The sequence below is a fragment of the Panthera pardus genome, unplaced genomic scaffold (assembly GCF_024362965.1).
Source record: "Panthera pardus isolate Hobbes unplaced genomic scaffold, ASM2436296v1 HiC_scaffold_18, whole genome shotgun sequence".
Classification (NCBI taxonomy): Eukaryota; Metazoa; Chordata; class Mammalia; order Carnivora; family Felidae; genus Panthera; species Panthera pardus.
This window is the reverse complement of record NW_026526743.1, coordinates 2,389,549-2,530,523: the sequence shown is the minus strand read 5'-3', so window position 1 is coordinate 2,530,523 and position 140,975 is coordinate 2,389,549. Positions and strand designations below refer to the sequence as shown.

At 51.0% G+C, this 140,975-nt stretch overlaps 4 protein-coding genes, 1 long non-coding RNA gene and 1 pseudogene across 15 annotated transcripts; 2 read left to right on the top strand and 4 right to left on the bottom strand.

The window, feature by feature from the left end:
- Positions 1-17,280: 17,280 nt before the first annotated feature.
- On the bottom strand, positions 17,281-18,412 carry INAFM1 (InaF motif containing 1). The gene has a single exon (XM_019425885.2). It carries the CDS (start codon positions 18,286-18,288, stop codon positions 17,653-17,655), a length of 636 nt encoding a protein of 211 aa, XP_019281430.2. The 5' UTR covers positions 18,289-18,412; the 3' UTR covers positions 17,281-17,652.
- A 70-nt stretch (positions 18,413-18,482) lies between these two features.
- Positions 18,483-32,145, bottom strand: CCDC9 (coiled-coil domain containing 9). Of its 9 annotated transcripts, none has more exons than XR_008423273.1 (15): positions 32,047-32,145; positions 30,256-30,329; positions 30,004-30,108; positions 28,069-28,170; positions 27,618-27,866; positions 25,875-25,958; positions 25,605-25,778; positions 24,575-24,756; positions 22,545-22,591; positions 22,320-22,452; positions 21,784-21,874; positions 21,489-21,696; positions 20,855-20,947; positions 19,572-19,777; positions 18,483-19,162 (listed from the first exon to the last, which is right to left on the bottom strand). XR_008423273.1 is itself a non-coding variant. In XM_053905537.1 (15 exons), exons 2-15 carry the CDS (start codon positions 30,256-30,258, stop codon positions 19,145-19,147), a joined length of 1,539 nt encoding a protein of 512 aa, XP_053761512.1. In that variant the 5' UTR covers positions 30,259-30,329; positions 32,047-32,145; the 3' UTR covers positions 18,484-19,144. The 9 variants fall into 9 exon arrangements, 8 of the variants coding, with proteins under 8 accessions (XP_019281429.2, XP_053761512.1, XP_019281426.2 ...); XM_053905537.1 differs by having other exon boundaries at positions 18,484-19,162; positions 19,728-19,777; XM_019425884.2 differs by lacking the exon at positions 20,855-20,947 and having other exon boundaries at positions 19,728-19,777.
- Positions 32,146-49,659: 17,514 nt separating this feature from the next.
- Positions 49,660-58,973, top strand: BBC3 (BCL2 binding component 3). The gene is given in 7 exon segments (XM_053905533.1): positions 49,660-49,762; positions 53,543-53,650; positions 53,653-53,696; positions 53,698-53,767; positions 53,770-53,829; positions 55,327-55,517; positions 57,872-58,973. Coding segments are annotated over 7 exon segments (642 nt in total). The 5' UTR covers positions 49,660-49,710; the 3' UTR covers positions 57,989-58,973.
- A 6,953-nt stretch (positions 58,974-65,926) lies between these two features.
- Positions 65,927-139,126, bottom strand: SAE1 (SUMO1 activating enzyme subunit 1). Of its 3 annotated transcripts, XM_019425887.2 has the most exons (9): positions 138,939-139,126; positions 126,902-127,013; positions 120,545-120,718; positions 118,301-118,443; positions 115,969-116,068; positions 104,371-104,476; positions 81,303-81,447; positions 71,015-71,084; positions 65,927-66,971 (listed from the first exon to the last, which is right to left on the bottom strand). In XM_019425887.2, exons 1-9 carry the CDS (start codon positions 139,034-139,036, stop codon positions 66,879-66,881), a joined length of 1,041 nt encoding a protein of 346 aa, XP_019281432.1. In that variant the 5' UTR covers positions 139,037-139,126; the 3' UTR covers positions 65,927-66,878. The 3 variants fall into 3 exon arrangements, with proteins under 3 accessions (XP_019281432.1, XP_019281433.1, XP_019281434.1); XM_019425888.2 differs by lacking the exon at positions 71,015-71,084; XM_019425889.2 differs by lacking the exon at positions 120,545-120,718.
- Positions 76,461-77,400, bottom strand: LOC128777996 (uncharacterized). The gene is made up of 2 exons (XR_008423272.1): positions 77,252-77,400; positions 76,461-76,979 (listed from the first exon to the last, which is right to left on the bottom strand). It is a non-coding gene; the product is annotated as an uncharacterized LOC128777996 (long non-coding RNA).
- Positions 105,995-106,466, top strand: LOC128777995 (glycine cleavage system H protein, mitochondrial-like; annotated as a pseudogene).
- Positions 139,127-140,975: the final 1,849 nt, after the last annotated feature.

Below are 140,975 nucleotides of genomic sequence, written 5' to 3'. Positions count from 1 at the left end.
GAGTGCGTTCCCCCAGGCTGTTACAAGTGTGGTATTTGTGTTTGGGGACCCACACGAGGGTGCACGATGTCGGGTGTTAGTGCCCCTACACGAAGCCACGGGTGTGGTCCAGGGGCGCTCAGCAAGGACTTGGACAGTCGCTTTCTGAGGATTTGGCGCAGGTAGGGAGGAGGTGCTGTCATACTGACCCTGACCTCAAGGGGGCGCTTGAGCTGGGAGAGACTCCGACAGCCAGGCCACGCCCCCTTTTTTTTTTTTTTTTTTTTTAGAATTTTGGACCAAAACTGCGTATTGCCTTAAAGCACGAGTTCTTAACGTTTTCTCGTCTTTTTCTTTTCTTTTTTTTTTTTTTATGTTTGTTTTTTTTTTGAGAGCGAGAGGGAGCGGGGGAGGGGCAGAGAGCAAGACAGTCCCAAGCAGGCTCTGCACAGTCAGCACGGAGCCTGAGGCGGGGCTGGACCCCAGGAACCAACCAGGGAGATCAGGTCAGAGCGGAAGTCGGTTGCTCAACGGATGGACCACCCAGGCGCACCCGTGGGTTCTGTGCCCTAGACCCTTGGTGAAGTTATGAACTTCTCAGAATTTTTTTTTTTTTTTTTTTTTTTTTTTTTTTTTGCAACTGCTGATTTTGATGTAATTTCCTACTTAAGTGGAAGTGGCAAGGAGAATACAAGTAACTCCCGTGTGGCTTTCGCCCAGATTCACGCACCGTTGCGTTTGCCCCCTGTGCTGTGCTTTCTTTAATATGCGCCCACTATATGCCTGGGGCGGGGGGGGGGGGGGGGGGGGGGGGGGGCGCCGCAGGTAATCAATCAGGGTTCTCTAGAAAAATAGGACCAATAGGACAAAGAGGGGGCGCCTGGCTGGCTCAGTCACTAGAGCATATGACTCTTGACCTCGGGGTTGTAAGCTTGAGTCCATGTTGGGTGTACAGATGGCTTAAAAAAAAAAAAGAATAAAATCTTCCAAAAGAATAGGATAGGAGCGCCTGGGGGGGCTCCGTGGGTGAAGCGTCTGACTCTTGATTTTGACTCAGGTGGTGATCCCACAGGTTCACGAGTTCGAGCCCCGCATCCGGCTCCGCGCCGGCAGTGAGGAGCCTGCTCGGGATTCTCTCTCTCTCTCTCTCTCTCTCTCTCTCTGTCTCTCTGTCTCTGCCCCTCCCCCACTCTCTCTCTCGGAATAAATTTTTAAAAACAGGATAAAGAAACAGGGGGGAGGGGAGGGAGAGAGAGAGTGAGGCAAGGAAGGAGGAGGAAAAGGATATTTGTCTTAAGAAATTGGTTCCTGGAGGAGCGCCTGGTGGCCCAGTGGGTTGAGCATCTGACTTCCGTTCAGGTCACGAGCTCGCGGTTTGTGGGTTCAAGCCCCACGTCAGGGCCCGGGCTGACAGCTCAGAGCCTGGGGCCTGCTTCGGATTCTGTATCTCGTTCTCTCTCTGCCCCTCCCCCACTTGTGTTCTGTCTCTCTGTCTCTCTGTGTCTCTCAAAAAGAAATAAAAATGTAAAAAAATAAAATAAAATAAAAAAGAAATTGGTTCCTGGAATTGTGGGAGCTGGCAAGCCATGGGAACCTGATACAAAGGTTCTGTGTGTGTGTGTGTGTGTGTGTAGATACAGATATATACAGATATATATCTTAGCACTTTTCTCTGAGTCACTAGAGAGTGAGCTAGAAACCCCATGCCTCTTTACCACAGAGCGAGTAGGAAATATAGTACTGATGTAATCTGCACTTCATGTTCAAATGTCACCAACTGTTCCAATAAAGTGCTTTTGTCGCAAGTTTTTCTTTTATTTATTTTGAGAGAGAGAAAGTGAGCAGGAGAGGGGCAGAGAGAGAGGGAGAGAGAAAATCCCAAGCAGGCCGAGCGGAGCGCGCGGGGCTTGATCCCATGACTGTGAGATCATGACCTGAGGCGCCCCATCACTTTTGCTTTCTGAATAATGTTTCTGTGACGACATTTTAAAGCACCTATTTCCCCCCCTTTCAACAGCTTAATAAATCCATTCTTGGCTTGAAATCTGTTTACTTAATCATTTGCCTATTGGGATTAGGTGGTTTCTGACGCTTTTGTTCAGACCACAGTGAGCACCCTCAGACATAATAATAAAAAAAAAAACACAAAAAACACAACCCAATAGAAAAATGGGCCAGGGTGCCTGGGTGGCTTAGTCAGTTAAGGATCCGACTTCAGCTCAGGTCACGATCTCACAGTTTGTGGGTTTGAGTCCCGCGTCGGGCTCTGTGCGTCTGGGCTCAGAGCCCGGAGCCTGCTTGGGATTCTGTGTCTCCCTCTCTCTCTGCCCCTCCCCTGCCTGCTCTCTGTCTCTCAAAAATAAAGAAATGTTTAAAAAAAATTGTTTTTGTTAATAAAAAAATAAAATCTTTAAAACAATTTTTAAATCCCATGTTACTTTGAATCCGCATTTCCTGCTACCCATCTGAAGCTGGCCGGGCCGAGCATGGGGCTGCAGCCACCACACCACGGACAACAGCCACTGGTGGCCAGCCACCACCCTGCTAGCTGTCACAGGAAGCCCAGAGCCAGACAGATGCTGGCCTTGTGTACTGGGGGTCCTCAGCGGTGGCCACAGGATCTTCTGAGGCAGGATGTGGGGGGCCCAGCCCCAGCAGTGGCTGGGCCCACACAACCTTCTAACCCTGGTCAGACGGACTTCGGGAACTTCCAGCCCCGGCTGAACCTGGAAACCAGATGGTGACAGGAAGTACCAAGGGGAAGCTGGGAGAAAGCAGCTGGAGGGCACATCAGGCAGAAGGCCTCTTCTCGGTGGAAAACACCAGCAAGAACAACAACAGGGGCGCCTGGGGGGGGGCTCAGGTCATGATCTCGCGGTTCGCGAGTTCGAGCCCGGCGTGGTGCCCTGTGCTAACGGCTCAGAGCCTGGAACCTGCTTCGGATTCTGCGTCTCCTTCTCTCTCTGCCCCTCCCCCACTCACTCTCGCTCTCTCTCTCAAAAATCAATAAACATTAGAAAATATTTTTTTAATAAATAAAAATGCACGGATACAAAGCAAATGGGTATCTCTGATCCTAAAATTCCGGTTTTAAGATTTTTTAAATTGTTCATTAATTTATTTTGAACCCAATAGGACAAAACCCATTTTTGGGGGCGTGCCATCCTGCGAGTGTTGACAAAAAACACCCGGTGGGGTAACCACCACCGCAAATGAGACCCGGAACAGTCTCGTCCCCCGCCCCCCCACCCCAGAAAATTCCCTCAGGGGCCTCTTTGCAGCCAGCCCCTCCCCCACCTGTAACCCCTGGCAACCGCCGCGCTAGTCTCATGGCCAGATTGGCCTTTTCCAGAATGTCCTATAAACGGAATCATACTATAGGCAGCTTTCTGAATCTGACTTCTCACCCTCAGCCTCATACGTTTACAATTCATCCCTGTCGCTGTGTGGGTCGCAGAAGTCCCCTTTAATTGCTGAGTGGCACTCCATCCTCCCACGACTCTTGATCTCAGGGTGGTGAGTTCCAGCCCCGCGTGGGGCGGAGAGACTCCGGACAAATAAAATCTTTAAAAGGTTTCACTGCTGCAGGGTGTCCGGGGAGCTAGGAGCCGGACTGCTGCGTGATGTGGTTAATGTGTGTTTTGATTTTATTTTATTTTATTTTATTTTTAATTTTTTAACGTTTATTTATTATTGAGAGACAGAGAGACACAGAGCATGAGCAGGGGAGGGGTAGACACAGGGGGAGACACGGAATCCAAAGCAGGCTCCAGGCTCTGAGTTGTCGGCACAGAGCCCGATGTGGGGCTCGAACCCACAAACCGTGAGATCATGACCTGAGCCGAAGTGGGTTGCCCAACCAACTGAGCCACCCAGGCGCCCCTGTGTGTTTCAATTTTATAAGAAACCCGCTGCATTCATTTTCTGTTGCCACGAACGACCGCCAACTGGGTGGCTTAAAGCGACAACAGTTTATTGTCTCCCTGGCATGGAAGTCAGAAGCCTGAAATCGAGGTGAGGGCAGGGCAGGGCCTCGCCTCCCGTAGGGGCAGGAGAGGATTCACCCCTGCCTCCTGTAGCTTCTGGAGGCTCCAGATACTCCTGGCTCTTGTGGCCGCGTCCAGCCTCGGCCTCTGTCTTCACCTGGCCTCTCTTCTCTTCTTTTGTCTCCCTGTCTTTTGTTAATGTTTATTTATTTATTTTGAGAGAGAGCGAGAGAGGGTGTGCGCAGGGGAGGGGCAGAGAGAGAGAATCGCGGGCAGGCTCCCGGCCCAGAGCCCAGAGCCCAACGCGGGGCTCGAACGCACGACCGAGATCATGACCTGAGCCGAAGTCGGTCCGGCCGGGCCGTCGCCCTGTGGAGGTGTTTTAAGCCTTGCCCTTTGTCGGGTCTGTGTTCGGTCACGGGTGCACGCGCTTTGTCTTAAGTTTGTTTATTTTTAAGTAACCTCTCCACTCGACATGAGACTCGATCTCACAACCCTGAGATCAAGAATCGCCCACTCCTCCAACCCAGCCAGCCAGGTGCCCCTTGTGGGAAGGTGGGGGCTGGGGGGGACACACATTTGCAATCAGCTGAAAATCTGATATGAAGGCAGAGCTGTTTTCCTGGCAATAAACAACTGATATTATTCTCTAATTGTAAACTGTTTCCCGTGCACCTGCCCCCCCACACACCCCCCCCACAAAAAAAGACTAAGTCTGAAGAAGGGGGAAAAAATAGAGGCGCCTGGGTGGCTCGGTCGGTTAAGCATCCGACTTCGGCTCAGGTCATGATCACCCGGTTCATGGGTTCGAGCCCCACATCGGGCTCCGTGCTGACACCTCGGAGCCTGAAGCCGGCTTCGGATTCTCTGTCTCCCTCCCTCTCTGTCCCTCTCCCATTTGTTCTTTATCTCTCTCTCTCTCAAGAAAAAAAAAAAAAAAAAACATTTAAAAATTAAAAAAAATTTAAATATATATATGAATAAAATGAAAATAGGACAAGATCTGGAGACGATCGCAATTTTGCCTGAGTTTCCCCCAAAGCGGTGATTTGACAGGTAGTTTACGCGGGGGGTTGATCACGGGCAGCAGGAGTGAGGAAGTACAGAACAGAGACCAGAGAAGGGAGAAAGGCCATTAAAGGGTGTGTTAACGCCCACCGGTTGGGGGCAATCGGGGCTTGATCCTGCTGGGGACCCTGTGAGGAACCAGGCAGAACAGACTTCGGGATCTTCCCACCGAAGGGGGGGGGGGGGTGGGCATTGATGTCATCACTCGCTGCCCCCTTTGAGGCGGGGTCGCCCCAACCCCTCCCACCTCGGGGGCTGCACCTGGGGTCCAAATGAGTCCAGCGATGCCAGAAAAAAGCCACAAGGAGACACCTCCGTGCCAAGCTGAGAGGCTGACCAGGTGCCGGAAACTGTCAGTCCCTGCGGGTGAACCCAGGCGGGGAGAGGCACCTGCGCTGTCTCCTCCCCCCCGGATGCCCCTTGACAATTTCTTTTTTAACCAGGAAATTGTCTCTGCTCTGGCCAGACGCTGTAATTCACTTTCTGTCCGCGGTTTTTTTGGTTTTGTTTTGGTTTTTGGTTTTTTTTTTTTGGTTTTTTTTCTGACGAACAGAAATCAGTTTCTCTGCCTCAGCTCTAAATCAATGCTCAAAGGAAACTAGTGTAAAACCATCAGGTTTAAAGAGCGCTGAATTGTTACCTTTTCTGAAGCGCAAAATTGTCGGCATCCCCAGGAGGCTCCAACCTGTCGGTCAGGCTTGGAAGAAACTCTACCCAATGAAGTGGACCTAATAAGGCATGTAAAACATGCATCCTGAATATCCGTGGAGAACCAAGAGAGGAGATTGAAAATCGGAAGCAAGACGAGGAAGTTATGAAGTAGAACCTAACTGGAGACAAGGGACATGAACGATATAATTACTGAAATAAAGAACTTAATAGGTGAGTTGAATGGCCGAACGGATACAGCTAAAGAATGAGTGAGCGAGCTGAAAATGCTGTCCCCAAAGGCCTCCATGTGGGAGAGAGAGAGAGAAACCCTAAGGAAAAAACTAAGGTCTATATGGATATAAGTAACAGTTCGAGGGGCACCTGGCCGGCTCAGTCGGTTGAGCATCTGACTTTGGCTCGGGTCATGATCTCATGGTTCATGGGTTCAAGCCCCGCGTCAGGCTCTGGGCTGACCGCTCGGGGCCTGGAGCCTGCTTCGGATTCTGGGTCTCCCTCTTTCTCTGCCCCTCCCCCAGTCCTGCTCTGTCTCTCTCTCTCTCTCAAAAATAAAGCAACATTAAAACCAAATAAAAAATAATAAATTTTTTTTTAAAGAATACAGAATTCATGGAGGTCTTTGCAGTCAGATAAACCTTTGTATGTGACTGGCCATGTTTCTGACCTCCCCGCCCCCATCCCATCCACTTCTGTAAAACGAGGGGAAGAATGTTTAGTGCGCAGGGTTGTTGTCAAAATATCATGACCGAATGGGAAACGCCTTAGTAGAATAAAGCTTTTTATTATTCTTATTTTTTTAGAGAGAGAGTGTGTGCGCGGGGGAGAAGGGCAGAGGGAGACAAAGAAAATCTTAAATTTTTTTTTATGTTTTATTTTATATTTGAGAGACAGCGAGCAGGGGAGGGGCAGAGAGATAGAGACAGAACCAGAAGCAGGCTCCAGGCTCCGAGCGGTGAGCAGAGAGCCCGACGCGGGGCTCGAACTCACGAGCAATGAGCTCCGGGACCTGAGCCGAAGTCGGACGCTCAACCGACTGAGCCGCCCAGGGGCCCCCATAATAAAGCTTTTGAAATGACTATAATGCTTGTGGCAACTGAGTGAAGCTTAGGATGCAAAACTGAAGACACCGAGTCTCCTGTTAAATCCAGTACATGTACCACTGAGTTCCTATGTGCTGTTTTTCACGACTTTATTAAAGTGTAATCGATGTGCCACACGCAGCACGTATCGAGAACGAGGTAGGAAGGTGACGCCCCCGCCACAAGCAAGTTAGCAAACATTTCCATAGTGCCCAGAAGGTTCTTTGCGGTTCTTTGTAACCGAGCCCTCCCTCTACCCTCTGCCCTCAGGAAACCACTGATCTGCCTTCTGTCGTAACAGATCGGTTTGAATTTCCTAGAATTTCGCATAAGTGGAAGGGTAAGGTAGGAGGTGCTTTCCCTTGCCCCGTGTCTTTCACGCGGTGTAATGTTCCGTATCCAATTCCTTTTTCTTGCAAAGCTGTATCCCACTGTTGGGTGGGAGAGGCAGAAAAATGCCCCGGGGTCTCCATGCCCCTGTAACTGACCCCCTCCAACAAAAACCCTGGACACCAAGGCTCAGGGGAGCCTCCCTGGTTGGCAAAGGCTCCAGGTGTGCGGCCGCGTGACCTCGCTAGGAAAAGCGACCGCTGTCCATACGACTCCGTGGGGACAGACAACCGGAAGCTCAGGCCTGGTCTCTCCCGGAGGCCGCGTGCCCACCTTTCCCCTCGGCTGACGTTAATCTCTCTCCTTTCGCCCCGATAAATCACAAGTGTGATTCTAACAGCTCTTCTGGGTTCCGTGAGCCCTTCTGGTGAGTCGCGAAACATGAAAGTCGTCTTGGGGACGTGCGACAGACGCACCTGTCTGGGTGCTTCTCAGCAACCGCGCCTCTCGGAATTTTCCAGAGGGTCCATTGGTTTCCATCTTTGGCTTTCTTTCCACTTCCCAAACCCAGATACCACCCGCCTCCAGCTGTCCATTTGATGACCACACCCCACGCTTCCCAGTTTTCAGTTTGCCTCTCCCCCTATCTAATTGCACACCACCTTCCTGTCCCTTTCTCAGAAACGTTGTCCCCTCTTGGGGCGCCTGGGTGGCTCACTGGGTTGAGCGCCCGACTCTTGATTTTTGACTCAGGTCGTGATCCCGGGGTTGTGGGATCGAGCCCCATGGCAGGCTCCGTGCGGAGCGTGGAGCCCGCTTGGAATGCTCTCTCTCCCTCTCTCTGCCCTCTGCCCCTCCCCCGCTCACACTCACTCTCTCTCTAAAATTTAAACAAAGCAAAGAATCTTTATCCGCTCTCTTCTTGTTGCGTTTCCTCCTCCTTCAGTCACCCCGAACTTCAGCGTTTCCTTCTCTCCATCCCCGCGTCCACTGTGTCTCCGTCTTCCCCGCTCGGTGCCATGGCCTGTCAGTGTGGCTCCTCCCCATCTCTCTCTGTCCCCCCATCACCCAGCCTTTGGGGGACTCTCCACCCCCTCTGTCCTCTCTCTCGGTGTCTCTGAGATGCTTTCAAGGTAACTCAAGCCCTTCAACTTCATCTCCTCAGATGGGTCATCGGTCCTGCCTCCTTATTTTTTTTTTTTTAATGTTTATTTATCTATTTTTAGAGAGTGGGGGAGGGGCAGAGAGAGAGACAGAGAGAGAGAATCCCAACCAGGCTCCGTGCTGTCAGTGTGGAGCCCAACATGGGGCTCGATCCCATGAACCATGAGATTCGTCAGAACCTGAGCCGAGATCAAGAGTCGGACGCTCAGGGGCGCCTGGGTGGCTCAGTCGGATGAGCGTCCGACTTCGGCTCAGGTCACGATCTCGCGGTTCGTGGGTTCGAGCACCGCGTCGGGCTCTGCTCTGACAGCTCGGAGCCTGGAGCCTGCTTTGGATTCTGTGTCTCCCTCTCTCTCTGCCCCTCCCCCGTTCATGCTCTGTCTCTCTCTGTCCCAAAAATAAATAAAAAACGTTGAAAAAAAATTAAAAAAAAAAAAACAAAAAAAACCACCACATTTGTTTATTTTTATCACAGCGAAGTGCGGGCGTCAGCACGTAATCAAACAGAAAACAGAGAACATGAAACACTCTCCTCTCGGTCCTTATCAGGCTCAGGGCAAGCACTTCCTAAGTGTTCTACGCTGCTTCTGTCCCCTGCCAGCAAGGACACTTTTCAGTCCCCCCCAGTCCTGGGGCAGCGGGGACAGGCAACAAAGAGCTCTCTCAGGCTCTGAGCATTGCTCTGAAAGAGAAGGGGTTGGGGCCCCTAGGGAGCTCAGTGGGTTGAGCGTCCGACTTCGGCTCAGGTCATGAGCTCGCGGTTCGTGGGTTCGAGACCCGCGTTGGGCTCTGTGCTGATGGCTCGGAGCCCGGAACCTGCTTCGGATTCTGGGTCTCCCTCTCTCTCTCCGCCCCTCCCCGACTCATGCTCTATCTCTCTGTCTCTCAAAAATAAATAAACATTAAAAAAAATGTTTTTAATAATCATCATCATAATAAAAGAATAGGCTCACAGTTGTCCTTTAGTGTCACAAGTAAAACAAACAAACAAAAAATTGGCCTCCAATCGGTATCCTCTCTCATGGTCCTGTGGATGGACTTCCGGGCACTTCTCACTTGGAGCCTCTTGAGGTCGGCTGGAGCCGTGCTCATCTGAAGGCCCAACCGGGCCGGACGTGCCAGGTGACCCGCTCACATGGTTGGCCGTCGATTCTGGCCGTCGAGTGGGGGCATAGCTGGGATTTTCAACCAGACAGCCTACGCGCGGGCTCTCCATACGGTTTGGGCTGAGAAGCAAAGCCAGCAGTGACATGGGGCGCAGGTTAGAGTCAGATCACATGGCTCTCAGCTTCCCACCTACACACCCCCCGCCCCCCAACACACACAGTTGTTGCTCTGTCAATTACTCCTCAGCCTCTAGGGCACAATGTGAACATTTATGCCTTTTATACCCTCCCTGCCCGCATGGCCATCCTTTGATTCCCAGTTTCAGGTTTGAGCCCAGCGCCCAGGTCACCCACCCCCCCGTCCACCCCCTCATCCTATGGCGACGCGGGACATGGGACATGACCACCCGTGCAGATCCGGTAACCCTTCACAAGCCTTCGTTCCGTCCGCCTCATCTCCTTGGAAGGAATGTGTCTCCCATCCCTTTATAGCAAGAGGCTGTGCAACTTGCTTGGCCAGTGGGATGAAGGCACACAGACCACAGAGGCTTGAGATGCACCATGGCTGTTGGGCTCACACCTCTGCCATTACTACGAGAAGGATATTCCTGGGATAGGCCGTTGGTCCCAAGCACCTGCCAGGTGGATGCACCTGCCAGGATCAGCCCGGCCACAAGCAGCTGAGGGAGCCCAGCCAAGATCAGCAAGCCATCCAACCACGCGCAGCCCCAGGCAGTCCAGCTCCATGGGACCCCGGTCGGTCGTACAGGAGAAGTCAGCTAGGATCAGCAGAGCCTTCCGGCCACGATCAGCTGACCCCCGGATGCACCCGCTAAATAAACATCCGTGTGTGTACATCACACGCAGATTTGGGTTATTCTCGGACCAGAGTAAACCGATACATTAGCAGCAGTATAGCCGTGAGTCCATCATCACTACATGGTTGCAGAGTGACTAAGTGATAAAGAATTGTACCCAGAACCACATGTGAAATGTACATGCCCCGGGGGGCGCCTGGGGGGCCCCGTCGGTTAAGCATCTGACTTCAGGTCACCGTCTCCGGGTTCACATCGGGCTCTGCACTGACAGTGTGGAGCCTGCTTGGGATTCTCTCTCCCTCTCTCTCTCTCTCTCTCTCTGCCCTTCCCCCCCCCCCCCCACTCACATGCTCTCACACTTTCTCTCTAAATAAATAAATATATGTGTATATATATATATATATATTTTTTTTTTTTTTTTTTTTGAAATTCAGGATGATGTAGCTGGAGGGGGAGTGGGTTTAAAAGGCTCATGCTCGGGGGGCTCCTGGGTGGCGCAGTTGGTTAAGCGTCCGACTTCAGCCAGGTCACGATCTCGCGGTCCGTGAGTTGGAGCCCCGCGTCGGGCTCTGGGCTGATGGCTCGGAGCCTGGAGCCTGTTTCCGATTCTGTGTCTCCCTCTCTCTCTGTCGCTCCCCCCGTTCATGCTCTGTCTCTCTCTGTCTCAAAAATAAATAAAAAACGTTGAAAAAAAAATTAAAAAAAAAATAAATAAATAAAAGGCTCATGCTCGGACTTTCCATGACTTGGCTGGAGTTCACCAAACTTTTTTTTTTTTTTCCAGAGGCTAGCTGACTTGTAACATTGCAACAGAACAAATGCAGAAGCAACTATAAGAACCCAGTTGTCTTCTATTGAGCCAGACGTTAAATATTCTCAGAAATGTAAAGTGATGTCACTCTTCTCATTACATTTTTTTTTTTTTTTGGAAAATACAGCATTTTTCATTCGAAATGTTATTTATGTTGGGGCGCCTGGGTGGCTCAGCTGGTGAAGTGTCCGACTTCAGCTCAGGTCACGATCTCGCGGTCCGTGAGTTCGAGCCCCGCGTCGGGCTCTGGGCTGATGGCTCGGAGCCTGGAGCCTGTTTCCGATTCTGTGTCTCCCTCTCTCTCTGCCCCTTCCCCGTTCATGCTCTGTCTCTCTCTGTCTCTGTCTCAAAGATAAATAGACGTTAAAATAAAAAATAATAATAAACAAAAAAAGGATGGAAATTCTGATACACAATACAACGTGGATGAAACTTGACAACTTGATGCTAAGTGAAATGAGACAGGCACGAAAGGGCAAATATTGTTCGACTGCACTTAAATGAGGCACAGAGAAGAGGTAAATTCACAGAGACAGAAAGTAAAATAGAGGTTGCCTGGAGTGGGGGAGGTGGGGAGATGGAGAGTATTGTTTGAGGGATACAAAGTTTCAGTTTGGGGAAATGAAAACATTCTGGAAACCCCGTGGCAGTGACGGTCCCACAACAAGGTGAATGTATTTCATGCCACCAACTGCACACCTAAAATATAGGACATGGCACATTTTATGTCCTGAAATCATTGTTTGCACCATATGCTAACGAACTTGGATGCAAATTTTAAGAAATAAAAAATTAAAAAAAAATTTTTTAAATAAAAATAAAGAAATGGCCCCCCAAAATGTACTTTTTACATTTCTTCTGGCCAAAGCAGGTGGGCGCCCTCTGGTGGAAGTACAGGGTATCGGTTGGCGGCGCAAAATTTCTCCGGAATTTTCAACTCTGAAGACGGAGGCAGATATGAGGCAGCTGATATGAGGACTTTATTTCAGCAGATCAACTTTATTTTATTTTTATTTTTATTTTTTTTATTTTTTTAACGTTTATTTATTTTTGAGACAGAGAGAGACAGAGCATGAACAGGGAGGGGCAGAGAGAGAGGGAGACACAGAATCTGAAACAGGCCCCAGGCTCTGAGCTGTCAGCACAGAGCCCGACGCGGGGCTCGAACTCACGGACCGCGAGATCGTGACCTGAGCCGAAGTCGGACGCTTAACCGACCGAGCCACCCAGGTGCCCCACAGCAGATCAACTTTAAACCCTGAACTATGCCTCTTGTCGTGCACATTCACTCACACACACGCACGCGCGCACACACAATTACAGACACAACGAGACCCTTGCAAACGCACACAGACACGATCACACATACGAAAAACTCTCCCAAAGACCCACATAGGTACACACACAGAGGGACACAGGGGCGCCTGGGTGGCTCAGTCAGCTAAACTTCCCGACTCTTGATTTCAGCTCAGGTCTTGATCTGAGGGCCATGAGTTCAAGCCCTGCCCTGGGCATAAAGCCTACTAAGAAAAACAAACAAACAAACAACAAAAACAAGGAGACAGGGACACACGGACAGTCGCTTACACACATGACACTGAAAACAGCGTATGATTAACAAAGGGGACTTAGTAGACCAGCGCCGTTCTCTATTTTTAAAAAAATCGTAATGGAAAATGAGTTTCTTCCCAAAGCCATTAAATAAACGTTGAACAAGTAATTAAGATGAATCTCGGTTGGGCAGCATGCCCGACTTGAGGTCCACAATCCCTTAGCTGAAGTCCTTGGGGACAGATGCCTTTCGGAACTCAGAAGAGTTCCAATTTTAGAAAGGCGATTCTGAGCAAATGCCACATTTTATGTAACACTCCCAGGGGTCTGAGGCAGCCCCCTCCCCACCAGACATGTTAGTATATTTGCAGCAACGCCCGTGGAAGTTCACACCAACGGAGATAAATAAAGGGTGTAAATAATAGAAAGTTTAACCCCAAAGCGGTGTGGAAAGATCATCTTTCCCTTCAACAAACTTACGAATTAGCGCCAGTCCAGAATTAAAAAAAAAAAAAAAAAGTAAGTAACTCTTATCAGTTGATTTGCCACCATGTGAGACTGAGCCCAAACTACCCCCCCCAAAGAACCTGTTTTGGTTGTCACGGCTTTTTGGAATTCGGGACACGGGACCCTCCTAGCAGGCCCCTGGAACGTGCACGTACAAATGTTTCTGCCGTGATTGTGAATCTTGGATCCCGGCCAGGGTAGGCTTCCGGGAGGACGGCGACGCTTTGGCGCCCCCTCCTGGAAGTTCCAGCCCTTGCGGTTGGGCTGCAGCGGGGAGGTCTACGGCCTTGGGCTTGATCCAGCGGTGGGTCGCGATTGGCCGAACCGTTTAGAGTAATCGATTACCGCCTTCTCGCGCCAGGGCGTGATGGAACCCAAGCCTCAACCAACCGCACCTGACGGCCCCTGGCACAGGCACGGGGGTCCAGGTTTGTCATGTGACCTGCACTGATCCCACCAAGTTGAAAGAAAGCCCTTCAGCCCACCAGGAGGGGCGAGGCCTCCCTCTCTCCCAGGGATGGGAATGAGTTCCCAGGTGCCTCCGTCCGTCCGTGGGCACCCTGCAAAGCCCCTTGGGGGTGAGGCTGCCCCTAAGCCCCGAAAGAACTAGAAACACTGTAGGGCCCTGTGATGGCCACCCAAGGGTGTTGCTCGGCTCTCCCTTTAAGAGACCCTGCTGCGGGGGCGCCTGGGTGGCTCAGTCGGTTGAGTGTCCGACTTCCGCCCAGGTCCTGACCTCGCAGTTCGGGAGTTCGAGCCTCGCATCCGGCTCCCTGCTGTCGGTGCAGAGCCTGCTTCGGGTCCTCTGTCCCCTTCTCTCTCTGCCTCTCCCCACGCATGTGCGTGCATGCTCACACCTCCCCCACCTCCTCAAAAACCTCCCCGCCCCCAGACTTTCTCCTCTAGTCCAGTCCCTCCTCCCCTCCTTTTCACAGCGATCAGATCAATGGAGGTGGTAATGACCGCACAACACCGGACTTCATGCCCTGAACTTTACACTTTTAAACGGTTCGAGGCGCCTGGGTGGCTCAGCTGGTTAAGCACCAACGCTCTTGATTCCGGCTCAGGTCATGATCTTGCGGTTCCTGAGATTGAGTCCCCACGTCGGGCTCTGGGCTGACAGTATGGGAACCTGCCTGGGGTTCTCTCGCTCCCTCTCTCTCTCTCTCTCTGCCCCTTCCCCGCTCTTTCTCTTTCTCAAAAATAAACTTCAAAATATATGCTCTGGAGGCCCGGGTGGCTCAGTCAGTTAGGTGTCCGACTTGATTTCGGCTCAGGTCATGACCTCACAGTTTGTGAGATTGAACGTCATACGAGGCTCTGCACCGACAGTTCGGGAACCAGCGTAAGATTCTCTCTCCACCCCCCTCCCTTTGGCTCGTGCTCTCTAAAATAAATTAAAATTTTTTTGAACAGAAGGAAAGAAAGAAAGAAAGAAAGAAAGAAAGAAAGAAAGAAAGAAAGAAAGAAAGAAAGAAAGAAGGAAGGAAGGAAGGAAGGAAGGAAGGAAGGAAGGAAGGAAGGAAGGAAGGAAGGAAGGAAACTTGTAGACCAGAGAAATTTCAGTGATTTGCCTAAGAAGCTGAACAAAAGGGCGCCTGGGTGGCTCAGTCGGTGAAGCGTCCGACTTCGGCTCAGGTCATGATCTCGCGGTTTGTGAGTTCGAGCCTCACATCAGGCTCTGTGCTGACAGCTCGGAGCCTGGAGCCTGCTTCGGATTCTGTGTCTCCCTCTCTCTCCGCCCCTCCCCTGCTCACGCTATTAAAAAAACAACAACACAATTTTAAAATAAAATGGCTCAAGTGGTAACTTTTATGCTATGTGTATTTCACACACACACTAAGATTTTGACCACCCACGTGTCCTCCAGGCCACTACCTTGTTCTAGCCACTGTCTCTCACCTGAACCATGGCCGTGGCCTCCTCCCTGGGCCCCAGCTTCCACCCTCGCGCTCCCTACAGTTTATTCCCACGTGGCAATCAGAGGGTCCCGTTAACACCTAAGCGGGCTCTGTCCCTCCTCAGCTCAAGAACTTTCCATGGTTCTACTTCATTCAAAGTAAAAGCCAAAGACCTCACGGTGGGTCTTTGAGGTTCTGTACAATCTGCCCCTATTCTCTCTCTCTCTCTCTTACTCTTGCGTCCCTTTCTGCTCTCTCCTTCACTCACTCTGCTCACTCCCTGGCTTCTTCATGGTTCCTTGAACCGGCCAAGCACCTGAGCCTCAGGGCTATCGCACTTGTTGTTCCCATGTCCTGGAACACTCTTCCCGCCAGAGATCTGTATGCCCGGCCCTTACCTCTTTGGCATCTGCCCAGGAACCAGCAACTCCATTACTCCCTGTCACCCTGATTATCTTCGTCCGTTGTGCTTCTTGTTAACAGACATAACATGTATTTAAGTCACTCATCATGCTTCTTGTCTGTCTCTCCAGCAATAGGTCAGCTCCCTCGAAAGCAGGAAGCTTTGCCTGTTTTGTTCACCGCTGTGACCCAGGTGCCTAGAATAAGGCCTGGCACAGAGTAAATGCTCAGTAAGTGTTTGTTAAGTGCAAAATTAAGAGGCAGTGACCAAAAGAGAGACTAAGAGATAAGGAAGACAGCCAAAGATGGGAGAGGAGATAGGGCACCGGGGGACTGAGCTGGGGAAGAACCGAGAAGGGGGGGAGAGGGAGGGGGGGTGTTGGGGCAGGATGGGGAGGGGGGGAGCAAGGGGAGGGAGGGAGGAGACACAGAGAGAGAGCTGGGGCGGAAAGCGACAGAGACTCAAGAGAGTGAGTCAGAAAGAGCACGGAGTGAGGGACAGAGGCAGAGACAACACTGAGAGATGGCAGGGAGAGACAGAGAGGCAGGGACGGAAGGGGGAGAGAGCAGGGTGGCGAGGGAGACACAGAGACAGGAAGAGAAACCGAGGAATGGGGAGCAACGGAGCTGGGAGAAGAGGGCAGGAAGCTAGAGAGCCGAGAGGGTTCAGAGATGCAGAGGGTCCCCACCTCCAACTCACCACTTGCTGGTGTCCAGAGCTCTGGGCCGACTTGACATCCCTCGGGATCCAAGCTGTGGTTTTTTTTAAATCCCTGAGGGACAGAGGCGGGTGGAGAGAAGGAACGTGTGATGCCGTTTGAAAGGCTTTGGATCACTAATTTACTCTGGAAGTACGATCATCATCTTCGTTTCACAGGACCAGGAAGGTTGAGTAACCTGCCCAAGGTCACACAGCTAGGGAGAGGAAGAGCTGGAATTTGGATCTGGGCATCTTGGCTCCACGGTCAGTGCCCTATGCTAACCATAAAGGGGTGCCGGGTCCCTGAGTTCCCCTTCGGTTTGGAGACACCCTCTGGGAAGTGGTGCTGGACGGATAGAAGGGAGGGAACGAGGGACACAGAATGACTGACATTCTCAGCCCAGTCCATATCCACTGATGTCCCAGCCTGAGGGAGGAGGTTCAGTTTCACTCCCCTGGGAAAGTCTCCAGTGCAAAGGAGGAGGCTAGACGAGAAAACCGCTACCTGCGTATAGGGTCCAATGCCCTGCCCAGAGCCAGGCCTCAGTCCTCTGCGGGGAGGGGATACATTCAACCACTTCGGACTCTTTCGGCAGGCCTGGAATTTCTCTGCCTCGGTCCACCAGCAGCGCTGCAGACCAGAGAGGTTGTACGAATCTTTAAAGGCAGCACAGTACTGGCCAACTTCCTCTGTGATTTCCAGGGGGGCACAGCCCCACCACACCCCTGTCCACCCTCAGCTCTCAGACCCGGGGAAGAAGGCCTCACTCCCTCCCAGCAGCAATCCTGACATCTCAGGGGGACTCAGCCTCTCTGCCTGACGCTATAATCACACTAATCCCAATCCCTGAAGACCCCAATGCTTGTGCGAAACCATCCCACCTCTCCCCTCATCTGTGCTGGAACAAGAGGGCGGACTGTCTGCTTCTCTCCAGAGGCACTTGTCTTCTGCCCCAAGCGGACACAAAACTGCGAAGTCCTTCACGCTGTCTGACCTTCAACTGCTCTGTTGCAGATAAGCCTCTTCTCCCCACCCCAAAGGCTAAGTGTTGGCGATGGGAAAAGAAAAACACGCCCACCCAGGTCAAGGGAGAGCCCACCCGAGCCACCCAGGGCAAAAGACACGAGGATCAGATGCCGGGAAGGCCTTCCCCTTACAAACTTGAAAAGAGAGACATCTCGAAAACAATACAACAAACACAGCACCAGGCACTTGGGGCTGGAGTTTATTGCAGGGGGGACATACGGACACGGAGATTCAGAGAGGAGGAGGGCGGGTTGTGGGCTCTGTGCTCAGAATCCCATGGAGGGGGTCAGAAGGCAGAGGTCAGGAGAGGGTCTGCCAGATGGTGGAGGACCCCGGTCTGATGGCAGAGGAGCCTGATGGCGGAGAAGCCTGACGGCAGAGGAGCGAGGCCCCAAGCCAGCTCCCCTTCGCTCCCCATTCTTCAGGATGACGACTCCGGAGACGCTGGGCGGTGTCGTGAAGACGGAGCCCGGGCCCGACCGGGTACGGAGCATCCGCCGCGGGGGCGCCGGCCTCTCGAGGGCCGGAGATCCAGCAGGGGGTGGAAGGGACGGCTACCCGGGTCCTCGCCCCCCCGCGGCCTCCGGCCTCTCTCTGGGTGTCTGGCGGTGGTTCGGGCGGCGGCTGTGGTCGCTGTGGCGGCGGCGGCGGCGGCTGCGCGGCAGCTCGAGCTGGGGTCGCGGCCCGCCGGGGGCTCCCAAGAGGCAGGAGATCGAGGCAGCGGCAGGCGCCGGGGCAGGCGGCGCGCCCGGGCGGGCGGCGCACGGAGGAGACGGCGCGCTGGGCGGCGGGCCGGCGGGGCCCGCGGGGGGCCGCGTGGGAACCCAGATGAGACCGTAGTAGACGGCGAGCAGCACGGCGGCCAACGAGACGCAGAGGAAGTAGGCGCAGACGGGGGCCAGGCGCAGCCAGCGGCCCCGCGGGCCCTCGCTCAGCCCGGCGCCACCCGGGCTCTCGCCGCCGCCGCCCACGCAGCTCGTGCCCCGCATCCCCGCAGCCCACTCCGCCCGGCGCAGCGGCCCGCACAGGCCCCGCCCCCGCGCCCTGGGCCCGCCCCCTCCCCGGGCCCGCCCCCGCGCTCTGCATCTCCTTGATCCAACCCCGCCCCCCGCCAGGATGATCACGCCCCCGCGCGGGCTGGTCTCCTCCGCATCCTGGACCCACCCCCTCCCCAGACTCCAGCCAACCATTATCAAGCTAAGACTTAACTAGCGCCCTGACCCCACCCCCACTTGGCTCTGACCCCGCCCCAGGCCCGCAAACGCAGCTGGCAACTACTGCCAGGCTTCGGTGTGACGCCCACACCTCTTAAATGCGAACCCGCCCAGCACTTAGCCCCGCCCTCCTCCTTCTGGCCTCCTCCCCGCGCCCCAACCCCGTCCCCTTTCGGGACACAGACTTCTCCCGGGCATCTAAGCCCAGCCTCCGAGCCCCAAGCCCTTACGAGGTTCAAGCCTCACAAACCCCGCCCCACCTTAGCCGCAGGTCCTCCCCGCTTCTAACTTGCCTTTCTCTGAATCACACTCGATTCTAGCACTCGAAGCCACCCTCTCCTCTTCTTGGATTCACACTCTCTAGTCCAGGCTCCGCAACTTTCCGCCGCCTCAGCCCATTGGTTCTAGCCCCGCATTGGCCACGCCGTCCACCGAGGACTGCCCCCCACAGCCGCGTTAAGAACTCGCATCTAAACCTGCTGTCGCGGCCCCACACCACATTTAAGGCCCGCCTTTGTCCCAACCTCACCTCACCCACGAGTTGTGGCCCCGCCCAGGCACCCTAGCCACGCCCCTCACGGCACCTCATCCTTACTTCGCGTCCAGAGATCTAAATTCAACGCCCCGAAGCTCCAGCTCTGCCCCATAAGCCAGTCACGCCCCTTCCCCAACGCCTCCCCACCACCCTCAGTTTCTCCCTCTCCCTAAAGTCATGGGATCCAGAGCAGTCTCCGGGGAGGAGAGAGCGCAGCCTGGAAATCCAGACTAACCCCCTCCTGCCGCCCCCTCCCCATCAAGGCGGGGAAGCTTCAGTCCCCTCCCAGCAGCGTCTTCAGGAATTCGGGGAGGCCTGCGAGAGGGGGGGGAGGGAAGACGTATCAGGGGAGTGGAGGAAGGAAGACCCCTTCCTCCCGCCTCTTCCGCCATGGAAAAGCCCGCCAAGCACAGCAACCCAGCCTGCCCTCCAGAAACACAGTTCAAAGGTTAGCGGAAGCACTGCGTTTAATGAGAGAAGGCCGGTGGCCTAGTAATTCCAAGTCCTGCGGGGGAGTCACCGGCTATTTGCCATGCCCCAGATGGAAACTCCAGGAGGCGGGAATCTAGATCCGGGGACCGGCACCTAGCCCCCCATGGCTGCCATTAGGTGGGTAACTCGGGGGCGTCTCAACCCTCCCGGTGCCACGGCGCCCCCCATTCGTGAGACTTGCCTATTGCCCTGGTCCCACCCCGTTCACTGGCCCTGACTCCGCCCCCCTTACATTTAACCCTCTCCTGGCTGGAGCGTGACGGAAGCAGAGGACAGAGGAGCAAGGCGGCAGGAGGTTAGTGCAGAACGCGGAGGCCGCAGTCTGCAGGCGCGGTCAGCGGGCGGCCCCCGGTGGCGGAGCGGCCGCCACCACCTTGCAGAAACGCACCCTCTGGAAGTCGGTGATCTCCGCGGTCTCCTGACCCTCAGTGCCCGCCTCTGGGGGAGAGAAGGGGCAGTCAGCGGAGGGAACAGTTTCCCCCACCCTCCACCCGTCTGGTTCCGTCTCTGATCCCAACTGAGCCTAGCTTCAGTCGCCCTGCGCTAAATGGTTTATGGGCCTCGGACTCCCTTTAATCCTCGCAGGGGGCCCCACAAACTGCATGCACCCCAGCAGAACCCTATTTACAATCGAGGAAGCTATCTGGTACAGCAAGATCACAGTCACTTGGCCAGCAAAGGGCCCAAAGACGAAGACGAGAAACGCCTGGACACCCTGCCCTCGCCGACCATCCTAAACTCTGTCCTCTCAGACTCCAGCCTCCCCCACCCCCGCCCAGTCCCCCACGGACCTAAACTAGCCCCAAGAGTGCCCGCCCTCTTGCCCCTGCCCCCCTTTGCCCTTGCCCACCTGAGTTCTAACCAGATCTTCCTTCGCTCTGCCCCCCAAACTCTAATGTCACGCCTGGGGAGGTCCACCATGGTTCCCAACCCGGCTCGCACTGATGGAGGTGGTTGGGCCCAACATTCTAACGGGAAATGCATTTCGATTCTGATTTCCTCTACTCGCTTAGACCCCCCCCCTTCCATTCTTACTTTTGACCTATTTAAATTCCTCCCATCCAAGTACTAACCAGGCCCGACCCTGCTTAGCTTCCGCGATCAGACGAGATAGGACGCGCTCAGGGTGGTCTGGCTGAAGACGACCTATTTAAATTCCTAATCCTGCCCTTAGCCCTACCCCTTGGGCCTAGCCCCACCCCATCATATTTAGACTTTATCCCCCAACCCCTGGGGTCAGCCTCTAAATCCTAATCCCACCCTCGCTCCCCTCCCCCACCATTCTTCCAAGCGCTAGGCCCCAGAGGGCCTCCATTTAGCTCCACCCCCTTGACCTGGGCTCCAATCTCACCCAATCCCAAGCGTTGTAGCCTCACACCCCCCCCCCCCCCCCCAATCCGCGGCTTCCCCGCACACCCAGCTCCACTCTATCCTCTCCCCAAACCCTCCCCTCAGCCCCAGGGGGGAGAAAAAGAGGAAGAAGGCCATCTTCTGGGGCCCCGTCCACTCCCCCACCTGAAGCTGCCTCAGACCCTTCCTCTTCAGCTTTCTGGGTTCCTGGGAGGCAGGGCCCACTCTCGAGGGAGGCAGGGGCTGGCTGGTCACCTCCTGGGGAAGGGGGGAGGCCCAGTCAAGCCCCTACCCCTCCATTATTTCCCCCCACCGTGAGAGAGAAGGCCCTGGGGGAGTGGGAGGGGGTGTTCAAGGACACACCTGGGGAATATCATTCGAGGACGTGAACTCTTTATTGGGGAGGGGCCTCTGTGGCCCAGAGCACGGGCAGGATCTGGGGGGGGGGGGGGGGGAGGCATTCCAGAGACAGGCATGGACCGTCCTCCCTACCCACTGGGGTGGCGGGTACACACGGTCCCAGTGAAGGGGGCGGGGGGAACCCAGCCCCCGACGGTTCCCCACCTGCCAGTGCACCCCTCCAGCACACACACAAGCAGCCAGCTTCATGCATTTCCAAACGGCCAGGCCTCACCCGGAGAGAGGGCGTTGGGGGAAGTATTCAGCTCTGCCTCTTCACCCCAGTCAGACACGGGCTGGTGGCCCCCAGGGGGCGAGAAGGGGCTAGAAGGCGTGGCAGGGGCCCGGGGAAGTGGCAGGGGCTCCTCCGGCCTGGAGGGCTCTTTGTCAGCCTGCTCACCGGTGGGGCTTCCGGTGGGCGCAGCCTCTTGGGGTTGGTGGTCTTGGGCTGGTTCTTCTTCCTCCTCGATGGCCTCTTCCTCCTCCTCCTCCTCCTCGATCTCCTCCTCCTCCTCACTCACATCTTCCCATTCCTCATCCTCCCCCTCGTCCTCCTCCCCGTCATCCTCAGGAGGCCGGTGGGCAGGAGGAGCGGGGGTCTCCAGCGGCTGCGGGGAGCACAGGGCAGGTCGGGGGAGCGGGCGTGGACCCGGAGCACCCCCACCCCCCTGCCCGGAGAGGACAGCCCGCCTCACCTGCACGGGCGTCTCCTCGGGTGGAGGGGGCTGTGGGGCCTCAGGGGCTGGGGACGCTGCCTCCTTCGTCTCCCAGCGGTCGTCATGGTCACTGGAGGGGACCAAGGAGAGGGGTGAGGCCCAGGTGGACGGGAAGGGGCTTCCCACCTCCAGATCCTCTCCGGAGACGAGCTGCAAAACTCAACTCCGGGCGAGAGGGGGCTGTAGGTTTGCGGGTGAGGACCCGGCATGCTGGAGCACTGGGGAGGAAACAGCGAGTCTGTGTCCCCAGGTTATCAGGCACAGATAGATGGAGGGGGGCCAGGCAGCAGAAAAGAAGAGGGGGGACGAGGAGAGGGATGGGGGTAGAGCAGAGACGGAGGCCCCCACTCCCCAGAAGCAAGAGCCTGACCCACAAGAGAGACACACGTACCCGAGAACAGACAGGGACGAGACGGCAGAGACAAAGCCACACATACACAAGTCAGGACGACCAGGTCTAGAGCCACTGCTGCGAGTGGGGGCCCTGCACACGCCAGGGGAGGGGGTGCCCCCACCTGTAGGCACGAGGGGCTGCCTTGGTCTGGGGTCGGCTACCCTTCCTCCTCCTGCGGCTGACCTCCGCTTTGTGCTGGGACAGGAACTCCCTGAAAGTGGGGGGCTTGGGGGGCCGAGCCCAGGCCTGATCATCTGCAACAGAAGCCAGGAGGGGTCAGGGCACAAACTAACCCCCTCGCCCGGCCCAGCCAGTGGCCCCACCCCACCCAAGGACACCCGCTCACCATAGCGATGGGATGGTTCGAGGGCAGCGGCTGGGCCATCCTTGAACCTGGGGAGAAGAGAGAAGGGGGCGAGCAGGTAGCTTAACAGAAAGAAAAAATTCAGTATTTGACCCCCAAAACAAAAACTCCGAAAGCACGTAATCCCCAGCTTCCAGTCAGGCCTCACTTGCTAGCACTCCTACCACACCGCGCTCCTGCCTCAGGGCCTTTGCACCCACTGCCCCTGGGGACACCTCCCCAGGCCATTCGGCGGCCGGCACCCTCACCTCCTCCAGGCTTCCGCTCAGACCCTCCTAAACCCCGGTCGAAAATAATCACATATTGTCACACGCGCATCACCCAAGTCTAAAAGAAGGGTCTCCATCCTTCTCCACACTCCGTTGTTCTTCGTGAGCTGCCGTTGGATCTATTCACTGTCCACCTTTCCAACTAGAATCTAGGTCCCTTGAAGGCAGAAGCGGTTTTGTTCACTGTCGTGTCCCCATCCCCTAGAATCCCCACCACCCTTCGTGACACAGAGGAGGGACTCAATCAACGTTTGCTGCCGAAATCAACGTACCCACGCGCTAACGAGGCGTGCTGCGTGCTGCTTCGGGGGCTCGAGGAAGAACGATTACGTTCTCGTTCCCAACCCGGAGAGCATCCCGCTAGAAGCCCGGCTGCCCGCACCTTAGAAGGATCCGCCACAACATCTGTGCAGAGACCTCCTCACGCTTGCACCGGTTGGGCTCACAACCCACAGAGAAATGCTCAGACCACCCAGGCACACAGCCAACGCCCTCTTTCTTCAGCCCGTGCCAGCGACAAAAGTGACAGGCGTGGAAACTTGCAAAGCAGCAAAGGGCGCGGGATGGCATGGAAAACTACAGCTGCGGGGGCGCCAGGGTGGCTCAGTCGGTTAAGCATCCGACTTCAGCCCAGGTCGTGGCCTCGCGATTCGTGGGTTCGAGTTCCACATCAGGCTCCGTGCTGACAGCTCAGAGCTTGGGGCCTGCTTCGGATTCTGTGTCTCCCTCTCTCTGTTCCTCCCCCACTCACCCTCACTCTGTCTCTCTCAAAAATAAAGATTAAATAACTAACGTTAAAAACTTAAGTTTTTGGGGGCGCCTGGGTGGCGCAGTCGGTTAAGCGTCCGACTTCAGCCAGGTCACGATCTCGCGGTCCGTGAGTTCGAGCCCCGCGTCAGGCTCTGGGCTGATGGCTCGGAGCCTGGAGCCTGTTTCCGATTCTGTGTCTCCCTCTCTCTCTGCCCCTCCCCCGTTCATGCTCTGTCTCTCTCTGTCCCAAAAATAAAAAAAAAAAAAAAAACAAAAAACGTTGAAAAAAAAAAAAAAAAACTTAAGTTTTTAATAGCAGTCTTTAGACTGCTATTGGCCAGCTCTCTGGTATGGAAGTTGGTCTTCTGGTCCGGGACACAAGGGTATAGCTTCGCTTTAAGTTGGGCTAACTGGATGTTTCCGGGGACCTCAAAGAGCACGGAGTCACAAAAGGATACCAGTGCCGCCCGGATAAGGGGCTGGGTTGGTGGGGGACAGGCTGGTGAGGGAGGGGGGTACGAAGGTCTAATCACTGTTAGCAGTTTCTCATGCCCTCCCCGTGCAGAATTTCCATCCGTGCCCTTGGCCGCGGGGCCGTGGTACCATCTACTAGGGCAGCTTAATCTCTGGCCCCAGTGACGCTGGGTCTGCTGCTACCAGAACGGACGTGCCTCCTCTCCCCTCCGGCTCATCTGCCAATGCCGTGACCAGCACCTCTCTGGAGAGCTGCTCCCTTCAGCCTGAACCCCAGCACGAACCCACACGGAGCAGAACGGAGTTCCGCCCGCATGGAGAAGCCAGGCCCAGCCGGACCCGCGGCCTACGGGGCCCGGCGTGGATCAGCCGAACCCAGTTGACCCGCAGACACGAGAAACTGGTTTGACGTGCCGGGGATTTGGTGATGGTGACCTCGAACCCGACACACGGGGCAGGGCGCCAGAAGGCGAAGAAGGCGTCAGGGGTCAAGGTCGAGGAGCCAGAGAGGACACTCACATCCCGTCCGTCTTCTCGGCATCCCACTCCCGCCGCCACTGGCCGGTGGGCTTGCGGTGTCTCTGCAGCCGCTCCTGGTCGATCTTCTCCCTCTCCTGCTTCCAGCGCAGGTACTCCGACCGCTCCCGGCCCGTCATGGACAGCGTCATGTCGCCAGCGCCAGCCAGGCCGGCCCGGCGGCCCTGTCCCGCCCCGCAGACGGGCAGTCAGGGCCCCGAGCCACCGGCCAGCCCGCCCCCGTCTCTCCCCCAGGCCTGCCGTGCTCAAGGTCACACAAGGAGGTGACAGGCCAGAGATGCGAACGCGCGGTCTGCTCGTGTGGCGCCTCCTCAGAGGCCATCCCAGATCTCTCCCCAAGCGGCACCCCGTCTCCACCCTCTACGCCCCCTCCCCTGCATTTTACGTCTGACGCTGGCTCACGCTTACTATATGCTCGCTCATTTACGTAGCTCCCACCAGAATCAACCTCTTTAGGGCGGGGGCTTGGCCTTGTTTAAGACTCAGCCCCAGGGCGCCTGAGTGGCTCAGTCCTTAAGCACCTGACTTCAGCTCAGGTCAGGATTTCGCAGGCAGTGAGTTCGAGTCCCCACATTGGGTGAGCACGAGCCCCACTTCATGGGAGCCCTGCTTCTCTCTCTCTCTTTCTGCCCCTCCTGGGATTCTCTCTCTCTCTCTCTCTCTCTCTGCCACTTGCTCCCTTGCTCCCTCTCTCCAAAAAAAAAAAAAAAAAAAAAAAAAAGAAAAACAAAAAACAAAGACTCAGCCCCAGCACCCAAGGCCGTGCCCAGCACCCAGTGGGTCCCGGTAAACATTCCTGACGATATCGAGAGAGGACGGGGCTGAGCAAAGCGGAGAGCCAGGAGGGGAGGGCGCTGCGGTGCCCACACGGCAACGGACCATCGGCTTGGGGCTCAGAGACCGGGCGCGGAGGCTGGCCCTCCCTGCCCTGCTGTCTCGGTCAGGCCCGCACAAACCTACGCCGCAGGAAGGACGGCGGCCAGGCCAGGGCGCCCCAGCACCCGGCACCCACCTGCCGCTCCTGCTCCAGGCCGCAGCGCACCCGCTCGAAGTCGGGTCCCCCCCAGTTGCGCCCGTGCCGGCGGCTGCCCTCCCGGCGGTCCCGCTCAGGCTCCTCCAGGGGCCCGCCGCGTCGCCGGGGGTCGTCCAGGAAGTTCCGCACCGGGTTGGGCTCCAGCACGCCTTCCTGCGGGCACAGGGAGTGGGGGACAGGGTTGGCGGGCTCACGGGAGGCGGGGAGGTGGCAGAGGGCCGCGCCGCGGGGGACGCCCGGGGCACTGACCCGCTGGTTGCGCTCATACTCCGCAATCTTCTCCATCTCCTCGTTCATCTTCTCGATGTTCTGCCGGCGCCGCTCCTCCCACTCCTAGGGGGTAAGAACACGGACACGGAAACACCGGGCCGTCAGGAAGACCCGCACAAGCCCACTGCTCGCTGGCATCCGGGCAGGAGGGGAGCCGCTGCCAGCCGGAGACTCCCTCCTTAGACAGGCCTGCTCTCAAAGGCCTGGGCCGGCATCTGGGACTTCGGCTCCCAGCAGGTTCTCGGTCAACGGCTAACTGAGAAAGGGGGCTCAGGGTGCCTCGACTCTCTGTGCAAACGACAGCTGTGCCCTGAACGCCGGCTTTCCTTCCGAGGTCCGGGATTTGGGTAGGCGCAAGGCAGAGGGGCCCCACACGACCAGAGCCTGGTAAAAACCTTGGGCTCTTGGTCTCTTGGGAGTCCCCGGAAGACAGCCCGTCGTGTGGGTTGTCACGACTCAGCGCTGGAGGACCCCCTCCCGTGTGACTCCCCCGGACGAGAACGCTTGGGGGCCTGCACCTGGCTCCCTCCAGACTCCGTCCCGCGTGCCTTGTCCCTCTGGTTTTGTTCTGTGCCCTTGCACCGTAATAAATCTTACCCGTCAAGCTCCCTGGGGAAACGCTGAACCTGGGGAAGGAGCCGGGGACCCCAACACACCCTGGCTGCCACAGAACTAATGACAGCAATAACAGCAATTACCTGGCAGATGGCGAGGTGACCCCCCCCCCCCACAATGCCTTCTCCCCTTCTTCCATGATAACGGAATTTCAGATAAGCACGCGGCCAGGTTGCTGGAGAGGACGTTTTCGTTCCCAGGGCTCGGCACACAGGAGACAAATAAGCTTCCACTTGGTTTAAGCCATGGTATTCGGGGGTCTTTTACGTGACGGCAGCTTAGCGTGTACAAATGGTAAACAAACACCCGTGGGGCGCCTGGGTGGCTCCGTCAGTTAACCATCCAATTTCGGCTCAGGTCACCAACTCACGGTTCGTGAGCTTAAGTCCCGCTCCCAGCCCAGGACTCTCTCTCCCTCTCTCTGCACCTCACGAGATTCTCTCTCTCTGCCCCTTGCTCACATGCTCGCGCTCTCTCTCTAAAACAAATAGGTAGACAGATAGATGAACATCTGTGACATTCTTCCAACGCTTACTCTGAGGCTTTCAAGTGCCTGCTGTTCACAGAACGCTCCCAGTAACCTTTAAATCTGATTCTAGGACTCCCCCAAGAAGCTCCCACAGGGAAGGGAGCTGCCCAAGGACGGGGAACTCATCGAACCAAGTTGAGCCCAAGTCCATGGTGCGCTGAGTCACTCTGCCCAGCAGCCCCCCGGCCTGCTAACCTCCGCATCCGGGCGGCAGAGCAGTCTCAGGAAGAACATCACTGCTCCCCACAAACAGATCCAGGGAGCGAGACAGACAGAAAAAGAGAGCCAAGGGGAGCGCGTGCACTGGAGAGAAGGAGCCAGAGAGAGGACAGAGATGGGGCAAGACACGGCGGGTGGCAAGCGTGCACCAGACACAGAGCAAAACAAGGGGAGATAAAAACACAAGGAGAGGACGCGCGACACCGGTCAGGGGTGGGGGAGGGAGGAGAGAGAGAACGAGCCGACGGAGGGGCGGAAGAAGACAGATGCAGAAAGCCGGTCCGTGTGCGGGCAGGAACGAGGCGAACGAGACGGGAAGCGCATCAGCCGGAGGACGCCAGCCCATCCCGGGCCCCCACCTTGGATTTGCGGTCGGCAGTTGAGGCATCTCCGGCCCCAGACAGATGAGGGGACCCCCGGCCCCGGCCCCTCCGGCCGCGGCCCCCAGCTCCTCCTCGAGGCTGCTCCCCAGAACTGTCCTCCCAGTTACGGGCCACCCGGCCCACGCCTGCCCGGCCTCCCTGCTGGGGGACGGGCCGGCCTCCCTTGCTGGCCCCCGGAGGCCGCAGGGTCCCAGGAGACCTCCGAGAGGGACCCAAGTTCTTCTCCTGCAAGAGGGAAGGGAGAAAAAGTGCAGTCACTCAGATGAGGAGACGGGGACCCCCAAGCCCAGAGGGCAGCTGTGGGAGCAGAGGCCGCCCACAGGGCTGGGGCAGCTGGGGCGGAGAGGGGCGCTCTCCGGCCTCAGGTCTCAACGCTCATCGCCCGCCCCCCGGCCCAATGAGTCGCCCAGCTCGGTGTGGAGCTCACCACCTCAACGGCCACGTTCTCCTTCTCCACCGAGCGGCCCTTCCGGGGCGCGGTCACCGCTACTCCCTCGAGTTCAGCTTTTTTACGGTCCTCCTCGATCTCCTAGGAGCAAACGTCAGCGGGAGGAGGTCGGCGGTCTTGGCACCAGCGGTATTCCCACAGCCGCCATGAACTTCCCCCAAGACTGGCCCCCACCTAGGCCTCTCTCCTGAGCTCCAGGCAAGAAAGCTGATCGCTTCGGCATCTTCCCGCAGAACCCCCCTGCAGTACCCAGCTCTGGGCAAGAGCCACAGCCTACGGGGCCCTATGGGGTCTGGCCGTGTTAGCATCCTGACCTCATCTGCCACCCTCCCTCCCTTCCTCTCCCCCTCGCTCACTCTGCCCTCCTCAACGTTCCTAGAACACACCAGGCTCAACCCTGCCTCAGGGCCTTTGCACCAGCTGTTCCCTCTGCCCCCAGAGAGCCCTCAGCCTCTCACCTCCTTCAGGTTTCCGCTCCTGAAACGTCCCCTCCTCAGAGAGGCCTTCCCTGACCCACTAACAGAAACCACCTCCCCTGCCATTCTCCTGCCCCTTCTCCTGCTCAACTACCTGGCATCATGCGTATCTGGGTTATTGTCTGCTTTCCCCTCTGCAACCGAATCGGCCTGAGGACAGGGGTACCTGTCTGTTTTGTCCACTGATGTACCCCCCCAGCCTAGAACACTTCGTGACACACAACAGAAATTCAATATGCTTTTGTTTTTTAAGTGAATGAATGCATGAAATATGAATAAATGAAACCCACCCCTCCTCCTAAGTCCCTCCTCAGGAATAACCCCACCACCTACTCTGCCACTTCTGGCAAGGACCTGGACCTCATCCTGGCCCCTCCTTCCACCTCCCCTCCCCTCCCCCCACCACTGCCTGTCACGGAGTCCTCCCCACAGCCCTGTCCCTCCTCTCCCCACGGAAGTCCCTGCCTCAGCTTCCTCCTGGGCCTCTGGCCTCCGGTATCACCTCCTCCCACTCAACAGCACACCAACAGCAGCCAAAGAGCTCTTCCTAAAAAGCTATTCTGACCTGACCCCACTCCTGCTCAAAACCCTCCAAGGTTCCCCAGTGCCCTCGAGAAAACGTACAAATTCTCAGCGTGGCGTGACCCCTGCTGACCTCCCTGGGTCCATATCCCTCCACTGACCTTCCCACATGAAGTTTCAGGTTTCTTTTTTTTCCCTAAAGTTTATTTATTTGGGGGGGGGGGGTAGGCGTGGGGAAGAAGTGAGCAGGGGGAGGGACAGAGAGAGAGAGAATCCCAAGCAGGCTCCACACTGTCAGCACAGAGCCCCAACAGGGGGGCAGGGGGGCTCAAACCCACAAACCATGACATCACGACCTGAGCCGAAGCAGGATGTTTAACCAACTGAGCCACCCAGGCGCCCCTAAGCTTCAAGTTTCTGCACAAACTAATCCCTCTGCTTAAAACATGTTCGCTTCTTCTCTTCAGCTAGCTTACTCACCCTTCAGGTATCAGAATCCTTTCCTCTAGGAAGCCCTCCCTAATATCCTCCAGACTGGGTGAAGACCCCCACTCTGGGCTCTCACAGACCCGTGAACTACCCAGCCCAGCCCACTCTGGGTCATCACTGCCTAAAGAAAGGTCTGTGCCCCTACTTGATGGCGAACTCCAGAAGGACAGGCCCAGGGCTGTCTCAGTCACAGCTATATCCCTGACAACATTCAGCTCAGAGCCTGGCAGTAAAGACCTTGGTGGGTATTCGTGAATGAATGATTGATGGATGGATGGAATGAAGGAAGGAATGGCAGGCTAAGGCCTTTGGCTTTTATCCTGAGAGTGATGGGAAGCCATGAAAAGGTTTTAAGGAAGGGAGAGGTGAGGGAAACTCACTGCGGGGAGGAGAGGGGATGGGGTCTCCCAGGGCGGGGCTAGGGCACCTGGTAGCGCCGTATGAGGGCCTCATTCTTTCGCCGAAGAGCTTCGATCCTCTTGTCCAACTCAGCATCTTTCTCCTCTTTCGATTTCAGATCCAGTGTGGCTGACTAAGAAGAAGAGACAGCTGAGAGACAGCAAGGGAAACCTACACCCATCCCAGTGCATTCGATCCAGGGTCTGAGTCGTGGGTCCCCTCCTCCCAAGCTCCCTGCCCCAAAGCTCAGATTCCAGAGACTCCCCACTTTCCATCTCACCATTCCACTGGCTAGGTGGGGCCAGGGTCCCAGCAAACTTCCCCTGCAGAATCCGGACACAGCACCAGGGGTTCCTGAGGACAGAGGGAACAGAGCACTAAGGCCAATGACTCCCCAGTCTGCTTCCACCTCTCCTGTACTGGGGACTCCTCTCAAACACACATGCGCATTAACAACACCCGCACCCCAAGGGGATTCTAGCCCTCATTTCCACTCTGTCTTAAAGGGCTAGCCTGCCCCTTACCTGCACAAATTTGGACTCCGCCACCTCCCATGGTTTGTGCCCACCCACTTGCTTCTTAGACACTAGAGTCACACCCACCTTGGGAAAAGTTCTGGCCCCACCCCGCCGCTTAAGGAAACAGCCAACAATGCTCCCTTCCAAAGGAAGATTCCAATCCAGCCTCCACACCCCAGTGCTGGGAGTTTTAACCCAGACCTCCATCTCCGGAGAGCTTTAGATACATCCTCTCACCCCCCAACCAGTACAAGAAAATTCTAGGCCCACCTTCCTGCGTCCATTCTGGTGCTGCTCCATCCCTGTGAACACTCTAAATCCACCTCTCTCCCAGGGACGTGTCAGAATCGTCCCATAACCCCACCGTCAAAACAAGCCCGAACTCCACGCCTATAGGCTGCCCTGACCCTGGGAGAACATTTTAAGCCCACGCCTCCAGCTTCCCGAGAAAGGTGCCGCTGTCTCCCCAACACCCCGCCAGATTCCAAAAACAAGCCTGGTACCCAATGGCGAGGTTTCCCGGACCTGGCTCAACCTCCCCAGTGAATACTTCCCCGCCCGGCGCAGACAGAACTTCCCGGCCCGCGCGCGGCTTTCCGGAGGTGGGGGGGAAGCTCCAGCCTCAAACTGGACCCGAAGGCCACGGCCACGGCCCCGCCCCCCTCCAGGACTAACTTTCTGGCCCCGCCCCACCCGCTAGGCCTCAGACCCCGCCCGCCCGCGCGTCTTTAATCTGGCCCAGCTTCTGACTTTCCCAGCCAACCCTCTGACCCCACCCCCCCGGATCCCCGGGCAACAACCTGAACCCGCCCCCTGCTTCTCGCGTTATTACATGGGCCCCGCCCACGGCCCTCCAGCCAACACCCTGGCCCCGCCTCCGACTCGCCCGGCCAACCTCCCGGTCACGCCCCCTGCTTCCCAGCCTTCGTCGCTTCGAAACACGGTCCCGCCCCCTGCGCCCTCAGTCAGGGTTCTGGCTCCCGGGCCGGCTTGCGTGCCAACGCTCGGACGGCACCCCTGGGTCCCGCAAAACTTTCCGGTTGCACTCCCATCATTCCCCGCCAGCACCCTGACCACGGCCCCCGCCACCCACAACTTTTTGGTCCCGCCCCGCCTTCGCGTCAGCCTCTGGATCCGCTCCTGACTTGCGGGCCGACGATCCGGACCCGCGGGAAGCTCAGGCAAAACTTTCTGGCCCCGCCCCCAGCACGTTCGGCCCGCGTCCCGGTCCCGCCCCCTAGCTCTCCGGGCAATATTCTGGCTCCGCCCCCGGCCCGGGCACAACTTTTCAGCCCCACCCTCTTCTACCCACCCACGCCCCGGCCCCGCCCACAGCTCGGCCCGCCGGGGTCCGGCCCACCCGCCGACGTCCGGCCCCGCCAGCGCCCCTCAAGCTTTCCATGTGGGCGTCCAGTCCCCGCCCCCCGCAGAGTACTCTGACCCCGCCTCCGCGGGCGGCTCGCTGCCGCGCCTGCACCCGCTCCCGTTCCCCCCACGTGGGGCGCCAGGCCCCGCCCTCTCCGGGCGTGCTCCCGGCCCCCTCCTCCGGTCACCTGTCCCGGAGACCCCGCGGCGTCGGCGACTCCGGCTCCGTCGGCCTCCGCGTCCGCAGCTCCCGGGCCGCGCGCGTCACTTCCGGTCCGCACCACGTGAAGAGGGGAACGAAAGAGGATCACTTCCGGTCTGCCGTCCCGTTTCCGGGAGTCTTAAAGGCGCCGCACCCCCCCCCACCCCCCTCCGTGGGTGGAAGCGGCAGTGTGTCTAGGTGGTACGCAAGGGTGTTCTGGAAGCTTTACTCAACTTCGTTGGGCCTAGATGACCCTTCTTCCAGGGAAAGGAGACACCGTCCTCTCTCTGGTCTCTACCTGCTGCCTCTTTTCTGGTTCCAGTAAATAGGTACTAGGCACTGGGCAATAATTCCTGGAAGCCTGACCCACCAGGCTTGTGCTGGGTGGGTGGGGAATCCCTCACCCTCCTGCCAAGGAGACCTTAGAGTTTCAATCTTTCTTCCATTCTCTAAATTTGCATTGAGTGCCAGGGCCAGAGGGTGGGGGGAAGGGGGTGTGCTTGGGGAGGGGAGGACTCCGGCATGAACAAGGCAGACCCCATCCCTTCCCTCATGAGGGAAGGCACAAGTCAATGTGAGATACCACAAACAGAAGCGTGGGAGGTTCCTTGCAGAGGGGCAGGAGGAGAGGGCTTAGGGTGGGGGGGGGGGGTCCAGGCAGAGCAAACACAGCCTGTGCAAAGGCCCTGTGGTGAGTGAGCTTAGTGCCTTCTAGGAACTGCAAGACGCTCACTGGGAGATCCGGATGTGGCTGCAGACTCCAGGAGGTTCCATGCATTAACCAAAACGCCAACGTGATAAACCTATCATTACACGTCATGCAAAATTTGACCGTTGCAGTGGGCAGACCGGATCCCCCGAGGTCGCTGGTAATTTTATTTTGTGATTTAAACTGTGGAAAGTGGAAGTACCTCTGCGAGTCCCTGGCCCGTTATAAGGTTACAGTTAACAGCCTTTCAGAGACCTTCTCTACACATACAACTGAGTTCTCTTATAACTCCCCAAATACCTGCCAAACCTACCGCACGACTGCTTTGCTCGTCATTCAGATGTCACCTGCACTTAGGGGCCTGCCCTGAAACCGCCTGTTTGAAAGTTGCAAAACTCCCCATCCCTTGCAATCTTTCCACTTTATTTTTCCATTTTATTGTCCGCCCTCCAAACTACCAAATGTTGGGGCGCCTGGGTGGCTCAGTCGGTGAAGCGTCCGACTTCGGCTCAGGTCATGATCTCACAGTTCGTGGGTTCAAGCCCCGCATCAGGCTCTGTGCCTGCTTCAGATTCTGTGTCTCCCTCTCTCTCCGCTCCTCCCCTGCTCTCTCTCTCTCAAAAATGAATAAACATTAAAAAAGAATAATAAAATAAATAAATAAATAAATAAATAAATAAATAAATAAACAAACTATCAAATGTTTTACTTACTTACCTTGTTCTCTGTCCCCTCCACTGTGTTGTCCGTCGTTATGCCTTGCTGTGTCCCCAGTGCCTCCAACAGGCCATGTACTGCCACGGCACAGCCTGACGCGGGGCTTGATCCCACGACCCTGGGATGGTGACCTGAGCTGAAATCGAGAGTCGGACGCTCAACCGGCTGAGCCACCGATTCTGTGGCTGTATATCTTCGGTTTCACAATGGATAGTTGACGGCCTTTAAAACTGCTGTGTGACATTCCATCCTAAAGATGGACCATAATTTCCCCCACTTGGTCTCATGGACGGTTGAGTTGTTTCCAGTTTGGGGAGATCGCCAATAATGCTGCATTGAACTTCCTGAGGCACACGTCTTTGTGAGTACTTGACCTTGCTCAAAAAGGACTCCTAATGTCATGATTAAGACCACGGACTCTGGGGGCGCCTGGGTGGCTCAGTCATTTAAGCGTCCAACTCTTGATCTTGGCTCCGGTCATGATCTCACAGTTCGTGAGTTCGAGCCCCACATCGGGCTTTGCGCTGACAGCACGGAGCCTGCTTGGGATTCTCTCTCTCTCTCTCTCTCTCTCTCTCTCTCTCTCCCTCTCTGTCTGCCTCTTCCTCTCTGTCTCCCTCAGAATAAATAAGTAACCATGAAAAAATAAGATAAAAGACCACTGACTCTGAAGCCAGAAGGCTTGGGTTTGAATCTTGGCTCTGTCATTTACCAACTGTGTGACCTTGAGCTTGTAAAGAACTTGTCTGGAATGTAGCCTCCTCTGCAAAGTAGGTATCCTAGCACCTCCCTACTAGGCTTGTGGTGCAGAATTGAACGGATTAATGAATTAATACACCGAGTGCTCGGCACAAGACCTAAAATATTTAAGTTCTCCGTGTATGGAGACCATTATTACAGCTTCTACAAAGACAAATTCCTCGATCGAAAGTTCATTCACATTATCACGTTGCAGTAAAAGCAACCCAAGGCGGACGCAGGTTGTTTAGGGCCTGAGGTCCGTACAAAGCTGGAAACCCTTTTACAACAGAGAATGAAAAAAGTGTAAGTCAAAGGCGCCTCCCGGGATGTGGGCCGGAGCCCCGGCTCCGTTGGACGAGGCATCGAGAGGCTTGCACGTCATCTCGCTGACAGTAAAACCACCTCCGAAGGTAGCAGCTCAGCAAAGAGGCCGTGCCAACTCCCACTCCCCTCAAGCAAGCCCAGGGTGCGCGTCTCCCCGCAGCCTCGCTGACGCTGCGTTTTATCACTTTTTGATCTTTGCCACCCTGATGACCAAAGGGTGGTGTCATGGTTCCGTGTGGGGCTGCCTCACCCCGGCTGAGAAGCGAAGCTTTTTCGTACCCGCATATACACGCGTACGTATAGACCCGTCGCTTGTGGGGGTGGAGAGAAAGAGGGATGCTGGAAAAGTACGATGAGATTCTGTCTTTGCTTGGATCTCTGTAATAACGTTAGAAAAGTGAAACTTGAAAGCAAGCCCTTCTCTGAATGTCTGTCGGAGGTCAGAAGATAAGATTCAGAGGGAGCTGGACCCTGAGAGTCCCTCTCTGGGGCACTGAGCATTTTCACCCGAACTCTGGGCAACTCAAGGGGTTCGCCATTATCGCTCTGAGCTGTCAGCACAGAGCCCGACCTGGGGCTCAAACCCACGAACCGTGAGATCGTGACCTGAGCCGAAGTCGGCCACTTAACCGACTGAGCCACCCAAGTGTCCCCGACAGTTGTGATGTCCCTGCCCCTCCCAGTCAGCCCAGGAAGTGAGCCCATAGCGCTGGCCCTCAGTCACCCAGCTACCCAGAAGCCAACCTGGGATTTGAACTCAGGGCTGCCTGACCACAGGGATGCCATGTGGAGAGCAGGTAAAATCGTGGCCTCTGGAGCCAGGCCGGCTGACTTCAGATCCCAGCTCTGCCACCTGAGCTGTGGGACCCTGGGGGAGTTACTTAACAACTCCGAGCTTTCGGGTCCCCATCTGTAACATAATAACAGTGCCCGTACCCCACCGGGCTACTGGAAGGTGCAGTAGGCTGAGCACTGGCTCCCAGAGATGTCCGCACCCTGATTCCTGGGACCTGTGAATATTCATTTACGTGGCACAAGGGACTTGGCAGATGTGATTAAGAATCTTGAGATGGGGCGATGGTCCTGGAATCTTTAGGGGGGGGCTCACCGCAATCCCAAGGGTCCTCATAAGAGGAAGCAAAGGCAGATTTGACACAAGACGGGGTGACATGGGGGCGCCTGGGTGGCTCAGTCGGTTGAGCATCGACTCCAGCTCAGGTCACGATCTTGCGGTTCACGGGTTCGAGCTCCACATCAGGCTCTGTGCCCACGGCTCGGAGCCCGGAGCCTGCTTCGGATTCTGTGTCTCCCTCTCTCTCTGCCCCTCCCCTGCTCGCTCTCTCTCTCTCTCTCTCTCTCTCTCTTTCTCCCTCGAAAATAAATAAACATTTAAAAAAATACAGCTGGGGAAAAAAGCTTCAAAAGGCCAGGGGACTGATGGTCCCCTGGAACCTCCCCAGGGAATGTGGCCCCAGCCAACATCCTGATCTGGGCCCAAAGAAATTGATTCTGTGTCTCTGCCCGCCCCCCCAGAGGTGCAAGTGAATGAATGCCTGTTGTTTGATATCAGCCAGAGGCACTTACAACAGTGTCTGGCACCCAGCAGGTGCACTTAACCGTGACTCTTACCATCACCCGAGCGCCCCCTCCCTCCGGCCGAATAACACGGGCCCGTGGCCTCTGGAGACACGTCACGGACGTTTGCTCGCTTATTGGTTAAAGGGATGCTCTCCTTCCAATTGTGTCACGGGCCTCAAAGGTCTGGTTCACGCCCATTTCACAGACAGGAAAACGGGCTCCAGCAGCCGTCGTAACAAATGGCCACACGCTGTGTGACCGAAAACAGCAGGAGGGTATTCTCGACCCTTCTGGTAGGCCAGAAGTCTGAAAGCAAGGTGTGGGCAGGGTTCTTTGTTCTGGGGGCTCTGGGGGAGACTCGAAGGCACCAACCACGAGATCATGACCCGAGTCGGATGCTTAACTGACTGAACCGCCCAGGCGCCCCGCCCTTGTTGACTTCTGAACACAACATAGCACAATTTTCCCTTGAAAGGAGTGGTGGAGATCCTGGCGGTTTTCAGTATCTACTAAGACCACGCAAATAACCCTTTGCGCTTAACGGCAAAAGAACGGCCCAGATGAAAAGGCCCGACAAGGTCACAGGCCTGGTGAGGATACGCGGCAGCCGGGACTGACGCCCACTGCTGGAGGGGACACAAAACGCCCCAACTGCTGTGGAGTAAGTTCTACGACCGTCCGAGGCACACACATACCCTGTGAGCCAGCAAATGCACTGCGGGGCATTTACCCAACAAATGCATGCACGTGCTCACCAAACGTGTCGTGGGCAAGAACGACCGTGGCAGCTTCGACACAATCGCCCCGCTTATGCGCTGATTTGTGTCCCCTCCGCGATTCGTGTGTCAGAGTCCCTACCCCCCAGCACCTCAGAATGTAACCTAATTTGGACATAAGCCTTTAACAGAGGCAGTTAAGTGAAAAGGAGGTCATTAAGGTGGGCCCTAATCTCCTATGACTGGTGTCCTCATAAGAAAAGCTTAGGGGCGCCTGGATGGCTCAGTCGGTTAGGTATCCGACTTCGGCTCAGGTCACAATCTCGCGGTTCGTGGGTTCGAGCCCCGCGTTGGGCTCTGGGCTGACAGCTCAGAGCCCGGAGCCTGCTTCGGATTCTGTGTCTCCCTCTCTCTCTGCCCTTCCCCACCGCAAAAATAAATAAATGAACTTAAAAGAAGAGGAGATTAATATCTATGTACAGAGGGAAGAAGCCCACGTGTGGACACAGGGAAGACAGCCATTCCACAAGCCAAGGAAAGAGGCTTCAGAAGAAACCAACCCTGGGACACCTTGAGGTAGGACTTCTCGCCTCCAGAACTAGGAGAAGATAAAAATGGGGGGGGGGGGGGAGTTGTTTTTAATTTTTTTGAATGTTTTCTTTATTTTTGAGAAAGTGCGGGTGGGGGAGGGGCAGTGAGAGGGAGACAGAGGATCCGCAGCAGGGTCTGCACTGACCTCAGCCAGCCGGACGCGGGGCTCGAACTCACCAACCGCCAGATCATGACCTGAGTCGCAGTCGGACGCGCAACCGACTGAGCCACCCAGGCGCCCCCTAAAGTTTTGTCGTGTAAGGCACCCGGCCTGGGCTACTTTGTGGTGGCCGCCCCGAGCGGACTCAGACGGCCCCGAATGGGAAAGAACCGGAATGTTCTTCAGCGGTACAATGGATACTCTCGCTGGGGTGCCTTTGCACTAGGAGATGCCACACGGCAGTGAACATGAACGCTCTCTACCGGCGCACCAGCACGTGCATGCATCCCGCAAACGTTACGCCGAGCGACAAAAGCCAGACAGACGCAAAGGAGCACGTACGGTTTGATTCTATTTGCATGAAGTTCTAGAACAGGCACAACTAAATCTCTGTTGGTAGACTTGAGGATAATGATGGCCCGGGAGAGAGTCAGTAGAGGGGGGGGGGGTCCCCAGGGGGTCCTGGTAGGAGGCGGGGGACCTGTCATGTTTGGTTTCTCCCCCCAGGGCTTCTGCACTCGGGGTTCCGTGGGTTTTACAAAAGTAGGTACGTCGTGCCTTCGTGTCCACAACGTTTCAAAGGATTTTGAGGGGCGCCTGGGTGGCTCGGCGGGTTAAAAGCGTCAGGTCTCGGCTCGGGTCATGATCTCACGGTTAGGAAGTCTGAGCCCCGCATCCGGGGGTCTCCGCTGTCAGGGCTGAGCCCGCTTTGGATGCTCTGCCCCTCCTCAGCTCGTTCTCTCACTCCCTCTTTCTGAAAATAAACGAATAGACGTAAAAAACAAAATTGTGGGTTTTTTTTGTTTTGTTTTGTTTTGTTTTGTTTTGTTTTTTTTTTTTTGCAAATACAATTTGGAAGCTCAAAAAATACCCGTAAAAAATACCTTGTGGTTATATGTGAAACGGAGTTAAGTTCTCGCATTAGTCCGTCGTTATCAGGCTACGAGAAGCCCTGGTGGGAAATTTGGCCGGCGAGCGGGCCCACGTTCGCCCTGGCCACCAGGGGGCGGCCTGGCGCCCTTCTGGCCGCTTGAGATGCGGCTCGAGCATTCGTTCGACGAACCGTCCTTGCCCTGTGCCAATCTACGCTGGGCCGGGCCTCGTTGTCGTCTGCGGATCTGTGAAATGGAGATTGGAACGTACAGCTGTGCCGGAAGGCTGTCCCTGTCGCCATGGAGCTCACTTTCTCCAAGAGGAAACAGACCATAAATAGCTAAACAAAAGGATGTTCAAAGGAGGGCTGCGGTGCAAGATAAGGCTGCTCCCAGGGGACAGAGATGGTCCGGGAGGGCTTTTCTGCCGCTTGAGCAGAGCCTAGAGGGAAACGTGGGGGACAAGCCAGATGACTATGGGGGCGTCCCAGGTGGAGGAAAGAAATATGGGGACCCCACTCACAGGCTGAAAGGTGGAAAGGGAGACTGGGGTAGACAGCCAGACCCAGTAGGAGGCAAAGAGCCACACATCTTCTGAGGCAAAGCCCTTCGGGGCTGAGCTACAGACCAGATGAACTCGTTTGACCCCGGGGAGACGCAGGGAGGCGATCGGCAGGTCCTTCCTGGAGGAGGTGGCCCTCGACTCCAAGCGTGGAGGACCCTCCGGATGACTGAATGAATATTTGTTGTCTCATGATCGTTTTAAAGGCCCAACTGGCTTGCCGACTGCTGTATCCCCAGCCCTGAAAGAGGATCCGTGCTGACACTGACTTTTTTTTTTTTTTTTCCAGTTTTTATTTTAATGCCAGTGAGTTAACACTCATTGTCTACAGGGCGGCCTCCCTTTTGTTCCATGAATTATCTCCTAAACCCATCCCAAAGCCTCGGCTCCCACAGTACTCTTCGACCCTCCATTTTACAAAGCAGGACACCAAAGCCCGGAGATGCTGTGAGCTGCCCGAGGTCACACTTCCGGCCGGGATTTGAACCCACGGGGATCTTTCTGACTCGCAGAGCTCTCTCCACCTCTATCATAAATCTATTATAATTGTGAGTATTGCGCTAGGCAAGGTACTTAACGTTTCTGTGCCTCGGTTTCCCACGTGGAAAATGGTGCTTGTGGACAGCATGTTGTAAGGATTCAGCAAGGTAAGTGAGGTGCTGGGGCGCCTGCGCGGCTCAGTCGGTTGAGCGTCCCACTCTCGATTTCGGCCCAGGCCGTGATCTCACGGTTCATGAGATCGAGCCCCACGTCGGGCTGTGCGCTGACAACGCAGAACCTGCTTGGGGATTCTCTCCCTTTCTCTCTCTCTCTCTCTCTCCCCTCTACGGCTCTCGCTCGCTCGCTCGCTCTCTCAAAATAAATTTTTAAAAAATTTTAGAAATAATAAAGTGCCGAGAACAGCGCTGTACCTTTTTGCCATTATCCGTTGAATCCACCAACAGTACCGAGCAAATTATGCAGGCTCGACTTGCAAACTACGGTACAGAGATCTGACTAAATATCCAGAATCCTGCCCCGTCTCCCGCGTCTCAGGATTGTCATAAGGATTGAATGAGGTCAGGCACACGGTAGGTACATAGCATGGGACAACCGCCGTTAATTATCGTTATTTCTGTTATTATTATTATTTTAATGCTTTTATTTATTTTTGCGACAGAGAGAGACAGAGCATGAGCAGGGGAGGGGCAGAGAGAGAGAGGGAGACACAGAATCTGAAACAGGCTCCAGGCTCTGAGCTGTCAGCACAGAGCCCGACGCGGGGCTCAAACTCACGGACCGTGAGATCATGACCTGAGCCCAAGTCGGACGCTTAACCGACTGGGCCACCCAGGCGCCCCAATTATCGTTATTTCTTTCAGCCCCTTTCTTTATCCTTCCAGCTGCTCAGGCCCAAACCTGGAGTTTCCCCCAAACTCCCCTCTCTCCCTCACATCCCCACCCAATGCCTCAGCCCCCTCCCGCGCCTCCCCCTTCAATCTGACCCCACAGCCACCGTCCCACCCAGAGTTTATCACTGGAGCCTCCTCGCTGGGCTCCCCTGCTGGCTGCTCACAGCCTGTTTCCCACTTGACCGCCAGAGGGCGCCTGTTAGAACTAACTCGGCTCGCCTCCCTCGGCTCAGAGCCCTCCAGGGGCTCCCACCCCATCAGAGGAAAAGCTAAAGTCTTCACCCGGATTCAACCCCCTCTCGGACCTCACCTCCCACCCCTCTCCCCTTTTTCGCTCACTCCTAGACTTTCCAGCCTCATAGTACCTTCTCACCATCCAGGATGCGCCCACTCTGGCCTCAGGATCTTTGCACCTGCACTTCCCTCTGTCCCGGCATTCCTTGCGCCCCCCCCCCCCCGCCCCCTTCCTTCGGGCCTTTGCTGAACTGGCTTTCTCAAGAAGACCTTCCTTGGTCACCTTAGTGAATAAAACCATCCTCAACACTCTTGAGCCCTCTTGCCTGCTTCCTTTTTTTACTCCAAGACTCACTTTGTATTGTTTATGTTCTTTATTGTCTGTATCCACCCCCCACTCCCACCCCCATCCAGAGTGTCAGCCTCATGAGGACAGGGATTTTTGTGTGCTCTGTTCATTGTTGTATCCCCGGTGCCTACAACCGTGCCTGGCACAGAAGAGGCCCTCGGTAAAGCTTTGCTGAATAAATGAATGAATGAATGAATGACCACAGTCATCGTGGCGGTTACAAGCATTCCCTTCTTTCCCCACGTAAGCCCGCAAAGAGCTCCGTTCACCAGCTACGTGACCTTAAGCGGCCGACCTCAGTTCTCTGGCCTCAGTTTACCCGTTGTCAACGGGATTGAAAATAGCCTCTACCCCTTGGGGTCGTCGTGAAGATTAAACGGGTTCGTAGCTGCAGCGTTCGGAAACCGGTGACGCGCTTGGTTAGCAAAGGTGGACGGTGCGGGGCGCCTGCGCTTCCGCATTTTGCCGCTCGGGGGCAGCAGGCGCCCGAAGGATTGGCCCGCTCGGCCCGCGCGCGGGGGAAAAGGAGCGGGGGCAAGTCCAGCGGAGGAAGCTGATGAAATCCCAGCCAACTCGCAGTGAGCTCATCTCGCCCGGGCGCCTCCGGAAGCCACGGGGCCGCCTGGCCTCCGCCTGGCCCGAGCGATAAAGCCCCGGTGCTGAACCAGGGCGGGAAGTCCTTCCTGAAGTCTGCCCTGAGTGGGGCCTGCTGCCAGCAGCCTGGGCCTGCGGGGATGGGGGCGACGATGAAAGTAGCGAATAGCCCCCTCGCTGTCTCCGCAGAATGAAAAGTGGATTTTGAGCACGGCTGTGGGAGAGAGAGAGACAGGGGAGGGGGGGGGGAGGGAGGGAGGGAGAGACAGAGACGAGAGGCGGGAGAGATAAGGGAAGCGGAGACAAAGGCGGGGAGACTGAGGCAGAGGAAGGGGACACAGAGACGGAGAGGAGGGACAGCTCGGCCAAGTCAGACGGAGGGACGGAGACGGAGAGAGACAGAGACAGGAAGGGAGAGATGGGGGAGACAGAGACGGGGAGACAGACACTGGAAGAGACAGAGAGGGGATGTGGGAGACAGAGACGGAGAAAGCGACGGCAGGGGCTCAGAGGTAGGGAGAGAGAGACATGGGAAAGCCAGAGACCTAGCGAGTGGCAGAGATGCGGGCGGCGGAGGCACAGAGACCGAGGGGAGGGAGTTTGGCGACAAGGGGACCGAGCTGCAGACTGCGGTGGGCGAGCCGGCGGGGCGACTCGGGGCCGGGGTCGCCCGCGGGGGCGGGGCCTGCGCGCGCGGGGCGGCGGGGCGGGCCCCTCCCCACCCCCCATCCCCGGGGTGGCGGCGGCGGCGGCGGCGGCGGCGGCGGCGGCGGCGGCGGCGCGGCCGAGTTACCGAGTTACCAAGTTACCGCAGGATTCGCGAGCTTCTCACTGGCGAGGCCGCAGCCAATCAGAAAGCAGCGCCGCTGTTCTCGGGCAGGAGGCCCGGAGACGCGCGCACCTTCCCCCGACACCCAGCGAAGCGCGCTGACACACAATCACAGCAGCTCACACACACACACACACACACACACACACACGCGCGCGCGCGCGCGCTGTCCCAGGGACGCGCAGCCTCGCCCCCCCACTCCACGCACCATCCCAGTGACACGCACACCGACACACACACACACACACACACGCACCAGGAACGCGCCGAGACGCACGGCATCACACGGGCAGCAGACCCGGCCCCAGGACGCACAGCACTGCCCAGACCCACAATCACAACGACACACAGCATTGGCCTCACACCCACGACCACGTCGCCCAGACACATGCCATCCCCGTGACTGAGTCCCTAGAACACGCGATGTCAGTGACACGCGCACACGATCGCAGCGACGCCCTCATGATCCCGCAGCCGATTTATCCCACGGACACACGATCACACAACACTGCCGAGACGCGGCCGTGTATACAGTCCCTTGGACGCACAACGTCGCCCCGACAACACAACCGCAAGGACACACGTAATCGTCGCAGTGACACCCAGAGGTGCACACTCTCAGGGACAGGTAGGGCCACAGACACACAACATTTCAGGCATAATGACAGTGTCGCACACAGGGTGCCACCCCACGCGGCACTGTCCAGACACACACGGGAACAGTAACGCGCATGCACGCCTTGCCCTCCACACAGAGCAAAGCCCAGTGGCACACGCTGTCCCAGGGGCACAACATGCCCAGCACGCTACCCCAGTGACACCGATGCATCCCCTAACACGCGGGCGCAGTGACACAGCCCTTTCACAAGCATGTCCACTAACACGCACACAATCCCAATGTCCCCTGCACACGAGCACATTGCACCAGACGACACATGGACCGCAACAACGCACAGATACACCCGTCACACCCGTACACAGCACGCCAGGACGTCCTGCGGTAGCACACTGACCCACAGCCACAGCCACAGCCACCCAGTGGGACACACGCAGCGTGCTAACCACCAGCATCGTCTGATGGACACCCACAACCGACCCACACGTGATAGCGCGCCCACAGCCACACACACCCACGCGAGGCACCCGGACACAGCCACCATCCTCCTAGGTCAACCCCTTGACCCACAGCCGCTGACCCCGCGGACCTCCAGAGAACCCTCCAGCACACAGACACAGTCACACAAACACTGCCCCCATCCCTGCCCTTGCCCCAGTGAGATGTGTGCAGCGTGGGATGCTGGAGGGGGCGGGTGTGCTGAGTGGGTTTGTGTGTGTGTGCGCGTGTGTGTGTGTGTGTGTGTGTGTGTGTGTGTGTGTGCTTATGCCTCCCGCTCCCGGCCTTTCCTGGGGGGGCGGGGCCATGCGGCAGCCGCTGTTACCGGGTAAACTTCCCCGCCCCCCCCCCAGCGCGGCCATTAGTCAACCCCCCCCAGGATGATGTCATCGCCTCATTCTGGAGGCTGAGTAATCCTCGACTCCGCCCCCCCCCCCCTCCAGGTACCGGGGTAGGGGCAGGCCGCACCTGGGCTCACCAGGGTCTGGAGCTAGGTGCTCTGCTCCGTGGGTCTCTCCGGGGTGGGGACTGAGGAATCTGAGCCTCTCTGGAGTGGCCTGGGGACTCACATCAGGGTCCCTTGAAGCCGGAGGCTCCCAGCCCTGGATCCCTGGTGGCCAACTAAAGGCACTGGAAGGCTGGAACTTCCAGACCTGGGGGCCAGGGCGTCCCAGGGTCCTGGAACTGGGAAGAGGCCCCCTGCAGCGCTGTGAGGTCCTGGGTCACCTGGGCAGGTGTTTGGGAGGAGGGTGTCTGAGACACTTGGGGCTTAGACTCCTGGGTCCTTGGCATTGTGAGGCCTGGGACCCTGGTGTGGGGGAGGGGGGCTGGGGGGGGGGGGCGGTGAGTGCCAGGGAGTACAGAGGGCAGCTGTAGGGTCAGATGCCTGGGTCTTGGGAGATGACCAAGCTGGACCCTGGGGGAAAAGGACTCAGAGGGGAGGGAAACGAGCGGTCTGCACCCTGGGTCTGAGCAGGTGGTCATCTGGATGAGTTAGACTCCTGAGGGTCTGGTGCCTGTTGGGGGGAGGGGTCTTCCAGTACCACTACGGAGGCCCCGGAGGCCCAGGGGCTCTAAGGCATCTCAGGGCCTGAGGTCCAAAGGCCTGAGTCCCTGTTTGGGAGGGGAGCTGGGATGCTGTGTCCTAACTTTCACAGCATCAGGCAGGCCTGGAGTCCCCTTTCGGGGGCACCCTCAGCCCTTGTTTCCTGGGGCTTGGAAACTAACATCCCCTGGGGTGAAGGGGCTCATATCTTTGATGTCACAGAGGGCATGGGCATGCCTGGGTCCTTTGGAGAGGGCGGAGGCAGTGGGGGGGGGGCACTCCTGTCTTTATGGGGTCAGGACGCTGGGTCCTTTTCGGAGGAACAGGGAATCGTCAGCTTCTTTTTCAAGATGCCTGACTCCGGTTTGGGGGGGGGGGGTGGGTGGCGGAGGACAAACAGCCCCTGCCCTCGTGGGGTCAGGGCGCCCAGGTTCTCCTCTGGGAGGGGAACGCGTGGTCCCTGTTTTCACAAGGCCAACTCCTGCGTACCTTCCCGGTGGGGTGGAGGGACGGGATGCGCGGCCCCTGTTTCCAGCCCATCCCGCGTGCCCATCCTCGCCCGAGAGTGCGGGGCGGGGTGGAGGGGGAGGGGATGGGACGGTGCCCAGCCCGGGCCTCACCCCAGCCCGGCCGCAGGCTTGCAGGCCGTGCGCCCGGCAGCTCCCCGGGGCCCGGCTCCCCGCCCCCCGCGCCGAGGGCTCCCCCGGATCCGGGCGGGCGGGCGCGGCGGCGGCCAATGAGCGCGCTCGCCGTCTCCGGGAGCCGGGCCGGCTCTGCCCGCCTGGCATTGGGCACGCGGTGGGCAGCGGCGGGCGGGGCCTGGGGGGTCCTCGCGCCTGGTTGGGCCAGGCTTGTTGCTGGGTAACGGGGCGGCGAGTTTCCCCTGGCAACGGCGGCGGGTACCGCTCACTGGCTGGCCGGGAAGGAGGGGGGGCGCGGGCGCAGGCAGGCCCCGCAGACCCCAGCAACAGCGCGCGGCCCCCGCCCCCGCCGGGGAGCGGTAACCTTCACACGCGCCGGCCGCTCGGACCCTGCGGACACCGGCGCCCCCGCCCAGCCCCCACCCGGCTCCGGTCCAGCCTCCGGGCCTGGGAGGCCGGCTGCACCCGGGAACCCAGGAGCCCCCCCCCCTCCCCACCGTGGAAGGCCAGGACTCAGCCCCTGCAGTGAAAAGTTAAGTCCTTCCCAACTCCCTCTCCCCGAGCTGAGAAATCTACTTACCCAGCACGGCATACAAGATCCTGGGGAAGGTAGTGGGTCTGCAGGAAATCAGCGGGGCCATCTATTTTATCTATTTTCTTTAACCAGTATTTCCCACGGAAGCAACCACGGAGTGGGGGGGGGGGGGGAGCCCCGTTCTAGGTGCGCGACAAACAGAAACCCACGCAATCCCCACATTTCATTTTGGGTCCCATGGTGACCCTCTTTGCACAGAGGAGGAATCAGAGGGAGGAAGCTACTTTCTCAAGGTCATCATTTGAACCCAGGCGGCCCGACTCCAGAGTCTGGGTGCTTTATCACTTCACGGTGCTGAATGTCCCTTCGAGAGGCCTTCTGATGCACAGCTTTTTTTTTTTTTTTTTTTTTTTTTTTTTTTTTTTTTTTTTTTAATCGTTTTTATTTTGTAAGTAATCTCTATGCCCAACGGTGAGGCTCGAACTCAGGCCCCCGGGGACCGAGAGTCACCTGCTCTACCCACGGCGCCAGCCAGATGTCCTGAGGCATTCATATTCAAGATGAGAAACCGTGCAGGTCAAGCAAAGCGCATCAGTGGCTGGCCTGTGGCCACCAGTGGTGGCCACTGGTCTGAGACCCCTGCCCCAACCTGAGAGTCTCAGCTTGAGATCCTTGTTTGGGATTCTCAGAGTCAATGGACTCCCACACTGGCAGTATTAATGATGGGTAACATGTATCATTAATCACCCACTAGGCCTCAGAGCTTTATTTATGTTTTTTGATTTTTTTTTTTTTACATTTATTTATTTTTGAGAGAGAGAGACAGAGCACAAGTGGGGGGAGGGGCAGAGAGAGAGAAAGAGGCACACAGAATCTGAAGCAGGTTCCAGGCTCTGAGCTGACGGCACAGAGCCCGACGCGGGGCTCGAACTCACAAACCGTGAGATCATGACCTGAGCCGAAGTCGGACGCTTAACCGACTGAGCCACCCAGGCGGCCCCCCCCCCTCTTTTTTTTTTGGCCTTCTTACTCTTCAAAATCCTATGAGGCGGGGGGCCTGTGCTGTCCCAACTCAAAGATGAGGAAATTGAGGCTCAGACACCAGACCACAGGCCCAGGGCCACACTGCTAAGAGGTGGGCAGAGCTGGGGATCCTAACTCGGGCCATGGAGACCCAGAGTCCATTCTCTTTGGTGAGCTCTGCAAGCAGGCTCGGGGGGGAGGGGGGCACAGCTTTGGGGATCCTGACTGATTTCCCTGAGCCAGCGGCTCTCAGACAGGGGTGATTTTGCCTCCCAGGCGATATTTGGCAATGTTTGAAGACATTTGGTGATTGTCACAAAGGGTGGGGTGCTCTAGCGTCTAGTGGGTAGGGGTCACGGAGGTCACTGAGGGCCCTACAAATCACGGGACAGCCTCCATGCTAAGGAATCCTATTTGGCCCCAAACAGAGAGGAGGTGGAGAAACCCTGGTCTGTGCCAAGCCTGGCCCGCTCTGTCCCCTGTCGACCACCCCACCCCTGAGCCCTCTCATGTTCTCTCCTTCTGACCCCTCCCTCAGTCTCTGACTTTCTCCACTTCCCTGAGCTGAGTCTTCCTGTCTCTCTCTGTCAGTATCTCTCTCCGTCTGTATCTCTGTTTCTCTATCAGAGGTGTGGGTGACTCCTCCCATCTTAAGAGACCCTTGTCCCTTCCCCACTCCACCCCCCCCAAAAAAATAGACCCTTGTCTCCTATCCAGGGGAGCAGGGACCAGAGGCAGGGCTGGAAGGAGACCCAGAATGCTCTTCCAGGAACTTAGAAGACAGAGTCCCTTGGTCCCTCAGGAGACCAGGTAGAGGTGGAGGTGGGTGGGGCCTTCTCCTTCCCTGGGCCCCTAGGATAGGGGGCTCTCAAAAAGGCAGCCCTCCCAGCCAGTCACAAACTTTATTTTTCTTTGCCCATGCAGTTTGTTACGCCTCTAGAAGGAAAACACCTGCTTCACTTAGCCACAGTCCTCACTACTCCCCTGTTGCCTTACACTGGAGGCACTTCTCTCACTTATCTAACGATGGCTCTTGAGGTTGAGACCCCTGGTCCGGGGTGATAGGATGCCAGCATTTGGGACAGGATCTGGACTAGACAATGGGAAGGATCTTAACAGGTGACCATGTTGATGGCCTGGTAAACTCTTGGCCCACACCTCTCTCCCCACCAATTGTCACACTCGGTTGTTTTGTTTTGTTTTGTTTTGTTTTGTTTTGTTTTGTTTTCTAACATTCCAACACATCTGGCTTCCTGGTGTCCAGTGTTAGATGAGGCAGCTGGAGGGGACAGATCTGTAAGCAAGGACAGACTGTGAGCTAGCCCAGGGCTGGGTTTTGCCAGGCACAGCTCAAACACGGACAATAATTAGTATTACTAGTGATAAGAGCTAACATTTATGAGGTGCTCACTATGTGTCAGACGCTGCACTCACTTGACTCCCATGCATGATCTCATTTCATAAAGGTCTAAAGCAGCTTTTCTCAAACACCTTTAAACTTGGTTTACGGTCAGAAACACACACTCTTTGTGACCTGGTATGTATTCCGGATGTATAAAGAAATTTTTCACAAAGCAACATTTTCCTTTGACTTCACGATAGTTTTAAATGATATTCTTTTTCTTTTCTTTTCTTTTCTTTTCTTTTCTTTTCTTTTCTTTTCTTTCTTTCTTTCTTTCTTTCTTTCTCTTTCTTTCTTTCTTTCTCTTTCTTTCTTTCTTCTTTCTTTCTTTCTTTCTTTCTTTCTTTCTTTCTTTCTTTCTTTCTTTTTTAAGTCTGGTCATGAGCCACTCAAGTCACAAGTCAAAGGATTGGCTATAAAGGGGCACCAGGGGAGTATTTGGGGTGATAGAAATGTTCCGGATCTTGGGGTGCCTGGGCGGCTCAGTGGGTTAAACATCCGACTCTTGGTTCGCTCATGATCTGACAGTTTGTGAGTTCGAACCCCCGGCATTGGGCTCTGCGCTGATGTGTAGAGCCCGCTTGGGATTCTCTCTCTCTTCCTCTCTCTCTGCCCCTCCTCTACTCGTCCTCTCTCTCCTCTCTCAAAATAAATAAACTTTAAAAAATGGAAAAAAAGAAATGTTCTGAATCTTGATTGCGGTGGTGCACGCACATTTACACACAGCATACATTAGTCACAACTCACCAAGCCTTACACCTAAAAGAGTGAAGTTAATTACGTATAAATACAGCTCAATAAAGTTCAGTAAAAACAAGATCCACAAAAGTGATTTCACAATCCATGGTTTGCTCATGATCCCCAGTTTGAAAAACACTGGAAGGGAGGAAGAAAAGGGAAACGAATGAATGAAGGAAGGGAAGGAAGGCTGAATTAGTCCCCAGTATTTATTTATTTAGTGAGTAAGCTCTACACCCAATGTGGGGCCCGAACTCATGATCTGGAGCTTAAGAGTTGCTTGCCCTTCGGACTGAGCCAGCCAGGCGCCCCCCCAACGCCCCAATATCTCAAGTCAGGAGATTTCACAGGAGATGTGCATTTCCTGTTTCTCCTGGGAAACGGAGGGACCTGGCCCCAGGGGGAACCACCTTTGAGAACCTGGAGAAGCCCACCTTTGCTCGCGTCTGGCATCCTTCTCAGCCAGCCCAGTGCTGGGCACTCAGAGGCCACTGGCCCTGAGTGGGGGGGGGCATAGAGGGAACTGAAGGTGTACAGGAGACAGAGCTCCGGAGCCCTTGGCGGGAGGCGGGAGGGGGGGTGGCGGGGGGAGGAAGGATAGGGGGTCACCAAGTCCAAGAGAGGGCAAGAATGACAAAGAGAAACTGAGAAAGGGAAGTGAAAGCCAGAGGGCAGGGGTGTACCTCAGTGCAGGGGCTGCCCGGGCATGTCCCCCGTCAGGTGCCTGGGGCTTCCTTCTTCCCTGGGTGCCCCGTCAGATTTGTGGCAAGTGTGGCTAGGTGTGCATGCTCCAGAGTGTGTCCTGTCAGTGGGCCAGTTACCGGGAACCTTTTACAGGTGTGACTTTGTGACCGTATCGGGGGTCAATTTTTGTTGATGTCTAACTCGATCTGTGTCTGTGAAAGTCCATTTCTGACAGTTGTAACGTGCCAGCTGTGAGTTGGTGTGGGCGTGCTTGCGTGTGTCCCTGTAGGAGTGGGAGTGTCACCTAGATCGCGCTGTGTGTCCAGGTGTCCCTGTGACAGGTGTGTGTGTGTATGTCCCGCTGCGCCTATCAGGAAGCGAGCGTACGTCCTGAGAAGCTCTCAGCCTATGAGTGTGTGTGTGTGTGTGTGTGTGTGTGTGTGTGTGTGTGTGTGTTGTGGGTGCCTGTTCCGTGGGGACGTCTGTGAACACAGTTTGTGGGTCTGGATGCGCTCATCAGTGCGGGTGCTTGTGCAACACACCCCCGCCATCGTGTCGGTCTGCGTGTCCCTGTGACCCTCTCGTCCAGCCGGACTACGCGTTTGTGCCTGGGTGTGGGAGTGTGCGTGTGCCCCGGTGTGGGAGTCTGCACATCCACGCCCCCGCCCAGGGTGTGCGTCTGTGCGTGGCCGTGTGCCTGCGAGTCGGCGTGTCCCCGTGGCCCTGTCAGCACGTGACTTTGTGTACCCCGGAGCGCCAGTCGGTCAGCCCGCGTACACGTCTCCGGGCGCGTGGGTCTGTGGGTCTCAGTCAGTGTGTCAGTGTGTCAGCGTGGGTGTCCGGCTGTCCCGCTGTCTGGGCGGGGCCCCCGTCCGCGCGCCTCGGTCCCCCTCTCCCCGGGGCCGGGCACTGCCCCGCCCCCGGCTGCAGGGAAACCCCCGCGCGGAGGTAGGGGGCGCGGCGCGCGCCTGCAAGTCCCGACTTGTCCGCGGCGGGCGGGCGGGCGGGCGGGGCCGTGGCGTCACGCGGGGGCGGGGCGTGGGACCCGCCGGGCGGGGGCGGGGGGGCGGGGGCGGGGGCGGGGCGGGGCGGGGCGGCCGCCGAGCGGGCCGGGGATCCGCCGGGCGGCCTGAGACGCGGCGCGAGCCACATGCGAGCGGGCGCCCGGCGGCGGCGGCGGCGGCGGCAGCAAAATCGGCAGCGGCGGCCACGACGCGGACGCGCCTGCAGCCGGAGCAGGAGCAGCGGCAGCCACAGCCACAGCAGCCGCCACTGCAGTTAGAGCAGCAGTAGCAGCGGCCGCGGCAGCAGCAGCAGCAGCCGTCGCAGCGAGCGGCGCTCGGCGGGCGCGCCCTCTTGAAGGAAGCCGCCCGCCCCCCCATCGCCGCCCCCTCCGGCGTGTTCATGCCCCCGGGGTGAGTGTGCGCACCCCGAGTCCTCGCTGGCCGCGATTGGCCAGGCCGGGTGGGCTCCCTGGAGGAGGTGGCAGGAGTGCGCTGGGAGAGCAGTGGGGGCGCGCTGCATCCCCACGGCGTGCCTCCCTCTCTCCCCGCCCTCCACCCCACCAGCGACCCTGGGCTGGGGTCGCTGGGCGGGAGGCGCTAAGGGTCCGGGAGCGCAGGTGCCTCAGCGGTCTGGCGGGTTTGTTTACAAACAATGGGGTGCGGGCTCGGCAGCGCCCCCTGGCGGCCAGTGCGGGCCCGGGGAAGTGAGTCGACCCCGACTGCCCCGGCCCCCGCAGTCCGGGAGGGGCGGGCGTGGGGGGGGGGGGGGCCCCGGCTTGTCGGGGCGGCCACACCCCAGGCGCGCGCCCGCTGGGGGCGGCGACAGGGGGCGGCACGCGGGCCGTGGAGTCTGCGGCTCCTACGGGCGGGGGCTGCGCCCCAGCAACAGCCGGTTATTGGCCCCGCGCTCGCCTGGCGGGCGGGGCGGGCGCACGTGGCGGCGGCGGGGTGGGGGGGGGGTGCTGTGACAGCGGAGGGGGGAGTCTGGGCCCGCCGTGGGAGCGCGCGTGTGCGGGGTTGTGGATCTGCAGGTGTCTCGCCTGGGTGTGTGCGTGTGCCTGTCTCCGAGTTTGTGCTGGGGTCTGCTGGGAGTGGCGGTGCCAGTCCAGGGGAGTGTTGGGGCTGTGGCCCGTCGCCGTGGGCGCTGGAGTCCCCGTGTGCATTCATGTATGCGAGGCTCTGTGTGTGCCCTGCCGGAGGGGTGGGTGTTGTTTATGTGTGCTGTACCTGGGGGGGGGGGGGGTCTCGGTGAGAGTTGTGTGTGTGTGCGCGCGCGCGCTGTGTGGGGGTGACTCCGTGGGTCTGTGTCGCCTGCGCGTGCCACGGCGGGTGGACGGAGTGTTTGTGTGCTGCGAGAGTGAGCTGTGTTTGTGGGTCCGTCTGTGTGTGGCTTGCCCCATGTGCTGGGCTTGCGTCCACGGTGTGGACTGTCTGTGACTGTGTGTGTGCGCATCTCCAGGGCATGTGTCTCAGCTAAGCGTTTGTGACGGTGCGCGTGCTGAATGCGACGTCTGTGTGCTGTCCAGGCGCGTGTGTGAGTTCTCTCGGTGTCTGTGTTCTGTCCAGGTGCGTGTGTGTGCCGCGCCTGCGCCGCGCGCGCGCTGGGTCTGAGGGGCTTCTCTCTGTGATCGGCTGGCTCATGTGTGTCATGTGGGCTGCGTGTGTAGTGTTTATGTCGGTCACGTGAGACCAGTGTTTTCTGTGGGTGCTTTAGGTGTGCGTTGCCAGGGCTGTGTGGGATTTTGGCGGAGGAGGGTGAGTTGATGTCTGCTCGCCTGCATCCGTGGGTCGTGGCCCTGGCCGTGGCCCGGCATGTGTGGTGATGCATCTGGGTCCGGTGACCTGTGCCTGTGGGGGCCCGACGTACATGTGTCCTGGGGGCCGAGAGTTGGTGACAAGGGGGCGTGTTTCGGTCGTGTCGGTCTGCATGTGGCCGTGGATGTGTTTCGTGTTGATGGGCGCGTAGGTCTTACCTCTTGGGTGTGCGGGGGGGAGGGGCGTGTGTGTTTGCAAAGTCTGGCAGTGCGTATTTAGTGTGTTTCCGTGTTTTCCATGGCTGCGTTGCGTGTGTGTGTCCACGGGCATGTCAACAGTGGGTCAGCATGTGAGGTTCTGGCGGTGTGTGTGTGTGTGTGTGTGTGTGTGTGTGTGTGTACGGGGATGGAGGGGACGGGTCGTGCCAGCCAGTATGCGTTGTGTGTCTACGCCTTCGGACGGTCTGAGTGTCTGTATGTCCACGTTGTGGCCACTGTGTGTGCGTCCCGCACTGGGTCGCAGTGTCGGAGACCGTAACCATCTCGGTGTTTCTGTGCAAGTGGGAGATGAGGGGGGAGGAGGTCAGGCTGGCCAGTCCTGAGTGAGTCCTTATCTGTGTGCCGTGGGCCTTTCGCACCCATCCGTGGTCTCTTCCATTGGGGTCCTGCATGAGTCCCTGTGTGTGCCCATCACTGTGTTCCGGAAGTTAGCCCACCAGGCATGCCCCCCCCCCCCGGGGACTCCCAGGCTGGGTGAGTTTGTGTTGTGAGGCTGTCAGCTCTCATACACACACACACACCTGACAGACCCCTCCATCTGGGTCCCGCGTGAGCCCTTGGACTTGCTGTGCCTCCACCTGTACCTCCTTGTCCCTCATGTGTGCCCATCACCATGTGCGCGGGAGGCTGTCCCCACCGGCCAGGTGCCCTCAATCAGACCCTCGGTGGGTGTGTGTCTTGTGGGGCCATCAGGCACACCTACAGTCCCCCATCCGGGGCCCTGTGTTCTGTGGGAGCCATCCCTGGGCTTCCCTGCCCCCCCCCCCGAAGTGTGCTGATGGCCGCGTGCAGGAGAGGAGGTGTCCCGTGTCCCCCAGGTAGGGTGTGTGTATCGTGGGGCCCTGGTGCCCTCTGCACTTCCCCGCTGACCGCACCCCTCTCCCCCTGTCCTGCAGGCCCCAGGGAGCGCCATGGCCGAGCACGCCAGGAGGGCAGCTCCCCGGAGCCCGTAGAGGGCCTGGCCCGCGACGGCCCGCGCCCCTTTCCCCTCAGCCGCCTGGTGCCCTCGCCGTGTCCTGCGGCCTCTGCGAGCCCGGCCTGCCCGCCGCCCCCCGCCGCCCCCGCCCTGCTGCCCGCCGCCTACCTCTGCGCCCCCACCGCCCCGCCCGCCGTCACCGCCGCCCTGGGGGCCCCCGCTGGCCTGGGGGTCCCCGCAGCCGGCCCCGAGGTCCGCGCCCGGACGGTGAGTGCCGCCCCACAACTGGCGCCCCGGGATGCTGGGAGCCGGGAAAGAGACACTGAGGGACTGGAGAAGTGGGAGCGAGTGGGGGGAGGCGGCGAGCCGGCCGGGCCACAGGGAGGGTGTGGCCAGTGTGGTCTTTGTGTTGCAAGAAGCAGGAAGAAGGAGTGGGAGGCTGGGGGCGGGGGGGGGGGGGGGGGGGGGGGGTAGGAAGGGGGGAGGCCGAGTGGGAAGTCCCTCCTGGAATCTGACTGCAGTCCCCGAGTTGCAGCCCACGGCCTTTTCCGGGCCTGGGGCAGCAGCTGTTTCCCAGCACCGCCCCCCCCCCCCCCCGCCGCCCCCCTAGTCTGGGTCTCCTTAACCTCCCAGAGGACCGTGGTTGGGGAGAGTGTGGGCAGAGCGAGAGGACTGTCACTTCAGGACTTAGGGGAGGGTGGCCTTTTGCCTTCATCTGCATCTCCGGCCAGGGCCGCCCCTCTCCGCAGTCCGGGTGGAGAGAGGAGAGGGGGAGGGGCCATTGTGCGGGGAAAGTGGGGGTGGGGGAGGCGGGAGTGGGAAAGTGAGTCTTGGGAAGGGAAGGGTTAAAGGTCCCCTGCCGGATGGGCTGTTAACCCTGTGGTGCCCTGCTCGCCCCATCGCAGGGAGCGCACTCGGTGGCAGGGAAGACGCTCCTGGCTTCTCTCTCCACCCCAACCCCCGCACCCTGTGCCTGAAGCCCAGGGAGGTCAGGGGAGAGAAAACTTCCCCGGCTGAGTTCCCCGGCAGGCAGCGGGGGCAAGAGGGGACCCGGTTTCAAGCCCACAGTCACAGGTGTGGAAACTGAGGCCCCGATCTTAGGCCTTAGAGATCCCTCACACCAGGACCTGGTGTGGCAAGGAGGGAGGAAGAGACTTCGGGGCTGCTCAGAAGGGGGTGAGGCAGGAAGGCATCTCCCGAATCCCAGCCCCCGCCAGGCCCGAGCTCGGAGGCAGCCAGTCTGGCCTTCTGGTCTCCATGCCCCTGCCACATCCGGGGGGTGTGGCTTCACTGTGGTTGGACACGAGAGGGCAGGAGACCTGAGGCTTGTGACTGGGTGTAGTCAGTCGCCTTATCCCTATGTGACCTTGGGCCACTTCTTAGGGTGGGCCTTAGTTTCCCCGTCTGGTAAATGGAGCAGGCAAAATTTGGTCCCGTTTTGGAAGAGTTAGGTCGGATAAGAGGAAGGACTTCCAGACTAACATGGGTAGTGGGGGTGGTAGCTGGCTAGACAGGTGGCCCCCAGAGAGGCCTCCTCCGGGCCTCTTCTTGCTTTCTGGTGCCTGGGGAGTAGAAGCTGAGAAACCTGACTTTAGGAGGGGAAAACAGAATTGCTAGAAATGAGGCGGGGAGTAGAAAGGAAACCAGGAGGCTGGAAAAGGGAGAAGCGGGCCCTGGCTAATTGGTCCCTCGGGAACACCTCAGGGCCTGGAGGGGTGGTGGGTGCTGATCACGCCCCCCCCCCCCCCCCCCGGCTTTCCCCAGGTCCTCAGCCCTCACTCTCGCCGGCAGAGCAGCACCTGGAATCGCCGGTGCCCAGCGCCCCGGGGGCCCTGGCGGGCGGCCCCACCCAGGCAGCCCCGGGAGTCCGGGGGGAGGAGGAGCAGTGGGCCCGGGAGATCGGGGCCCAGCTGCGGCGGATGGCGGACGACCTCAACGCGCTGTACGAGCGGCGGGTGAGTGCTGGGGGAGGGGAAGACGGCAGGTGGGACTTCCCGCCCGGGAGGGGGCTGCGGGCCGCCCCGCCAGATGTGCGGCAGCTGCCGCCCGGCGCGGCGGGGTCGCGCCGGGGACAGGCAGGTGGGAGGGGCGGCGGGCCCGCGGACCTGCCGAAGGGCCCGCGCCGCGGCGGGCACAGCGCGGGCAGGGGCCCGGACCGCCTCGAGCGCCGCGGCGCGCCCGTGGCCCGCGGCCGCGGGGACTGAGGGCGGCGCTCGGCGAAGCGGCTCATATATCCCGGGCTATTTATAGCCGGTGAGTCAGCAGCGGCGGCGCGGCCGCGCCCGCCCCTCCCACCCGCCGGCGCGCGGCCGGCAGCGCGTCACCCGGCTTCCCGGGCGGCCGGGGGCGGGCCCTGGAGCCCCGCCCCGCGGGACGCCCCGCCCCCAAGCCCACACCTCGGCCTCTAAAACAAAATCTGTGAAGCCTGCAGCGGAGAATAGAGAATAACAAATATCAGCGCGCCCACCACCCGGCTCTGTCCAATCCGAACATTACACCCGCACGGCTTGCTTATTGAAAGAAAAACAAAACCCGGATGTTGTGAAGCCCCTCGTTCCCTTCCCTTGACCCTCTTCTCCTCCTTTCCGAAGCAAACCTCTCAAGTTGGCTTGTCCCCTGACCCCCCGGGTGCTGATTCTTTCGCTACGTATTTATCAGGCCACAAACAGTGCTTAGGTTGGTAGGATGCTTTTTGGCTTAATGTACACGACACGGTGTGTTCCTCTCCAAACTTTCCCCCTCCCTGTATCGTGCTTTGAGATTGAGCCATGGGGGCGAAGAAGCTTTTAGCTCATACATTTTCGCTGCTGTGTAGCATTCTATCGGATCGTATAGTATCCTTGTTCATTTTCTCACTGGTGGGTATTTAGGATTTTTAAAAATGTTTCAAATGTTACTGGCCTTTTTTGTTGCTTGTTTTTTTTTTTGGCGGTGGTGGTGGTGCTGGTGGTGTTTTTGGTGTCTTCCAAACGATGCCCATCTCTGGTGCACTTGTGTGTACCCCCAGGGTAGATCCCCGGGTGCTGCGCCCCCCCCCCCCCCCGGCTTTACTAGATGATTGCCAGCTTGCTCACAGAGATGTCTGTGCCAGGTGGCACCCTGTAACAGTGTGCCATTGGTAGGCTTTTTAACTAATGTCATTCTGACGTGCCCCCTTTGCTACCTCCTGGCTGCAGGAGGGAGTAATGAGGCGGCAGGGGCTGGTACAAGGCATCCCACACCCTGGCACCCACTAGGATCATTAGGATGGCTTCTCTGACCTTGTCCTCAGCTGTAAGATGGCTTTCTCCTCTTTTCATAGGGCTGAAACTGGGTGGGCCCTGCTTTTAAGCACAGGGCCCGGCCATGCACTCAGGATAGGAGCGGGAGAGTGCTACAGCTTACGTTTAATTTTTACCGGTGGGGACTCTTTGCGTGTATGTAGTATCTTTTGTTCTCGCTTTGCTAGCAGTTTGGAACTGAGAGTATGTAGTATCTTTTGTTCTCGCTTTGCTAGCAGTTTGGAACTGAGAGGGGCCTGGAGGCCACCCCAAGCCTTCATCCTGTCACTGGGGAGGAGGGCAGGGGGTTAGCTTTGCCTGGATATGTTTCCACGCAGCCTCCACACAGAATGTGAACTGTGGTTCTCAGTTCTTGTCCTTTTACAGATTGTTCTAGAATTGCTGAGACCGGGGCTGCTGGGCGGCTCCGTCAGTTGGGCGGCTGACTTCGGCTCAGGTCATGATCTCACAGCTCGTGAGTTCGAGCACCACGTAGGGCTCTGTGCTGACAGCTCAGAGCCCGGAGCCTGCTTCGGATTCTGTGCCTCCCTCTCTCTCTGCCCCTCCCCCGCTCACACTCTGTCTCTGTAACTGTCTGTCTCTCAAAAATAAACATGAAAAAAGAAAAATAGAATTGCTGAGACCGTGGGCTCCCTGCTCCCTTCTCTCCCACTTGCCAGCCTTTGAGGGGAGGGCGGGACAGGCTGCCATCCAGACTCCCCTGCTGCCTCCCCCACCCCCAGCCTTGGCTGACTTTGGTGACTTTCTGGAAACTGGAGACGAGGGGCACCCCTGCTCCAAGCAAGCACTGTGCTGAGAGCATTCTGTCTTGTCTGCATCCTCTCCATCCTGTTCTGCTCTAGACGAGGATGCCCTCGTCCCTTGAGGTGGTGACATGAGCCCAGGTGGTCGAGGAACTGGGACTTGGGCCCAATTAACGACAAGAGTACCTAGGCTCTGAGGGTTGGTTCAGACTGCAGATCGCTCTTAGGACTGTGCCTCCCCTGCCACTAGCCCGCTCCAACCTCCTCTTCTCTCTTTCTCCCTAGAGACAAGAGGAGCAGCAGCGACACCGCCCCTCACCCTGGAGGGTCCTGTACAATCTCATCATGGGACTCCTGCCCTTACCCAGGGCCCGCGGGGCCCCGGAGATGGAGCCCAATTAGGTGCCTGCACCCGCCCGGTGGACGTCGGGGACTTGGGGGGCAGGACCCTCCCACCTCCTGATGCCCTGGCCAGCGCGGGGGACTTTTTCTGCACCATGTAGCATACCGGACTGCCAGCCCCGCCTGTCCCAGGGGCGGGCCAGGGCAGCCACTCCAGCCCCAGCCCCGGCCTGGCCTGGGTGCACTGACGGAGATGTGGACTCCTGGGTCCCTGGCTGAGAAGCCAGGGGAGAGAGGGCTGACGGACTGAGCGTCTGAAGGCGGCGGTGACGGAGAGGGTGGGGACAGAGCCGCCCGCCTCTGCCGCCCACCACCATCTCAGGAAAGGCTGCTGGTGCTGGCTGCCCGTTCCAGCTGCAGGGGTGACACTGGGGGAGTCTCCCTCCCAGTGCTCCTTCACTTTGGGCCTGGCCTCAGGCCCCTGGTGCTTCCCCCCCTCCTCCTGGGGAGGGGGCCCGTGAAGAGCAAATGAGCCAAACGTGACCACTAGCCTCCTGGAGCCAGAGAACGGGGTGGGTCTGATTGGCTGCCCCAGCCCAGCGCCCAGCCATCTTCCCTGAGCCAGCCGGCGGGTGGTGGGCATGCCTGCCTCACCTTCATCTGGGGGTGGCCAGGAGGGGCCCAGACTGTGAATCCTGTGCTCTGCCCGTGACCACCCCCCGCCCCATCGATCCCATTGCATAGGTTTAGAGAGAGCACGTGTGACCACTGGCATTCATTGGGGGGGTGGGATATTTTGGCGGAAACCGCCCCAGCCTTAGTCCCCAGGGCGAAGCGCTGGGGGGAAGACAGGGGAGTCAGGGAGGGGGGGAAATCGCAGAAGAGGGAGGAGTCTGGGAGTGGGGAGGGATGGCCCAGCCTGTAAAATACTGTATATGCGCTGCTGTAGATACTGGAATGAATTTTCTGTACATGTTTGGTTAATTTTTTTTGTACATGATTTTTGTATGTTTCCTTTTCAATAAAATCAGATTGGAACAGTGAATGCTTTCTGCTTTCTTTCTCCCCTGCATGCTCTGGTCCAAGCCTCTGTGACCCCTATGTGGGAGGAGGTGGGAGAGGGGGTCCATGGAGCACATCGGTCTGTCTAGCTGTATCCGAAGCGAGACTAAACAGCACGGGTGCCACAGTATGTACCCAGTCTTCACGCATCCCCATCAAAAGCAAAGCCTCATGGAGGGCAGGGTTGTTTTTTTTTTTAAAGACTTTATTATTATTTAAAAAATATTTTGGGGAGAGCGCAAGTGGAGGAGGGGCAGAGAGAAGGGGAAAGAGGATCCGAAGCCGGCTCTGCGCGGACAGGCTGACAGCAGCGAGCCCCACGCTGGGCTCGAAACCACCAACTATGAGATCGTGACCTGAGCTGAAGTCAGACACTCAACAGACTGAGTCACCCAGGCGCCCCTAAAGATTTTAAAGTAATGTGGACACCCAGCATGGGGCTTGAACTCACAACCCAGAGATCAGGAGTTGCAGGCTCCACCCAGAGAGCCAGCCAGGCATCCTGAGGGCAGGATTGTTTTTATCTTTTTTTTGGTGCTTTCTTCTCACTTCTTCCCTGCTGGAGGAAGTCTGTCCTGGAAGCTCAAAATATTTACCGAACAAATGAGTGACCTGTAACTTATTCAGAAGCACCACCATGAGGAGTCCCTGGGAAATGTGTTGGTAAGGAGGTGGACCTTGTCCCCACCCTCAAGAAGGCAGGTGACATCTGGGAGAGCACCTCAGGCTAAGATCAAAGTGAAGCTTCACCTACACGCGGCTGCCCTAGAGCCTAAGATGCGGCCTGGCATAAAAAGCCTGTAATTAATTAGCGGGGCCCCTACCGCTATCTTCCTGAAAACGGGCAACTGGCCAAATGCTTTCCCTACGCCCTCTCCTCCACGACTGGCCCAGACACAGGTTGTGCTTCGGGGAGTCCTCACCCGTAAAGGGGAAATTCAGGGGAAATGGTCCTTCTGAAAGACCGGGGTAAGGTAACCGGGATCCATCACTTTGGACAGGGATTTGGCAACAGCTCGTCAAGCAAAGGATGCGCGTAATCTATGCCAGCAATCGCCTTCCCGGGTGTCCTCCCTTAGCAGTGGACGCGCACAAGTGTCCATGTGTCGGCCAACCATCCGACACGGTATCCGACAGCAGTTGAAAGGGTCTCAAGCCGTGCAACAGAACAGACAGCACTTAGCCGGAATGAACTAGAACACTGCGAACGACAAATGATGGCGAGGAAAGCAAGTGGCAAGATGGTGGTGGGTACTTGGGTGCGGCTTCTTCTCCAGATCGTCCCTTGTGCTTAAATGCCTGTGCACAGAGCCGGAGGCCCCTGGCCGGGGGGTGGCGTGAGGGGGGGTGGTGTTCACACCCAGCTGTGTGGCAGCCGATGCTTCCTGCCCCTGCAACCGACTCCTTCCTCTTTCCAGCAAGTTTGTGGAAATATTGATAGGGCCCAATTGGATCCATCGATTTATTTACTTTCCCTTTCCGTTCCTCTTTCCTCTCTCCTGTCTTCTGTTGGATTTATGAATGCTTTTTTGAATGCTTTGAGGCTTCTCTCTTGGTACTTCAGCTTTTAGTACTGCTCTAGGGATTAAACACACATCCTTACCTCTTCTCGGTCTAATCAGGGTCAGCATTGAACCACTTCACTTACACGGTAGAGATGGCCGCCGCGTAGGCCGCTGGTCCGTCCCACCCTTCCCACCATTTTGTAGCTCCAGCTTGCATCTCCACGCATTACAGAGTCCGCAGGGCAAGGCCAGAACTTTTGCTTGAACTCGAAGGACTTCCATTAACATTTTGTATAGTGTAGTTTTTGCCGGTGACAAGTTCCCTTTAGTCTCCGTTTATCTGAAAACGGCTGGTCTTCACTGGCTATAGAATCCTCGGGTTGACCGTTTCTTTGCCCTATCTTGACGACGTTCCGATCTCTGGCCTCACATTTCTGAGGACAAATCCAGGATCAACCGAATCACAGTTCCCTTGATTGTAGTATGTTATTTTGGTAAGGCTGCTTTCAAGACTTTATTTAAAAGGTCTTTTCCTCTTTTTCAGACTGGATAATTCCTACGAATGTAGTTCCAGCGCATGAAACCGCTCATCCCCTTTCTGCTGTTAGGTCTACCAGTGAATTTTAAAAATTGCTGATATTGTATTTTCAGTGTTAGAACATCCATTTGGTTGTTTCCATTTTCTTTCTCTGTGGGGACTTCCTATTTTGCAACATACATGTATTTTTCTTATACCTCAATGAGCATAATTGTAGTAATTGCTTTCAAGTCCTTGTCTGTTGATTCCAAGTTTTTTTTTTTAAATTTCCTTAACATACGCTCCACGCCCAGTGTGGGGCTTGAACTCACAACCATGAGATCAAGAGTCATGTGCTCTGAGCCAGCCAAGCACCAACCCCCCCCCCCCCAACACTTGGGTTCTCTTGGTCATCTTGTCTTTTCCCTTGAAAATGAGTCACATTTCCCTCATTCTATGTATATTGGGTAATTCTGCCTTGTGTCCCAGATAGCGTTACATTGTAGCCATTCTGGATTCTGTTATATTCCTCCAAAGGATGTGAATGTTCTTGTCTTGGGGAGACCTGGAAATCCCAGATTCACACTGTTGTAGTTGCTGACAGTGTAAATCCAGTTTGCTTCAGTTATGCTGAGTTGGCCCCACACATCCATAGCCCAGTGGTCAGCAAGAGACTTGGGTTGAATTTATACTTACAACTTGGGGTTTCCCTTCCCTGGCACCCTCCTTTCCAGTAGCTGTGGTTATTCGGGGTTCTGTCCTCTGCTTCTTCAGGCCATAAGATAGACGCTTTTCTACCTGAGTTTTAGCTCCCTGGCACAGTGCCAGGGGCCGCAGCCTGCCCTCAGCTAACACCGTAGGCAAACACACACACACCAGAAAACTACTGTGGTGGGGGCTCTTGCTGCAACTTTCAACTGCCTCCCCCAAACCCACCTGCTTTTTAATCACTATCCTGAGGTTTCCAGTTTTGTTTTGGGTTTTGGTATTTTGTCTAGAATGTATAGTTATCTGCAGGGAGACGGTTGTTAGAAACCTAATGCATCATACCATAAGCAGAACTGCTGGTTGGTTTTGTTTTGTTTTGTTTTAATGTTTACTTATTTTGAGAGAGAGAGAGAGAGAAAAGAAAGAGCAAGCAGGAGAGGGGCAGAGGGAGAGGGAGACAGAGAATCCCAAGCAGGCTGCCACTGTCAATGCAGAGCCTGATTCAGGGCTCGAGCCTACGAACTGCGGGATCATGACCTAAGCCGAAACCAAGAGTCGGATGCTTAACTGACTGAGCCACCCAGGTGCCCTTGTATTTTCTTTTTAATAGACCTTAGTTAAAATTTTTTAGGACTGGAAGTGGGGAATCCTAACTCTCCAGGTTAGATGGAGAGTCAGGGGCCCAGGGACAAAGTCAGAGAAGGCCAGATTTTATTAGCAAAGTCCAAAGCTCTCCTAGGAACACAAAAGGCGGCTCACTTGTTCCAGAGGGAATGGAAACACCTAAAGTCACCTCTGTGGCCTTTTCCCTCAGAACCAAGGTGCTGAAGCCCTGCAACTTGGCAGAGTTGAGACTCAGAGCACCTGGCGAATGAGGTCCAGGACTGAACCTTTGCCACTGGCGAGCTGTGCCCCCTCTAGCAAGCTAATACCCAACTTGAACTGGTGCTCCCCACCCAGCTCCAGTAATCCCACCCTGCAATGGTGGCTTCTGGAAGGGACAGATTTACTTTTCATTGTTTATGTTGTTTTTTCTTCCTTAAAAAGACTGCATGTCTTTGTAAACCTTTCAAGTTCTGCACTACGTGCCCAAATGATCTCTCCGAACAACAAATGACATGTAAAATGCTACCATGCTAGTCTTTTGGAAGGAATCAACATCCCAAATGCATTTATACACTCCCTGATGTCAGACTTTGGGAAGTCTTTCCCAAGTGTGTCCAAAGGAAACCAGCTCAATGTCACTCAACAGCAGACTGATTAAATAGCTTATGGTTCAGTGTGGTTTTGGAACTCGGTGCACAATGCACTGACAAGGACCTCCAGGACAGAGAGAAAGCAAGATGCAAGAAAAGCTAATGCTACATGTGCGTAACAGTAACTAACACAGAGCGATGGTCACTCGTCCAAGGTCACATAGCTACATGGTAGGGTCTGCATTTAAACCTACCAGTCTGATTTAAAAGAAAAAAAATTAAAAAAAAAAGGGGGGGGGTGCCTGAGTGGCTCAATCGATTACGCGTTCGACTTCAGCTCAGGTCACGATCTTGCAGGTTTGTGGGTTTGAGCCCCGCATCAGGCTCTGTGCTGACAGTTCAGAACCTGGAGCCTGCTTTGGATTCTGTGCCTCCCTCTCTCCCTCCGCCCCTCCCTCACTTGTATGCGCTCGTTCTCAAAAATAAACATTAAAGAAAAAAACTTAAACCTGCCAATCTGGAAGGATTCACTCTCCAAGGCTGCCAAAGGTGACCTCTGGGAGGTAGATATGAAAAAATCCCCGAGTTTGGCAGTGGGCAAGGGGGCAGGGGCAACGACAACTTTTCACCCCTATGTATGTGTTGCTTGAATGTTTTACTACAAGCTTAAAAACAGAACCTACCTGTCCTTCTGGATCGAGATGAAGGCCCTCCCTCAACTCCGGGCCTGCCTGATGGTTTTCAGAGGTGACCACTAGGTCTCAGGACCTCGTGAAGGCAAAACCTGAGTCAGTGACAAGCAGCGGTGCAACTAGATGGTGTCTGCGAAGTGTCCTGCGTAGAAGCCTCCCCGTCAGCCCACATTCTGGCCCTTCCCTGGGGGAGGCTGTGCCCTCATCTGCAGTATGGGCGTCCACCCCCGCGGGGTTCCTGCGAGGACCACTTTAGCTAAAGCACAAGTGCTGTTAAGGGTAGGAGGCAGTCAGCGTGGGGAGGTTAGCCATCAGTAGGCTCTTCTGACCTGCCAACCGCGACCTAAGCCTCCATTTCTCTATCTGAAAAGGGCAAACTGGACATACCTCAACAGACAGACACGTTTGGATTTACAAAAAAAAAAAAAAAAAAAAAAAGCCAGAAACCGACAAAAGGGGTCTGCACTGCAAAGGGAAACCACAGAACGTAGGGCTCTGATGGGACCGAGAGCTTTTTTTATTGTTGTACTTTTTTACCTTTGCATGTGTTACTTTTCTGAGTAGCACCTGTTCCACTAGAATGTTCTGAGGCTTCGACACATTAAGCACTTAACAGAGTTTGGCTACTACACATACCACAAACAACAGAAGTGGGGTGTGGAGTGGAGAAACCTGGCAGGCCCGAAGTCAGCCCACTTCCTTTCATTTGGCAACTCTAGCATCCCAAAAGTATTTGTTACCTTTACAGATTAAAAAAAAAATTAAGTTTATTTATTTTGAGCGGGGGAGGAGCAGAGAGAGAGACAGGGAGAGAGAATCCCAAGCAGGCTCTGCGCTGTCAGCGCAAAGCCCGATGCAGGGCTCGAACTCCTGAACGGTGAGATCACGACTTGACTCAAGATCAAGAGGTGGACGCTCAACTGACAGAACCACCAGGGCGCCCCTACCTTTTACAGATAGATTAGATCCTCCTTCCCAAGTAGGCTAGAAATCTCCCGGAGGGATTAGAAACCACAGGATAATCATTGTGCTCTTCCTGGAGACTTGGGGAAATCCATTTTTATGGTAATACTATCATGTAATCTGGGAGAATATGAAATGTGAAGATACGAGAATAAAGACGTTTCTCGCCTGAGGCTGGCAGCTTCCAGCACCACCCCTAGATTCCCGAGGGGTCCATTCTGGATGACTCAATTTCTGCCACAAGGGGTACAGAGGTGAAGTCTGAAACGCGTCAGAAAAGATTCTAGGATGACAGTTTTGTTTCTATCCATCCAGACCCACCTGCTCCCCCTTGTGACCAAGGCCCCACATTACCAAGCTCGAAATTTCAAAGAAAGGGTATTTTCACACACTGATAATTGGTGCCCCTAATTTGACACTGACAGGGTGCAGAAAGGGCCCCCCCCAGAAACACAGCCCTAGTCTCCCCTAGGGAAGGGCAGAGGTGACCAGGAGAGTCGGGGAATTGAGTTGCCCCTCCCTGGGGAGACCATTTTTTTGTTCTCTCACTGTAGCAGGACGCAAATATGAAAGGAGCTGCTGACTGGATTTGTTCAAACGGGCCAGACTCACACCTCACACACTTCTACATTAAGGGAGAAACCCGAGGAGGGTGACGAGAAGTGGAACATACTCAGGCTGCCGAGTCAAGACAAAGCCGGTGTCTGAACCAATGAAAGCTCTGACCTCTACCAGCTGTGGGACTCGAGGCACATTACTGAAGTGTCATGGAACTTTACAACGAAGCTGGGGCGCCTGGGTGGCTCAGTAGGTTAAGTATCCAACTCTTGTTCTCAGCTTAGGCCACGAACTCACGGTTCGTGAGTTCAAGCCCCGCATCAAGGCTCTGTGGTGACACACAAGGTCTGCTTGGGATTCTCTCTCCTCTCTTTGCTGCTCCCCCCTTGTCTCGCTCAAAATCAACTTTAAAAAATAAAATAAAACGAAGCTATTGTGACTGTGAGTCTGCACAGTGCCTGGTACACAGAGAATCTAAACAGAAGGCAGCATCAGTATCCCCTCTTTTACTTCTTTCTTCTTTCCCGTCAAATAGAATTCTTGTCACTGAGACCAACCGCTATGGACCTGAATTATTCAAGAGACAGGTGGAACCAGAAGCTTCTATGCACTCTAGAATTTGAACAATCTAATTCTTGATGCATTACCCAGTAAAACAGTGGCAGGAATGGGGATGGAGGGGAGGAATCTCTGAGTCACATCGAAGCATCCAGTAAGATTTCTTCAGGTTAAAAAAAGCAATTGGTAGGATCACTTCCTGTCACAGGAAGATGTTTATAATGTGGAAGAAAAACAAATCCTAAAGCAAATAACTTTATTTCTATCATTCCTTTTTAAAGAACCAAGGAAATATAGAAAATATAAAAAAACCACACAAACAGCTGCAATTCAGGGGGGAAAGGAAGGACTGACGGGGCCCTCGAAAGCAACAGCCTCCAGGATGGTCTGAGCTGCATCGGGGATGGGGGCTCCGAGAAGACGGGCTCTCACATCCTAGCTTGGACCCCAGTAAATCAGAACCCCCAGGGGCTGGGACCCCGGCACCTGCCTTTTTAATACAAGTTTTCCCATTAATACACACTTTGCAAGGTCTCGCCCTAATGCCCGAGGGAACTTTGGTAACATTTCCTCTCTTCCAAAATCCAGGCTGAAACCCAACTAATCCTGAACTAAAGCTCCAGAACGGCACACCAGATGGCACCTGTTGTTTTTCGGGATCTCCGACTCGAGGAAATACATCCCGCCTGCCACGTCGTTTCCGCTCTAGGGCACCTGTCTGCATTTGGGACTGTGGCTCCACTAGTGTTTCACGGGGCCCGGCCTTACTCCCCACCTGGAGTCATCGTCTTCTTGTCTGTATGACATCAGGCGGGGAGTAAGTCCAAGAAGGTGGTGAGAGGATCCTAAGCGATGGGGCGTGCCGCTTCTGGGCGGGCGTCTCCCGCGGGGCCCCAGAGGCCTGGCGACACCCGGACAGAGGGACGCATCACAGGGGGCTCTCTGGCGATGCCCAGCGAACAGCCCCGGACGGTGCCGGGACGGGGGCGGCCAGTCCCCACGCCCCGCGTTTCGCAGCTGCTGGCCCTTGCAAGTCGCGCGTCTGCACAACCTCACTGCTCCCAGGAGGTGGTGTGGACCGGTGCAAAGACTTCAGCTCTTCCCTCGCCTGGAGCCGCCTTCGTGGGGGGAGGGGACGGGAAGGCGCGGGCAGGCTGCAGGCTAGCGTCGCCGGGGCCGCCAGATCTCGGTTCACTTGGGGCCAAGGCACTCCACAATCCCATTCCCCTTCATGCCGTCAAAAAAGAAGAAGTTGTTGTGAGGAGGGTCCCTCTGAGACAGGGCCTGGGGAGAAGAACAAGAAGAGGGCTCAGCTCAGATGCCTTCAAACGGATAACAGGGCGAGAAAAAGAAAAAAACCTCAAGCACTAAGATCTTCTAAAACTGCGCAGTTTGGGCACTGGCTCTCAAAGGAGGTGATTTTGCTTCCCGGGGGCTAACGGGCCATGTCTGACACATTACTGTGCCTGCCAGGCTTCTGCTTTGTCCCTTACCAGTCGGGGGTCTCGACAAATCAGTTAGCCTCGCCGAACCCCGTTTTCCCATGTGAGATGAAAACACTACCCGTACTGTCCTAGGCTTAAAAGAGATGATGTGCCTCAACTGCCTGAGAGTACACTCCACGTGCAGGGGCCTGCTGGCCATGGGCAGCAGTAATTATTTATGACTGTCCAACTGAGAAAGGAGGCAGCTTGTCCCGACACGGTGCAGGCGGCAGCCGTCATCACCTGTGGGGCCACACACTGATGCGGAAGCAGCTCTCCTATGAGGAGACACGTTGCCTGCGATCTTCTGCATGGTGGGCCGGGGCTAAGATCCAGAAAGGCTGGGAGGTACCATTTAGCCATGGAAATGGTGATTATTTTGCGAGGCTAACAGAAGTACACAGCACATTAAAAAAAAATTTTTTTTTAATGTTTTATTTTTGAGAGCCAGAGCCAAAGCATGAGTAGGGGAGGGGCAGAGAGAGAGAGAGAGAGAGAGAGAGAGAGAGAGAGAGAATCCAAAGCAGGCTCCAGGCTCTGAGCCATCATCACAGAGCTCAACAAGGGGTTCGAACCCACAAACCGTGAGATCATGACCTGAGCCAAAGTTGGAGGCTTAACCAACTGAGCCACCCAGGTGCCACACCCCCACAGCACCTTTAATATGTTTTTATTTACTTTTCAGAGAGAGAGACAGAGAGAGAGAAAGCGAGCATGCGAGAGAGTGAGCACAAGCTGGGGAGAGACAGAGAGAGGGAAACATGGAATCCAAAGCAAGCTCCAGGCTCCAGGCTCTGAGCTGTCAGTACGGAGCCTGACATGGGGCTCAAACTCGTGAATCGCGAGATCAATCACCTGAGCCGAAGTCAGACGCTCAACCGACTGAGCCACCCAGGGGACCCCACAACACCTTAAAGATGGGGCTAGCCCTCCTGAAATTACATGCTGAATCATGTGTACTAGAGGAAGGACTCATACGTGTCAATGACTTTTCTCAGAGGTTCTTAATCAAAAAGGACTGCCATTTAAAGACATGGACATGATCCAAGCAAAAACCTCTAGGCAGGAGCACCATGCCTGTCATTCTTAAAGGACCTTTTTTACAAGGTTAGGAACACGCTCGAAATATCTTGAACTTCTCTCTGAATTGGGCACTAATCCCAATCTGTCTCTTCATCTGTAAAATGGGGTAATTATACCTACTTCAAGTGCTTGTTCAACCATCCATCCACGGAAACCACCTAGAGCATCCACCCCTGTGCCAGGTATCGTGTTAGGTACTGAGGATTCCGAAGCACGGTTAAGACAGAGGTTCGCTTCCCTGCGCACACATACAAAATGGCAAATCGACAGCACCTGCCTGGTATAGTTTTTGGTGAACATGAAACACGATCAAGCTTGCAATGCGTCTGGCCCGTAATAAATTCTCAAAAAGTGGGAGGTGCTATTATGAACAGGAGCCAGGGGGTCTCTCACCAAACCGTGAGGAGATCCCAGGCACTCAGCCGGGTGGAAGGGCCCAAGAGCCCACAGTTAGAAGTTCTAGACCCTAGAACTCAAGTTACAGGAGGTGATACAACGGGGCCCGATATGGCCGCCGCCGCCATACTGCAGGCAGGGAGGCCTAGCAGGGACAGCGGGAGACAAAGGAAGGACGACTTACACCTAGGGAAGCATGACGGGACAAGGGACGTGGACGGAAGATGCAGTGTTTGGAATGATGGCAGGAAGGAAGAAAAGAAGAGGATTCCAAGGGAAGAGACTTACGTTCGCCCCCCGCCTCCTAACATTTATTATTATGGGTGGTCAGATGGTCGTCAGGAGAGAAGGGGGGAAGGTCTGCGGCCCTCAGATTGTGGAACCCTGGTGCCAACCGGCTGAAGGCAATACTGTGTTAAGTAAGGGTGGGGTGGCAGGGACAAGACACCAGGCCATGGGGTGAACACGGGGCAAAAGGTAAAGTGCTTCCCAAGCAAGATGGGGGTAGGGGGAGATTCCAAACACACCCAGCAACCAAGAATGCAGAGTACTCTGGCCGTCTGGGATAAACAGAAACAAGATGCGGGCAACAGCTGTCCCCAGCAGGCAGGAAGGAGGGGGCTGCATTAGAGGTTAGGACTGGGACGCAGGGAAGCCACTGCAAACAATGGGGTCAAGGCCAGCTGCCCCGACCCCTAATCTCCATCCCACGTGAAAAACCCAGGGAGCAGCTTCTCGGCGGGGGGTACAAAGTGTGGCCGAAGACACAGAGGCGGTGTCCCGGGTCCATGCGGACAGCACCTGAAGCACAAGGGCCGAGCGGGGAGGGGCACAGGCTCCGAGGCCAGACGGCCCGGGCTCGGATCCTGGTGCCGCCATTCTCTGCGCCTCGGCTCCTCCTCTGTGCCTCGGGGGTCGCACCAGTTCCCACCTCCGAGGGTTGCTGTGAGGAAGAGATGAGCACATCCACGTGAAGAACGTGGTCCGAGTGAGGGTACAGGGTGGGCCTTCGATACGTGCTGTTGCGGTGTTGTCACGGTAACAGGTTACGGAAACGCGTCTGTTCCCTTAGGATTCTTCCATCGCCGCCCTCCTTCCCATCCAGTCTGTCTACAGGCAGCTTCCCAACCTCAGCGCGGGCTTCTGGGCAGCCCTACCAACCGACCGGGCGCACACACCACGATTCTCACGGCAGTCTGGGCTCACCAGAAGGCACGAGCGAGGCAAACGGCGCGGCCATCACATCCCTCTCTTCTCCCTCTACCTCCCTGGTGCTCGCCCTGCTCCCTAGGACACAAGAGGCGGGGGGGGGGGACACAAGAGGGTCTGAAGGAGAGAATTTGGTTCAGAGAGAAGGACCAGGAAAGAGAAACAAGAGCCTTTAGAAGACGGTGGCAGGACCATCAGACTCAGTCAAGTGTCTCCAGAGCAGACGTACTGACTTCAAGACAAAGTAGCGAGAGTGGGGTCTCCACACGCCTCTCCCGAGTTCCAAGATGACGTGTGAATGGGCTCGGAAAATCATTTAACGAGGCACGATTCCACTCCAAGAACAAAAAGGACAAATCATCACCGCCAATCTACTGAAGCAGTCAAGGACCTACAAAAGGCAAAGTGAACGTCTTTGGGCGAGTATCTAAGTCCCAAAGAAAGCATTTGGGAATATGCTAGAATTCTGACAACCCAAATGTTCCAGAAGAGACTCAAAACGTTGTGCTAGTTACCAGTTACGGGACCCCCAGTTGACTTCCCTTCCGAGAGGGATGATGCCACCAAACCTAACGTTTTCACAGGTCACCTTCTGCAGAGCTCCATGGGGCTCCCAGCACCGTGCACACGCTCCCCTGGTACCGGATGCCCCCTTCTGAATAAACACCCATGGCGTGCGCATTAACAAGAAGCTCCGATGCCACGATCGAGGACAAAGAAACACCGCGTGAAGTAGAAGTTAAGGGCACAGGTCTTGGAGGCCCATCTCCGGGCCTCGATGTCCTCCCCTTACACGGAGATCACGACAGTACCATTTCACAGAGCTGTGAGAAGCAGAATACGTGACAAGGGTCGGAAGCACCACGTAAGCAATCAGTACAGTCAGGGGACAGTGGCAGGTACACCTGAAGACACTATGCCCAGCTCTGGGCACAGCACAGAGCAGACACTCAAAGACCATTTGCTGAATGCTCATCGGGATGGGCGGGAGAGAACAAGATGAGGTAGAAAAGGGAAGAAAGGAAATAGGGCACGAAACAGGGATGAATGGGGTCAGAGAAACCAGGCAGTTCTCTAAGGCAGTCATGGTTCTTTCGGTTGGCACTCTGACAAGGTCACGGTGGACCAATGACCTGCTCCTCGGGGACTCTTTACCTTCACAATTTCCTGGGCCAGGATCCCTCCAACCACTGCACACACGGGGGCCATCTCAGAGAAGCAGTACCTACAAGAAAACACAAATAAAATGGAGCCCTGAGGAACAGGAAGGCTGGTAGGACATCTGGCAAAGGTCAGGAGTGGGCTTGCGAGAATGAAGACATCTCCTACCGGGAGGAGTCCATCCACACGGCAATGGTAATGCTGGCACCTAGGCGTGAAAATGAAATCTGGTCCAGGAGGTTAGCTGGGAAAGACCTCTGAACCTTGGCAGGCAGGAATTGTTTCACAACATTTTTTGTTTAAGTTAAAGGAAAGACTATATCTGTGCTTCCTAAAAATAAGGTCAACAAATATCAGATGTTTCGGTGCCCCGGTCACATTCTCGCAATTCTCCTCTTACCCACAACGGGCAGTGGGTCCTATATGCTATTCCCAGACAAATGTCAGGGAGAAGGCCTGTGTTAACATGCAGGAGGCATGGGAAATCTGGGGCCTGAAACTGAAGCATGGGGACAGAAAGTCTTCACTCCTCCTATAGATACCAACCCTTCTGGACCGGGATGGGGCATCCAGAAGACAAATTTTGGCCCATACTGTCACCTGCCCCTCCAAATCACAGGTCCTAGGCAGTAAAACACTTTTCTACCACCTCTCCAGAGGAAGTGTGCTCTGCCAGTTCTCAGCCCTGAACACAAAGGCATTTTTCTTTTATTTTTACTTTTTAAAAGTTTATTTATTTTGAGAGAGAGAGTTTGAGCGCGTGCGTGGGAGAGCCTAAGTGGGGGAGGGGCAGAGAGAGGGAGAAAGAGCATTCCAAGCAGGTTCTGAACTGTCAGCATGGAGCCCAATGCAGGGCTCAATCCTAAAACCGTGAGAGCCAAAATCAAGAGCCAGATGCTTAACCAACTGAGCCAGCCGGGTGCCCCACAAACGTATTTTTTAAATGAGCAAAGCGGAACACAGAGAAGTTAAGGGGAGAGCTTACCCAAGGACCCCACCACCAGGAGACTACCTCTAAACTTCCCAGTGTGGTACACACTCTTCCTGATTTTTCAAAGTGCACGTATGAAACACACATAATCAAAAACCCAAGTAATATTATTCACTCTGCTCTGTAATCTACTGACTGATACTTCTGTTCCACACGGCAACACACATCTTGGCACAGGTGTCCAAATAATTCCTTTTGGCAAATTCCTAAATGTAGAATTTCTGGGTCCTGACACCCTGTGCCAAAATGCCCTCCAGAAAGTCTCTGCCAATTCAACTCGTGCCTACTGTGTGTGAAGGTGCACATCTCCTCACGGCCTGGCCGGGACTGACATTCCCGTCTGTGCAGCCACAGCGGTAACTTTGACTCCAGATCATCAACGTCCTTCACAGAACTATAAAACATATAGAGAACGATACCACAGAAAAACTAGTCACCCATAATCCCACTACTCAAAGACAATCAAATGTGGAAATAGGTTTTCTTAAAAAAAAAAAAAAAATTACACCTATACTCTGTGTGATACTGTACAATTTATTTATTTTTTTAGTGTTTGTTTATTATTGAGACAGAGCGAGACAGAGCATGAGCATGGGAGGGGCAGGCAGAAGAGGAGACACAGAATCGGAAGCAGCCTCCAGGCTCTGAGCTGTCAGCACAGAGCCCGACACCGGGCTCGAACCCACCGAATGCGACATCATGACCTGAGCCGAAGTCGGCCGCCCAACCGACTGAGCCACCCAATACTGTACAATTTAATATTTGCCCTTCTTCTCTTAAAAGTTTATCATCAGAGGGGCGCCTGGGTGGTGCAGTCGGTTAAGCGTCCGACTTCAGCCAGGTCACGATCTCGCGGTCTGTGAGTTCGAGCCCCGCGTCAGGCTCTGGGCTGATGGCTTGGAGCCTGGAGCCTGTTTCCGATTCTGTGTCTCCCTCTCTCTCTGACCCTCCCCCGTTCATGCTCTGTCTCTCTCTGTCCCAAAAAAAATAAATAAAAAACGTTGGAAAAAAAAAATTAAAAAAAAAAAAAAAAAAAAGTTTATCATCAGCAAAATGCTAGCAAACCTAACCAGCAACATGCAGAAAGGATTACACACCATGATTACATGGGACTTACAACCAGGAAAGCACGGTTGGTGTAACATCTGAAAAGTCAATCGATGTTAGTACTGCGTATTAACTGAATAAAGGGACCATAAACACACGATCATCTCAACTGACAGAGAGAAAAAAAAGCATGTGACAAAATCCAGCACCTCTTCATGCTAAAAACATGCAACAAACTGGGAACAGAAGGAAGTTCCTTCAATCTGATCAAGGGCTATGAAAAATCCACAGCTAACATCATACTTAATGGTGAAAGACTGAAAGCTTTCTTCCTAAGAATGTCTGCTCTTACCACTTCTATTTGACACTGTGCTAGAGGTTCCAGCCAAGGCAATTAAGGAAGGAAAAAGAGACACGACAGCCAGATTGGAAAGGAAGAAGGAATACATATTCATAGATAATATGATCTGGTATATAGAGAATACTAAGGTATCCAGAGAAAAACTATTTGAACTATTAAATTTATTCAACAAGGTTGCAAGACAGAAGATTAACATACAAAACGTATACTTCTATACATTAGCAATGAACATTCTGAAAATGAAATGAAAAACTTTCATTTATAATACACCACCCAACAGTATTTTTTTTTCAAAACAATAGAATATTTGGGAATAACTTAACAGTAGTTGTGTAAAACTTATATTCTGAAGACTATAAAACATTGTTGAAAGACATAAAAGACCTAAATAAATGGAAAGATATCCCACGTTCAAGAATTGATACACTTGGGGCGCCAGGGTGGCTCAGTCGGTTGGACGTTTGACTTTGGCTCAGGTCACGGTTTGTGAGTTCGAGCCCCGTGTCGGGCTCTGGGCTGACAGCTCAGAGCCTGGAGCCTGCTTCAGATTCTGTGTCTCCCTCTCTCTGCCCCTCCCCTCCTCACACTCTGTCTCTGTCTCTGTCTCTCTCTCTCTCTCTCTCAAAAAGAAACAAACATTAAAAAAAACTCTTAAAAAAATCAGAACACTTAACATCATTAAGGGGCCAATGCTCCCCAAATTAATCTATATATCTGGCACAATCCCAATCTAGCTGCCTTTTCTGTAGAAATGGAAAAATGCATTCTAAAAATTAACATAGGAATGGAAGAGACCCAGAATAGCCAAAACAATCTTGAAAAAAAAAAAAAAAGCTGAAGAACTCACATGTCTCAATTTTGCAACTCACAACTACACAAGTATAGTCATCAAAATACTATGGTACTGGTATCTATATGGACAGACACATAGATCCATGAAGTACACGTGATGATCCAGAAATAAAGAAATACATACATGGTCAATTGATTTTTGACAAGGGTGGTAAGACCATTCAATAGAGAAAGAAAAAGTCTTTTTACCAAACAATACTGGACAAGTGGGTCTCCACATGCAAAAGAATTAAGCAGGACCCCTACCTCACACCATGTACAAAAGCGGACTCAAAAATGGCTCACAGACCTAAATGTAATAGCTAAAATTACAAAACGTTTTTTAATGTTTATTTATTTTGAGAGTGAGAGAGAAAGAGAATCCCAAGCAGTCACCACTCTGTCAGCAGAGTCACATGCAGGGCTAGACCTCAAGAACCGTAAGATCATAACCTGAGCCAAAATCAAGAGTTGGATGCTTAACTAATTGAGCCACCCAGGTGCCCCTAAAACCACAAGACTCTTAGAAGAAAGCAGAGGAATAAATCTTCACGACCTTGGATCAGGCAATGGTTTCTTAAACGGTATCATACCAAAAGCACACATAAAAAAAGAAAAAACAGAATAATTGTATTTCATAAAAATTAAAAACTTATACTTCAAAGGATACTTTTCACTTCAAAGAGGGTGAAAAGACAACCCACAGATTAGGAGACAATTTTTGTGAATTATGTATCAGATAAAGGACTTGAATCCAAAGTGTACGGAGAACTATCATGATTAACAATAAAAAGATAAACCAATTAAAAAGTGGTCAAATGATTTGAACAGACATTTTGCTGAAGATCATACACAAATGGCCAGTGAGCCCATGAAGAGATGCTCTACATAATCAGTCACTAAAGAAATGCAAATCAAAACAACAGTGAGATAGGATTTATTGCCCACTAAGGCTAAATAACAGACAATAACACTTGTTGGCAAGGATGTGGAGAAACTGGAACCCGCACGAAGTGCTGGTGGAATGGTAAAATGGCGTGGCTGCCGTGGAAGACAGTCTGGCAGGTCCTCAAAATGTTAAACAGAGAATTACCATATGAATCATCAACTCCACTCTTAGGTACACACACCCAAGAGAGATAAAAACTTATGCTCACGCAAGAACACATGAATGTTTATAGTGGCTTTAGTCGTTAATTGCCCCAAACTGGGAACGACCCAAATGTGCTTCATCTGGTGAACAAACTGGTGTATCCATACAGTGGACTACTGCTCAGCAATAAGAAATGAGTTATCGACTTCATATAACATGGATGAATTTCAAGTGCACGAAGTTAAGTCAAAGAGGCCAGACTCAAAAGGCTGCATGAACTGAACAGATTCCATTTGTTACACTATTGGAAAGGCAGAACTGCAGGGATAGAGAACAGATCGCTGGGTGCAGGAAGGAAGGTGCTGCCCTGTTATCAAGACTCTACAAGAGAATTTTTACAATAATGACACTTTTCTATATCTTGACTGTGGTGGTTACATAACTCTATACCTTTGTAAGAATTCATGGAACTTTAAAACAAAACACACACACGCAACTCACATTACTATTTAACAAAAGATAAATTTTACTGTATATAAATTATTTAAAGATTTTTTAAGTTTATTCATTTACATCGTCTCTACACCTAACATGGGGCTCACACTCACGATCCTGAGATGAAGTCACATGCTCTTGTAAAAACACCATTGAGGAAACAAGTCTAAATAATAAAAATGAAACAAGAAAATACAAGCATCACCTCAAGAAACAATCAGAAGAACCCAGAAGATGGGTGGCCTGGACTCCTTAAAACAAAAAAGTGTGGGGTGCCCGGTGCCTGGGTGGCTCAGTCAGTCGGGCGGCCGACTCTCGATCTGGAGTCACGTCATGAGCTCACCGTTCCTGAGATCAAGCCCCGCCCATGTCCAGCTGCGCACTGGCAGCAGGGCCCCGCTTGGGATTCTCTCTCCCCCTCTCTCTACGAGAAATAAATAAACTTAAAAAAAAGGGGGGGGGGATAAACTGTTCTAGATTAGGAACTGGAAAGCTTTCTCTGTAATGTACGCGACAGTAAATTGTTTTGGCTTTATGTGCCATATGGTCCCTGTTTAAACTCTCTGAGTCTGCTGTCACAGAGCTGTAAAAACTACAAAAGCTACCACAGATAATACATAAATGAGGAGGTGTGGAATAAAACTTTATTTACAAAAACAGGTGGCAAGCACAGTTTGCCAACTCCTGAATTAAATGAGACACAGAATTGAAAGCAACTGATGCACTTGGATGTGTCCTTAAGGATTCAGCTTAAGTATCATGTCATCAGTGTCACCCCCCCCCTCCCCCCCGCGCCAAAGTAAAAGCAAATTATTAACGACTGAATCCAACTGAGTGGTCCGTTGGCATTCACCACTGGATGATTCTTTCCATTTTTCTGTATGCTTGACACTCTCTATAATAAACATCATTTCAACCTGCACACAGCACTGCATTGATCTGTGTCATTAACTCTTTAACGCCGTTCCAAGTTTTCTTTTAAATATGATAATGAATACCTTTTGTACATGAATTTTGCTCACATTATTTCTTAAAGGTATATTCTCAAGTAAATCAAGGAGAATTACTGGACCAAAGAGAGAACAGGATTCTTGATGCACATTTCCAAACTGCTTCCTAAAAAGGCTGTACTTTGGGGCACCTGGGTGGCTCAGTCAGTTAAGTGACAGACTTCGGCTCGGGTCATGATCTCACGGTTCATGGGTTTGAGCCCTGTGTCGGGCTCTGTGCTGACAGTGCAGGGCCAGCTTGACATTCATTCATTCATTCTCTCTCTCTCTCTCTCTCTCTCTCTCTCTCTCTCCCCGCCCCCCCTCTCTGCCCCTCCCCAACTCGTGCTTTCTCCCTCAAAATAAATGAACTTTAAAAAATATATATAAATTAAAAAAAAAACAAAAACCTTTTTCGGGGCACCTCGGTGTCTCAGTCAGTTAAGTGTCTGACTTTGGTTCAGGTCATGATGATCTCGCGGCTCATGACTTCGAGACCTGCGTGGGACTCTGCTGTCAGCATGGAGCCCGCTTTGGATCCTCTGTCCCTCCCTCCCTCTCTCTGCCCCTCCTGTGTTGGTTCTCTCTCTCAAAATAAATAAACTTAAAAAACAAAAAACCTTTTAAACAGCGAAAGTTGAATTACATGCACAAATTATGAATGTTCATCATAAATGTTTGCAATACTGAGAAACTATAAACAGCCTGAATACCCACCAATAAACTAATGGTTACATAAACAACCATCTATCTATCAAACAATGAAACATGAAGCACAAGTGAGGCTACTGATCCATATTTTTGCCGCAAACAGGTTGAACACATGCTGGAAAAATAAGGCTATCATAAGGAAAGTGTGATCTCATTTTGCTATTTAAAAAGTGAAAAAAATAGGGGTGTTTGAGTGACTCAGTCGACTTAAGTGTCCAAATTCAGCTCAGGTCATGATCTTGGGGTTCATGAGTTCGAGGCCCACGTTGGGCTCTGTGCTGACAGCTTGGAGCCTGGAGCTGCTTCAGATTCTGTGTCTCCCTCTCTCTCTGCCCCTCCCTCACTCTGTCTCTGTCTCAAAAATAAATACACATTAAAAATTTTTTGAAGGAAGGAAGGAAAAAGAGAGAGAAAGAAAGGAAGAAAGGAAAGAAGGAAGAAAAAAAAGGAAGAAAGAAAGAAAGAAAGAAAGAAAGAAAGAAAGAAAGAAAGAAATATAGGGTGCTTGGCTAGCTCAATCAGAAGAGCATACGACTCTTGATCTTGGGGTCTTGAGTTCGAGTCCCACACGGAGTGTAGAGATAGATCACTTAAATAAATAAAACTTAAACAAAAATTGAAAGGAAAATTAGAATAAATAATACACGGAGAAGTCTGTGAGGTGAAACCCAAAACATTAACAGTGGCCACTTCTCAAGGGTGGGACTATGGGCGATCTTGTTCCTCCTTTCAATACTTCCTGGCAAGGGGCATCTGTTACTTTCATAATCAGAAAAGCAATACAGCTCTCCGAAAGAGAATAAATAACAAAGGACAGTGTTAGAAATTGCAGAGATGAGGGCAATGGAGACTTGTGCACAGCTCTCTCAACTCAAGCGAGTGCACCCTGCTCAGAGCTGGCAGAGGACAATTTGTGAGGGCAGCTCAGCTGCCAGGCGGCGGCTCATTTCCTCGCCAGCGTCTCTAGCCCATGTCAGGCCATATCTCCATCTACCTGCACACAGACACTCTTCAAGAGGCCACCGGACGCCTCTTACTTAAAGGGCAACAGAGTGGGAGCGCCTGAGCACATGAGGACCTAGACAAGGGAAGGCAGTTTCTGCAAAGAGGGTGGGCAGGGAAAGAAAACACTCTGGAAAGAACACCAGCCGGCAGCCGGTTAGGCTGTGGCTTTTTCCTTCGGGAAGGCAAGGCCTGCAGTGCACAGGCAGACTGTTCTTTTTTCAGGCCGTTCTTCACTCAAGACGCCAAATTAGTCACTAAGCTGCATCCTCACAGCCCGGCACTCGGCGTCGGCCTTGCTTGGTGGCCCCGCGTGGCCCAGCCCCTCCTCCTATAACAAGCACAGAGCAGACGCCACTTGCTTCTTACACACTGTTCTTCCTCCAACAGACGCATACCTGGCTGTTAGCAGGACACAGGGACCCCACCCAGCCCGCGGTGTCGTGAGCCCCTGACCACACAGGGCCACCTTACACAAGTGCCCCGGAGACTGCTGCCTCTTTTTGGCCGACAGCTTGGCAGGTGGTTCAAGGCCCAGTGCCGGGCCTAAATTGGTTGGGCTTTGGTAGGGTCTAAATGAGGTTCCCGGCCAAAGTGAAGAAAGTCGGGACCAGGAAAGGGAGGGACCCTGATATACTCTATTGTTGAAAAGAAATCAAGGTAGTACTGTGTTGTTACCAGAAATTAGCAGTGTGGAAGATCTAAGTGAGATTTTGGCTGGCTGCATACTAAAACCTCGGGCAAGGGGCGCCTGGGTGGCTCAGTCAGTTGAGCATCCAACTTTGGCTGAGGTCATGATCTTAGGGTTTAGGAGTTCGAGTCCCACCTAGGGCTCTGAGCTGTCAGTGCAGAGCCTACTTTGGATCCTCTGTCCCCCTCTGTCTTTCTGCCCCTTTCCCACTCAACGTGCATGCATGCTCTCTCAAAAAACAAACACTAAAAAAATAAATTAAAAGTATGGGGTGCCTGGGTAGCTCAGTTGGTTAAGCGTCCGACTCTTGGTATTGGCTCAGGTCATGATCTTGCAGTTCCTGAGTTTGAGCCCCGCACTGGGTTTTGTGCTGCCATTGCAGAGCCTGCTTGGGATTCTATCTCTGCTCCTTACCCACTCTCTCACACACAGACTCTCTCTCAAAATAAATAAACTATAAAAAATTAAAGTAAAAAATTAAAAATAACACCATGGGCAAGTGATTGCATCTTTCTGAGCACTGGTTTCTTCATTTAACTAATGGGAAAATAAAAATAATAACGCACACTTCAAGCGATTATTGTGACAATTAAATGTAGCTGTACAGGTAGGTAAAACACAGAAAATCTTCAATACGTGGTGCTATTGTCATTAGCTGTTGAGCTTTATTATTTTTTTTTTATTTTTTATTTTTTATTTTTTTTTAAATTTTTTTTCAACGTTTTTTATTTATTTTTGGGACAGAGAGAGACAGAGCATGAACGGGGGAGGGGCAGAGAGAGAGGGAGACACAGAATCGGAAACAGGCTCCAGGCTCCGAGCCATCAGCCCAGAGCCTGACGCGGGGCTCGAACTCACGGACCGCGAGATCGTGACCTGGCTGAAGTCGGATGCTTAACCGACTGCGCCACCCAGGCGCCCCTGTTGAGCTTTAATTTAGCTTTTCCTCCCCTATATAATGGGTCATTGCAAAGGGAGACCATGTACATAAGACAACCACCACAATGCCCGGTACATAACAGCTGCTAAATTAAATAAACCCAATACAGCCACCATCGCTAGTGGTATAAGCTGGAGGCATTTTGGGCAGAGACAGCCCATTTTGGGCAGCGTCTGCAGAGACGCTGAAAGAATGACAGTGCGATGATCCCAGAACTGCCTGGAAAGGGGATCCAGACCTAGTCGCCCTCTGGACCTCTCCAAGCAAATCCTAAACCTGCTGAGTATCAGAGTAAAAGACTGGTCGTCTAGGGCGAAAGCATCCCAGGACCCAAGGGTGAGGTGCTAGGACTGTAGATGTCTTTGCTGCTGAGGGTTCGGACTGATAAGCTACCAATGGAGAATAATGGGGTACTAGCCACCAAATGATAAATTACAATCTTCTGACCCAGCCACTGCCTTTCTAGGAATAGATACTGCACTTACACCTGCACACATACAAAGCGCGACTCACAAGGTCATACGCTACGGCATTATGTGATAGCAAAAGCCTGGTCACAACTTGAGTCGGTAGGGGATGAGTTCAATAAACTATAGTGCGCCCATGTTGAAATACCACAGAGCTGCAGAAACAAGGGAGGGAACTATGTACTGATCTGGAAACTTCCCCAAAAGATGATATAAAGAGAAAGGTATAGAGTAATGTATATAGATTTTTTTCAATGTTTATTTTTGAGAGAGGGAGAGAGAGAGGGAGAGGGAGAGAGAGAGAAAGAAAAAGAGAGAGAGAAATAGACAATATGAGCGGGGAAGGGGCAGAGAGAGAGGAAGACATAGAATTTGAAGCAGGCTCCAGGCTCTGAGCTGTTGGCAGAGTATATATAGAGAGTATATATATAGTGTATCTAGATTTTCTATTGCCTTGAGTTTTCAGCCACGTGAATATAAAGTATCTATGACAAAAGACAACCTGCACCTCTCTTACCAGAGGTCAATGGGAGTAGGCAGAATACAGCAAAGGAGGCTCTCCTCAGGGCTTCTGGTCTTAATAAAGGAACTCCCCAAACTAAGCGTGTACTGAAAGCAGGCAGTTCTCGATACAGGCTAACCTGTGGGAAACATGAAGACTAACCTGACGAAATCTTCAGGAAGCAGGTCAGGACTAACACCCAGGGAGTCAAGCACATCGTTTCGTATCTGGAGCAACAACTCAGAATCTTCCCCAAAGGTATCAGAACTAGGATCTCTTCCTTTATCTGTGCGGAACTTCAGGAGCACTGGAAAGACAAAAAAGGCAGGTTAGAAACAGGTCTTTTCATAACAAATGCTTACAGATGCTGAGAACGAAAACACAGAAAATGGTACATTAATTAAAATGTGGGCCAAGTAAGGGGCGCCTGGCTGGCTGAGTCGGAAGAACGTGCAACTTTTGATCTCAGGCCCCACGTGGGGTACAGAGATTACTTAAATAAATACAACTTTATTTTGTTAAATTAAAAAACAATTTTTTTAAAATTTGTATCTTTGAGAGAGATAAATACAGAGTACGAGTGGGGGAGGGACACAGAAAGAGGGAGACAGAATCCGAAGCAGGCTCCAACTCTGAGCTGTCAGCACAGAGCCCGACGTGGGGGTTGAACTCATGGACTGCAAGTTCATGACCCGAGCTGAAGTCGGACGCTTAACTGACTGAGCCACCCAGGTGCCCCTGTTAATATATTTTAAAAATGTTTTTTATTATTTATTTTGAGAGAGAGTGCAAGTAGGGGAGGGGCACAGAGAGGGAAGAGAGAGAATCCCAAGCAGGTTCTTTCTGCATTGTCACCGGAGAGCCTGATGCGGGGCTCGACTTTCCAATCGTGACCTGAGCTGAAATCAAGTCAGACGCTTAGCCAACTGAGCCACCCAGGCTCCCCTAAATAAAACTTACAAAAAAAAAAAAAAAAAAAAAAGTGGGCCAAGTGAAAGGTAACATACTCTTAATTTATTCACAAACATAGCCAGAAAGGCAATCGATAATTTTAAAAATGACTAAAATTACTGTGACGGGTGCCACAATAAGGTAACAGAGGATCCGACGTCCTCGGTAGGGTGGCATCGGTTAAGGCCTCTCTGAGGGAGCAGTTACTGAGTCGAGTGTATGTGAGTCTGGGGGGCGGGGAAGCAGGGGAGAAGCTTCAAGCAGAGGGAAAAGACCCTATTATGCCCCAGAAGACAGGTCAGGGGTGGGAGGCATCATTCAAGGCATCAGTTCAAAGGGCTGCTTCGACCAGAAAGGCCAGCCAAATGCTCAGACTCATCAGACAGCCAGGTCATTACAAACAAAACCTCCCTCGTGTGTCAACCTCCAGAACGAAGGTTTAATTTCGCTTGTGAAGCAGAGGAAAGGTTCAGATGACGGCAGCAAATCAGAGCTCCTGCATAACGGGACCCTAACGAGGTTTGAATTTTTAACCCCAACAAAAAGACACAGGAAGGAGCCTAAGACTGATCAAAGTACCGGCACCCTCTCCTGCCACCGCACCTCGTCCGCGATGTTCACCGCACACAGGGTGGATGGTGTTCTCGTCCCCCGTGCGCTTCCTGAGGCCGGCCTATGGCCAGCCCGGGGCCTCATCCCTGGGGCAACGCCCCTCCCGCATCACCCCAGCTGCTTCAGAGTGGGGGTGGAGACATGCGGACCCTGGGGCGCTGGGATAGCAACCCACACCTGGAGGGGGCTTCGCAGTTACCAAGGCGCTTCCCTTGGGGCGCCCGGGGGGCTCAGTCGGTTGAGCGCTGCATTTCAGCCCAGGTTCCATTTCAGCCCAGGTCATCATCCTGCGGTTCAGGAGCTGCAGCTCCCCAAGGGGCTCTGCGTTGACAGTGTGAAGCCTGCTTGGGATTCCCTCTCCCTCCTTCTCTGCCCCTCCCCTGCTCGTTCTCTCAAAATAGATAAACTTAAAAAAAAAAAAGTGCTTTCAAGTCTCATGGGGATTTGCGGACCGAAAAAGTGAACTCCGTCAACAAATTATACTTTCCGTCAGTACAACAGGCGGATTCCCTAAAAATTAAGGTGGATTGAAAACTGACACAATTACTTCGAGGCTCTGTAAAAATTCAAGTATTTGGAAGCCACCCCAGACTAAGGAATCAGCCCTACTTGTTTTCTGAAGACTCAACTCACAAACCGTCTCAGTGACGAGCAGCCTGGCTTGACAACCAGCAAGATGGCCAAGCACAGGCTGTGGCCCGGAGGCTGAGGAGGCTGAGGCCCTGAGGCTGCACCTATGGAGGGGTGGGGGGTGGGGGGGCGAGGACTCAGGAACCACAACCGATGGCCCCCACGAAGCCCGAGGGAAGTTCCTAAGTGGGTTGTTGTGAAGTGCTCCAAACCATGAGGCCCAGGTAAAAGAAAGACCCGACCTGCCCTGGGCTGAGTTTTTCTCAGAGACAGGCTCCCGGTCCAAATTTCTCTGGCAACCTTCACACTCCCAGGACGGGGCTCTGCAAGTCGGGAACTCTGAAGAATGGACTCCAGAGTATCTGTTTTGAATATCGTTCCTTTCCTCTCTTCCAACAGCAGAGCTCCTAGAACCTTCCATTCTACCTGAGCACTTGGCAGCGGACTCCGAGCTGCTGACAACGTGGATGCTGGCTAGCACTGTCCTGCCATCACCTAAGCCTCACTTCGAACTCGGCAGATGTGCTGCTGGAATTCCAATTTGGAGAAAATAAATGCAGTTGCAGAATAAGCATTTGGGGGCAGGGTGGAGAAGGTGGCAGGAGCGGCCGTTAAATCCCTGTTTAGCGCAAGCCTCTTTTTCAACAATGTCCTGTGAAGATAAAGGAACGTGGGAATTTGCTAGTGTGGCCAAAACGAGGCTACTCTGAGCGGACTGTATCGAATGTCATCATCATTCCCATCGATCACTCCCGAGAGGACACGAGGACAGACCCAGAATGAGTTACCAGTGTTGCCTGAGCAGTGACAGAGGCAATGGCAAGCGTGGGCCGCTCAAACTGCCCAATCCAAGGCCCTGTGGCAACTGTGTGGAAACTGAGGGAGGCTGCTTGATTTCCAGCCGTCAGGGCGGTGGGCAGCAGGAGCCCCACGCTGGCCGCCTCCAATGCCCCTCACTTCTGTGTCACTGGGACAGAAGCACCAACTGTCATGAGGGATGGGGAGAAGAGAATTTTTTCAGCCCCACCGCAAAACTTTTCATCTTCTGGTTAGACAATACAGCTCCTGGAACAAAGTTCACACCATTCTGATAACTACAGCACAAACAGTGCCTACAAGTGCCAAACACTACTACTCTAAACATTTTACGTGCGTTACCACTCCTCCACAATGACCTGGGGAGGTAGGTAGGACCGATTAAGCTCCCCACTTTATTGATAAAGAAACTGAAGCTCAAAGAGATTAAGTGGCTTGTTCAACACAACTGCCAATAATAAGCAGTGGAGCAGAAATACCAATTAAGGTCTGGCTTCCTAATCTGTGTTTCTTAACCCTAATCGAATCCAGAAGAAATGGCCAGAAAATCAGGAACACAACCCCAAGGGTTCCAAGTGGTCTGGCTCTTCGCCCCAACCTCAGGAGGACTCCCACATTTGACCACTTTTTTGTGAGATGCACTTTCCAGATGGGTCCTGCCCTCTCCTCTCCCAATTGGTCCATTAATTCTAAGTTCTTAATTCAATGGGTGAGAAGCAGAGGCAGAGGCCACAAGTAACCATGCCCGTTAATCTTCGGAGTGTAAGACTAGCTTCATCTCAGGAAGAGGGAAGATGTGGCACAAAGAGAGCAAAGGCAGCCAGCAGCTGGCCCCGCTGTTTCTCTGGGCCCCTTGCCCGGTCCTGGTGCAGGCCGCCTGGCCAAGGGCCGGCAGGCCGGCACCGTCCAGATACCTCACTGACCACATCTGAAGTCCTCTCAGGGCCTCTGGGAAGGGGGCCAGTCCGTCCAGCCACTTACTTGCAGCAAAGCAAACAGAAGCTGTATTTTTCACTCTTTTTCAAATGTCAGCGCTCCAGTCAGCAGGCGTGGAGGGGGACGGGGAGAAGCCCATGTCCTGGGCAGAGAGCAGCCCCAGAACTGACCCTGTCCCCTAACAAGCTCTTGCTCATTAAATTCTCTCTTTGTTCTGCTTTTGACCCCTCCCAAATAGCCAGCCAACCAGCCAGCCACACACACACACACACACACACACACACACACACACACACACACACACACAAAGTTGACTCTGCATTTCTGAAGAGCACCTCCTCACCAGTTTCCAGATTATAAAACTGTTCCATTAAGATCAAATATTGTCGGGGATGGAGAGCTGCTCTGCCAAAAGATGACTCATCGAATCATATCAAAACACTGCACAAAATTAGAGTTCCAAACTTGATTAACTTCCTCTGAACCTTTTAATTAACTCAGGTTGTTAAAGTCTGGGGGAATGACATTCATCGCTACAGATGATAGGCCAGTGTCTCTGCCCAAGTTTAGGACTTGCCTGTGTAAGGGAAAAAGGCAAACTTCAAAAAGGAGAAACCAAGAACCTTTTCGTATGTTAAAAGAAAATTATGTACATGTGAATATACTGCTCTTCTGTAAAAAGAAATTGACACTCAAACTCACATTTAATCTGAATCAGAACATCAGATTCATGTTACAACAGAAATTTGGAAAGCAGAATTATTAATCACTGTATTTCTTTCTGCAAATTCCTTACTACATTTAAATGGTTGATTATATTTAGCATAATCACTAAGGCCAACGAAAAAAAACAACACTTTTATAGGGGAAAAAAGTGAAGTCAATGTTGCAAATTAGCCCCAACCCAATTGCTGTCCCCCCAAAACAGCTCAATTGAGAAGGGGGAAAAGCCATATCTACACAAAAACCTCATCTGCCTGACACCTAAAGCTTCTCTGTACCAGACGCCCTTGACCCATCTCCCCAACCTCCCACAGACCCGTTCTCAAGCTGGCTCACCCAGTGGAGACTCATCATCTCTAGGAATGGCCTGGAAATCAGCTCAAGAAAAGGAAAAGCTATCCTCCTAACCTATAGTCTATCTTTTAAGGCAAAACACTACATCTCCTGTTTGGTCAATTGCTCTTTCAATAAATACATACCAAGGATACTAATAACTAGTATTATTGTGATCATTTCACAGCGTATACCAATATCAAATCATTATGTTGTAATGTAAAATAGAATATTACAGGTCAAGTACACCTCCATAAAAACAAACAAATATGTGTCTGGGTGGCTCTGTCAGTAAGCGTCCGACTTTTGATTTTGGCTCAGGTCGTGATCTCACGAACCATGATCTCACCCTTCTTGCGATCGAGCCCCGTGTGGGGCTCCAGACTGACAGTGAAGAGCCTACTTGGGATACTCTCTTTCCCTTTCTCTCTGCCCCTCCTGTGCTCATGTTCTCTCTCTCTCAAAATAAATAAATAAACATTAAAAACAAAAAAAAAAGAAAAAAAAACCCCAAAGGTGGGAACCAGAAAAGGTGCTCTGAGAGAGCACTCTTAGATAGAATGGGGTGGTCTCACTGGGCAGAACCATCTCGTCCTGACCGGCCACCAGGCCCAAACACTGACCCTGGGCACGTTCTCACCCTTGGCACATCCACGTGCTGCTCTTCAGAGCCTGAGGAGCTTTGAAATTGGCAGACGGCAGCAGTGACGACCACAGCTTTGGGGCCAGGCTGCCTGGGTTGGATCCCGATTTTTCCACTCACTGTGACCTTGTGCAAGTGACAACACCCAAGTTGCTCTGTAAAATGGGAATCCTAAGTGCACTTCCCTTACGGGGTTTAAGAAGTGAAGTTAATACCCTGAGAGCAGCCAGGACAGCACAGGGAGCAGCGTAAGCACTGGGTAAATGACACTACTCTGGAACGGCGGCTCTTCCGCGGTCTCCGTAAACCCAGCTTGCACGTCCCCAGAGAAACTGACACACTTCACGCTGAAATCTCCCACTTAACTCTTATTACCATCGCTAATTCAGCTGTCAGCTCTGGAGACTAGAGAGACTCGGCTCTGAACAATCCTGATACTCTCCACACCCTACACTCTTTCCTCCGATGCTTGGACCTCAGTAGGGCATTTTACAGGCGTCTATAAATTCACTTGTGCAAGGACTGACCTGTCTCCTCTCCTGGATTTTTGTGCTTGTGGGACAGAAACCATATCTGCTTTGTTCACTATTCTCTACTTAATGCCCAGCACAGGGCACGCCCCACGGTGGGCACTGAGAAAATATCTGCTCTGTGGGAAGCCTCAATGTTTGGCCAAGGAAGAAAAAGTCACACAGAGGAGGGCTCACAACAACTGACACAAGGTCCTCACACATCCTAACTAACCAGGCCTGCTTTTCTACTAACAGAATTTAACAGAGTTTTCAAGATAGCCAGGATGGATCTGTTCCTTACCATGTCATTTACAAACACAGTAGATCTGGAAGGTCCAGCAAGAAACAAAAAAAGATACACAGTGCACCACGTGTGCCCTCAAGAGGGAAACAAGATGAAGTCTGGCTTTCAAGGCCATAGCTGAGGGTTAAAGGTGCAGAAAAGCCAGCCAATGGGCATGAAGCTCAAAGGAGGGGGACAGAGCTGGATTGGAGAAGGCAGGGACATTTCACTGGGAGTTTGGCCCTCTCAAACTCTTTCCTACCTTTGGAGGCACCTGGTCATCTGCTCAGCTCAGTTCCACAAGACTTACCTTACCCCCCCCCCCACCACACACACATTTTTTAAAGTTTATTTATTTTGAGAGAGGGAGAGAGCAAGTAAGCAGGGAAGGGGCAGAGAGAGGGAGGGAGGGAAGGAGAATTCCAAGTAGACTCTGCACTGTCAGGGCAGAGCCCAAGGGAGGGCCAGAACTCACAAACCATGAGATCACGACTTGAGCCCAAGTCAGACACTTAACTGACTAAGCCACCCAGGCGCCCCCCCTTCCCCCTTCTTTTACCCCACTCTTTAACGCAGAAACTTATAAGTAGGTATTTGCATGCATTCATTCATTCATTTTTCATCCACAAACATTTCCTGAGCACCTGCACTCCACGCCCACACCCTGTGCTGAGCTGTGCTGGAGGCCCAGAAGGGACCCAGACAGCCCCAGGCCCTGCAATCCAGAGGGCATGCTCATAAGCCCTGAATGTCACCACTGCCACAGAGTGCTTCGATCTTGCTCTCCAGAGAGGCTCCCCGCTGGAGCGGCCTCAGGCTTGCTCTGAAATGCCCCTCCAGAGCTCCAAGTCCTAGCCACCATTCACCAGAGAAACCCGGTGTAGGACCTCATCACGTATCAGCTCAAAACAGAAAAGAAAGTTGCCTGTTATTTACGTCTCACTTTCTTCTGAAAAGCATCTGAAGTAGCTGCGTGGAAGCTGTTGGTGGGGGGAAGGAAAGGAGAGTGCTACTTCTCAGAAATGACCTGAAAACAAGATGACATGTTTTGCCTACCAAATTAAAGGCCAAGGTTACTCAACCTAAGCAAGAAGGCAGAGGGCACTGCTCTGTCACTCAGAGCTCTGGTGGGCGTGTACATGCTCAGTAAACCGTGAGAAAATGTGGTTCACAGGATCTTTATGAAGGGTCGTGACCCTTGGCCAGTGACTGAATTATGTATAAATGGTCACTGCTACGTTATTTATACCGCTGAAAATCTGGAAATAACCTCACGTTAGGTGACAGGATGGTTACATAAAACATATGTTGAGAGGTTGGAATAGTATTCAACTATTAAAATTATGTTTAAGCAGGTTTTAGTCACATGGGTTTTACAACATTTAGGTTTAAAACAAGTCCTACAGGAGCACTGGTTGGCTTGACCAAGTGGTCAGTGGAGTGTGTGACTCTTGACCTCGGGGTTGTGAGTTCGAGCCCCACGCTGGGTGTGGAGATTACTTAAAAATAAAATCTTAAAAAAAAATTGTTTTAATGTTTATTTGTTTTTGAGAGAGACAGAGAGACAGGGTGACAGCAGGGGAGGGGCAGACAGAGAGAGAGGGGGACACAGAACCTGAAGCAGCTGTCAGCACAGAGCCCGACACAGGACTCGAACCCACGAACCGTGAGATCATAACCCGAGCTGAAGTCGGACACTTAACTGACTGAGGCACCCGGGCACCCCAAAAACACAATCTTAAAAAAAAAAAAAGAAAAAAGAAAAAAAGTTCTCGGGTGCCTGGGTGGTTCAGTTGGTTAAGCATCCAACTCAGGTCATGATCTCTCAGTTCATGAGTTTGAGCCCCAAGTCAGGCTCTGTGCTGATGGTGTGGAGCCTGCTTGGGATTCTCTCTCTCCTTCCCTCTCTGCCCCTCACACACTCGCCGTCTCTCTCTCAAAATAAAATAAGTCCTATTATAGCCTATATTCAAAATGCACTCCACCACGTGGAGATAAAATAGAATGAGGCAGGTACAACTATCACCACTCTGCTCTAGAGGTGGGAAACGGAAGCTTAGAGGCTCAGAGTCACAATGGACTCAAAGGTCACCACCACACACACTCAGAACCTCAATGTTACACTGCCTTCCTGGGAATAGAGACAAGGTAGGAAAAACGCTAGTCAGCAAGAAAAAAAGCACTTCCAATGGATTTGGCTCCCCACCCCAGAGCCCACCAGTTTAGAATAATGCAAACCACTCACTCAGTCAAACTCCGGTCCAGCCAAATATTCTAGTTCTCCTTTAAAAAATGTCAAGTGATTCCTGAGCTAGAATCTCACCTTTGAAAGTAGAACAGTATGCAAAGACTGTAACTCATAAAAAGAGAAGGACAAAGAAATTCTCAAATCCAGAGGCAAATTATGCGGAGGGCGAGGAGAGAGACCCACAGCCCCCCGCCGCAAGGCCCCTTCTCTATCAGCTTTGCCAACCTCAGCCTCCACCCACAGAGGGGTTCTGACAGGGCCCTCTGCATTCACACTCACCCTGCCTGGTCACAAGCAGCAGGGAGACAGGGCCTTTTCTCTAGCCCAGCACTTGAGTGGCACATGACCTTGACTCTGGGCATCTGCTGCTCTCTGCCAACCGCTCTTACCGAGGGAAGATGGCACAGGACATTCCCGTGACCGTTGTCTGACAGTCAGAGAAAAGATGGGAGGCGCCAGACAAGAACTGCAGCTGGGCCGGGGGCCCGAGACGAGCGCAAGCACAGGCTGATGTCGGGGGTGGGGGAGACGCCGGGGCCGCAGAGCAGACAACCAGGCAGGTCTCACCGACAATGCTGCCCATTATTACGGTCTGCTCTTAGGGGCCTCGGGTTCCCATCTGCCAAGTGGAATAAGGAAATGTCACAGGGCTTTTGAGAAGTTCAGATTTTTAAAACAGACATAATGCCATTATTAGTAATGCTAATATAGTCGACCCTTGAACAACACAGGGGTTTAGGGGCATTTGGCTCTCCAAAAACTTCACTACGAATAGCCTACTGTTGACTAGAAGCCTTACAAACAATATAAACAATAGTATTTCATGGTATGTGTGTTATATACTGTGTTCTTACTATAAAGCAAGACAAAATAAAATATTAAGAAAATCACGGAGAAGAGAAGAGAAAACCCATTTTACGCTACCGCCCTGTATTCATCGAGAAAAACTTCACGTGTAAGTGTACCCACACATTTTAAATCTGTGTTGTTCAAGGGTCCCTTGTAATGAAAATCTGACTGCGGGGGGCAATGCTTGAACACTTACTAGGTTTGGTGACCCTGGACAAATGACTTAGCCTATCTAAGACTCAATACCCTCATATGAAAGTGGATGATCATAGTAAGACATGCTCTCACAAGGGCATTATGAAGATTTAACGCGATTTTGACACAGGTGAAACACTTACTTAATCAACAATTACGAATGCACAATATATGCCGGGCCTTCATTTAATCCTTGCGACCCAATGAGGCAGACTTAGGGTTCTACCCGTTTGTCAGACTGAAGAGTGGAGCAGGTGCCTCACCAGGGTGGGTTTTCTCGCCAGACTACCTGCTGCCGGCTGGAAGGTGCCAGACCACACTTACGGGTCACCTCTGCCCTTCCCCTCACCTCTCTTCTCTCACATGGCACTGCCTTCCTTTCTGAATGACTGTGGTCTGTGTTCTCTACCACTGATAAGGCAGTGGCACCAAAAAACCCAAACAACAACAACAAAAAAACCCCACTGCTTTTCTTCTTTCACCCTTCCTACAAATTATTTTTAAACATCTGCGGTCATGACAGCAGCAAATCAACAAGCACTCAAGTGTTGGCCCCGTTATCGGAACTCATTTCCCTGTGGCTGTCTCCTCCTCAGTAGTTCTTGTCATTGATGGACACCAAAACACCCACTGGGGAATGCCAGGCCCAAACAGCGATGGCTGCCTCTGACCCGGTTCGCAAAGGTTGTTAAGTTCTAAAATAAGAAGTTCCTTCTGGGGTGCCTGGGTGGCTCAGTCAGTTGAGCGTTCAACTTTGGCTCAGGTCATGATCACATGGTTCATGAGTTTGAGCCCCGCGTCAGACTCACTGCTGTCCGTGTGGAGCCTGCTTCAGATCCTCTGTCCCCTTTGCTCTTTGCCCCTCCCCTGCTCACGCACACACACTCTTTTTCTCAAAAATTAAAAAAAAAAAAAAAAAAAGAGAGAGAGAGAGAGAGAACTGATCACCAAATCAAGCTGAGGTCTAGAGACCAAGACAATTACATATCATTACATATCATAAAAGCAGACAGATAAGTAAGGAGTGTGGTGGGGGCAGGGAAAACTAAAGCAGGAGGGATCAAAGAAATAAAAGTTTTCTGAAGTCTACAATAGTTGACAAATCATCAAGACACCTTGCAACAGAATCCATACAGAGATGAAGAATGAGGTATAAGATACTAGAAAGTTCTAGAGGCACCCAGCTAGCTCAGTTGGTGAAGCATGTGCCCACACTGGGCATAGAGGTTACTAAAAAATAAAAAAAAGAAAGAAAAGAAAAAGCTCTAGAAGAATACACAATGAATGGCGGTTTCCTCTGAGGTATCTGAATATTCTGATATGTTTCACCTTTACAATTTAAAAAAGGAGAAAACAGAACTATTTCAAAGGCTCAAGGATACAAGATCGTCAGGAGTATAAAGTTATCAAACTTTCCTCCATTTCTACAGAGGCCACTAAGTGAAGGAACTGACGTCAGGCCAGGAAATACCTAGCAGGGCTGGGACCTGAACTTCTTCCTTCAGATCAACGCTGGAGACTTCAATGCTTAAGTGACTGAGAAGATTCTACTGGTGGAGAAAGGAAATGTGAACTCCAAACTTGGACTGGCTAGATTCACAAACCAAGATTAGCCACCTTAGAAAAGATCCTAAACTCCCTGAGGGAGGTCCTTAACCTTGCCAGCTCCTAGCAGACACAGGAGCTGCTTGCTCCGTGGACATGGGGGGTCCAAGGAGAGTGCAAACACTTCTCAATCCTTTACATGCTTAGGGCACAGTCTTGCAGCCAAGTGTGGGGCTTCCAGGTAATTCTGGTCTGGTGGCATAGTGGGGGAAAGGACAAAGACTATGCAAATTGGCACCATTTAGGTGGCTTTACATGAGCCCAAAGAAATTAATGAAGCCACAGATTAAGAATTAGCAAAATTCTTCAAACTTGGGACAGGTGGCCTCAGCAATCAATTCACATTTACCAAGGCTCTGCATCTGGCCTGTGCAGGACAGTCAAGAGACAAGGGAGCCCACAAGACAGACGTCAAGTCAGCTATGTTGTCAGGAGGGTGGTATGGGATTACTAAGGAAGGAGACGCAACTCAGATAAGGGGAGTTAGGTTCCTGGAGGTAACGCTGGAGCTGGGCGATGAGAGTAAGAGGGAAGGGCTGAAGCAGGATGTTGCAGGCAGAAGGAATGGAAATGTGTGTAGAAATGAAGGGATGACAACATGGGGTGACAGCAAGTAGTTCAGTAAGAATGTAGGGCTCGGGGCACCTGGGTGACTCAGTCGGTTGAGCGTCCGACTCTTGATTTTGGTTCCGGTCATGATCTCTCGGTTCGTTGAGTTCAAGCCTCACATGGGGCTCTGCGCTGACAGTGCAGAACCTGCTTGGGATTCTCTCTCTCCCTCTCTCTCTGCCCTTCCCCCACTCACACTGTCTCTCAAAATAAATAAATAACTTAAAAAAAGAAAAAGAAAAAGAGGCCAGCAGGTCCTAGGTCTAGGATGCCAATCCAGGGAGTTTAAATTGCATCCTGATGGGAAAAAAGATGCATGGAAGGATTTCACTTTTTAGACAGATCAGTCTGGTGACTGGAAATGGATTAGGAGGAGGAACTCTGAAAGCAGAGGCTGGTAAAAGGACTATGCCACGGATGAAGGCTGCTGGCGAGAGACAATCCTATGGGAAAACTCAAGATCATCTCAATAGGAGGGAGGCATCTGGCTGGACTCTGGCATCAGAGTGCTTGTCTGGGGCTTTAGGTGAAAGGAGCCACCAATCAAGCATTTGAACTTGACAAAAGCTCCGCAGAAGAGAATACAGCAAATAGGTTGGAATAAAACTTACAGCTCAATTTGGAGCACTGGTTTCCAACAGATTCATTCTGTGTACACACAGACAGCATGTTGGGACACCTCATCTTTAATCCAGCCCACAACCAACAATGAGGGTCAGTAGGGGGAAATGACTTGCAGAGGCCACCATCTAGATCTATGCCTTTAGCCCCGCCTAGTACTTGTCCTCAGGCTACCATTTGTATTTTTTAATAAGGTCCTGCCCAGCTCCAGACAGAACTTAAAGGCTTGCTTGGAGTGTGAACTGTTTACATGTAAATACACCCCCTGAAGTCTGCCTACCACTCCTGCTTGACAGAGGAGAAATTCTTTTTTGCGGAGCAAAGGCCCATAAATGGAGGCCATCCCAGCCTTGCACAGCATCTCCTGCCTGATTCACCAAGGCTTTGCTGTTCTCACCGGTGATAAGCGGTATTTCTCTCCCAGCAAGGGTCTCTCGGCACCCCTGAAAATCTAGGGCATCTATATGGCTCTTTTCCAGAGGAACTGCACACAGAAAATAACAGATACAGATCTCCCCACCATTTGAAGAGATGATGAGGATGTACTTACTTAAACACGTCATTCTACGGACACAGCACAGATCAAAAAGCCCGTTGCAATGATTACTCATTAGCTATAAAATATTAACATAATTCCAGGTGCTGAGAATTAGTTCTTTTGGAGATTGTTCTCGCTTTTCATTATTTTTAGCTTTTGAAATACTTTTTTGACATACAGAAAAACTAGACAGAATTCCTGTATAACTTCACTAGATTCCCCAAATGTTAACATTCTTCCATGTTTATCAGTATTTCTTTATATCTATACATACTTCTATTTTCCTGAATGATCTGGCATTTAGCCCTAAATACTTCAGAGCGTATTTCCTAAAAACAAGAACATTCTCCGACATCACCACAAAACAATTAGGCAAACTAGGAAATTAACCTTGACAGGATATTATCTAACCTACACATCTTTTTCAAATTTTACCAACTGTCTCACTAATGTCCTTGAGAGCAAAAGGAAAGAAAACTCTCCCGCTTTCCAATCTAATCCAGAATCCTACATTCCATTTAGTTAACCAGGCTCTCTCTTCCCCTTTAATCTGGAACGAGAATTCTTCGGTCCTTAGTGACACCTGGAAGAGTACAAGCCATTTACTTTGTACAATATTCTTCCATCAGAGTTTGTCTGAGGTTTCCTCATAATCAGACTCACATCACCCACTTTGGACAGGGAGTTCGGACTGCTGCTGTGTCCTTCTCAGTGCATCCTCTCAGGAGGCATGAGCTCTATCTGTCCCATTTCTGGAGCATCGGCTTTGATCTCTTGGTTGAGATACAATCTGCCAGGGCTCTCTAAAGTCTCTCTCCGCAATTAGTTAAAAACTAACTTGGGGGGTGGCAGCACTTGGGTGGCAACTCAGTCAGTTAAGCATCTGACTCTTGATTTCAGCTCAGGTCATGATCTCAGGGTTTATGAGACGGAGCTCGGCACTGGGCTTCGCGCTGACAGCGCACAGCCTGCTTGAGATTCTCTCTGCCCCTACACCGCTTGTGCACTCTCTCTCAAAATAAACAAACATCAAAAAAAAAAATAAAATAAAAACTACCTTGGGAAGAGATACCGCTTCTGTTTCACAGCAAACCTTCCCATTAGTTTTAGCATCCATCAAGGATTCTTGACGGAGACAATTTTTACTACTACGGTCATGGTCATATACAGATTTTGCTTTATTCTTCTATGGTGGGGGGGTGGGGGGAGAACTTTCCCCTCCCCCCATCTATTTACTTATTCACTTAAGTATCAACAAGATTCATGGACTCTTTTTTATTCTGTGGGTTATAATGTTTCTTTGACCCATATTCTTTTATTTTTATTTTTTAAATTAATTTATTTAAGGATTATAATCTTTTGTTTACTTGATCCTCCAACTTTCCCAGATTTCACCAGGAGGAGCCCCTTCAAGTTGACTCCTGTGTCCTTGACATGACCTGTCATTCTTTGAGTGCTTCCTTACTTTCTGGCATAGAATGTTCCCAGCTCACCTGTAATTTTCCAACCCAAGCCCCAGAAACAGCCATTTCTCTGAGCTCAGATCTTGGGAGATCAACAATCAGGGTCTGGGCACGAGGCGTATTCACGGCTTGCTACCAGAGTGTCTTTGCTTCTCAGCCCTCTCAGCAAACAGAACTAGGAAATACATACATATCACGTGAAGACACATACATACACATGTCTATTTGTGTATCTACACAGAAAAACCAGAGTTTACCTGGTGACTCCGATTCCCATCTGATCCCACAGGGCTTTTCCTAGACTCTCCCACCTTCCATACTTCTAGGAACTCCCTTTTCTGGCAATAAAAAAACCTGATTCTCATCATTCACAATGTATTTACCAATTTGCTCCATTCTAGAACTAACTAGTTTCAGAAGTGCTAACCCATATACCACTGTGAAAAACAAACCAACTAACTTGAGTCCAATATTTGTTTATAGTTCTTTTTTCTTCAGTCTGAGAGTATATATTCAAAAACTACCTGGGTTAGTTCCTTTTTTCCTGCCTCAGTGTAGTAATGGCCCCATTCAAAATAAATACTTACTATGTTGTAAAGTAAGAACACAACGAGTGACCCAAAGCTGTGACACAGGACACGGGATGGCCTTCTCTGTGGCAGTGTCCCTCTAACTGGCTGAGCCTTCAGAAACCGGGGGGCTGCACAAACATGCAGAGATGCCAGCCTCACCTAGTTACTTCCATCCCCTAAATCTGAGCTAGAACTTGGGTATCTGTATTTTTCAAATGTTCCCCAAGGGATTCTGACATCCTACCAGTTGGGGAATGACTTGCTATTAAGAATAAAAGCCTGGGGGCGCCTGACTGGCTCAGCTGAAAAGAGCGTGTGGCTCTTGATCTTGGGGTTGTGAGTTCAAGCCCCACACTGGGTGTAAAGATCACTTAAAAATCCAATCTTAACAAAAAGAGAGAGAGAGAGAGAGAATTAAAGGCTGAAAAGCAGGGCCCTGATGACCTTCCCTCCAGCCAGCTCCCGGCGAGCTCCAGCCTCGCTACACCATGGTCTTGGCGCCAGCGACCTGGTGCAGAGACTGCTCGTCCACCTGCTATATTCTTGCCTCTCTTCAGCCCCTAGCAAATCCCTTCTTTTTCTTTAAAATTTTTTTTCTAATGCTTATTTATTTTTGAGAGAGAAAGATACAGAGTATGAGTGGGGGTGGGCAGAGAGAAAAGGAGACAAAGAATCGGAAGCAGGCTCCAGGCTCTGAGCTGTCAGCACCGAGCCCGACGCGGGGCTCGAACTCAGGAATAGTGAGATCATGACCTGAACCAAAGTCGGACATTCAACCAGCCTGAGTCATCCAGGTGCCCCGCCCCCCTCGTCTTTAAAAGCCAGCTCAGATGTCTCATCCTCTGTGAAGACTTTCCAGCTCCCCAAAGACGGCCAGACCCCCAGTTCCCTGAGCTCCGTGGCAGTTTATTACGGAGTAATTCACACAGGCTGGAGAACAGAATAGCACGACACGACCGCCATCTCCACGGCTCTGGTACAGCTCTCCTCAAGAGGAGGAGAACTGTTTATGCTTCTCTTTTCCACTGGCAAGGATCTGATGAGGATTCCCAGGCACAGGATCTGGCACATAGCAGGTGCTCAAACAATGTTTGGTTAAGATTATTTTCAGCTTTAATTCTATGGCTCAAAAATGGCCTACGTACTTTTCCACAACTCATCAGAACAGAGACTAAGAAAGTTCAGATTGCCAAGGATTCTCTGCTAAGTAATTCTCATCTTGTGATGAAGGCCATTTCTTCCTGCTTTGGGCTAAACCTGCATGGTATTGGTTCATGCTGGTACGTGAATGCTGTTTCCATACTAGACCTGATATTTTTAGCACTCCTGTTATGATAAACTCACAGTAACCTCAAAAAGAACAAATCAAAGTCAACTTTTTGCCACAGGAAACCAGCTCACGCTTAATGTTTTGCAACATGCCATGGGAGAATAATAAAAAGATGAGACCTTTTGCTCACAGATGGTGAGGCCAACTCTCAAGATAGTGGAAAAATGCAGCAGGAAGCATGCAGTCTGGCCACTGTCTTATGAAGTAAACTGGAAAAACACTCGACACCCAAACGAGGCAAACACACACACACACACACATACACACACACACACACCCCAGGGCAGCTGCTTCATCAGAGGCTGTTGTGAATGGGGTGGTAAGAAACTCCTCCGTGTGAGGGGCAGGCCAGGGCGACGTGGGAATCAAGAGTCTGATGGGTGCCTAGAGGAGCAGGCTGGCAAGATGGTCCTCCAGGGACATCAGCAGGCAGGCCCTTCTCCCTCTAGAGGGGAGCAAATGACCAGAGGAGCCCGAGTCAGTCACTAGGGCAAAAAAATATTTCTTTATGGAACACCTACTATATGCTCCACAGGACAATGGGGACACAAAGTCAGGTTCCCTGTGAGGTCTTCTCAGGTGTACATCATAGCCAAGCAAACACTCCATCCTCATTAGGAACTCCTAAGGTTTCATGAGATGTGTAAGACACCATCCTAGAAAGGCTTTCAGGAACAAATTCCAAGGCCTAGGAAAAACTGAAAACAACCTACATGGCCTTTTAAGATGAAACTGGTCACAAACAATGGTACACCCAAAGGAACACTACACATCATGCAGCCAACAAGACATGTGAGGTCACTCTATATATGCTCCAAGATCTCTCCAGATCATGTAAGGCCATCCGGTGAAAAAAAACAAGCTGCCCGACAGCGTTGAAAAGTTTGGTTACATACACACATGCGTGATTGTAACTGTTAATCATTTTGCAAGAAGACAGGCAACACATTCTTAGTAGTTTCCCTGACAAATTGGAAGAGGTGTGGAAATGGGGAGGGCTTAATGAAGAAAACTTACTTTTTTACATCACTGGGAATTCTCTGAAAATTGCTTACTCTGATATTATTCCCAACAAAAATAAAACTCAAGTGTTTTTTAGGGAAGGAAGAAAACTATCTGGGTCAGAATTCAGAGCACCTCTGTGCCTAATATATACTTGAACCAGGGTTTTTTGTACTGTAGTGGCCATCCTATTTCCCTAAAAGGCAGAGCTCCTGATCTGAAAGGTAACGAAATCACTTAGAGGTGCATATAACAGATGTGAAGAGCAGAGTCCATGGGTCAAACAGACCTCATGGTCTCAATCCTGGTTCTGTCTATAAAACCCAGCATATGCCTGAGCAAATCACAGCCATGCTCAACCTTGGTCTCTTTCAACAAAGCGGGACAACAACCACACTTCAAAGGATGTCATGATAATGGAAGACAATATGTCAGATGCTCAGCATGGTGCCAGGCAAGGCAGCAAGTAGTGAAATGCACAATAACCACTCTCACATGCCACATGAAAACCACAGTAGTGTCTAGAAAGTTGACCGTTCACCTGGATATTCCCCAAGGCCATCCCACACCCTGAAGTCAAATGTTAACACTGTTTGACTTTATAAAACAAAAGCAAGGCCATTTTAGAATTACATCAATTTCAGGTATACAAACCTTGACTTAAAAAAAACAAACAGCTGGGGTGCCTGGGTGGCTGGGTCAGTTAAGCATCCGACTTCAGCTCAAGTCATGATCTCATGGTGAGTTCAAGCCCCACATCAGGCTCTGTGCTGACAGCTCAGAGCCTGGAGCCTGCTTTGGATTCTGTGTCTCCCTCCCTCTGCTCGTGCTCTGTCTTTCTCTCTTTCTCTCTCAAAAATAAGTAAACATTAAAAACAAAATTAAAAAAAAAAACACAAAAATCTTCTCTGGGAATGCAAGCTGGTGCAGCCACTCTGGGAAAACAGTATGGAGACTCGTCAAAAAACTAAAAATAGAACTACCCTATGACCCACCAATTGCACTACTACGTATGCGGTTTCAAAGGGGCACATGCACCCCAATGTTTATAGCAGCGCTATCAACAATAGCCCAAGTATGGAAAGAGCCCAAACGTCCATCGATGGATGAACGGATAAAGAAGATGTGGTATACATATATACAGCGGAGTGTTACTCGGCAATCAAAGAGAATGAAATCTTGCCATTTGCAACTACGTGGATGGAACTGGAGGGTATCATGCTAAGCGAATAGACAAGAGAAAAGACAAATATATGATTTCACTCCTATGAGGACTTTAAGATGCAAAACAGATGAACATAGGGGAAGGGAGGCAAAAATAATATAAAAACAGGGAGGGAGACAGAACATAAGAGACTCTTAAATATAGAGAACAAACTGAGGGTTACTGGAGGGATTGTGGGAGGGGGGATGGGCTAAATGGGGAAGGGGCACTAAGGAATCCACTCCTGAAATCAGTGTTGCACTAGATGCTAACTAATTTGGATGTAAATTTTAAAAAATAAAAAGTAAAACCAGTTAAAATTAAAAAAAAAATCTCAGTCCTCCTCAATATCTGATCAGAAAATATTCTGAAGAAGAGTCAAAAGAGAATATTAAATAGTATAGAAGTCGTGCCCCTGACACTCACCTCTCCCATTCACCATCTCATTACCTTTCTTAGAGCTGAGGAAAGGCAGGGTTATTTATCCCTTAGCTCCCTTAAGCCCAAGTCAGTAACCTAGATTGGAAGCTCACGTACCAAAGGTTAAGCCAGCTGAGCTAGGCGCGGAGCTGTGATCTGAGCTCAGCTCTGGTAGTCCCCAAAGTCTGTGCTTTTTCCATGACACGAGACCATCAGCCTCTATTCGGGCTGTGCTTTTATTGCTATGGTTAGCAATCAAAACAGACTGGGCAAAAATAATGATTCTAGTTAAAAGTGAACTTCAGGACTACCTGGAGGATATTCTGTTTGAATTAATGAAATGATTTCTAGAACTCTTTTAAAAGAAGCACACTTAGAATAAGTAAATATTCTGGTATAAATCATAGGTCAATAAAGTTGTTAATTAAGGGGCTCCTGATTGACTCAGTCTGTTAAGCGGCTGACTTCAGCTCAGGTCATGATCTTGCGGTCCATGAGTCCAGCCCCACGTCGGGCTCTGTGCTGACAGCTCAGAGCCTGGAGCCTGCTTTGGATTCTGTGTCTCCCTCTCTCTCTGCTCCTCCCCCGCTCACACTCGCTCTCTCTCTCTCAAAACTAAAGAAAAATTTTTAAAAAATAAATAAATGTGACACTATTCCAAAATAAAAAATAAAAAAGTTATTAATCAAAAGTATAAAAATAATAAACAGAAATACAAGCCACAAGAAGTTCGTATTTTATTGGATACACTGATTATTTAGACTGAGAAAAGATTTTAGCGACAGGCTCGCCAACTTAGTCTTATCATCTTATAAGTGAGGGGACAAAGTCCTAGAGAGGCAAGTTATTTGCCCAAGGTTACAAAGACAGTTGATGGCAAGTATATTTGGCAGAAGGAAACTTCCCACGTAGGAGCTGGTGCGCTCTGCTGCGTGAATCCAGTGAGGTCAAATTACAGGACACTTTCACAGCTACATGAATGGCTGGGCAGAAAAACTGAAAGAAGGGGCACCTGCGTGGCTCAGTCAGTTAAAACGTCTGACTTCAGCTCAGGTCATAGTCTCATGGTTTGTGAGTTCAAGCCCCGCACCGGGCTCTCTGCTGTCAACACAGAGCTCGCTTCGGATCCTGTCCCTCCCTCTCTGCCCCTTCCCTGCTCATGCTCTCTCTCTAAAATAAACACTTCTAAAAAATCCAAAGATTTCTTTGGATGTAAGATGAAGATGATACACTCACAGAGTCAGGTCCATACCTACAGGCGGAGGGTTCTAAGCTGCTGGCGTAACCAGGTCACAAGGGCCATTTCCCTCTACTTCCAGGACTTTAGTCCAGTAGGCAGCGGAGGGTGTTAATCAAGTATGCATTCTCGGAGAAGCTCCCAGAAGCCAAATTGGCCCTCGAGCTCACTGCACCTGGAGCACGCCCTGTGGCTCCAGTTGCAGCCCTTCTGCAAAGATACAGCAGAGCCCGGAGACCAAGTGAACACATCAGCAGGGATGCGTGCAGGACACCACACACGAAAGGTCAGAACCTGTCATCTGCTGCAGAGAGAAAAGCCCAGGAAAGGTTGTGGCGGATCTCCAAAAACAGCCAGGAAGGGCACAGGGTGGGGGGGTGAAGGCACCAGCCCCTGAAGAGTCCGGAGACGTGGGTGTGAAACCCACACTACACCACTAATTTGTTCTACAGTGACGGAGACTCCCTTCCCCTCTCGTGTCACTCACTGCAAGGGTTCTGAGGCTCAGGGAAACTGGTCTGACAATCTGGACTCGCTGGCCGACGATGAGGGTCCTTCACAGCCACGTCTGCCACAGGTGAGGCGGGCAGAGGGAGGAGTGGCAAGCCCACACCTGTCATTCCTGGCCTGGAGGCGATGTGGGCCCGCCTCCTTCTAGAATTCTATGACCGTTACAGAACTGTACATGGGAAAAAGATTAAGATAGCACACTGTATGGTATGTTTCTTACTACAGTAAAAAAGTGTCTGTGACTGTTAACTAATGGACGTCGTTCAAATCCAAAGCCCTGAACCTTGAAACCGAAAACGTAACTAGTACCACTTAGAAGAGAGAAGTAAACAAACACAGGGGATGTATTACCCAACAAAGTGTCACAGGCAGAAAATTAAAATCCAGTGGGAATAGCGACTCAAGTATGGAATTAAGGGAAACTGAGTCAATCCCAAAACTTCTCCGCAGTTGCAAAGTACTCATGCCAAAAACAAAAACCCCAAAACAAAACCAAAGCCCCCAACTTCACAGACAACGCAGGTCTCTAAGACTTCCTCGCTTTGCGTGGAGCCTTTTGCCGGTATACAAGCCTCACAAAAATCCCATGAGGCAAGTGCTATTAACACCCCCAAGGTCAGAGGTGAACTTGAGTGAGCTTCAGGGAATCTAACTCCGTGGCTATCAGCCACCAAAAACAATGACAAAACCAGGACTGAGAAACCAGATCTGTTCTGAACAACCGTGCACCACTGCCTGCCGTAGAGGTCACAGCACTAAAACGACAGCTCCTTCCTCGCGATGCTCTATTCCCCCCGCCCCTTGTAACTTCTGACGGTGAAGGCCAGCAGCGCCCGGATTAAATACAGACTTTCCCCCCACACCGTTTCCAGGTTACTAGTTCTGCCTTCCCGCCTCAGTGACGGCCTCCCAAGGGCAGGGATGACTGCAGGTCTGGGCCTTCATCGGTCCGTGCCTTTTACAACAGCTGTACGCGGGGACCGGCAGCTGTTTCACACGAGTGTGGCGAGGGTCCCATAAGCTCCTATCTAGAAGCACTCAGAATGGAGCCGGGCTGCAGCTCTCACGGGTCTCACACGGTATTAGGTGTCAGGGTCCTACCTCCCTTGTCACCGCCAACCGGCATCCTCTTAGATAAAACACGGAGCCTTTCTAGGTCTCTGTTTCCTCACCTCAAGAGACCAAGCTGGGGAGAACTCCCACCCTGTCTACCTCACAAGGGTGCTGTGATGAGGAGATGGGAGGAGAAAATACTCTAGAAGCTGCAAAGGGCTAGATCACGTTCTCACCATGGCGCTACTGACGCTAGCGGCTGGATAACCTTGTTCATCGGGGGCTGTCCTGCACCATGGATATTTAGCAACATGCCTGCCCTCTCCCCACCCCACCTGCCCCCAGCCCGAGCAACCAAAATCGCCTGGACACTGCTAATGCCCCCTGGCGGGCAAAACTGCCCTCAGCTGAGTATCACCCGATTTTGGTAAGCTCAAATACCAGACGACCGCTTTTATAAGCCGCAGCCAGAACCGCTCAGGCTATACCCCAAGGCTCTGCAAACTAATGGCCACTGTTTACTGAGGGCTCTCGAAGTGCCAGGCACTGAGTGATCAGCTTCTCCCGATGGCACAGGCCCCAAGCTCATGCTGAACCCTGGACTGGAGAGGGCATTCCCTCGCTTGCTGCTCTGTCCCAGTCCAGGGAAGGAGGTGTTTTCTGAGTCCTAGCAGACTCACGTGCGTAAGACTCATTCCCACCTAACCCACTGGATGATTTCTACACAAATGGATACTAAGTGCTCTGAACTAGTTCTTCCCAACCCCGATCTGGCGAACACCACTGATAATATGGGAAAAGCTTTCTTCCTAGCTAATGAAGATATAAACCTTAGCCTCCTCCAATCTTCAGTTTATTAAGAAGTTTTATACAGTTTTACGTATTTCCATTTCAATCTATATACACAGCGCCTGGTTTTGTGTAGCTATCACAAACAGCCACATCTGTCCTGATATGGGGTAGGAGGTGTTCCCGGAGTCTGCGCAGACAACTAGAAGGAAGGAGGTGGGGATGTGGCTCCTTACCCAGCCCTGGAGAAAGGAAGGCTGAAGACTGTCCACTGCGCCCAAAATTACATTTCTGCAAACTTTACAAATACAAACGACAGGTCGACCTCAGTCTCCCTGAGAATGGGTCAGGGTTACGCAGAGCTCAGTGAGGGGCCTCATCTCCATCCACCTGGATGTTCTCGGGGGAGGGGGGGGGACACTGAGAACCAGCTTGTGAGGAGCTCGACTTGGGGCAAACACCAAGAAATCCCTTGGACCATACAGCCAAAGCCGCAGCAATCCGAGCACATGGCGCTCATCCGGAAGCCCTGCTCTAAGCCCTCACCTTGAAGGAGAAAGTAATCGGAAGCTGTGCGCTTCAGAGCGGCCTTCGCTTTCTCACTGCTCCAGTCCACCTCCAGCGCTTCCTTCACGGAGCAGAAGACCACTTTCTGTTGAAAAAAGGCAGAACTGGTTAGGAAGAAAAAATGTTGGCTTTAAATTACAAGGCAGTAGCTCTTCACCTTCTAGGAGAAATGTGATTATTCAAGGTTTACTGTTTGTTAAAGGAAGCTGAGGACCACTCAAATCAAATAAACATTTATTAAGCACTTACCGTGTGGCTCCTCTGGGCACTGGGGACACAGCAATGAGTGACACATACTCCCTGCACTTGAAAGAGGTCAGAGCAAAGCTAAAAGACCCAGTTCCACTCTGGCTCTCCTGAATCCTGTGTTCACACTTCAGACATACCTGCATGAGTAAGCAAGTGTGTGTGCCTAAAAATATTCAGGAAAACATTCTAACGGTCAAAAGAAAAATTAAATAGGTCTCAGTAGAAAAATGATTTGATGATAACGATACCAATAAATACAAGCAAAATACAAAGCAGAAAAACAAGTAAGGGTTATGGAACGAAAGCGCCAGGCTGTGGGAATGGAAAGGCATTTGCAAAAGCCCTGTGGTAGAAGGAAGCATGGCTGAAACCTATTATGCTAAATGAAATGATCTTGAAAACTGCCATCACAGAGTTCTATTTTAAAATACATATAAACAATTAAATATGAGTAAGAAAGTGGTTTTCCTTTTACTTTCCTAAATCATTCAGTCCAAAAGCCAAGGGCTGGGACTAAGGAAGGGTAGGGAACAGAGTGTGAGTGGAGGGGCTGAGTGGCCTGATAGGGATAGAACAGAGCAACGTAGGAGGGACGGCACTGGGAGACTGACTCCCCCCAAGGACTTATGCAACAAGTGAACATACGGGAAACCCAGGGTTCTCACTGTCAGAGAAGACAGTCCTAATTGTGCAAAGGGAAAAAACGAGAGTAAAGCCTGTGGTGGGCTACTGGTGTGAACTCATTTTCAACATATATATATAGACAAGAAAGTAAACGTAGATGCAAGCGTGTCTGTGTACACACACAAATATAGTAAAACTCTGGATTGCAAATAAGCTGTTCTGCGAATGTTCCACAAGACAAGCAAACATTTCTAATAAATTTTAACTTGATAAACGAGTGATGTCTTGCAACACGAGTAGTCTGTGCCATTGAAAGTCACATGATCACAGCTGAGCCAATGGTTCTTCGGATTTGCTTTGATATACAAGTGTTTTGGATTACAACCACGTTTCTGGAATTAGTCATGCTCACAAACCAAAGTTTGACAGAGCTATCTATGTCCATGGACAAGGTATCAAAGCGACGATGCCCTGACAGCAGTGAGAACACATAATAGCCAGATGGTTTCTAACCCCCACCAGAGAAATAGTTCTCTTTGGAAACATGGCTGATTTTGAAGCTGGGGCGGAGCCCATGTACTACTGTGCCTAGAATAAGGCAGCGCGCAAAGAATGACGGGGAGGTATCGAGAGGAAACAGGAGCCAACATAAATAAACTTAAATAAACTAGAATTCATTAGTCATAAATCTAAAATTAACTATTACTGTGACCCCCACACCCCTGCGAACATGGCACTATGAGCGGTACGGAGCACACGGCCTTCCGCTTTTGCACCCTCGGTGCCCTCCACACCCTGCCTGCCGTGACCCTGGGGGCTGAGGGTGGGCATGGGCTCTGCTCCACTCTCCCTGCGTAAACTCAGACAAACACGAATGGTATTTGAAAAGAAGAGAAAACGGTATCTGAACAGTGGGAATCAGCAATTTTGCACAGAACTGTAGTCTGCCTGAAGTTGGGACAAAATCGAACACATAAGATGAGTTTGGTGCTTTGGAAAATGTGAAAGCTGCTAGTGATGTCTACTCCCCTCTATCAGAAGTAACTGAAATTAATGAAGCTCTTGCAGAAAACCCAGGACTTGTCAACAAACCTTCTTATGAGGATGGTTGGCCGATCAAGATAACATTCAAGAATCCTTCAGAACTGGATGAATTAGCGAGTGAAGAAGCATAGGAGAAATACATAAAATCTGAGGAATAAAAATGGAACCCCTAAATTGACTAGCATGAAACAAAAATAAAATAAAAGCAATTAACAAAGTTTGATGAAGTATACGGTACTTACGTATTTTCAAAATACCTCTCTGAAAATTACATATTATTGCACAGGGCAGAGAGGAATTGTCTTCAAAGGAGAAATCTACCTTGAATAATCCTACTCTGAAATCAAAGTTAACACTGCCAGTAAAGGAGCATGTGGAAGCCAGCACCAGACCACAGGACGGGATGAGAGGCACCCACACTCTGGTGTGTCTGCCCAAGGTGTGTAGCTAGAATCTAATCATGAGAGAACATCAGACACAGCCAAACTAAGGCACATTTTAAATTTTTACAAAATAACTGCCTTGTAATCTTCAAAAGCATCATGAAAATCCAGAAAAATGCATGATCCTGAACTGGATCCTTCTGTCATTAAGGACATTATTGGAACAACTGGTAACAGCTGAAATGGGTCTGCGGTAGATGGTAGTGATGTATCCATTTGAATTTTCTGATTTTGAAGTTTGGTTTGATTTCTCTATGGAGAATGCCTTGTTTGAGAAAATACAAACTGAAGTAGTTCAGAGTGATGGATGGACCCCTTCCTTATTCTCAAATCGTTCAGAAAAAAATGGTTCTCAGTACTAACTACTATTATAAAGTTTGAGATGGTATGTGCATATACAAGTAATTTCAAACTTCCAGAGGTGTAGGTCTCTTTTTCTCCTTCCTTTTCTCACTACATATACACACCACACCCCAGATATTTAAAACGGAAAAGAGACACAGCGTAATTTAGAAGGCTAAGTGAACCAAGATCTAACTGCTCCCAGGCAGCTGCACGGTCTGCTAAGGATCAAAATGGAATTGACAGATGAAAGTTCAAATAGCTAGTGAAGATGAAACAGTCAGGTTTTTAAAAATGTTTTTTTAATGTTTATTTTTGAGAGAGAGAGCTAGAGAGAGCATGTACAAGGTGGGGGGGCGGGGGGAGGATCCAAGGCATCTGTGCTGACAGCAGAGAGCCTGATGCAGGGCTCTAACTCATGAATCGCGAGATGATGACCTGATCCAAAGTCAGAGACGAAGTCAAAGGCTCACCGACTGAGCCACCCAGGCACCCCTGAAACAGTCAGTTTTTAAGGTGGATTTCTGCTTCCCCCATAAATACTCTTTTGGGGTTTAAACCCACCGTAAAAGTTAGTATACAAATATTTGTCCTGACCTCAAACCTTTTGGTCAGTGGGTCTGTTTGACCTCAAAAGTCAAGTCAAATAATCAGCTGACATTTATTGCCTGATACAGACTGCCAGATCCTTCCTAAGTCTTACAAAACAATAAAGCCAGCCGCAGTCTGGGAACACCATCACAATGATGACATAAACTCTCACTAGGTTTCATAAACTACCTAGATTTTAATTCGGAATTTTTGTAGTTTACTTGGCTAAGAATTCACTAATTTGTTAGGTCACAGTATGACAAACAAGGAAAAAAAAAAAAACCGAGTCTTAGTCCCAGGCAGGCCTACCTCTAAACTTTCAGGGCCCAGGTTTTGTAAAAGTACAAATGGAGGGGCACCTGGGTGGCTCAGTCGGTTGAGCGTCCGACTTCGGCTCAGGTCATGATCTCACAGTTCGTGGGTTCGAGCCCCGCATCAGGCTCTGTGCTGACTGCTTGCTCAGGGCCTGGAGCCTGCTTCAGATTCTGTGTCTCCTGCTTTCTCTGCCCCTCCCCCGCTCACGCTTTGTCTCACTCTGTTTCTCAAAAATAAATGTAAAAAAAAAAAAAAAAATTGAAAAAAGAAGTACAAATGGAAACCCGTATCACAACTACATATTTAGGTATACGTCACACTAACAATTAAAAAAATAAAGTACACTGTATTCTCCTGCCTTGACAGATAGACGTTCTTCATTACCACCTGGAAGACAGGGTTCAAATGTGGAATCCTCACACTCTTGGGACGTTCTATGTCAGAATGAGATGCACTAGAAAGCTGGTCCTCACCCCCTCCCCCTTTCTTCCCACCTCTGGCTCTGCACCACAAGGCAAGAGGCTGTGCAACTTGGGTGTGGCCACCCAGGCCACTCTTCTTGACTAAAACACCTGCCCTTCAGGCCTAGGTATGTGGACATTGTTGCAAGGTTTGCACTCCAAAGGCAGATCAGGGAAGCTCACCAAAGCCTGGGAAGTAAACCTGGGACTGTTTGGCAGGAGATCCCAGGGGTCCCAAGTATCCACAAGGGAGTCTAGGACAGAGGGGTGGGGGGATGGACTCCAGATGGACATATCTCCTTAATCCCATGGAATTCTCACTCTGCTAGGGGAACGGCTGGTAGGAGGCCAGGGTGGGACCTTCTAGAGTACTAGGGCCAGGGACAGAGGCCCTCTTTCCTCCCCAAGTCTAAGGGCAGAACTACTCACAATGTTGCTAGTAACTTGTGAACTCAGACAAATGAATTTACCTCTCAGGCCTGTCTGTGGCAGACAACTTTTAGGGGGGTGTCCTGGTATTTGGGGAGGCGGGCCCTAGTAGCCTCGTCTGATATGTGTACCAGCCCTCCAGCCACAAGTGACAGGGCCAAAGGTAGGTACACGGCCCAAGTCACACCAACCAGATTCTTTATTCTGGGAATCAAGAATCTGAAAGTTAAAAACAGAGGCATGTGAAGGGCAGGAAGGACTCTTTATAGAAAAGCTAAATTCCTCCAGCCTCCAAGTCTCCCCATCTGGCCTGGTCTTTCCCCTTCTCAGGTCACAGTAGTTCTAATGCCTCTTGTGCTACTCCAGGCTGCCTCTAACATAACGTCCCATTTTTTGGTTCAAACTGTTCAAAGTCTACTACCACTGGGGCGCCTGGCTGGCTCAGTCGGCAGAGTGTGCAACTCTTGATCTCAGGGTTGTAAGTACAAGCCCCACGTTGCAGGTAGAGATTACTTAAAAATAAAATCTTAACACACACACACACACACACACACACACACACACACAGTCTACCACTGTCATTTGTAACAATTAAAAATAAAAAAAAACAGGAGTACATGGCTGGCTCAGCTAGTAGAGCATACGACTCCTGATCTAGAGATCATGAGTTCGAGCCCCATGTTGGGTATAGAGATTACTTTAGAAAACCAAACCAAACCGAACGTAACCATGTCACCTAATCTATACTACAACAAATGCAAACGGTGGTACCCATCTTATGCACCGGACACTGGATTTACAATGTGAGAAACATGCTTAATGGCACCTACAGAGAAAGAACAGTCTTTCATATGAAGCACCCAGCAGTGCCTGCCAGGTAGCGGCAAAACTACTCGAATGAACACACTGTAACAGGTAACTTTCACATCTCACTCACCCCTCCCACTTCTCCATGCCCTCAGCTCACGGATCTCTCTGGGTAGAATGCCTGACTCACTTTCCTCCACTATCCATTTCTTTTCCGGACAATTCTGAGTCTTAAAGATCTCAATCTGATAGTCTAGTTAAGGCTAAGCCCTCTTATTCCTCTCCTCAGATGGGTATCAGCTTCCTGAGGCAGGGACCAGTGAAAGGCACAGCCCTGCATAGAATAGACTGTCAATAAAAATCCGTGAGCTGATAGGATCCAACCTGCTTTTCATTTGCCAAAAAGCCCAACAGTAAATATAAAAGATGAACTCTCCCACACGGTTGGACAGACATTAAATTGTAGGGCTGTGCTGAGCCACTCCAAACAGCGGGCAAGTACAAATACATCAACGCAACAGGAGCAGGTTTAACACTCCGAGGCAAGATGAAATCAGCAAACCAACACAGCCTCTTAAAACCACACTCTCCAAAGCAGACTATCCACTCCTGTGCTTACAGAAAATAAGTTGAGCAAAAAAAGCAAAGACCATACACACGTAAGTCATATGTATATAAGATCACTATGTATTTCTCATATGTGTTTATGTGTGTTAATTAGAAATCCAATTGTATCACATACTGGAGTAGAAGGAATACTGAAAGGAATGTGTAATTATTGGGGAGCAAGGTTCATGTTTTCTCAACTTGTTCTGTATCTTCCAATTTTGGGACTGTAAACGTATCTTACTTTAAGAAGCAGCCTGAACATCTATAACAAGGGATACAGCTCTGGCTGTAAAGCTAAATGTAAATCTTTGAAACGACTTTGAAAACTACAGATTTCTAGGCTGGATTTCCACACCTACTCGTGGGAGTCTATAGTTTTCAAAAACATTCTAACAAATGACAACCGCCATCCAAGACAAAGCTGTCACACTCAGCAGAGTGGCAAAAGAGCCTGAAGTTACCAAATGTTGCCATTACATACTGCTGATTCTGGAATGTGAACTGATAAAACTACTTGCAAGTAAGTTAGCAGGTCTGGTAAAGTTGAAGCTGCACATGCCCTAATTTCCCTCCTAAGTATACGCCCCAGAAAAATCACACATTTACCCAAGGAGATTATCTTCTCTCTCTCTCTCTCTCTCTCTCTCTCTCTCTCTCTCTCTCTCTCTCTCCCCTCCCTCCCTCCCTCCCTCCTCCTTCCCCTGCCCTCAACTGCGGCACCATTTGTAACAGAAAAAAATTACACACCCACATGCCCATCAATAGAAAAATGGATAAATAGTAATATATTCACACAACAAACACTCTACAGCAAAAAAACAAAAAACAAAACAAGAAAAAATGTCCTGCGTTGCTGTCCAAGATTACTCACTAGCATGATGAAAATGTTGTGTCTGTGCTTTGCGATACAGATGCCATAGCCACATGTGTTTGGTGAGCATTTGAAATGTGGCTAGGGAGACTGAACTGAATTTTTTACTTTTATTTTAGTCCATTTTAATTTAAATAGCCATACGTGGCTAGTGGCTACCATAATGGAAAGCGAAGTCCTAGAACTGCGTGCAAACACAGATGGCCTCCCAAACATAAGGCCGCTCTTAAAAAGCAGGTGGCAGCATGCATACAATATTAAACTCATTGGTAAGAAGTTAGAAAGCATACCAAACAATCCTATACTGCTTGGAAATACACATGTAGCAAGAAGGAATGGGTGGGAATGAGAACCACAATTGAGGACGGTGGTCACTTACATCGGGGAGGGAGAGCCAGGGGGTCAGGGGGCCCTGACCAAGCGGGTCAAGTTGAGTGCCTGAAATTAGGTGGTAACTACATGGTGGTTAGCTCTATCATTCTTAATTTACACCTGCATCACATTCCACGTTAGATTTACAAACATGGGTGAAGATGCCGCATCAAGCAGGGCTATAACCGCCCCTCCCCCTTCCGGGTACTTTTGAAAATCCACACAAACGTACCAGCCCAGGAGAGAAGACAGAGAAGGAACACGCAGACTGGCACAACAGGACTGGAAATGTTTTGATTTTTAAGTTGGACAGTGTTTTATTGTCATGTTCTGTAATCTGTATTGATGTATTATTTCGGGGTATCAAGTATCACAATAAAAAGACTGGATTGTGATGTGATGCTGGGAGAGACCCCCTCCCCTCATCTCCAGACAGACCTCCCCCCCTCCCCGCCGCCCCCAAGGCAGCAGCAGCACCCACACCCCACCGGCCACCACACACACACAGAACCGTCCTACGTGGGAAACCTATCAGCACTCCACCCAGCCCTGCAATCTGCACCCTGCATCTCCTGCCCCGGGCCCCCAAACCAGGTGATTCTGACAATTAGCACAGTATTGAACACCTCTGGCCTAAAGGTCTTGGTCTAGGCAACCCCATGAACTTACTTCTAAATACTCCTGGCCAAGCCCCCCTGTTCTCTTTGGAACTGTGTTCTCTCAGCCCAGCTCAGATAACCTAAACCATTATAACCAATGTATTAGGAAGTTAATACATTCGGTTGATCAGAAAGAAAATCGATTCGGAAATTCTTTTTTAAAATCACGATCTTGGGGTGCCTGGGTGGCTCAGTTGGTTGAGCTTCCGACTTTGGCTCAGGTTGTGATCTTGTGGTTTGTGGGTTCGAGCCCCACGCTGGGCTGCTGCTGCTGTCAGCGCAGAGCCCACTTCAGATCCTCTGTCCCCTCTCTCTGTCCCTGCCCTGTTCACACTCTCTCCCCCCCAAAAAATAATAATAATAATAAAATAAAATAAAATGACAATGATCTCCTCCAAAGCCAACACACTATGTCACAGGAGCAGCCACATCACACTGAACAAACATTTCCCGGGTAGGACCGTGCCCGGTGCTACACTAGGAACACGGTGGCGAACAGATCCGCCCTGCCCTACAGACCTTGGACTCTAGTGGGAGAGACCCTAACAAGTCCCTCGTTGTGCCAAACCCAGATGCCACCTAAAAGAGGAAGGCTGAAACCAGTCTGTCCCTGGAATGTTCCCTTCAGGACGGGGGTGAGAGGCGATGAATTGTCCATAAACTGCTCAGAAAGGGGGATCAAAATAACGAATCACTACTCAACTGTGGAATTTCACAACTGATTCATGACAAGAGTATTAACAGGGCCCAAATTAGTCCCCTACTATTTCAGAAACAGAGGTGAAATTAAATCTGTATTTCTTAGCATGTCCCAAACAAATCCTACTTTATCTTTAATTTTTAAAGAGCTGTTATGGAGAGCAACCACCACCGGGCATCTACTGGTGTCTGGCAGCACCTAACAATAAAGGAGACCTTTCACCCTAAAGGTTTTTCCAGAAAGGTCCCAAGTTTTGCATATTTTATCCCATCATCCCCATAAAACTTCAAATTATCCTAGAAACTCCAAGAGGATTCACCTTTTAAGTCGCAGGGCAAGCCAGTGCCCTCAGCCCCTGTGTACCCCCCAAATCGGTCCCATCGATCTCGGGCAGGTCAAGGAACTTCTCTTAGTGACCGCTGTACGTGGAGACAACAGGACTGGAGATGCTTCCCTGTACCCAACAGAGGCCCTGCACACAGTAGGCATTTTACAACTCACAGATGCAGAAAGTGCTGGCTGTCTGGGGGTGAGGGAAGCCAGACTCATCCTGTTCCTACATCTGTGCTTTCTGTCGGTCCTATCTCCTGTGACGAAATGCCCGTCCCGGCTTCGGTGCTTGGCAAACTGTCCTTCACGTGCCGCCTCTAACAACTCTGCCTCTGGGAAACCTTTCTGGACAGTTCTCTATCACAAAACTACTGCTCTCTCCTTATCTATTGTGCACTGATGATGTCTCCCCATCGCCCAAGACTTGATTCTGATGAAGTCTGTCTGCTACCTTTTCCTGGGCACCAAAGGAAGCAAACCACTGAGCACCTACCTCTGGGCTATGCGTTTTCCCACTGTTGTATTTATCATGATGACACATGTGTTAGAAAGGCCCAATATCCTCCGAAGCGGTGTGAAAACCACAAGCTCTATTTTTCCTCTTTGTTTTTTAAGCGTTTCTAATTTAGGAGCACAATGTGTACCTTGAAGCAAACGTGGCTATACAACATTTGGTTGAACCTAAGGGGGGGGGGAGGGAACCCTAACCAGAGACCTTTCGCAGGAAACAGGAAGTGGTTGCCTCCCCGCCCCCATCCTGCACTTTGAGCATAACCCAACTACTTATTCTGTACAATTTAGGCAAAAGGGCATAACCTCAATCAAGGAATTTTTGAGTTGGAAGACAACTTCGAGATCACGGAGCGGTCTCTGCCCAAACTGCGGTGGCGAAGCGGCAGCCCCACCGGTCCGAGCCGGTCCTTCCACGGCGCTCTCGGGGGCTCGGTGAGGTGGCACAAAGGCAAGGTTCGGAATCCCAGGGACCCAGGGACCGTAGTGAGGAATGCACCGCATGCCTCACAACCTTCAGGGCTCGGGGCTGGAATCCAGGCCTGCATTGTCCAAGTGAAACAGCTGACTAACAATGTCAGCTGGGGAATATTTTGATACCTTCAGATTCGGCCCCTGTGGGAAGAGGCTGCACGAGGAGCCCTGTGACTGAAGAGCCCTAAGAATGGTAGGCGAAGGCCACCGGGGGCCTACCAGGGCCGCCCGCATTCTCCTCATAGCTCGCTAAAGTGGCCCCCCGAAGGGGTTTCCAGATCTGCCCCAGTGGGCACCACCAGAACTGACTCAAGGGAAACTTCCAGCTGTGAAGGGCTAACAAAGCTGGCCGCTCTCCCCATTTGAATGTAAAAGACCCGCCTCAATCAGGGAAGGCCTTTAGGCCATAAAACCCTTCACACCAAGGCCAAGTGTCACACTTGTAAGAGGGTGTGATTTATGAATTGACAGCACCCACAAAGCTCCTTTTGTGCTCCTCCGTTAGTTAACAATTTATCTCCCCCCACCGAACTCACGGCGCTATTCAGATAGAGCTCGACTGGGCCTCAGAAAGAAAGAAAAGAGGGAAGAAAGAAAAGGACCCAAGTTTTGGCCAAAACACCAATGTTCGCTCTGGATAATTACCGGTCCTGTGAATAGACACCAAATTTAGGGCTTAATAATTCCTCTGTATCACACTCCCAGCAGCAAACTCTTCCAACACAAACATACAGAGCAAGGAGACGAAAATCTCCAGCGCAGCCCTGCGGGAAACTCAACAGAGTTCCACTTCTGTGGTTTCTGCAGTCTCTCTTGTGGTTTCTGCACTCTCAGAATCCCCCCGTTAGAGCAATTTTAACTCGAAGCTCCGACCAGCTGTTTTTCTTTCTCAACATTTCAAACTACAAAGCAAAGAGTAAATATGGGCTCGGTCAAGTCTTTCCTCGGTTCCACAAAACCAATCCTGGCCTCTTCTGTCTGGTCTCCCCCATCGCATGACTCCCTTCTCAGATTCCAACACTAGCGGCCGAGATCATCTCCTTCCAAGTCCCCGCCCCTCCTCTCTCTGTAAAATGAATTTAAATGACTGCGCGAACCAGGCTGAAAACAAAAAAATACACACCGGATAGTAACACTTGTCAACACGGAGGCCTTTATTCTTAAAAGGTAATCTGGTGGAAAGACGACCCCGAACATTTCATCGTAAAGAAGCAAAGCATACGCAATTCAAGCTTAAACTGTCTTCCTGCCCGCTTAGGTAGGACCTTCCTAAATTATCTACCTATCCCCCCAAGATTTATTTTATGCAAAAGGGATGGCCTTTGCTCAAGAACAGTGGTTCTGATACTGCTCCAGATACTAGAAGCCCAAATCGGCCCACACACCACGTCAGTCCTGCAGGCATGTTTTCTTTTGTCTCCATGGGGTGAAGGAACAGCATTCAAACCAAGGTGAACAGACGGGCGGTATTTAAAGGTTGGGACAGAGCCGATAAAAAACACATCTCCAATTCTGTTAAAAATTCATACCCTGCATCACTGGGTCCCTACTCGTCTTCATGGCAAGAGCTGGCTGCCACTAAGCAGCAGTCATCCCCTTTAAGTGGGATGAGCACTGGCCCGGCTTGTCCAGACCCCACCTCGCCCTTCAAGACTACACCCGAGCTTCCCCTGCTTGCAGATGTAATGGCCCGTCCCCTACAAGGCTCCGAAGTTTCTGATCTTTGACCCCTTCACAGTACACATACCTTTTTGACCATAGTTGTTTCAGATGAATCAAGTTTTGCCCTCTTGGTATCAGGTCCATCTTCTACTCCTTGGCTAACTTTGGCAACTTTGGTTTTCTCCCTAGAGGGTGACAAAGCGAGGGAACGGAGTTTACTCTCTGAATCATGCCATTAGAACAAAAAGAGCATCATCAGCTCACAGAATAGGATGGTAATTAAGAGCAAAAGCTTTGGAGTCAGGCAGATCTGGGTGGATTCAAATCCGAGGGTGGCCAATGATTATCTGATAAATAAGTTACCTACCACATGGGAATAACAATCCCTGACACAATTACTGTAAGACGAGAAATAACAGGGGCGCCTGGCTGGCTTGGTCAGTTGAGCGTCCAACTCTTGGTCTTAGCTCAGATCATGATCTCACGGTCCGTGGGATCGAGCCCCGCATCGGGCTCTGTACTGACAGCACAAAACATGTTTGGGATTCTCTCTCTTTGCCCCTCCCCTGCTTGTGCACTTTCTCTCTCAAAATAAATAAATAAACTTAAAAAAAGACAATAATAAATTGCTTAGCACACCTGCCTAGCATATAGCAAGCTCTCAATAAGCTTTATGAATTTCACTTGAATCATGAAATAAAAGCCAAACTTAATTCCTCCCCTCTGCCATGGGGGACTCACAGTAAGATAACCTGGGCTGTTTTCTCTACTGTGACTTCTCTATTTATAGTATGCCAAGAGAACTAGAGTTTCTGAAAGCCATAAAATGCCAAAGTTATGAGAAATCTTGAACATGTCTGCCCTTCCCTCATTTTGATTTTACAGACAAGAAATTTGCAGACCAGGGACACATGGGGGGCTCAATTGGTTGAGTGTCCAGCTCTTGATTTCAGCTCAGGTCATGATCCCAAGGTCATGGGATTGAGCCCTGCACTGGGCTCCACATGGAGCATGGAACCAGCTTAAGATTCATTCTCTCTCTCTCTCTCTCTCTCTCCCTCCCTCCCTCCCTCCCTCCCTCTCTCTCCACCCCTCTCTTCGGCTGGTGCTCTGTCTCTCTAAAATAAATAAATTTTTTTAAACTGGAAGAAGAAAGAAAGAAAGAAAGAAAAAAAGAAAGAAAGAAAGAAAGAAAGAAAAAGAAAAAAGACTTGCAGACCAGAGAAATTTCAGTGATTTGCCTAAGAAGCTGAACAAAAGAGGGGTGCCTGGGTGGCTCAGTCAGTTAACCGTCTGACTTCAGCTCAGGTCATGATCTCGCGGCTTATAAGTTCAAGCCCTGCATCGGGCTCTATGCTGACAGCTCAGAGCCTAGAGCCTGCTTCAGATTCTGTGTCTCCTCCTCTCTCTGCCCCTCCCATGCCATGCTCTGTCTCTCAATAATAAATAAACGTTAAAAAAGCTTTTTTTAAAAGAAGCTGAACAAAAGAAGGCAATTCTTTTTTTTTTTTTTAACGTTTATTTATTTTTGAGACAGAGAGAGACAGAGCATGAACGGGGGAGGGGCAGAGAGAGAGGGAGACACAGAATCCGAAACAGGCTCCAGGCTCTGAGCTGTCAACACAGAGCCCGACGCGGGGCTCGAACTCACGGACCGCGAGATCATGACCTGAGCCGAAGTCGGACGCTTAACCGACCAAGCCACCCAGGCACCCCAGAAGGCAATTCTTGATTCTTGGTAGGAAGCTTCACCTACCACACAGGGTGTCTTTTTACCTCTTATTAGCAAGGGACATACAAGAAACAACAGCCGAAAACCCACCACAGAGTTTTACAACACGGGTATCATCTGCCATCTCTCATCTAGAAGCTGCAAGTTCAAACCACTGCAGGTCCCATCATGTGAGCATCCCTAGGGTCTGCAACCTTGATATTCAAAATGAGAGGATGAGGTGTGTTTGTTACACCAAAGCAGTGTCTGGACTTCGGAGCTTTTCCCAGTAGACTGGCTGAGTGTGCCTCCAGAGTTACCCATCTGACTACTCTGTACTCACTTTACTACCAACCTGAAAACACAGAAGCCAAAACTGAGAAAGGCAATCCAGGCAAGCCTCCCCTATACAGGAGGTGTGTGGTTTCACCAACTGAAGTCCAGGCCCATCAAATACCCACAATGGTGTACTTTGATTCCTAAAGAACTCTGCTTTATTTAGGATTTAGATCAGAACATTCTTTTGGAAGACGGGGCTGCATCTCCTACGATTGTGAACACACAACCTATATAATCAGTGAGCTGAAAACGAAATGGTTTCTGAATATTCTAAGAACACTTTCCTTAGATGGGTTGTTCCCCACCAATGAGTAAAACTGTATTTTTCTGAAAATGTTACGTTCTCCCCTCCTCTCCCAGAACTTACTCTACGAATTCATGCTCTCCAAGATTGGCAAATGTGTATCCATGGTAGCCAAAAACATCTCCTGTAAAAAACTTGATGCTATTTTTGTGACAGATCTGGTCAACTTTAACTATGACATCCCTGGAGCAGCAAGTCAGACAAACCTGCAGAGAGAAAAAATTCGCTGGGTGTGAGTTTTGCAAACTGTGAATCACTGCCCTGATGTCTAAATAAATCTTAATGAACAGTCTCTCTGGGCATGTCTAAAGCCAGTTTTGAACTGGTATAACAGGTTCTTTGGATCCTATGGTTAGAAGACAAAAGACAAGTTGCAGGTTTCAGGAGAAATATAAATTGCAAGACCTCTACTTTCAGCAACCAAAACAAAACGGGTTTGGCTAGAAAGTAAAAGCTATTCAATGAATTTATTTCCTCTATTCTGTAAACATAAACAAACCACATCTCAGTTTCCGTGAAGTGGAAAAACACAGTAACAATTTAGCGTAAGTTACTTCTAAATTACTAAATCTATTAAAATCTGAATAAGCTATCGCAAGAAGCAAAACCAGTTTTAAGTGACCCAAAGGTCACTTTAAATACGAGGGCATTTTTCCCCCTTCTTTTGATTGATAGGTTAAGATAAAAAAGATAAACAAGTCCCGTTGAGATTAGTTTTCCACAGTTTTCCACAGTTTTCAAAGTGAAACTTTATCTGAATCTGAGGACAAAAGAAAAGGTTACACACCAAGTGACCTTCCATTCAGACGTAGACAATGAACCGGTGATTCACTCAATGGAATTATCAATGTTGCTCTGAGACCCCTAGGTTGTGTTCCAGTAAGTTGAAGCACTGGAAATAGCTAAGTTTTACGGCATAAAACACCTTTTCAGGAGAAACTCTGTGATGAGGGCTATGAAAACAAGTTCCAAATTGCACATGTTTTCTTCTAAACACAGAAAGTTGGAGAAGAAGTTACAAAAGGATATTTTCATTTGACAGAACCTCTTTGCTGCTGTCTGGCAGCCTGAATACCGAAACAGCCCACAGAAATGAGTGCCTCTGGTGTCATTCAAAGGATGCGGCCACCTAAGGGAAAAAAAAATCATATCTAAAAGGCAAGATACCCACAGTTGAACATGCAATCAAGTGACCAAAGGGAACTCTGCAGAGTCAAAAGTGAATGTAAAATCTCCAAGGACCAGTCAAACATGGCCCAGTGAGGCAGTCACCTCACCCAGCACAAAGGCTTTATACAAGCAACCGGCCCGGTGCTTCAGTTCTTAGAAACCCTCTCTCTAAGTGCTAGAAATTCAAGGGGCGGCTAGAATTAACTAAATGTGGTTACTATGGATAAAGAAATGAAGAGAAGATGGTCCAAACAGTCCAAACAGAAAAATGTTCCAATACTTGGAAGATACAAGATAGAATTGAAAAAAAAAAAAAAAAAAAAACCCAAAAAAACAGACAAAACGCACAGATGATCCATCATTCCAAGCACATATTTGAACAGATGCACATATGAAATATAACAATGTGGAAAAACAAACTACCCAACCCAAATCCTAACCTCTAGTGTAATGGGCCTTTCATTTAAAAAACAAGTAGATCATCTGTGACTATTTCATGGTTACCCAACATTTGTTTAGCTTTTCCTGGGTCCAGGGAACCATGTCTGAAGGTCACAGACGCTGGAACCAAATTTAACTTATCCTTTCACCTCTCCACAGATCTGGCAGTGAAACCAAATGAGGTTGGATATGCCTCATTTGGCTTATGACTAGTGAATTTGTCTCATTATCCATGGCAACGTGGTCAAAGTGGCTGTGTGAAAGAGACAGACACGGACCAGGATCAGGTGTGCTCTTTTTTTAAGACAAAACACAAGCTGTAGTTTGATATTTCTAACCAAAAAAAAAAAAAAAAAAGAAAAAGCAAGCCTCTACTACAGAAATTAACCACCAACTTGTTTTTAGGAGAAAACATTTGCAATAAAATGTACCAAAGCTATGTGCAAAGATTCTGGAAGGAATACAAAACACCAATGATGAAACCTGGTCTAAGGGAACATATGCCCAAAGAAGAAACCAGCAGACAGCAAGGCACAAACAGCCACAGCAGAACCAACAGACTGGATCTACCTACCGACACATTCAACGTGGAAAAGCAATATGCTAATAAGGCACATACACTAAGGCAATACAAGACTTGAGACTACAAAGGCAATGTACTGAGCCTAAAGATTTTACACTCTTTATGAAACTTACAGCATCGAACTGAGTGAAAAATGACTCAGGTTTCTTTTCTATATTCTCAGTGTCCACCTTCACATCCACCATGGGGTTGAGATTCTGGGCTCGCTCCAAAGAGGCTTCAGCCCTGTTTCGGCCAACAGATCCAGTACGGATTAGAAACTGAGCTCCGGGGTCTTCTGGAGATACCTAGGAATAATTTTTTTTTTTTTTTTTAAATGCTTGAATTTTGGGGAAAAAACATTTTTCAAAGACAACGAACGCTTCCACTTCAAAGCATAACTAAAATACCTACAATTTAATTGTATTACTGTTCCAGTGGGAATTTGCCTAATGTATCCTCCATACGCTCAATCCTTCGAAGGCTTTCAAGTAGAGACATTTAATTTTTTTTTTCACTTCGCATTGATAGTTAAAGAGCACCCCCTGGTGTTTGTAAAGAAAATTCACTCTAAACAAATGTCCACTCTTTCTTCTTCCACGATTAAATCTGTAACTAATAAAGTGACACAATTATCAGTGCAAAGAATTTACCCCAAATATTTACTCTGTGCCAAACTTTAAGGATACTCCTAGACAAACAACAGTAGTTTAAAGGATGTAGTCCCTGCCTACGATTGGTTTAAAATCGGACGAGTGAGGGGCACTTGGGTGGCTTAGTAGGTTAAACATCCCACTCTTCAACGTTTTTTTTTTTGTTTTGTTTTTTTTATTTATTTTTGGGACAGAGAGAGACAGAGCATGAACGGGGGAGGGGCAGAGAGAGAGGGAGACACAGAATCGGAAACAGGCTCCAGGCTCCGAGCCATCAGCCCAGAGCCTGACGCGGGGCTCGAACTCACGGACCGCGAGATCGTGACCTGGCTGAAGTCGGACGCTTAACCGACTGCGCCACCCAGGCGCCCCAATCCCACTCTTGATTTCAGCTCAGGTTATGATCTCACAGTTGTGAGATGGAGCCCTGGGGCTCCACAATGACAGCGCAGAGCCTGCTTGGGATTCTCTCTCTCTCTGTCTCTGTCTCTCTCCATCTCTCTCTGCCCCTCCCCTGCTCATTCTTGCTCTCTCTCAAAATACAAATAAACCTTTTTAAAAAATTAAAAAAATAAATAAATAAATCAGACCAGTGAGGGGCAGTACCTGGCTGGCCCAGTCTGAAGAGCACACAGCTCTTGATGTCAGGGTCCTGAGTTCAAGCCCCACGTCTGCGTGTAGAGTTACACACATACGTACATACATACATACACAAATATGCTAAAGAAATAAAATCAAACCAGGGCAAAAATCAAACATAATTAAGAATGCTTGAAATGAACTCTTAAATTCAATTAAAGTTCAGAAAAGAAAGATGAGGGGGGCTGGAGCAAAGGGAAGATTTCTCCCACAAGGCTGGATGTCAGCAGAGAAGAACCTTAAATCCAGATAATACAATCACCTGACAGCCGCCAGTAGGGTTACAGATTCCCACTGTTCACAGAGCCATTCTTTCCACATCAAACATCTAAATTTAACCATTAATCTCCAGTATGACCTTGCTACCTTCACCAAGACTGGATTCAATACAAGCCATCTCTCCCCTCTCCTCTGGCCAACTACCCGGAGCACATACTCGCACTTGCTAACTTTTCTCCAAGGAAATGAGCTGGTCCTCCTCCCTTTCAAGGCCAGCCCTTTAAGTCTCCTTGATCTTTCCTGTCCTGCTTCTTCAGGGATCCCATTTCACACTGAGAAGCTGTACATCATAGTCGTTAAGAGCAAGGCTCCGAAACAATTCAGGTTGGATTCCAATCTTTGGCTCAACCACTTTAACTGTGTGACCTTGAGCGAGCGAGTACATGGGAATCACATGCAAAATGAGGAGGTTAAGAAAAACAGTACACTAGGGGCGCCTGGGTGGCTCAGTCGGTTAAGCGTCCGACTTCAGCTCAGGTCACGATCTCGCGGTCCGTGAGTTCGAGCCCCGCGTCGGGCTCTGGGCTGATGGCTCGGAGCCTGGAGCCTGCTTCCGATTCTGTGTCTCCCTCTCTCTGCCCCTCCCCCATTCATGCTCTGTCTCTCTGTCTCAAAAAAAATAAATAAACGTTAAAAAAAATTAAAAAAAAAAAAAAAAAAGAAAAACAGTACACTAACTAATCACTCTCTCAGTGCTGCTCTGCTCCTGCCCCACCGGACACCCAGCCTCCACTCGGGCCCTCTTGGGTGTGGCGGCCCCAGGATTCCATCTCAGAGTCACTCATCTTTCCACCTGGCATAGCTCCATGCTCGTTGCTTCTTTCGTTCTTACAGGTACAGATTGCTTCCTGATCCATCTGAGACTTTTATTAAACTGCCCACCAGATGTTTCCTCCCGGGTAAGTCCGCAGGCCCTTCGTATCTGACTATTTTTTTTTTCTTTTGTCTGTTGATGAGCCTACCAACCACCCATCCAGTCACCTGAGTCAGGAACCCAGTCTTTACATCCCTGATATTTCCCTGAGAGCAGCCACCTGCTGAGATGGCTAAGAGCATGGGCTCTACAAAGAGACTGTCTGGGTCCTGGTCACAGCAACTACTGTGACCTTGGGTGGGCCAGCAATTCAATTCCTTTTCTGTAAAATAGGGATGATAATCCCTGACTCTCAGAGTTGCTGTGAGGACTAAATGAGATACTACAAGTGCTGCTTTTAGAACAGCGTCCAGCACCTTGAGGAAGCATCACTGCTGCAGTCATTCCTTGCCTCCCCTACATTCCCATATACAATCCTACTGATTCTATCCTCTGGTATTTCCACCTCAAGCGCTTCCTGCCGTTTCTATCACAGTGCTGTTACTCAGACTCTTCTCATCTCTCACCTAAACTACTAATGCAAAATAATAGAAGAAAAAAAATAAAACGAAAAAAAATAAAACAAAAAAAAAAAATAAACTACTAATGCAGCCTTCTAGCTAAGTGGTCTTCTGCCCCAGACCTTGTGCCAATCATACCCAGTAGCCAGTGATCTACGAAGAGCCGGAAGTTGGCTAGGTCACCTGTCTCACATTTGAAACTCTTTAATGAAATCCTCACCACCTAGAGGATGGAGTATGAGCTTCCAGCAAGGCTTACTAACAGGCCCTTCGTGATTTGGACCTTACCTACAGCCTGCATCCACCCCCACCACTTCGGGCCCCACACTCTAAAAACACCAAACAGCACTGCTCGCTATGTTCTATTTCTACCATGCTGTTCTGTGCCACTGCTAATAACGTCTCCTGCCTAAAATACAGCCCCTCAACTTGAGAAACCTCCAGTTGTTCTGTAAGCCTCAACTAAGATCACAGCTCCAGGAAGCCGTTCGTGTACCCCTACCAAAACCTGAGTCAGGTAGGCTGCTCCGGTTTATGGAATAAACCCTGAGAATGGGAACCAAATCTTGTGCATCTCTGTATCACAAGGATCTAGAATGCTTCAGGGCAGCCAGCAGGTACTCTCGGATGTTTGCTGATGTAAACAAAATGAAAACCTCTGTAGGGCAGGAATTAACGTCCTTGATGAGCACGCTGAGGGGTGCCTGCCTGGCTGAGTTGGTAGAACATGTGACTCTTAATCCTGAGGTTGTGAATTCAAGCCCCACACTGGGTACAGAGATTACTACAGTAAACACATAAATAAGAAAAAAAAATTTTTAATAGATGAGCAAACAGAGTCTCTGAGAGGTTAAGAGACTTAACCCAGCTTGAAGAGGTAGGATTTGAGCCCAAATCGACATAATTCCAGAGCTTTTGCACTAGGTAGCACGGTCTCCCTGAGATGTTCCCAGTCAGGGAAAAAAAGTACAAGCAAACTGCAAAAGGCAGAACAACCGAAGAGTGTCCATGAACCACTAAACATATGAGGTAGGAGTCAGGCTAAGTTGACTGGGCCCAGGTTATACAAAGCCAGTAGTTCTCAACTCTCCCTGACTTCTAGACTCACTTGGAAAACTTTCAATAACCCCCCCTAATATTCAAAGCACAGATGGGATTGAGAACCACGGTGTTGGGCCTTGAAAACCAGCCAGAAGATTTGGCTTTGCAGTGCCAGATAGGTGAAAAGTACTGTAAGTCCTCAAAGCAGAGAGGGAAGGGAGGATAGTCGGCCTGGTCACCGTAACACTGGTGGCACCCATCACTGGACTGAGGCAGTGACAGAACTGCATCACACACCGCTCAGTATTAGATCATGGCTCCCCATTCTCCGGCGCTCCCAACCACATGAGGAAGTCACGATCCCCATCCGGTTTCATTTTCCCACACCAAGGGCCTGCCTCCACGTTTAGAAACCATCCTTCCCTGCAAACAAATTCTCCCTCCAGATGCCTCTAGGGGGCACTGTGGTTGGGGAAATGTCAAAAAGGCAAGAGCTCAGACTGTTAATAATCTGGCGGCTTGCCTGCAGGAATTTCTTTCCTTAGAAGGTTTTGAATTCAAGTCAAAAATCAATTTGTGACTGTGATTAATTATTAAGTGAGCCAACCCACGTGTCTTCACTGCAGAAGAATTAAAAAAAAAAAAAATCCAGGTATGATTTTTCTCCTAAAACCCAAACAAGATGAGCTTTAAAAAATTTCATTTGGGGGGCACCTGGGTTGCTCTGTAGGTTAAGCAGCCGAGTCTTGATTTCGGCTCAGATCATGATCTCACAGATCATGAGATCAAGCACAGAGTGGCTTGGGATTCTCCCTCCCTCTCTCTCTGCCCCACCCCCATGCACATGCGCGCTCTCTCGCCATCTCTCTCTCTCTCAAAATAAATAAATGTTTTAAAATTTTCATTAACATTTAACTTCTTCCACAGAGCCTATACCACACTCTGTGTGTGGTAGTTACCATGTATGAAACAGGACCCTTATTCATTGCCTATAAGGAAAGACACTAATAGTATCATGTGATGACATAATCTTCAGAGGTTTTGGGGTTTAATTTTTTTTTTTTTTTTGGAGACAGTGAAAGCGCAAGCAGGGGAAAGGCAGCAAGAGAGATGAACAGAGGATGTGAAGCGGGCTCTGCCCTGACAGCAGAGAGGCCAACGTGGGCCAGAACTCACAAATTATGAGATCACGACCTGAGCTGAAGCCAGACGCTTAACCGACTGAGCCACCGAGGTGTGGCGCCCTAAAGTTTTATTTTTTAAAAGGGGGTTGCACCTGGGTGGCTCAGTCGGTTAAGCGCCCGACTTTGGCTCAGGTCATGATCTCGTGGTTGACAAGTTTGAGCCCCACATCAGGCTCTGTGCTGGCAGCTCAGAACCTGGAGCCTGCTTTGGATTCTGTGTCTCCTTCTCTCTCTGCCCCTCCCCTGCTCATTCTCTCTCTCTCAAAAATGAATAAACATTAAAAAAAATTGGGGGGGGGGGCACCTGGGTGGCTCAGTTCATTGAGTGTCTGATTTTAGCTCAGGTCATAATCTCGTGGTTGACGAACTGGAGCCCCGCTTCAGGCTCTGTGCTGACAACTCAGAGCCTGGAGCCTGCTTCGGATTCTCTGTTTGTCTGTCTGTCTGTCTCTCTGTCCCTCCCCTGGTCATGCTCGGTCTTTCTCTGTCTCAAAGATAAAATAAACATTAAAAAACATTTTTTTTAATAAAATAAAAATACTGTCCAAAAAATACAGGCGAGAAAATACCGATAAAAAAATAAAAATAAAAATTGATCTCTGTAGAAGCCAGGTAGATGGGGTGTCAAATGCTATTCTACTTCTGTATATATTTAAGCTTTTGTATAAAAGAAAATTAAAATGCTTTTTTGAAAATTAAAATGTTATAGCATGAGAATGTAGAGAAAGAAGTTATTTTCACCTTGGAGAAACTGGTCAGAAAAAGCTACACAGGAGCTGGGAACGACTATTATGGCAACAATTAAATGGTCTATGATGTAATTAATTATCAGATGCTTACTACATGCAAGCACTATGCTAAGCAGTCTGCATAGATCCTCTCTGATCCAACATTTTTCAAAGAAGCTCTCCTGAGACAGCTTTCAAATGTACAGATTCCTCCTGAGCATCATCTCAAACCTTCTAAAGCCGAATCACTCAGGGTAAAGGCTATCCTGTGACAAAGCCCCAAGGCAATTCTGCACTTTTAATTAGTCATGCAGGTGGTGTACAGGTACAAGGAAGAAAACCACCCCCTCTCCTCCCCACGGTAACCCTCCAAGCGAGAGATTAACTACACTTTACAGACTGGCAAGCTCAAGGAGAGTGGTCGACCACCTAGGATGTGCCAGTGCCATTGGGCCAAAGGCTCCACTAATGCCAGCCCTCCTTGCACAGCTTGGCGGGGGCCTGTAGCAATTCAGAGTATCTCCAAGTGTTTATATTTATACTAAAGAGGGGAGACTGTGAAGAAAGAGTGTTGAGGTGGCCAAACATCTCACCTGTTCAGGATCCAACATGGTCAGTCCTTTCACTCCCGCCAGAATGAGATTCTTGGCAATTTCAGCCCCGAGTCCTTTCATGCCGACAAGAAGCACCCGCGAGGCCCGCAGCCTATAAGGCAGACAACTGTTAACCGGATGCCACAGAACAGTGGAAGCTTCACCGAGTTGTTAAGAATAAGCCAAAGCAACAGCGAAGTAACTTTGGTTTTCATTAAATGCACAGAAGCACCAAGGCCTCAAATCTAGGAAAGAAAGAGGCTCTAATCCATCCTACAAAGAATTCATTCAATAAACATTTACTAAGCACCTACTATGCCAGGCACTCTTCTCAGGTATAGAAATATATCAGTAAACAAAATAGACATAATCCCTGTCCTCCTTGAGCTTACATTTTATGATAAGAGGTAGACAAATATATGATATACAAAAGTGATGAAAACCAGGGGCGCCTGGCTGGCTCAGTCAGTAGAGTATGTGACTCCATCTCAGGGTCGTGAATTCAAGCCCCACGTTGGGCATAAAAAAGTGATGAAACTCAAGCAGGATATGGATCAAGAATGATGGAGGATGCTATTGCATGCAGACTGAAGGCCTTTCTGAAAAGCTGCTGAGCAAAAATCAAGATGAAATGGACAAATATACAGATATTTGGGAGAAGAGCATTCCAGGAAAGAAAACAACAAGTGCAAAAGCCCTGAAAGCAGAGGGGTGTGCAGCATGTTTCAGGGACAGGAAGACAGAGCGGCTAAATAACAGTGAGGAAAGGGAAGAACAGTAGGAGACGGGTCACAGACGGAACCGGGGCCACGTCATGAAGGCTCTTACAGGTATTTTAAGGGCTGGATCTTACTCTGAGCACCACAGAAAGCCATGGGATGGGGGACCCTTGGGGGAAGGGTGTCACAGTTGAGAGAGGGGACGATGGCCCGGACTGGTATGATAGCAGGAGAGGAGGTGAGAAAAGTTACTATCTGGGCTGTCACACACAAGCAAAACCGTAGCAGCATGAAAGAGGGTGTATTTGGAAAGTGTTCGGATCATCCTAGTCTGTAAGGTGACAAAAGATGAGGCTAAATGAAGGTAGTCAGAGGTTGGGCTGTCTCAAGAAGTCCAGAGTTAGGGGCGCCTGGGTGGCTCAGTTGGTCGAGCGTCCAACTTCGAGTCAGGTCACGAGCTCACGGTTCCCGAGTTCAAGTCCCATGTCAGACTCGCTGCTGTCAGCCTGTCAGCGCAGAGCCAGAGCCCACTTCAGATCCTCTGTCCCCTTCTTTCTGCCCCTCCCCCACCTGCACTCTCCCAAAACTAAATAAATATTAAAAAAAAAAAAAAAGAAAAAAGAAAAAGTCTGGACTTAAATCTGAGGTCAGTGGAAGGCAGTATAGCTCCACGAAATCTTAGCTGAAAGAAACCCCTTGACCCAGAAGTGTTTCACAATCGGAATTTTTCAGAATTGGTATACATCACGTAGTGTGAAACAACCCCATCAGGGTCTTGGGCCGCACTCTGTAATCAAACCCATTAATATTTTTGCAGCAAATGTATGACTACTCACACTGAAAAGGGATAGTTAGAACTAAGAACGATCTCCCATAAATTCAAGTTTGGCTGGCTGAGGAGTTTGCTCTTAATTTATGAAATGAGCCCATTTTCAACTTGTACTAGTATTAGGGAGAACATGCAGAAAAGAAACTCTTTCAAAAGTAGTCCTAAAAATTAGGAGCACTTGCATGTAATTAGAGGCCTTTAATGAGGATGGTGGCTGATAAGAGGGTCCTGCACTGATTCTTGATACTAGAGATACTGAATTTCCTTCACTAACACAATCAAAGGGTAAAATGTGGGGAGGGAGAGAATAGGGACAGAATTTCCTTCAAAGGCCTATGTCTGGGTCTCAGCTTCTCTGTCACCGCTTTTATTCTATGGGGACCTTCCACCATCAACCACAGGCTAGCGGACACGGCCTTTCAAGTGACAATGTCACTTCGTTAGAATAGGAGGGAATGGGAAAGAGGGCCTACAAGATACAAGCAAGGTAAATAACATGCTAGCAAAGCGTACATTGCTTACCAAAGATTTATACCAGTGGGTGGAGGAAGAAAGGCCATGTGGCTTTCCAGAGGAGCTCCAATCCCTCCAGAATCAGCACATACTGACAGGCAATGTTTCCAAAAAGAACCTTTGGTATCAGAAAGGCTGAACACGCTTGCATTTGGCTGTACTTTCCAGGGCTCTGGAGTCACTGTCGGTCTACAAGTCTTCCCTGACACTGCCCCTCCCGCACCCACCCCGGAATTCCAGAATGCCAAGTTCCCTTTCAGTCCAAGAATGGCCCAGATTGGTCCAGCTCTCTTCTGGGAAGCCGTATCTTCAAACAATACCAACAGCCTCCTAATCCCTAGACCCCCTGAATTCTTCTCAGGCTCTGTTCTCTCTGGCGTTCCTTCCGCAAAGGGCACTGCTAATCACTAAATGCCCTCTAGGTCTGGAGACAGGTTTGAATTCTGGTTCTGCCACTTCCCAGCTGGGTGACATGGACAAGGTGAACAAGCTGTCTGAACTTCAGGTTTTTCATCTGTAAAATGGGGATACCAGATCTGACATCTTGTCAGTTAATCCCCTTGACAACCTGGTAAAATGTGTGTGCAAAAGCATCTAGCATAATACCAGGCACGTAACAGATGCTCGATATGTTACTTCAACTTACTGAACTCCTTTATCCCACTCCTAATTACCAAAAGGGCTTAGTGGTAGGTGTGACTCTGATTTTCAAAAAAAAAAACAAAAAAATCTCACAAAAAAATTCTAAAGCTGCATTTAAATTCCTTCAGTACTGGCTCCCTTCCACCTGCCCAGCCTTCTCCCCTACCACCACCAGATTACCGCCACCCAGACCTGCCTTCCATTTGTTACCCCCCCCCCCACCTGTCGACTTTACATCCCAGCATTCCACACACCTGAAATGCTCTCTCTTCCTCTCTAGGCCAAGTCAAGCTTGTCCCCAGACTTCAAACCCCAATTCAAATGCCATTTCCTCAAAAAGTCCCCCTCTCTATGGCTGACTGAAGTACACGCTCCCTCCTCTGAGCTCTTAGAGCGCTGCAACATATAAATGCCTCTGACATAAATCACATTTAGCCACGTGGCCTCTCCAAGATCCCTACATCCTACAGAGCTCTAGACTCTGACTGCTTGGGAGGTTTTTTTTTTTTTTTCAACTGCCATCAACGCTGAAGATCACATTTGTATTTTTAATCCTTAACCATGCTAAAGACCCTGAGCCGACAGCTTACTTATGGCTCAATTACACGAAAAATACTTAAAATAGTACCTGGCACATAGTCAACACGTAATGAATGGCAGCTATTAGTATTCATATCTGATGTATGAATACTTCTAGGAATTAATCCTACAGAAATACTCTGGTGTGCACAAAGATCACATACAAAGCCATTCACAGCAGCATCCGTCCGCTTCCTTTCACCTCCACAGACACCATCGCTTCTCACCTACAAAACTACAACAGCTTTACACCTGGCTTCCCTGCTTCCACTCTTGCCCCCTACAATCTGCTGTCCCTGCTCAGGAAGAGAGATCTTTTAAACCAGATTATGCTGCTCTCCTGCTCAAATCTTTCAGTGGTTCCCTATGCAAGTTCCTTAACCCAAAGCCCTGCATACCGCTCCCGTCTTGGACCGTCCTATTCTCCCCACTGCTAATTTGCCCACAGCCAGGCTCCAGCCTTTGGACTTTGGCATTAGTTGTTCTCTGCTTCTTCCCCCATTTTTTGCACGAGCAATTCTTTAGGTCAACTCAACTGTCACCACCTTAGAAGCCCACACTGGCCACTTAATCCAAAATTATGTCCACACCCTCTTCTATCTGGAATTTGTTCATATGTTCACTGTCCACTTCTCCATTTGAATGTAAGCTCCAGAAACCACCGTATCCCTAACACCTATGACTATGCTTGGCACTTAGTTTACTGTTACTCAAACAGCTGCTGAATTAATAGAATACATTAAAAGAAACCCGGCTGTCCATCCGCAGAATTACATAAATCTACTACATAATAAAATAGTAACAGTTAACATTTACTGAAACCTCACTATGTGCTGGGGCCCTTGTCTGACTCAATCAGTAGAGCATTCGACACTTGATCTTGGGGTTAAGTTGGAGCCCCGTGTTGGGTGTGGAGATTACTTAAAAATAAAGTCTTAGGGGAGCCTGGGTGGCTCAACTGGTTAAGCATCTGACACTTTGATTTCAGCTCAGATCAAGACCTCACAGTTCTTGGAATTGAGCCCTGCATCAGGCTCTGTGCTGACACGAGGAGCCTGTTTGGGATTCTTTCTCTTTCTCTCTCAAATTAAATAAATAAATAAATAAATAAATAAATAAATCTTTTTAAAAAACCTCACTACGTGCTAAGCACTCTTCACACGTATTATGTTATTTAATCCTCAGGGCAATCTTATGAGCTGGTAACTTATCTCTATTTTGCAGCTGAGAAAACAGGCACAAAGAGGTCAACTAGCTTACCCAAGATTACATAGCTGGGAATTGGCTAATAATCAGCTACTTGGTAAGGGCAACAGTAAGCGAGAGCAATTAAGATCCGGGGCTCTGAGGCCACACTGCCCTGATATGTATATACTATGGAAAACTAGGTAGCCATCAAAAAAAAAAAAATAGGTAACATTTATTAAATACTTACTGTATGCCCAGCACCATTCTAAGCAATTCATGTATTCAACTCTGCAAGAAAAGGCACTATTACTCTCATTTTGCAGAGAAGAAAACTGTAGTTTGTAGTAGGCAAAATAATGCACCCCCACGAGCCAAATACAGGTAACTTCTAGATGCTAGAAAAGTCACACAGATTCTCCTCTAGAGTCTCCACATGGAACATGGCCCTGTCAACACCTTGATTTTAGCCCAGTGGAACTGATTTCAGACTTCTGACCTCCAGAATTGTAAGAGAATAAATTTGTGTTGTTTTAAGCCACTAAATGTGTGGTAATTGTTATAGCAGCAACAGGAAGCTAATACACTGAAAAGAGAGTTACAGAACTTACCAAATATTGGGGTGCCTCGGTGCTGGGTGGCCCAGTCAGCAAAATGTCTGACTCTTGATTTTGGCTCAGGTCATGATCTCACGGTTTGTGGGTTCAAGCCCCACATCCGGGCTCTGTGCTGACAGCACAAAGCCTGCTTGGGATTCTCTCTCTCTGCTGTTCCCCCACTCACTCTATCTCTCTCTCTCAAAATAAATAAGAACTTAATAAATAAATAAAATGCATCAAAACAACAAACAAACAAACTTGCCAAAAATCACACAACTGCCAAATGGCAAAGCAGGTATCAACTTAAGCAATATTGCTCCAAAGTCTGTGGTCTTCAAGTTATATTGCCTCTCAGGGCACCTGGGTGGTTCAGTCAGTTAAGTGTCCGACTTCAGCTCAGGTCATGACCTCACGGTCCATGAGTTCAAGCCCTGTGTCAGGCTCTATGCTGACAGCTCAGAGCCTGGAACCTGCTTCAGATTCTGTCTCTCTCTCTCTCTCTCTCTCTCTCTCTCTCTGTCCTTCCCCCACTCATGCTCTCTCTCAGAAATAAACATTAAAAAAATATTTTTAAGTCATATTGCCTCTCAATACCACAAATAATGTAAAATTACATTGATATATTATGTATATAGTCCACTGATAACAACAATGGTAGTAGTTACCCTCTACAGAGGGCTCACTAGGTTCGAGGCATAGAATTATACATAGCACCTCACTGAAACCTTAATTGTGGTTCTTTGCCATTTTTCTTTTGGAAACAAAGCATACACATCCTAAGTATTGCATAAGATGTCCCTCTAGAAGTCCAAGGGGCTCCACAGACCCCAGAGTACACTATCACGTTTCCACGGGAAAGGATTCATGTCTGCCTAGAGTATAAAGAAAACAGAGGCTCAGAAAAGGTGCCCAAGCTCTCCCAGGTAGTAAGTGGCCAGAACTGGGATGAGAATACAGTTCTGACCACAATCTATGAGTTTTCCTCTTTCAATGTCTCTTCCACGTTGCCTTGCACACAAGTAGGTTCTAAATAAATATTTGCCAACTTTGCTCTCTCCTCTTTGACTTCTGCCACAGGAATACCTCCTAAATTTCTAGGAAGGAATGAACAGAGCCTTTATATCACAATCTCTGAATTCACAATACACACTACAAGTTAAGTCAAGCCAAGTGAATTCCACTCATAGTTAAAAATTCCTAAGACTACCAAATTCACATTTATTTTATTGAGTCTAATTGTGTGACGACAGTGAGTCATGAAAAAATCTGGTATAAGACTATTTTAAGTAGGGTAAGCACAAAGACCTCAGGCCAGAGAGAGGTTTAGCATATTTGAGGAACAGAAAGATTCAAGAGCTCAAATGAAGTGAGCCAGAGAGATATAGGCAAGATCAGACAGGGCAAGGCATGGAAGGTAATGAATTTTAAAAGCTTTGGATTTTATTCTGAATATAAGAGGAAATCACTGGAAGGCTTTATGCAGAGAACTGTGTGATCTGATTTTTTTTTTTTTTTTTTTTTAATCTATCTGGCTGCTGTGGGGAGACTGGATTATAAAGAATCACAAGTGAAACACAGGAGAGCAGTTGGGAAGACTACTGAGGTGACCAATCAGAGATAATGAGGGTGGCTTGGAATAAGAAAGAAAGGTGGCTGAGATCGTTCGAAGCAGAGTACACAGGACTTGACAAGGGACTGGACATGGGCCCAAGGGACAGAGATGAATAAAGAAGTCTTAAGTTTCTGGTCTGTGCAACCAGATGGTAAAGCCAACAGCATTTGGCAGATTGGACCACTTTCTCCTTCAGAGATAATCTCACCTTCACTTAACAGCAAAGTACTTTTCATTTAAATCTAGCATCTTGTTCCATCCAACTGCCCATTCATTACATTTACTTCAATGTCTTGTCAACATCCAAAACAGAACTTAAGGCTGCTCCCCACCATGATCTGCTCAGGCAAATCTACTCCCCTTACAATCTTCCTCATCCTTCTGGAGTCTCCACTCACCCCACTGACTTTTACTTTACACTGGCCTTATTTATCTCAACCTATTTCCTATGTAGCTTCCCTTCTCCTGTTGCTAGTGATTTATACTTGTCAAATAACTGTAACTATGATTTACTCAATGCTTTCTGTGCATAAGCACTATTTATGCATTATCTATTATTTTTATTTTTTAAGTTTTTATTTATCCATCTAAGTAATCTCTACACCTAACGTGAGGCTCAAACCCACAACCCTGAGATCAAGAGTCACAGACTCTTCTGACTGAGCCAGCCAGGCATCCCTTGCATTATCTCCTTTAATTCTCAACTATCTTATAATGTAAATTCTATTATCTCCACTTGACAAATGAGCAAACTGAAGCAGAGAAGTTAAGAAATGTATCCGAGGTTAAATAACTAAGAATTTTTGCAGCTGAGATTCAAACTGAACTATTAATCACTATCGACACTACAATAAATCGGTCCTTAAGTGAAACAATCAGGATTGGCCCCTAAGACACAGTACGTACTCAGTCACTATTATGGCAAATGTGTGCCTACGGAACCAACTGAACTTCTTTTGAAGAGCGGCAGTGTTGGACAATGAGGCTTTGAAAACAGGAAAGTTTTTGTAGTACCTTTTTTGTAAAGTCAAAATTTCAGAGTTGAAAGAGTCCTTAAAAATTTAGTCACACTCACTCCTCCTTTTTGCAGATGTGGAACTTAAGGCCAACAAACTTTGTGACTGACCCAAGGTCAAGAGAGCTGGTTAGCAGAACTGGATTGAACCCAGGTTTCTTGAATTCCTAGATCTTTGCAACGTACAATCATTTCATCATTCGACAAATACATGTGAATGTCTACAAATTTGCAAGCACTACAAATTGAATAAGACCAGTCAAACCCCTATTTTAATTGTCAAACATTTATAAAATGCTTGCCCTCATAGAGCTTATCATCTACTTTGCTCTTTTGGGTCACCCTCCGTCCTTCCTCACTCTTAGATACGGGATCAACTACTATTGAGTGGAAGAAAAATCCGACATGCCTTGGTTGTGAAAGGCAGTGCAAAAACTGCTGAAGCATGCATTCTGAAAACACACACAGCTGCCAGCCTCAACATCTTCCTTTATGATTATCTGACTGAAAGAATGAGCCCCGATCGTGGAAAATGAGCTGAGGGAGGGGAAAGGGAGTCACTTAGATTCAACTCCTCTTTACTTGGTGCATAACCTTGGGAGCCAGCTCTCATTCCTTGAGCCCCATCCATAAAGTGGGCTATGTCCCACAGCAAAAAATGGAAAGTCGCACCTGTAGGGCCAGGCAAATCAGATCAATGAGGGAAGTTGAACTGATGGAGACAAGGCTAGAGAACCACGTGCCATGTCAGAGGTGGCCTCTGCTTGGCTCCAAGCAAGGTGGAATATCTGACCTTTCTATTCTTCAGGAGATGACAGAATTCAGAAATTACCAGATTGCAGAAGAGGGGTGCTTGGGTGGCTCAGTCAGTTAAGCATCCGACTCTTCATTTCGGCTCAGGTCAAGATCTCATGGTTCGTGGGTTTGAGCCCCACGTTGGGTTCTGTACTGACGGTGCAGAATCTGCTTGGGATTCTCTCTCTCTACCCCTCTCCCACTTGTGCACTCTCTCAAAATAAATAAGCTTTAAAAAATTATAGAAATTTCCAGATTGGGGAATGGGGCAAGGGGAGGGACAGAGAGAAACACATTTCTTTTCCACCTTTTCATTATAAAAATTTGAAACACAGAAAAGTAAAAAGAATAGTTAGCATTTTGCCTTTTACCCATACACCTTCACCACAGCATGTCACAACTTTAGCATGCACCTCCAAAAATGGGACACTCTCCTTCATAACCATGTTATTATTACATCTAGAAAATAATTCTCAAATATCTAATGGGGGGGCACCTAGCTGGCTCAGTCTGTTAAGCGTCTGACTCTTGATGTGGGCTCAGGTCATGATCTCATGGTTTGTGAGTTCGAGCCTGACTTTGGGCTCTGCGCTGACACTGCGGCGGAGCCTGCTTGGGATTCCGTCCTTCCCTCTCTCTGCCCCTCCTCCATGAGTTCTCTGTCTCTCTCTGTCTCTCAAGATAAATAAACCTTAAAAACATAGAGGAGTATCTGGGTGGCTCAGTCAGTTAAGCGTCCAACTCTTTATTTCGGCTCAGGTCATGAGCTCAAGGTTCGTGAGATCGAGCCCTGTGTGGGGCCTGCTTGGGATTACCTCTCACTCTGTTCTTCCCCTGCGTACGCACGTGCTCGCTCTCTCTCCCAAAATAAGTAAACTTTAAAAAAAATTAAAAAATATGCATATATCACCTAATAGGACTGAATATTCAAATCTCCACTACTGTCTAAAAGACGTTTTTATAGGAGTTTTCTTTTTGAACCAAGATCCAGTCAAGGTTCACATTTTGCATCTGGCTTCACCTCTTTATGGTTTTTAAGCCTGGAACACTCCCTTCCTTTGTTTTTTCCATGACACTGACTTCTGGAACAGAACCAGTACAGTTGTCTTATAAAATGCCCCACATCCTAGACATCTTATCATTACCTCAATGTTCTTTAATCTGTTCCTCTGTTCTCTGAAAGCATGATTAGGCTAAAAGATATTCAGCAGGAAAACTTCACAGACGACACACCGAAGTTCTTATTTCACCACATTAGAGGGTGCGTTGTTAATAATCACTTCCAAAGGCAATAAATTTGTTTTTAATTTTTTTGTTTGAATATTTCCTTGGCCTTAGGGATTCTAAGTCATTAAGTATTTTTAAATGAAGTCAATTTCTTGCTTTTTTAAAGGTTTTATTTTTAAGTAATCTCTCCACCAACCGTGGGGCTTGAACTCACAATCCCAACATCAAGAACCATATGCTCCACTGACTGAGCCAGCCAAGCACCCCAATTTTTGTCTCAAATTCAGCCAATTCTCTAGATTTTCAAATGTTGGCAACTCATTTCAAAAAATTTTAAACACTGTATGAAAGATACAGCCCAATTTTTAACTGCTAGACCCTATGGATTCCCTGGAGGGCCCTTTTGGTTATTACTCTCCTTTTCAGTTTTCTGATAAACTTGGTCCAAACATCACGCAGAATCAGCAACAAAACGGTTGCCAGAATGTAGTCGGCCATTTCCTAGGCCACCTTCCATTTCACATTTCCAGGTCTTCAGAATTCGATTCCACCTGGAATTTCCTTAGAGGCAAGTCGATTTGCTTTGTGCAGCCTCTTTCTTGTCTGTACAGGGGGAAATCACTGCTCTTCCTACTTCAGTGAGCTGCTATGAGACTCAGTTGAAAAATGTACATGGGGGGGCACTTGGGGAGCTCACTCAGTTAAGCATCCGACTTCTGCTCAGGTCATGATCTCGAAGCTTGTGAGTTGAAGCCCCGCGTTGGGCTCTGTGCTGACAAGCTCAGGGCCTGGAGCCTGCTTCGGATTCTGTGTCTTCCTCTCTCTGCCCCTCCCCCCCCTTCAAAAATAAATAAACGTTAAAAAAATTTTTTAATCAAAACCTAAAATAAGTAAAATAAAATGCAAATCTGCTCCTGTGACTCCTATGCTCAAAACTTTCCCATGGGTTTCTCGGAATAAAAAAGCTACACCTCGGGGCACCTGGGTGGCTCAGTCGGTTGAGCCACCAACTTCGGCTCAGGTCATGACCTCACAGTTTGTGAGTTCGAGCCCCGCCCCGCGGCGGGCTCTGTGCTGACAGCTCAGAGCCTGGCGCCTGCTTCGGATTCTGGATTCTGCGTCTTCCTCTCTCTCTGCCTCTCCCCCCACTCGTCCTCGCTGGCGCGCTCTGTCTCAGAAATAAACATTAAAAAAAAAAAATTTTTTTTTTTTTAAAGCAAGCTACATCTCATTTGCTTCCAGCCACCTTGCTTCTTTGCTTCTCTCTCTTATTTGCCAAGCATGCTCTGGCCTCCAGAATTTTACACTGTTTTCTCTCTCCTAGCGAGCTTCTTCCATATGGTTCTTTTCCTTCATACAGGTCTGTGGCTCAATGAAGGCCTCTCCAGAGGCCTTCCCTGGCCTCCCTATCAAAATAGCTCTCCCACCTCAGCATCCTTTAAAGATCCTCTGTCCCTGCTTTATTTCAAATCTCTCAGCACTTGCACTGCCTAACATGTTATTTATGTTAATTGCTTCCCCCACCAGAAATGCACGCTCCATGTGGGCAAAGGATGCAGCTCGCTAATACTCGCTAAGCGCCAAGAAAAAGCGATCGTGGCAGGTACTTCATATTTGATAAAGCCAATCAACCCTTTCGAAGACCTCATTTCCCCGATAACTACCCCACACCCAAGGTATGCCCAACCTTAGCGCCCAGTCCTCTCGAGACACACCCTCATACCTAGGCATAAGCAACCTCTTCGCGTACCTCCAACCCCTGGCCTCCCCGAGCTCCTCAAGATTCCCACTTGAAATATGTTGCTGCAAAACTCCTCAAAAACCCTCCTCCTTTCATAGCGGCCCACCCTTTCGAAGCCCCAAGAACGTAAATTCGCGCGCGTTCGGTTCGCCAGTCCCCCCAGCGTCCAAGAGATTCCCACAATCCACGAATGAATGAGCTACGCCCCCCCCCTTCATCCTCCCCCTGCACGGCCGGCCCCTCCTCCTCCCTAAGCACGACCCCCCCCCCACCCGCATCATTCCCTTTGGGCGCCTGAGCCCCCGAGTTTGAATCCTCAACCAGGACTCCCCCGCCGCCCCTTCCAGAGGCCCTCCCTCGGAGCGACCCTCCCACCACCCTGGGAGGTCCCCGCTTCCCTCAGCTTCCAGAAACACCGCTAACCGACCCCTCCAGTCCTCTCAGGAAGGCTACCAACCCCGGGCACGTAATTCCCGCCTCCGCGCTTCAAATCCGACCCTCCGGCTCCGCGAGGGCGGCGAACGCCTCAGGCCAGACGCCCCCAACAGCCCCTCGGCCCCGCGAGCCGCGCCGGCCCTGACCGTTTCTGGGCCTCCAATCCCCACAGACGGATCTGCCGGTCATACTGAGCCGCCTCCTCCTCGCTGATGCCGCCGCCGGCCTCCTCCTTCTCCACCATGGCGCCGGCTCCCGCTGCCTGCGCTCGGGTCCTGCCCACGGCAACCGCCCGCCGGCCCCACGCGCCGCCAACCGCCGCCGGCCGCGCGCCCGGGCCGCGTCTGCGCCTGCGCCAGGGACCGCGCCTGCGCAGGACCTCCTCCACGGCCCGGCCCGCCCCTAGAGCCTGAGACCACGCGAAGCGCGCCCGCCTGAAAGGCGGGCCGGCAGGACTGTCGGCCGCGTGACCGGGGCTCCAGCCAATCCTGGCCCAAGGATGGCGCGATTCCCCGCCCCCCCTTTCTTGCCCCCCCCACCCCCCACCCCGTCGGTAAATATCCAAGTGTTCACCTAATGGGGCTTTTTAGTTTTTATTTATTTATTTTTTACTTATGGGGCTTTTTAAATCATCAGATATTTATCTAGCCCCTGCTGAAATCCCGGTAGTGGAGGCGTTGGGCAATAGAGCAGCGAATAACACAGAGCCCTGCCCTCAGGCGGCTAACGTTCGTTCTTTCGAGGAGAGCCCAAAGACAAATAGAACTCAGACCGTGAGAAATGCCGTGGAGAAAAATAAGCCCGGATGGGACCACAGGGTTCCAGGAGTGGCCAGAGAGAAGCTTCTCGCAGAAAGGGGATATTGAACCGAGATCTGGAGGGACTGAAGAAAACAAACCATGTGGTTAACTGGGCGATGGAGCATTTCTGGTCAGGGCTAACAGCAGGTGCAAAGGCCCTGAATCTGGAATGTGCTAGCATAGCTGAGGAACTTTGGAGAGGGCAAGGTGGCTGGAGCAGAGTGAGAGGATGGGCAGCGGTAAGAGGTGAAATCATAGATGAAGCAAGTGGGGCATCCTGAGGGACCTTGTAGGCCTGGTGCTAACTAAAGTGTATTTTATTATTTTTTTTTATTTTTTATTTTTTTTTTACTAAAGTGTATTTTAAGCAAGGTGCCTTTTTATTATTCATTTAACAAGTACTTAATTGAGCATCTGTTATGTGTTAGCCATTGATCTCAGTGCTGGGATAGAGCACTGAAAAAAAAAAATAGCTGTCTTCTCATGGAGTTTAAATGGGTTTTCAGTGAATTCTTTCTCTTCTTTTTCGGGTTTGTTTGTTTGAAAGACAGAGAGAGAAAGACGGGGGGGGGGGGGGTGGCGCCTGGGTGGCTCAGTCAGTTAAGCATCTGACTTCGGCTCAGGTCGTGATTCTCACTGTTTGTGAGTTCAAGCCCCGAGTTGGGTTCCATGCTAACTGTGCAGAGCTTGCTTGGGATTCTCCCTCTCTCTCTCTCTCTGCCCCTCCCCCACTTGCACACACACTCTCTCTCTCTCAAAATAACAAATAAACTTTAAAAAAAATTTTTTAAAGAGAGTGCACAAACCAGCAAGTGGGGGAGGGACAGAGAGAGGAGAGAGAGAGAGAATCCCAAGCAGGCTCTGTGCTACCAGCGGGGAGCCCAAATGCAGGGCTCGGTCTCAAGAACCATGAGATTCATGACCTGAGCCGAAATCGAGAGCTGGACGTTGAACCCACTGAGTCATCTGGGCTCCCCTATGGGAATTATCTTTCTAATTTTTATGAGATTAGTTAGGTTCTTTAATACAACTATTTCATACGTAATGAGTCTGAGGGCCAGCAAAGTTATCAGTAGCCCGAATGAAGTCTTGTGTCTTAGAAGTAGTGAGAGTAGGATTCAAACCCGGGCTATGTGGCCCACATGCTTCATCAGGAGATCATACTGCTGATGGTATATTCAGCTTCTACTGTGTGCTCTGATCTTGCCCCTGAGGCACATACATACTCTGCGAACCTCAAAGATCGATATTTCATCCCCTTTTACAGATTGCAACTCTGGGACTCGGGGAGGGGTAGGAATTCATCCAAGATCGCAACATGACTCCAAAAAAGTTTGGCCGATGCTTACCCTCGGTTACTGATGTGAAACAAATCACGGAAAA

Coding starts and splice junctions, on each gene's coding strand:
- CCDC9 (XM_019425881.2), bottom strand. Junction 21,875..22,319: donor GCAGCCCCTCGTGCCTACAG/GTGGGGGCACCC, acceptor GGTCCCCTCCAG/TGACCATGACGACCGCTGGG. Junction 21,697..21,783: donor CCGAGGAGACGCCCGTGCAG/GTGAGGCGGGCT, acceptor TGCTCCCCGCAG/CCGCTGGAGACCCCCGCTCC.
- INAFM1 (XM_019425885.2), bottom strand. CDS start 18,288: ATGGTTGGCTGGAGTCTGGGGAGGGGGTGGGTCCAGGATGCGGAGGAG.
- SAE1 (XM_019425887.2), bottom strand. CDS start 139,036: ATGGTGGAGAAGGAGGAGGCCGGCGGCGGCATCAGCGAGGAGGAGGCG. Junction 118,444..120,544: donor TTTTCACTCAGTTCGATGCT/GTAAGTTTCATA, acceptor TTCTCTCTGCAG/GTTTGTCTGACTTGCTGCTC. Junction 116,069..118,300: donor GGAGAGCATGAATTCGTAGA/GTAAGTTCTGGG, acceptor GTCACCCTCTAG/GGAGAAAACCAAAGTTGCCA.